Source organism: Macaca mulatta, chromosome 6 (assembly GCF_049350105.2).
Source record: "Macaca mulatta isolate MMU2019108-1 chromosome 6, T2T-MMU8v2.0, whole genome shotgun sequence".
NCBI lineage: Eukaryota > Metazoa > Chordata > Mammalia > Primates > Cercopithecidae > Macaca > Macaca mulatta.
Window position 1 is genome coordinate 41784975 of NC_133411.1, and position 118869 is coordinate 41903843.

A 118869-nucleotide genomic window follows, 5' to 3' on the forward strand; every position below is an offset into this window, starting at 1 on the left:
CAATGGGGAAAAGACTTCATATTCAATAAATGGTACTGGGATAACCAGCTAACCATATGCAGAAGACTGAAGCTGGACCCCGTCCTTACACCATATACAAAAATCAACTCAAGAAGTATTAAAGAGTTACACATAAAACCCAGAACTATAAAAACCCTGGAAGACAATCTAGGCAATACCGTCCTGGACCTAGGAATGGGCAAAGATTTCATGACAAAGACACCAAAAGCAATTGCGACAAAAGCAAAAATTGACAAATGGAATCTAATTAAACTTAAGAGCTTCTGCACAGCAAAAGAAACTACCAACAGACTAAATAGACAACCTACAGAATGGGAGAAACTATTTGCAAACTATGCATCTGAGGAAGGTCTAATATCCAGCATCTATAAGGAACTCAAACAAATTTACAAGAGAAAAACAACCCCATTAAACATGGGCAAAGGACATGAACAGGTACTTTTCAAATGAAGACATACATGCAACCAAAAAGCATATGAAAAAAAGCTCAGTATCACTGATCATTAGAGAAATGCAAATCAAAACCATGAGATACCATCTCACACTAGTCAGAATGGCTATTATAAGAAAGTCAAAAAAATAACAGATGCTAGCTGGTGAGGTGCGTAGAAAGGGGAACCCTACACACTGTTGGTGGGAGTGTAAATTAGTTCAACCATTGTGGAAAGCAGTATGGTGATTCATCAAAGAACTAAAAGCAGAACTACCATCCAATCCAGCAATCCCTTAACTGGGTCCCTTTACCCAGAGGAACATAAAGCATTCTACCATAAAGACACATGCATGCAAATGTTCATTGCAACACTGTTCACAAAGACTTGGAATCAACCTAAATGCACATCAATGACAGACTGGCTAAAGAAAATGTGGTACATATACAGCATGGGATATTAGGCATCCATGAAAGAGAATGAGATCATGTCTTTCATGGGAACAAGGATGGAGATGGAGGCTATCATCCTTAGCAAACTAACACAGGAACAGAAAACCAAATACTACATGTTCTCACTTAAAAATGGGAGCTAAATAATAATAACTTATTAACACAATGAAGGAAACAGCAGACAACGGGGTCTACTTGAGTAGGGAGGGTGGCAGGGGGGAGAAGAGCAGAAAAGATAACTATAAAAGATACTAAGCTTAATTCCTGGATGATGTAATAATATGTACAACAAACCCTCATGACACATGTTTATCTTAGTAACAAAGCTTCACATGTACCCCAAACCTAAAATAAAAGTTAAAAAGTAAAATAAGCTTAAAACAAAAAGTTAGGGGACCAGGTGAAAATATGAATAACAACAACAAAATTAACATGAAATGGATCATGGACCTAATCATAAAAGTTAAGCCTATAAAACTTCTAGCACAAAACAGAAAATCTTTGTGATTTGGGAGTAAGGACAGGTTTCTTAGCACACAAAAAGCACAACCATAAAGGAAAAAAAAAAAACTTATAAATTAGACATCATCAAAATTAAAAACTTCCACTCTTTAAAAGGTATCACTAAGAAAACAAACAAGCAAACTGCAGATGGGAAGATAATATACACAATACTTACAGCTCATGAAGGACTTCTATTCAGTAGAAAGGAAAACTCTTACAACTCAATAATAAGATAACTTAAATTTAAAATGGGCAAAATATTTGAACAGGTACTTTCCAAAAAAGATAGAGAAATGTCAGATAAGCCTATGAAAAGATGCTCAACATCATTAGGGAAATGCATATTAAAACCACAATGAAATACTACTACATATCCATGAAAGTGGCTAAAATTTAAAGGACTGACAACATCAATCATTGACAAGGATATGGAAAAACTGAAATTAATTTAATACATTGCTAGTAGAAATCCCATATGGTACAGATACTTTGGAAAACAGTATGGCAGTTTCCTTTAAAGTTATGTATAAACTGGTCATAAGACTTAGCAATTCCATCCCTAAGTATTTACATAGGAGAAATGAACACATATGTCCACACACAGAATTGTGATTTATATACATAGCAGCTTTATTCATAATAGATCAAAACTTGAAACAACCTAAATGTCCATCAATAAGTGAATAGCTAAACAAATTGTGGTATATCCATATACTAGAATACTATTCAGCAATAAAGACAAACTTATTACTGATATGCACAACAACATGGATGAATCTCAACATGGATGGGTTTCAAAAGCATTATGCTAGGCAAAAAAAAAAGTTAGACACAAAAAGAGTGCATATTATATGGCCTATTTATTTCAAACTCTAGAATTCTGAAGTTAAATCTAATGTATAGCCACAGAAAGCAGACAAGTAGTTGACTAGGGATGGCTGTTGGGATGGAGGGGAACCAACTGCAAAAGGGCTTTAGAGAACTTTTTGGGTGATGGACATATGCTATATCAGGATGGTAGTGGTGGTGAAGTGGGTGTTTACATTTGTCAAAATTCTCCCAACTATAACGTTAAAATACTTGCATTTTATTATTTCTAAGTTATACTCATTTACAAAAGTTAATAGAAGTGAACAGAGGATATCCTAATTCGTTTCACATTCTTCCCTTCCAGTCCAATCTAGAGTCAACAATGTGGTCTGTCACAATTCCAAGTCAGCAGACCTTTTAAATATCCTGAACAAATATTTACTTGTTGCCTTGTAATTAACACTACTCAATTTCAATAGAATTTCCATTATTTAAAAAAAAATCTAAAATTAGGAAAGAATTCCCACATTTGGTTTTTAATATATCTCATGCTCACTTTGAAATATAATCTGCACTAGTCTTTGTTAAGGTTTGAGGGAGTCATAAAATAATGTCCCTGTCCTCTCCTGACATCTGAACCACTTGAGAGACAGACAGATGGAGATTCAATATATTAAGTTTATTGTTGAAAAAGGCTAGGTTAGAGGATGTACTTTAAGTTTATGCCAACAATAGCCACCGGATATTGAACTCAGAATTAGACAGACCTGCTCACTAAGGCATGGGCAGTTCTGCACAAGCACAGATCTCCCTTTGCAGAGGCAAAGAACTTTCACTGCAAGGTTCACAAGGTGGCTGGTAAGAGACCACACCATAGGCTCTCTGCAGTTATGACAAATCCACAAAAGGGGAAAAAGAGGCTAGCATGCCCAGTTCTATATCGTAAACTGCCTCCTTTCCTGGTGAAGTGAGAGGAAGAGATTAGATAGAGTTCCTTGGTAAATGGATAGCCTAAGAAGCACTGTGAGAGGAAGCCATCCCCACCCACCGCTACCTTCTCACCAAAGTAGTTCATGTATTATGCATATTAGGGCATGATTCATGTTACACTAGCTTTAGAGCCACACTTCTTCCAAAGTAACCATATTTAATTGCAAGTAGCTAAGATAAATGACTTTAGGGATAACCTCCTTTATTTCATTTTATTACTTTTTATAATTTATATGTTTCAGTATCTTATTATTGGTTTGAAAAACTTACTTCCTCAGTCCCAAAATTCTTTATCAAATACATCAGTTTAATAATAATCTCTAAGGAAGAAGAAAACACATTTAAGATATCCATTGATTTGAAGATAATTATTATGGAACTATGATTCTTATGTCAACTCAAAACTCATTTAGATATTGATATATGTATCATGAAATCATAGCTCAGAATGGCTGGTCCAGAGTCACTTTAGAAGGGCTTCTGACTCAAGGAAATTAAAAGAAATGATTGTTAATTTTCTTAGTGCTGGGAAAGGCAGTGAAACAAGCTTTTGAATCATTATGTAATTTTCAAACAACTAAAAGGGCTATACTGTTCAGTTATAATCATCAAAATTCTAGCTGAGACAGAGCTTTTAAAAAATCTTTATAGTTTTACCATGCAGCATCAATTCAAAAGATTGTCATACTGAAACCACTGCCATAAAATTTTGTATGTAGGTAGATCTGGCTGCAGTAGATCTGGCTCCTGTGATCTATAACTTGCACAGCTTTTCAATGTTTATGTAGTATCTGTTAATAAATTTAAGATAAATACTCTATAACCAAACAGCCTGTTTTCTAGAGAATGACATATGATTCTTGTGTTATCAGGCATGGTCTGGATGTCTAGACACTCTGACTAACGATTGTCTATGCCATACAATTCTCAAACAAGAATAATGTAAATTACAGTCAATTTAACTTGAACACTAAACAGTGTTATTTCAGAAAGTATATTAAATATCTATATCAATATCATGAACATCAATTATTTCTCTTCAGATTCATAAAGATTTGTCATTAAAATTAACAAGCTTAGTCAATGTTTGTGTATCAGTATTCACATCCTTGTATAAAATAATGGGTACATTTTTCTCTTCATGCATGGAAGAGTATGAGCTAAAATAAGCATTCTTGGGGGCCTGCAGAAATCAGCTGCCTTCCTTCTCCATAACTTGCTGTTTCTTTTTCTCCTCTATCTTATGTCTAAACTAATTTATGTCTTACATCTGGGTAAGAAAGAGACTAACTTGGCTTACCACGCCAATACAGAGGAAAAACTAGGTTCTTATAACAGGGCCTAGCGGCCACATGCATTCCATCCTGAGTCTTGCCTCTTTGGGGCTTGAGGAATAGACCCTGTCAAGAAAAATCCCACTATCTCTCCTATAATACTAGAAGCAGAGACTTCTTACTTTCAGATAAGGAAAGGAATACAAAAAAAGTTCTCCTTTTTTCAAATCAGAGGAAATTGAGGTTAAATATCTCCAAACTAATTCAAGTTTTTCATAGAAATAGCTAGCGTTTACTGAAATAGCTAGCATTTCTTCATGTGTGAGGCACCATGCAAGGTACTTTAAATATATTATGTTCATATAAGAAAGATATTAAGTAGATGAATCTAATTTTTCAAAAGCTAACAATACAAAATAATAGGAGAATCTTCAAAATGCAGAAAAAAACTATTTATTCACAAATTACACAATAAACAAACATCCATTATGCAAAACAATATACCAAATGTTGAGTACTCACTTCTCTAGATACCTATTTACGTTTTGAGAATGTTCTTTATTAAACAAAATAAAATAACATATTTTTTGGAGCACTCTGAAACTAACCTCTCTAACCAGGGCTAATTTTCTGATGATATAACTTAAGGAAAGAATATTCTTTTCAAGGCAAATGCTAATTTCTCCAACTCTGAAAAGAGATATGCATTCCAATAAAACAAAAGTTTTAAAAACCATCTTCATAAAAAATGTAGATCATTACTTACATGCTCCAACATTAGTAAGATCTTTAACATAAAGTGGGCTACTTTCATCTCTAACAAAGATAAAATTAATACACCTATAGTATCTTCCTGAGTGTCAGAAGTAACGGAACCCAACAGGTCTATATTATTGTACTACAGTATATGGTATAAAAATAATAGTTCAGATTAGCAATGACCGTATTGGTTTGTGAATGTGATTGTGGCCTTTCAATAAAATATTTTTTTAATATAGCCTTCTCAAACTCATGAGATTGTACTATAAATCACATTCCATTTTCTATGTATTTTGTGCTTAAGTTATTTATTCACTGGCACTCTAATAATAGCCCTACTTTTTTATTTTTAGAAAGATATAATTAGCTATTTAAAATTGTAATTATTTTTCATTTCACTGAGTAGTTTCAAAAAAAGTTATCTAGAAAAGTAATTCCCAGTCATCAAATTGAAAGATACAAGCAAGAAGTAAGTTGTTTCCAGGGTTTTTAAAGCTTTGTAAAATAAAAAAGAGAAAGTATTGGTTTTGACTAGGATAATATAGCAGTACAATTGTCATTAACCTATCTGTAAAAGCCATTCATTTAAAAATGCATATTTTTAAAATGACTCATTTGTGGTAAGGAATACTTACTGTAACAATTAAAAAATAAAACCATCATTCTCATATTTATCAATACTTCACACTTTTACCAAATACTGAAGGAAACAACTATCATTGTTATAACTTCAAAGTCAAAACAGAAACACAAATCAGAATTAAAAGAAACTTCAGAAAATGTTCAGAATGTACACATTTGCGTGCATTTTCAGCCAAACTTTCAAAGATTCCACATATGACCAAATGACAACTTTGAATCAAAATGAATGTCAAAAATATTCAAGCTTTCTGACAGACTTACTCTAATGAAGCAAGAAAAAGACAGCAAATAGTAAGAGCAGTATATTTCTCAGAGGGAGGGAAATCACATACTTCCTTTATCATACAACAAAAGTTGAAACAGCATTTCAGTAACATTGATCAAGTTATTCACTATTCAAGAATACATTTTTCAAGTTTTGTCTTTAAAATGTATTCATTTACATATTCAGATTAAACTAAGTTTATTAATCAAAAACCATTTTACTCAGAATTTTAACCTTGAGAAATATAAATCATAGCTTATTAAAGCATATTCCAAACACTATACAATAATCCTGCCATTTTAGTTTTTATATGCCTCATCTGAAAAACGTTATTTTACAACCAGGAGTTCTCCTATCTATCTCCAGAGTAAATGTCTCTATGTCAAAACTTCAAGAGGCAATCAAAGATTCAAATAATCCTATGCATACTGCTTCATCGGGCTTTGATAAAAACAGAGCCATCTGGTGGTGTAGCACCATCCTCCTTTTCAGTTACAGTCTCTACAGCCCCAGAAGCGGACACAATAACCATTGTTTTATTTGCTGAAACTGTCTTCTCTTTCTCAGCAATAGCCGCACAAACAGCAACAATCTCATCACTTTCAAAGTCATAGTCTGGAATTGACTTTGGTGAAAAGTGTGTTACTTCAGCTGGTGCTTCCCTTTTTTTAATCCTCTGTGCTACCTTCTGCTGCTCCTGGAGCGTTCTTGCCCAAGAGAGGTCTTCTTTCCATATCTCAGGGTTCATTGGATAGATGTGAAGGGCTACTTGAAAACTTCGAATTGCCTAGAAAATAAGGTCAGAGTTTTTTGTTTTGTTTTTAAAAATTAGTATGTTTAATATAATCCTGTGTGTTTGTGTACGTATATACTGTACCCATACACATCCTAATGCATTATTTTAATGTACTAGAACACAAAAGATGGAAGCTACCGTGTTGCCCTAAGCACTGGGAAAAAAAATTATAGAAGACTGAAAGAAAGTGACTGACAATATGCTCATGGAATAAAAGCCATTAAAATGGGAGTACTCATAATAGGGCTAAAGATAAAGCAAATACATTGTCAGCTTCTGTAGACCAGTAAATATGCACATTTGGGGATTTCCCGAGCTAAGCCACAATCACAAAGGTACCGGGAGTGGATATCTTTGAAGTTAACAGTTTAGATCCTAACAATGCTAACATTTATTGAGTGTTTACTACATTCTAGGCACTAAAGATTTACATGTATTGGGCCAGGCACGGTGGCTCACACCTGCAATCCCAGCATTTTGGGAGGCCAAGGTGGGCGGATCACCTGAGGGCAGGAGTTCAAGACCAGCCTGGTTAAGACGGTGAAACCCCGTCTCTACTATAAATACAAAAATTAGTCAGGCCTAATGGTGGGTGCCTGTAATCCCAGCTACTCAGGAGGCTGAGGCAGGAGAATTGCTTGAACCCAGGAGGTGGAGGTTGCAGTGAGTTGAGATCATGCCACTGCACTCCAGCCTGGGCAAAAAGAGCAAAACTCCATCTCAAAAACAAACAAAAAGAAGATTTACATGTATTAACTCATCTAGCCTCACAATAATCATACAAAGTAGGTATGGTTATTGTTTTCAGTACTATTTTAGAGAAGCACAAAAAGAGTAGTAACCAAAAGTATCAGCTAGGAATTGGCAGAGCTGGGATGCAAATTCAGGCAATCTGGCTTCAGAGTCCATTCTCTTATTCATTATATTATACTGCTTAGTCACAAGAACTCCACTACAGTGTGGATAAAGGTCAACCTCAGTACTACCGACATATTTGGCTGAATAAGTCTTTATTTTGGAAGGGCTGTCCTCTATAATGTAGAATATTCAGCAACATCCCTGACCTACACTCACTAAATCCAACACAGTTTCCTTTCCTAGTTGTGATAAACAAAAATGTCTCTAGACATGGCAAATGTTCCCTGGGGACAAAACTGCCCTCCAGGTGAGAACCATTGGTCTAAATCTATTATATGTTGTTTTCTCTGAGTATAGTCTCTGGATAGAAGATTCTCATGCAAACAGCTTAGTTTTAAGATTGCACGTAATCGACCAGGCACGGTGGCTCATGCCTGTAATCCCAGCACTCTGGGAGACAGAGGCAGGCGGATCACCTGAGGTCAGAAGTTCAAGACCAGCCTGGCCATGGTGAAACCCCATCTCTACTAAAAATACAAAAAAATTAGCCGGGCGTGGTGGTGCAGTCCTGTAATCCCAGCTACTCAGGAGGCTGAGGCAGGAGAATTGCTCGAACCCAGGAGGGGGAGGTTGCAGTGAGCAGAGATCACAACATTATGCTCCAGCCTGAGCAACAAGAGCAAAACTCCGTCTCAAAAAAAAAAAAAACACACAAACAAACAAAAAAAAACTTGCACGTAATCTACAGATATACAATCTAATCAGCCCTTTAGAGAAGTCATAAAGACGACAGACACATGATGGCTCATGTCTGTAAATCTAACTCTTTGGGAGGCTGCGGCAAATGCATGAATCACTTGACACCAAGAGTTCAATGACAAAACCCGGTCTCTACTAAAGATTCAAAAAAATTAGCTGGGCATGGTGGTGGTGCCTGTAATCCCAGCTACTCAGGAGGCTGAGGCAGGAAAATTGCTTGAACTCCGGAGGCAGAGGTTACAGTGAGCCAAGATCGTGCCACTCACTCCAGCCTGGGTGACACAGCAAGACTCTGTCTCAAAAAAAAAAAACATAGAGCTAGGTATATATAGCAGTATTCGGCTGGGCATAGTGGCTCATGCCTGTAATCCCAGCACTTTAGGAGGCCGAGGTGGGCAGATCACGAGGTCAGGAGTTCAAGACCAGCCTGGCCAAAATGGTGAAACCTCATCTCTACTAAAAACACAAAAATTAGCTGGGCGTGGTGGTGGGCACCTGTAATACCAGCTACTCGGAGGGCTGAGGCAGGAGAATAGCCTGAACCAGGAGGCAGAGGTTGCAGTGAGCTGAGGTTGTACCACTGCACTTCAGCCTGGGTGACAGAGCAAGACTCGGTCTCAACAAAAAAGAAAAAAATTAGCTGGGTATGGTGGTGTAGGCCTGTAATCCCAGCTAATCTGCAGGCTGAGGCAGGAGAATCACTTGAACCCAGGAAGCACAGGTTGCAGTGAGCCGAGATGGTACCACTGCACTCCAGCCTGAGCAACAAAGCGAGACTGTCTCAAAAACAAATAATAAATAAAAATTAAAAATTAAGGAACCATGGGAACTTTATATGTTCTTAATATTCTAATAAAAATCCTCCTATACAGAAGTGTTAAAAAAATAAATACCTCTTCATGGCATAAAGCTAATGCCTTAGGAAACATTAAAAGGTATTTTATTCATATTTACTAAAATTTTAAAACAGCAATAAAGCTCACCCATTTAAAACATACAATTCAATATTCCGTTACAAAGCCATTACCCATAATCAATTCTAGAACATTTTTATCACCCCCAAAGAAAATTCCATACCTACTGGCATTACTCCTCATTTCTCCCCAAAACCCCAGCTCTAGGCAAGCATTAATTTACTTGCTATCTCTATGTATCTGTGTATTCTGCATATTTCATATAAATGAAATCATACAGCCTTTTATGTTTGGTTTCTTTCACTTAGCATATTGTTTTTAAAGTTCATCCATCTTGTAACAGGCATTATTTCTTTTTAATGCTGAATAATATTTCATTGTATGGATATACCACATTTTGCTTATCTATTCGTCAGTTGATGGCATTTGAGTTGTTTCCACTTCTTGGCCATTTTAAATGCTGCTGCTATGAACGTTTGTGTAAATGTTTTTGTGTGGACATGCGTCTTCATTTCTCTTCGGTATAAAGAGTGGAACTGTTTTGTCATATGGTAACTACATGTTTCGTTTTTTTCAGGAACTGCCAGACTGTTTTCCAAAATGGCTATAACATTTACATTCCCATCAGTAATGTACGAGGGCTCCAATTTCTCCACACCCTCAGCAATACTTCATATTGTCCATCTTTTTTATGATAGTGAATGTGAAGCAGTATCTCACTGTGGTTTTGATTTTTATTTCCTTGACAAGTAACAATGTTGAGCATCTTTCATGTGCTCAATAGCTGTGTGTGTATCTTCTTTGGAAAAATATCTTTTCAAATCCTTTGCCTATTTTTAAATTACATTATTTTTCTTTTCGTTATTGAGTTGTAAGAGTTTTTTATATAGTCTACATACTAGACCTTTATCAGATATATGATATTTTCTTCCATTCTGTGAATTGCCTTTTCACTTTCTTAACAGTAACTTTTGAAGCACGAAAGTGTTTAATTTGAAGTCCAATTTTTATCTACTTTTTTCTTTTGTTACTTGTGCTTCCAATGTCATATCTAAAAAATATTAATATATTGCTGAGTCCAAGGTTACAAAGATTTACACCTATGTTTTCTCCTAAGAGTTTTATAATACTTTTAGTTCTTATCTTTAGGTCTTTCTTTGGTTTTGAGTTAATTTTTATAGCCAATGTGAAGTAAGAGTCCAGTGTCAATCATTTGCATATGGATATCCAACTGTCTCAGCACCATTTGTTGAAGACTATTCCTTCCCACATTAAATTGTCTTGACACCCTTGTCCAATTAACTGTAAAAATGTAGGTTTATTTCTATACTTTCAGTTCTATCCCACTGATCTATATATCTACATTATGCCTATCTAAGTACTATACTGTCTTGATTACTAACGTTTTCATATTTACTAAATTGAAATATACATATATATTTAAAGTAAATCCAAAGAGCTGCAATTACATTTTTAAATTTAAGATAGTTTAAAATCTCCCACAAAACAAAATGGCAGAGCAGTAACATCAGCAAGATGGCAGAGTGGGAAGCCCTGGACCCTCCTTCATTCAACAAATAACACCAATTCAGCAACAATTCACAAACAAAATTCCTTTGTGAGAAATCCAGAAACTAACTGAAAGGCTCCTGAACCCTGGATGAATAAGAATCCAGACTCATCAAAGCCAGAAGGGAGATTCAGGACACCCTCTCGCCAGAATCCTACTCCCAGCAGAGCCCCATAGGATTGGGAAGAACCCTGCAGCTCCCAGCTACCCTCAAGGGAAAGAATGAGTTGGTGTAAGTGTTCAATGCCCCAACTTCTACAGTGGCTACCAAAAGGACTGGTTTCTGTCTTGCCTGTTTTTTGGACCACTGGTAAAACAAGTCCTACATAATCTAAACACCTACAGGAGACCAGAGATAATGGAGGCTTGGGAAGAGTAGTTGCCCTATCTGTTCCCCCAGCTCAGCATAGAGTGAAGAAAATTCCCAGCCCCCAGATTTTGCCTACGGAGGAAAAGAACTGGTCCACACTGTGTCCAATGCCCCAATTTTTATGGGGACTACCAAAAGGACTGGCTTCTGTCTTACCTGTAGTGGAGTACTGATAGGATTTGGCAAAAATCCAGCTGCCTGGGGGCTAACAAGAACAGAGAAGGATATTTGGGCTAGAAGTTGCTATTACCCCTTCCCTGAGCTGGGCACAAAGTTTAAGTGGACAAAATCAATTTTAGAAGTAAGAACAAAACTAGGGGCATCACACTTACGAATTTCAAAATATATTACAAAGTGACAGCAAACAAAACAATATGATTCTGGCATAAAGTCAGATACATAGACCAAAGGAACAGAATAGACAGTCTACAAATAAATTCACACATAACATGGTCAGCTGATCTTCAACAAGGGTACCAAGTATACATAATGAGGAAAGTCTAGTTTCTTCAACAAATGACGCTGGGAAAATTGGATATCCACGTGCAAAAGAATGAAAATGGATCCTCATCTTACACCATAAACAAAAGTCAACTCCAAGTGCATTAAAGACTTAAATGTAAGCCCTGAAGCTACAGACTCCTACAGAAAAAACAAAACAAACAAAAAACATTGGTCTTAAAAATTATTTCATGAATAAAACACCAAAAACATAGGTAACAAAATCAAAAATAGGCAACTGAGATTACATCAAACTAAAATGCTTCTGCATAGCAAAGGAAACAACCACCAGAGTGAAAGGAAACCTATGTAATGGGAGAAAATATTTGCAAATCATATCTAAGGGTTTAACTTTCAAATATATAAGAAATAACTCAATAGCCAAAAAACCTAGTAACCTGATCTTAAAATGGGCTAAACACTTGAATATACTTGAACAGACATTTCTGTAAATGGCTAACAGGTGTATGAAAAGATGCTCAATATCACTAATCAGGGAAATGCAAATCAAAATCACCATGAAATATAACCTCACATCTGTTAAAATGGGTATTATCACCAAAAAAAAAAAAAATAGGTGGCCAGGTGCAGTGGCTCACACCTGTAATCCCAGCACTGTGGGAGGCCACGGCAGGCAGATCACCTGAGGTCAGGAGTCCAAGACCAGCCTGGTCAACATGGTGAAATGCTCTCTCTACTAAAAATACAAAAATTAGCCAGGCGTGGTGGTGGGCGCCTGTTATCCCTGCTACTGGGGAGGCTGAGGCAGGAGAATAACTTGAACCAGGAGGCAGAGGTTACAGTGAGCTGAGATCACACCACTGCACTCCAGCCTGGGCAAGAGAGCAAGATTCCATCTCAAAAAAAACAAACAAAGGCAAGATGTGTCAGTGAGGTTAGGGAGAAACTGGAACCCTTTTGTACATTGTTGTTAAAAACGCAAAATGGTGTAGCCATTATGGAGTTTCTTCAAACACTTAAAATTAGAACTACCATGCAATCAAGCTATCTCATTTCTGGATATTTATTCAAAAGAATCAAGATCTCAAAGAGTTATTAGCACTCCCATGCTCATTGCAGCAGTATTCACAGTAGCCAATATGTAGAAACAACCTAAATGTCCATCAAAGGAAGAATGGATAAAGCAAATGGTATACACATAAAATGAAATATTATTCAGCTTCAAAAAAGAAGCAGGCCAGGCACAGTGGCTCACCCCTGTAATCCCAGCACTTTGGGAGGCCGAGGTAGGCAGATCACGAGGTCAGGAGATCGAGACCATCCTGGCTAACACGGTGAAACCCCGTCTCTACTAAAAATACAAAAAACTAGCCAGGCTAGGTGGTGGGCGCCTGTAGTCCCAGCTACTCGGGAGGCTGAGGCAGGAGAATGGCGTGAACCTGGGAGGCAGAGCTTGCAGTGAGCCGACATCACGCCACCGCACTCTAGCCTGGGCGACAGAGCTACACTCATTCCCAAAATAAAAAGAAGCAAATTCCACAATATCTAACATGAATAGGACTTTGAGGACATTATGCTAAGTGAAAGAAGTCAGTCACAGAAGGCAAATTCTGCATAATTCCACTTATATCTCTAAAATAGGCAAATTCATTGACTCAAAAAGTGAAATTGTGAGGCAAGGCACAGTGTGCTCACGTCTGTAATCCCGGAACTTTGGGAGGCTGAGGCAGGTGGGTCATGAGGCCAGGAGTTCGAGACCAGCCTGGCCAACATGGTGGAGCTGCCTCTACTAAAAATACAAAAATTAGCCAGATGCAGTGGCACATGCCTATAGTCCCAGCTACTTGGGAGGCTGAGGCAGAAGAATTGCTTGAACCCAGGAGGTGGAGGCTGGAGTAAGCCGAGATCACATCACTGCACTCCAGCATGGGGAACAGAGCGAGACTCAAAGTCTCAAAATAAAAACGAGAACAATAATAAAGCTCATAATCAAACTTTATTTTTCAAGGAAAAAACTCCTCAATTCTTAAGTGTCAACATACAACATTTGTAAAGGCTATAATTCAAGAATTTGTACTAATTATAGAAAAGATAATGCAGCTTGACTCAAACAATATCTACAGTAATTAACTAAACTAAAAATTTACAAGTGAATTTTTTTTTTTTTTTTTTTTGAGATGGAGTCTCTCATTCTGTCACCCAGGCTGGAGTGAAGTGATGCAATCTCAGCTCACTGCAACCTCCACCTCCCAGGTTCAAGATATTCTCCTGCCTCCTGAGTAGCTGGAACTACAGGTGCATGCCACCACGCCTGGCTAATTTTTGTATTTTTAGTAGAGATGAGGTTTCCCCATGTTGGCCAGGCTGGTCTCAAACTCCAGACCTCAGGTGATCAACCCACCTCAGCCTCCCAGCATGCTGGGATGATAGGCATGAGCCACCACGTCCAGCCAAATTTTTTTTTTTTAATATGGGGTCTCCTTATGTTACCCAGGTTGGGCCAAACTCCTGGCTTCAACCAATCCTTCTGCCTCAGCCTCCCAAAGTGCTGAGATTATACACATGAGCCAGGATGTCAGCCCCTCAAGTGAAATTTTAAAAACTCTCAATCATCTTCCTTTTGTCTAGAAATTATCACTTGTCCATCCCATTACTACCATTACCAAAGCGAAATAATAAAAAGAATCAAATGATGCAACTGAAATTTCTAATTAAAGATTTGCTCATGCAAAATATTAAAACCAATGGCTAAAATGAGAGTTGGAAAACAGAGAAAACATCAGTAAACAAAATTAATTTATTACATATTGGCATGAAGAAAAGCAAAAGCTGGCAATGAATTACACAGAGTCTGAATGAGGGAAGCCACAAAGCTAGTTCTAGCACTGAAGGCTAAGAACCCTGGAAAGCCAACAGAAGAATCCTTCCTGATACTGTTACCTCCTGGTATTCATTACCTTTCCCAATCTCCTTTCCTTTCTACCTTCTTCTTCAGGATAAATCCCTTATATATTCCTTTCTCAACATCCCTATTCCCTCATACAGAATTTTTAACTCCCAGAACCATTCTCTTCAGCTTTCTTATTCTCTCATCCTTCCACTTCTTAAAATCTCATTCTCATAAGGTCACATATATATATACACACACATACACACACGCACACATATATATATAAAATGTATACCATATACATAATGTATACCATATACATATATATCTCTCTCCTATAAACATTTTCCAACGTTCACATCCAACTCTTATAAAGTTTAAATAATTATTCATGGAGATATGCCCAACTACTGACTTTTAATTTACTGCCTGTGCTATTTACATATGCAATTTCCTATGGTTTTAGTCCATATGTGTATATATAGTAAGAATTGTTAGATGTTAGAGATTCTAGCTTGCTTTCAATAGATTTTTACATAGCGTCCCTTCATTATGACATTTTGAGTCGTCTTTTTACCATTCTAGTCTTTTAAGAGAACAGCTTAAATCTACATAAAAACAGAGAAGATTCCTAAAAATTACATTTAAATGGCAAAAAAAAAAAATACATTAAATTCTACTAAGAATTTCACAGTATTAATGGATAGAGCCATATCAACAGGAAAAAAAAAATTGAACTGGTACTGTTATTCAAAAAAATTTTAAGATTAAATTATTTTTATTGGATGATACAAAGTGTCTCTGTCTCACCTGCAGTGTATTTTCCTTCTTTATAAAGGAAAATCTTTACTAAATATTATGTCCTAGAGATTTGTTCCATTACCATAGACTCTATAAGCAAAAGAGATAATGATTTATATATTTTTAATGGAGGCAAGGAAAAAGTATTATATGATAGAGTTTTCTTCCCCTGTTAATCTGTTAGAAAACTAAATTCTTTGAAGTCTTTTTTCCAACTCTGGTATGATTTAAGTCTTCATGTAAAAAGAGAGAAGCTGACAACACTAAAGGGCAAGAAAAAAACAGTACTTGGTTAAAATGGTTTCTATCACTGTGAATCTCATTTAGCTTATCATTAACTTACTTTAGTCAAATCAATTATTTTCTCACAGAAATTCCTTACTATATCTGAGAATTTGACAAACACCTTTTTTGGGAAGTAGAAATAATGATATATTTATAAGAATGCCAGAAAAAAATCTAAGTCATCCACAACTTACTGAAACCATTGTTAGTAAATTTAAATTTTGAATTTATCAGTAATTTTAGTCTTGCAAGAAACTTTTAAATTTGTTTTATTTTGAACTGTTAAAAACTAATAAAACCATTTTTAAAATCTTAATTTACTTAATAACAAGGAAGAAATTTGGCACTGTATATTAGATTTGCAAACACTTGTTAGGAAGTTAAATTTCGTTAGCTATCAGGTGTATACAGCCCTGCCAAAAGAAGAACAACAGGAAAGCTGTCACAGCTAATTCTTACCTGGATAGCCTCTGCCACTAACAAGGTATAGTCCAGACAAGTTGAGAGATGCATTAGGTACCAGCTTATGGTAAACATTACACAATGAGTATTTCATTTGCACACATTTCTACTCTTCCTCTTTATCCCCTTAGTAAGCCTAGCAACTTTTCAGTCTAAATGTTCATGACCATTACTCTCCCATATTCTACTGTCTTCCTTCCCCTATATAATCTTATTATTATTATTTTTTTTTTTTGAGACAGAATCTCACTCTGTTGCCCAGGCTGGAGTGCAGTGGCTGGATCTCAGCTCACTGCAAGCTCCGCCTCCCGGGTTCACGCCACTCTCCTGCCTCAGCCTCCCGAGTAGCTGGGACTACAGGCGCCCGCCACCTCGCCCCGCTAGTTTTTTGTATTTTTTAGTAGAGACGGGGTTTCACCGGGTTAGCCAGGATGGTCTCGATCTCCTGACCTTGTGATCCGCCCGTCTCGGCCTCCCAAAGTGCTGGGATTACAGACTTGAGCCACCGCGCCCGGCCGCTTCCCCTATATAATCTGTTAGCAGTTTTGTCTCCACAGTGATACTAATACCACTTTACAATGTGGTAAATTTAATGATCCAAAGAACTAAGCCAAAAAGTTGCCCATTGTCTATTTAAATAAGGTTTACCAAATGCCAATGTTTTATGTTAAATGTTTTTTAATTTCCATGATGTCACGTAACTGAAAAAATTCTGATCATAATATAATTAGTGTCTATAATAAAAAAGATGTTCAGTAATACCTCTGAATTGTGTTCATGGATTAATATCTTTAAGAAGTAATTTGCTAATTATTTTTTGTATAGATTTGATAAATGGCTATTCACTTTTGGGTTCAGTTAATCAAAAATATGTCAAAATAGGCTGGGCACGTTGGCTCACGCCTGTAATCCCAGCACTTTGGGAGGCTGAGACTGGAAGATCATTTGAGGTCAGGAGTTCAAGACCAGTCTGACCAACATGGTGACACCTGTCCCTACAAAAAATACAAAAACATTAGCCAGGCATGGTGGTGCATGCCTATAGTACCAGTTACTCGGGAAGCTGAGGCAGGAGAATAGCTTGAACCCAGGAGGCAGAGGTTGCCATGAGATGAGACTGCACCACTGCACTCTACCCTGGGTGACATCAAGACTCCATCTCAAAAAAAAAAAAAAGTCAAAATATACTTAAAATTGCTGCATTATAATAATCTGACTTCCTCACCAGGATTATCTCTCCTAAACCAAGTTGAGCACGTCCCAAAGTTTGCCAAGACTCCCATGAATGTGGATTTCGCTGGACAGCCATTTCTGCTGCATGTACTGCTGGGAACATTTCATGAAGAGACATTAGCACCTATAGGCAAAAAAAGACCAAAAAATCTGTCAGTAATATTCATAAACTAGCAACTACATTAAAAACCCTTTTCATTTTTTAGGATACATTTTTAGTCCAGTAAAAATAGCATTTTGGTGATTCTTACCCCTTACTCTGCCATTCAGGGTAAGAAATTATAGTTCTCTTTTCACCCCTGATATAACTATGAAAATATAAACCATTCTCTTTCCAGTTATTGAATCTTATGTCCATCTGGTCAAAACCAAGTGTTCATATCCTAACCATGGTGGCTCAGAGGTATTTTGAACTTCCAGTTCCACTTCTATTTATTCTATTTACAATGTGGTTTTCAGGCAAACACAGGTACTGCCATTAAACTAGGGGAATAAATTTGTTCAACCAGCCATCCTATCCCTAATGAACATCTTTCTGTTACAAAAATTATTTTAAACATTGCCTAGGCCTTCTCACTACTGGGCTTTTCAAATCATATATACCAGAAAGTTAGGGTTAGGGTTAGGGAGAGTTAGGGTGACCAGAGAGTTCTAGCTCCACTGTGGTCTGTGGGAAAGGGCTGGATTTTATCTATAATCTTTAGGACCATTAACACTTTAAAAGATTTGTGACAGGAACATTATTATCAGATTCCAAATTAAACAAGTCTTCATAAAGTTTGCCACAAACCTGTCATTCATATATACATATTTAAGATTGAAAATTAAAGGCATCCAAATGAAGGTCCTCATATCACTTGATTCAGATGACATAATTTATTTGAGTTTTTCCTGGATAAACTAAAGTCAAAGGTGACAAATGGTGTGTCCTATATTTGAGATCATCATTTGAAAAATATTTGTTAGGTGTGCAGATTAAGGCTGAATTGCAACAATTCCCTGCCAAAAATATGTTTAATGCTCTGTGTGAGACTTTTAAAACCACTTGGATAACCTATTCAAGTGCTCAGAGGTTTTCTTTACAGACTTTCCTACAAAATATTAGAAACATATTTTTAAAGTAAAATGTTATTTTTAAACTATTAATAAAATTGCATCTATACTGACCTTTTGCTAAGAACTAAGCCATTTTTAGAAATATCTCATCTAGAACCCAATCCATCTTCATTTTTAAGAAAACTGAACTATTTTGCTAAGTCTACTACATTTAATTCACAAGGAAAGCATATGTTTTTCATCTAAGAGATCGCCAGTTACTTTTTGTTTTTTATTTATTTATCTTTTTTTGAGATGGAGTCTCACTGTGTCACCCAAGATGGAGTGCAGTGGCACCATCTCAGCTCACTGCAACCTCCGCCTCCCACATTCAAGTGATCCTCCTGCCTCAGCCTCTGAAGTAGCTGGGACTACAGGCGTGTGTCACCACTCCCAGCTAATATTTGTATTTTTAGTAGAGGCAAGGTTTCACCATGTTGGCCAGGGTGGTCTCGAACTTGTGACCTCAAGTGATCCACCCACCTCAGCCTCTCAAGTTGCTGGGATTACAGACATGAGCCATGGCACCTGCCCACCAGTGACTTTAGAAGATAGCCATCTATTCCTATCTTACAATAGTTAGGCTAAAATAACAGTTAACTTCATTGTGAAGGCAAATGAACTTCCAATTTTATGCATGACAGAGCCATAAATAATGGTGAAATATTTTTTCCCAAAGAAATTGTATTTGAAAAACAAAATGGGAGAAAATGCTATTTTGCTTCATCATTGCTCACTCACCAAACAAACATAGCACAATTTCATAAGGAAAGTGAAATTCGTCATAATTATTACCTGTGATTTCATCTCGTATAGGGTAGCATCATTTGGAGTTAACTGTAGTGCTTCATCCCACTTCTGAATTGCTTCCCGATATCTGTGGTTGTTAAAGTTATACGAATGCCATATTTTCAATATGTCTTTTTTAGACTTTCAAAATAATTTTTTATTGTGGTAAAATATAAAATTTACCATCTTAACCATTTAAGTGTACAGTTTAGAGGCATTAAGTAGCATTAAGTACATATAGTTCATTCACCTTTTTGTGCAACCACCACCACCATTCATCTCCAGAACTTTTTCATCTTCCCAAACTGAAACTCCATACCTATTAAACAATAACTGCTCATTGCCCCCTCCCCACCCCCAGGCAAACACCATTCTACTCTTAGACTACTTTCAGGAGGAGTAGTCATGTACTTTCAACAGTTTTTTGGACTACTTTCTAGTCCATGAAATACATGTAAAAATTCAAAGTAAAGGATTAGCAAATTAAGTCCAGCAACTTATTCAAGTACAAAATCCACATGATCATATAGTGTATGCTCAGAAAAACTTAGAAATGGGCTCATATGTAACAGATAAGGGAGGAAAAAAGTACATGCCACTAAACAATACTTAGTATAATTTAACAACCATTTCTGATTATTTATAATAATAAAAGTATATATAACATTAAAGAAATTCAGTACCGTGGTGCCATTATCTACTAAGCTTTAATGATACAACTTCTAAAAGTAGTAACTATATCACCTAAAAAGAAAGTGCTTGTGCTTTTTTAGGCATATTGTGGGTGATTTCAAGCCTCTCTAAACAATATTTCCAAATGTTATTATAAATGCAACAGGAAAAACTTTGGAAATTAATTTATCAATGTATTCCTTCATAACAATCCTTCCACTCACAATTTTCTAATAAAGATAGCAGTAATAAATTCTGCAAGACTTAATAGTAGCAAATGTCTTTCCTCCAGCATTAAGAGGAAAAGGTTGGACTGTTTGTCCAATCTTTTTTCTACCACTCCCTACGCATAGCTGTGTTCCACTCGGCAGAGTTTTTATAGTCCCTACCCACATATCATGCCTTTGTTAGTATGGATCCCCTGCTACACATACACACACACATCTGTATTAGTCCATTCTCACGCTGCAATAAAGAACTGCCCAAGACTAGGAAACTTATAAAGGAAAGAGGTTTAATTGACGCGTACCGCAGGGCTGGGGAGGCCTCAGGAAACTTACAGTCATGGCAGAAGGGGAAGCAAACACATCCTTCTTCACATGGAGGCAGGAGAGAGAAATGAGTGCTGAGCAAACAGGGAAGCCCCTTATAAAACTGTAGATCTCGTGAGAACTCAGTGTCATGAGAACAGCATGGCAGAAACTGCTCCCATAATTCAATTATCTCCACCTGGTCCCATCCTTGACACATGGGGTTATTACAATTCAAGGTGAGATTTGGGTGGGGACACAGAGCCAAACCATATCACGTATCTAAGATTGCCTTCCTACTCCTCTTCATCTATGCAAGGGCTCCTCCTCTAAGACCAAGTTAAAATGTTCCATTCTTCATGAAGACCTCCTCCAGTAGATCTAGCCCACTAACGATGAGTACCACTTCAGACCACATAGCAATACTTGTATTTCCAAAGCATTTTATGTTTTACAAAGCACTTTCAATACAATTATTTAACATACAATTATTTTCCCAAAAAGTTAATTCACTCTAAGTAAGTGAATATAAATTTGGTATTATTTGCTTTTTAAAAAATTATTTTGAGAGATATAGTCTTGCTCCGTTGCACTGGCATGATCACAGCTCATTGCAGCCTTGAACTCTTGGGCTCAAGGGCCTCCCACCTCAGCCTCGCGAGTAGCTAGGATTACAGGCACATGCCACTATCCCCAGCTAATTTTTTTATTTTTTTTATTTTTGTAGAGACAGGGTCTCACTATGTTGCCCAGGCTGGTCTCAAACTCCTGGCCTCAAGCAATTCTCCTGTCTTGGCCTCCACAAGTGCTGAGATTATAGGGGTGAACCACCATGCCTGGCCTCAAGTTTGGCATTACTTGTTCTCACTTTATTGATGAGGAACCAATGGTTGAGAGCAGCTAAAGGACTATCCAAGTCCTACAAAAGATAGGATTTAAAGCTAGCTCTTAAAAATACAAGACCAATACTTTCTGTAACTATATCAGGTATGCCTCCCATTTAGTTCTGCTCTAATTCCTCCTTGTATTTTTGTCTTCCCTTCTCTAATGAGTTCAGGAACCAAAGGGTAGATTTGCTTATATGCTCTACAGTACCCAGAACATTTCTGGGGATGTAGAAGGTAATAATATAACAGATGTGTTTTTTTTTTTTTTTTTTTTTTTGAGACAGTCTCACTCTGTCACCCAGGCTGGAGTACATGGAGTACAGTGGCATGATCTCGGCTCACTGCAACCTCCGCCTCCCGGGTTCAAGTGATTCTCCTGCCTCAGTCCCCCGAGTGGCTGGGACTACAGGCACACGCCACCACACCCGGCTAATTTTTGTATTTTCATAGAGATGGGGTTTCGCCATGTTGACCAGGCTGGTCTCAAACTCTTTACCTCAACTGATCTGCCCGTCTCGGCCTCCCAAAGTGCTGGGATTACAAGCATGAGCCACTGTGCCCAGCCTAATATAACAGATTCTATCTGTCTCATTTGTCCTACCTTCTCCAACTCCTGAAGGCAGCAGAGAGAAGCATATAAAGCATGAAAAGAGGGGACAGATGTAGCATGCTCTTAACAGGAAAAAAAAAATGGTAATAAAAACAAATTCTATCCTAAGACAAAAGTGGTAAAAATGTTAATTCTTAACTTTGTTCCATTCATTATTTCAAGTATAGAAATTATAAGAAATCCCAAGACTAGGGGAATGTGAATGTGGGTAGAAAAAAACAAAAACATTAGAATTCTAGGTTTAGCAGAGGGACCTCATGACCTTGGATGTTTGAGGTTTCAGGAGTCTTTGACAGCTTGTGAGGAAGAAGCTGAAGGTCTTTGGTCTCTAGAGTAAGGGGTGACATAGTAAAGGTCCATATAGTAAATATTTTAGGCTTTGTGAACCATACAGTCTATCACAACTATTCAACTCTATTACTGTATCCCAAAATCAGCCATAAACAATGCATTCAAAAAATGGGCATTGCTGTGTCCCAATAAAACTTTATTTATAAAAACAGGCTGTTTTCATAAATAAAGTTTGCCAACCCTAGATCTACTTGTCCCAACCACTGTTAAAAGCTTATCATATTTGTCAAATTTACTTTTTACTTCCAGTCCTATTTTCTGCCCAACTCAACCAGAGGAAGTTATCGCCCCACAGAAGGCATTTGTGGTCATCACTGTGACTTGGAGGCACTAGTGGCAGAGGGTCAGGGATGTTAACAGTCTTCAAGGCAAAGAGCAAGCCTGCACAATAAAGATCTATCTTGCCCAAAATACCACTAGCACTACTGCCGAGAACAGGATGGCTTATCCCATCCCCAACCCCACAAAGCTGCTTATGTTCCCAAGCTTAAGTTGTCCGAAGTACAAAATAAACTAAGAGGTTCAAGGTGACAATGACCATCACTAGTTTTTTCTTTTTATTAAGCAGGTATGCATGTGTGCATATACATATACATATAAACACACATACACACACACGTGTAAACACAGGCTCACAGATTTGAGAAAAAAGAAAAATGTCCTGTCTTCTCGACTGCACTGCCTTTTATTTTGAAAACATAACCATTGCTGCCAGCAGAGGCATCACTCAATGAAATGTGCTTTGTTGCCAAGGAGGCCTATAAAGGTTTAAAGGAACAAGTGAGCTGTTTTCCACGCTAAACAAAGCAAGAAATGGTGGACATTTACTTCACTATCATCAACTTACTCAATTATTCCCCCTTCTCATCTCTCTTTGGTTTACTTCTCTTGGCCTGCAAACAAAGGGTGGCGCCACTTAGTTCCTCCATTTTTAGATCACAGGAAACTTGGCACTGAACAAATCAATAGTCTCTGGTAACTTCTGCAGCATATCTCTTAATTCAACTTCAGTTTGGAACAGACTGAACAGACACAGCCCTACTGCAGCTGTTGGATAGGAAGCATTAAATGATAAAAACTTGGTTTAAAGTCACTGTGGTTAATAAATGACCAAAGTCTGATTCTGCCAGTTTAAGGACAATCTTAACAGTATGCAACTGAACTAGCACAAGGAAGGAAGCAAAGGGAATAGTTCCATGGACTACAATAGGGCAGGATGAGATAATGCCCTACACTGAGGTAAAGAACAGCTGGTGATCAAGCTAAATATGTTAGATAGCACACTCATTTACCAGATAGAAATGTCAACGTGTTTAGCTACTTTACTCCCAATTAGGTTTCTAATTTACTGTGGCTTTAAATTTAATGAGCTATATAGTTAACAGCTTATTCACTTTATAAATATTTACTGGGCACCTACTCTGGCACAGGTAGAATTCTAGTAATAAGTACTAAGTATGCAGCACCCAACAAGATATAATAGGTCCCTACTATTCTTCTAGATTTTACTTTCTAAAGTGTATGCATGTTAGAAGGGGAAAGAGAAAGAAAGACAACAAACTAAGTTAAAATATAAGTGCCATGATAAAAGACAAATGGAGGAATGTGATAGGGAGTGACCTAGTGGCTACTCGGAATGGGTGGTCAAGAAAGGTCTTCCTAGGAACGCATTGAAGCTGAGACCTGAGTGACAAAACGGGGTCAGACAACTGAAAATCTGGAGAAAGTCCATTCCAGGCAAAGGGAAGAACCTGGGGAAGGACCAAACCATGTTTTTGTGGAAAGGAAATAAAACCAGAGGAAGGGAAGTCAGAGTTCAGGGAGGTGGGCCGAAGCCATGATCACAGAGAATACAATAAGCCATAGTTATGCATGTGGATTTAACTGTATGTGTGATGAAGAATCCACAGAGTTTTTATACAACAGTGAGACATGAATTATTGATTTACATTTTTAAGAGATCAGTCAGACCCAGGGGAGAAGAACAGACAGTAAGGGTACAAAAATGTGCACAGGGAGGCTAGATATGAGACAACCAAAGTAATTTAGGTATGAGATAACCATAGATAAGGATAGCAGCAGTGAAAACAGAAAGGGGAAAAAGATTTACAATACACTGAAAATGTAAAGTTGGCTCAACTTGGACTTGGTATGAGTGAAAAAAAGAAAGAAATCCAGGATAATCTGGGTTACCTGGAAAACAGAGCCTGATGCCAAAGCTTACTGGCTAAATCTTTATTGAGTGGGTAGGATCCTAGGCAATCAAGAGCGAGGGAAAAACAGAAGTAAGGCATGAAGAAAGAAGAATAAATACAAGGTCTATGTTAAGCTGGCAATAGCTCCACAAACACAGATGATTGTTGATCTGGAGAGCAAAAGGAAAGGAGCCAGCAAAGATTAAAAAGGAGAAGACATGGAGACAAGGACAAGCATGACAGCATGGTGGTGTGGAAGAGGAGACAGCAGTGCATTTAGGAAGAGCGTGGTCACCTATGCTGAATGATAAGAAGCACAATAAATGAGAACAGAGGCTAGATTTGACAACACGGAGGTCATTGATAACCCTTACAAAAGCAGTTTCAGTGGATTCACGGGGACAGAAATATGACTGGATGGTTCATCAAGAAATGGAGTTTGTAGTCCAGGGGGAGCAGAGAAACGGCACAGCATTTGGAGAGAAGCTTTTTAAATGGATGTTATCAGGGTATGTTTGCATGCCAGTGAGAAGGAGCCGAGAGAAAAGGAGAAACAGATGATATAAAAATGAGAGGACTATTTTAGAACAACGTTCCTGAGAAGGCACAAAGGGATGGGGTCTAGAGTACAAGTGGAGTGGTGGGCCTTTGATAAGGGCAGGGCACTTCATTACAATGGAATGATGACAGATCATATAGGCACAAATACAATAAGGTTGGAAGATGTGCTGGTGAGAAAATAAAGTCATTCTACAAGAATTGTATCTATTTTTTTCCACAGAACATGAGGCAAAACCACTGTCATTAAATATACTGATGTGGGTAATCTGTAGAATGTAGGTCACACAGCAAGATCACCCTCAAATTTACATTAGTAGGTATACTTTTCTACACAAGAACAAAATGCATGGTAAATTCTAATTTATATTCCTGCTTCATACACATACAACTGATTCTAACAGAAAAATTAGACCAGTTAGCTAGACAGTCAAATATCACCATCTAGTGGCTGAAACTTTAAAAGCCAACATGTCAAAGTTGGGACTAACACCGTGACCCTTGAGCAGGTATAACCTAGTTTGTAATAATTCTAGAAAAAGACATTTGAACAAAATAATTTACAAAAATATATATATTAACACTGCAGGAAATATACCAAGAACATATAAAATCCTAAATTGTTGTATCTAAAGTACATTTCACTTGGTGCTTATCAGGTGCTAGGTAGCATGCTTTTACATGGACTTTGCTCTTTAATCTTCCAAAATTCTAAAAGATATGTATCACCATTTGACCAATGAGGTAGAAATTGACAAAGAATAACTGCCCAAAGTTTATGTAGCTAGAAATGATAAAGTTGGGATTTGAATGGAGGTAACCTGACTTCAAAATCTACATTCTTAACCACTATACTCACTATACTATCTCTATTAAGCACCAAAATTTCTTGGGGGTTGGGTAGAAGAGTAAATCAGATTTTTGTAAAAAGAATCATGAATACTCTAAGGTAAGACTTCTGAATTTAAAAACCACTCAAGGTTGATCATGGTGGCTCACGCCTGTAATTCCAGCACTTTGGGAGGCTGAGGCGGTAGGATCACCTGAGTCCAGGAGTTCAAGATCAGCCTGGGCAACATGGCAAAACCCCATCTCTACTAAACATACAAAAAATTAGCTGGGCATAGTGGTGCACACCTGTAGTCCCAGCTCCTCAGGAGGCTGATGGACAAGAATCGCTTGAACCTGGAAGGTGGAGATTGCAATGAGACAAGATCGTGCTACTGCGCTCCAGCCACCTGGGCAACAGAGCGAAGCTCCATCTCAAAAACAAAAAACAAAAACAAAAAAAAGACTGGGGACTTCTGCTACTATCCTACAAGTGATGCACAAGAGTTACTAAAGAAGGCTGACAGAGTGATAAAATAACCAAGACCCCAAAATACGTAACATTCAGATTTGAAATTTTACTGAAATCTAAATTATCTCTTCTATCAATTAACTTGCAATATAACAGCAAATTCAGAACACAAATACATCATGAACACATATAAAGATATATGAAACAAATATAGAATTATTTTACATTTGACAAGCACTCAAAACTTTGTTTTTTTAATCAAATTTACTAGTGTGTAATTTATATATCAAAAAATGTGCCCACTTTAAGCATACTTTTTGATGAGTTTTAAGAAATGTATACACTCATGTAAATACAACCACAACCATCACAACAAAGAACATTTTTGTCAATCCAAAAAGTTCTCTGTGCCCCTTTCTCGGGAAACCTACCCCAACTGCTGACCCCAGGCAACTATTGATTTTTTCTGTCACTGTGGATTAATTTGTCTTTAGACAGATTTATAAAATGAGAATCAGATGGTATGTACTCTTTCTGACTTCTTTCCCTTGGCACAATGTATTTGAGATGTCAATCATTTCTTTTTACTGCTCAATAGAATACTACTGTATGGAAATACCACAATTTATTCATTCATTCACCTGCTGATGGACATTTAGGTTGTCCCAGTTCATGGATACTATTAATAAAGCTTCTAGAAATATTGTTAGAACAGTCTTTGCGTGGATACATGCTTTCATTTCTTCTGAGTTAGTATCTAGGAATAAAACTGTGAGATTGTACAGTAAAGTATATATTTAACTTTATGTGAAACAGGCCAGGCATAGTGGCTCACGTCTGTAATCCCAGCACTTTGGGAGGCCAAGGCAGGCAGATCACCTGAGGTCAGGAGTTCAAGATCAGGCTGGCCAACACAGTGAAACCCCGTCTCTACTAAAAATTCAAAAATTAGCCAGGTGTAGTGGTGCGCACCTGTAATCCCAGCTAGTCGGGGGTGCTGAGGCAGGAGAATTGCTTGAACCCGGCAGGTGGAGGTTGCAGTGAGCCGAGATCATGCCACTGCAGTCCAGCCTGGGCAACAAAGCAAGATTCCATCTCAAAAACAAAATAAAATGAAATAAGTGAAACAACCAGACAGTTTGCCAAAGAGGTAAAGCTATTTTACATTTTCAAGAGCAATGTATAAAAGTTTAACTTGCTCCATATCTTTGCCAACACTTGATACTGTCAATCATTTCAATGTTAGCATTCTAGTAACTAGGTAATAGTATCTCATTGTGGTTTTAATTTGAAAGTTCTTGATGACTAATAATGTTGAGCAACTTTTCGTATGCTTCTTGGCCATTCATATATTTTCTTTTGTGATGCATCTGCTCCAACTTTTTACTCATTCTTTACATGAATACCTTGTCTTCTTCCTACTGAGTTGTAAGAGTTCTTCTATAGGCCGGGTGCAGTGGATCACGCCTGTAATCCCAGCACTTTGGGAGGCTGAGGTGGGCAGATCACGAGGTCAGGAGATCGAGACCATCCTAGCTAAGACGGTGAAACTCCGTCTCTACTAAAAACACAAAAAATTAGCCTGGCGTGGTGGCAGGCTCCTGTAGTCCCAGCTACTCGGGAGGCTGAGGCAGGAGAATGGCGTGAACCCAGGAGACGGAGCTTGCAGTGAGCCGAGATCGTCCCACTGTACTCCAGCCTGGGCGACAGAGTGAGACTCCGTCTCAAAAAAAAAGAGTTCTTCTATCTTCTGGAAACAAGTCCTATGTCAGATATATGTACTGGAAATATTTTCTCCCAGTCTGTGGCCTGACTTTTCATGTTCTCAATTAAGCCTTTTAAAAACCACGAGTTTTCATTTGTATCAACTGACCACATACATGTGAGTCATTTCTGTATCACAGATTATTTTCATTGATCCACATATGTCTATCTTTAGTACTATGAAGGTATAACATTTAAAAACACAGTAAGGGTTGAAATTAAGTAATGTAAGTTCCCTAAGTATGTTTTACTTCACAAAATTCTTCTGGCTAGTCTAGATTCTTTGCATTTCCACATAAATTTTAGAATAAGCTTGTCAATTATCTCAAACGCAAGTTTGCTGGGATTTTGATTGGAACTGCACTGAGTTTACAGATCAATTTTGGGAGAACTGATGTATTAACAAAATACAGTCTTCCAATCTATAAGCATTGATATGGTTTGGATCTGTATCCCCACCCAAATCTCATGTCAAATTGTAATCCCCAGTATTAAAGGAGGGGCCTGGTAGGAGGTAATTGGATTATGGGGGCAGATTTCCCTCTTGGTACTGTTCTCATGATAGTGAGTTCTTGCAAGATCTGGTTGCTTAAAAGTGTGTAGCACTCCCACTCCCCTCACTCTCCCTTCCTCCTGCTCCAGCCGTGTGAAGTGCTAGCTCCTACCTTTGCCTTCTTCTATGATTACAGCTTTCATGAGGCCTCTCCAGAAGTTGAGCAGATGCCAACATTATGCTTCCTATGCAGCCCTCAGAACCGTGAGCCAATTAAACCTGTTTTCTTCATAAATTATCTAGTCTCAGGTATTTGTTTATAGCAGTGTGGGGACAAACTAATACAAGTATAGTGTATATTTATTGATTTATTTAGGTCTTTTAACATTTCAGCAACATTTTGTAGTTTTCATATAGTTCTTACACATGTTTTGCTGAGTTTTTTTCCTAACAATTTTAGATTTGGGAATAATACTACAAATGGTGCTTTTTCAAAAAGCAAAAAAAGTATTCAGCTTCTAATTGTTTTATTTAACCCCATTATTGGCTTATAAGTCTTTTATTATTTTTTAATGGTTTCTCTAGGGTCTAGGTTTGAATACAACATAACAGCCTAAGAGCAATATAATTCCATTTATCCCTTCATGCTTTCTATTACAGCTGTTATATATTTACTTCTATATAATTTTGCAAAATGTTGCTGTTGTTATTTAATACCAATCATCTTTTTAAAGAATTTAATTGTTTTTTAAATCAGTCTTCATACTTACCCATGTTTACCACTTCCAGAACTCTTTCATTCCTTACTTAGATACAAATTTCTATCTGGTATGATTTTCCTTCTACCTAAATAATTTTTTATTTTTTTATTTTTTTTTTTTTTTTTGAGACAGAGTCTCTGCTCTGTCGCCCAGGCTGGAGGGCAGTGGCTGGATCTCAGCTCACTGCAAGCTCCGCTCCCCGGGTTTACGCCATTCTCCTGCCTCAGGCTCCTGAGTAGCTGGGACTACAGGTGCCCGCCACCACGCTCGGCTAGTTTTTTGTATTTTTTTTAGTAGAGATGGGGTTTCATCATGTTAGCCAGGATGGTCTCGATCTCCTGACCTCGTGATCCGCCCGTCTCGGCCTCCCAAAGTGCTGGGATTACAAGCTTGAGCCACTGTGCCCGGCCTCTTTTAATATTTCTTGAAGTCCAGGCCTACTGGTAATGGGTTATCTCAGCTTTTGTTTGTCCGATAAAGTTATTTTGCCTTCATTTCTGAAAGACATTTTTGTGGTACAAAGAATTCTAAGTTGGCAGTTTTACTTTCCTTCAAAACTTTAATGATGTCATTCCATTATCTTGCATAGACCTCCAGCTGACCTCAGCTGCTACACTCTGAAATCCATAGCCACATTTGCAGCAAGGATAAATATCTCACGGCTTTTCTCCACATTAACTGCAAGTATCAGAAATAAGACCAGTTCACTTCTGAGGGGCATGGGACTCCAATGAGGGACAACTCTGACTTTAGGACTATCCAAGGTATTGTCCAACTTTCTTTAGATTATATGACAGCCTAAGACATTTCCATCCAATCTTCCCTCCCTCTCCCCTTCATTGGGGGTCAGACAAGCATAGCTCTCCCAGATTTACTCAGTTCCCACCCCATGTCCTCTCATACAGTGATTCCCCTAAGGAAATCTTTGCATGTTTAAGCCAGTCTTGGCATGTGGTTCTAGAAGGACCCAGACTAGCATAACTGTTCAGTGTATTTTTTATTTTAGATATCGTATTTTTCATTTCTAGATGTTCCTTTTTTAATATATCTTCCATTTCACTCCTCATTATGTTTGTTTCCCTTTAATTATCTGAATATAGTTATATCACCATTTTAACCTCTTTGTACACTACTTCCATCATCTATGTTATTTCTGAATCTGTTTCTATTGACTGATTTGTCTCCTATTTATGGGTCACAGTTTCCGACTCTGGCATGTCTAGTAATTTTTTATTAGATGCTGAATATTTTAAACATTACACTGTCGACTAAAAATACAGGGCTCTATTCTGGCAGGCAGTAAAGTTTGAAAGTATCATTTGAACCCTTCAAAGCCTATTTTTAAAGCTTTTCTAGGGAAGGTCTGGAGTAGCCTTCCCTCCAAGGATAGTGTAGTCATTCTACTAAGAAATAACCCCCTGTGACTCCAGTAAATATTTCTGGTGACCATCAAAGACACTCCATTCTGAATGGCTGAAGCTTGAATAGCTCTCTGCTCTGCATGAATGCTGGGAACGGTTCAGCTTACAACTTCTCAGTCATTTTCTCTGGATTTACAGAAATTCCCCCATAGTTGCATGGCCTAATGTTCAAAAAAGACTCAAAGGGACCTCATAGACTTCTGGAGCTTTTTCTCTGAGTAGCTTCCTCTTCTCTGGTACTCTATTCTGCAACTTCTAGCTGTGTCAGCCTCTCCAAAGTCCAATCTCCATCTCCTCACTCAGTAAGACCACTGTGGTCTATCTGCTTTCCTCTTCCATGTGCCCATTCCCTGCAGGCGACCTTCAGGCAGAAATTAAGGGAGCTCAGCCACGCGCTGTGGCTCACGCCTATAATCCCAGCACTCTGCGAGGCCAAGGACAGCGGATTACCTGAGGTCAGGAGTTCAAGACCAGCCTGACCAATACGGTAAAACCCCATCTCTACTAAAAATACAAAAATGAGCCAGGCGTGGTGGCACACACTTGTAATCCCAGCTACTCGGGAGACTGAGGCAGGAGAACCACTTGAGCCTGGGAGACAGAGGTTGCAGTGAGCCGAGATTATGCTACTGCACTCCAGCCTGGCCAACAGAGCGAGACTCTGTTTCAAAAAAAAAGAAAAAAAAGAAATTAAGGAAGCTCATAGGGATCATCTTGTTTTTGCCCCTTCTCTCAAAGATAAGAGTCCTATGCTGACTATTGTCCAATGGTTGAAAACAGTTTTTTTATATCTTTTGTCCAATTTTCTAGTTGTTTGGGGCCATCCAGGTCTAGTTCTAGAAACTCTCTCATGGCTGTCAGTAGAAATCCATGCCTAATTTTTAAAGTATTTTTGTATCCGTTATTGGATTTCAGCCTTATAAGAACCCCATGAGGCAACTGCAAGTGAAGAAATATATAGCCAATCAAGGACACAGAATAATTAGGACCATTATAATAGTAATAATAATAATAACTAATATTTGCTGAGTATTTACTATGTGGCAGGCAATATATTAAGTACATTACATATGTGAATTCATGTCACATCACAACAGCATTATGAGGTAGATATTTTTTGCAGAAAAGGAAACTTAAACACAGAGAGGCTGAATAACTTGCCTAATATTGCAAAGCTAGTCAACAGCAGACCTACTATAAGAAACAAGGCCATCTGGCACTAATGCCCAGACCATAATTACTACATTGTAAAATCTGTTATTTTCCTATTGTACAAACAAAGCCTTCTGTACACAAAACAACAGGGGAATGGGAAGAGTAAGAGTTATGAGAAAAAGAATTCTGCCATCCTTGTGAAATTAAAAAAAAAGAGAAAAAGAATAAGACTCAGAATAGAGCAATTACTATCAAGTGCCATATTCTCATTCAGGAGGAGGGTGAGAAAATTTTACTCCCAAAGGCCCTTTGTGGTTTGGGTATGAAATAAAATATATTCTCAGAATACTATATTCTAATTTGGAGTTCTTAAATGTATATTCTATAGATATCATGCAGTAAATGGTAGCTAGCTTACAAAAACCTTTTTAGCCATAATATAGCCAAAAAAATCACAGCTTTATAAATATTTACTGAGGGCCTAGTAAGTACCACAAATTATTCTAAGAGCTGAAGACACTATACAAGTTAGATAAATTCCTTACTATCCTGGAGCTTACATTCCTACAGAAGAAAAACAACATATAAACAAAATACACTAAACACACTAAATAAGTGTATACAGTAACTTCAAAAAGGGAGAAATGCTAAAAAACAAAATGGGCTGATGTAATAGAAAAAGGGTGAGTAAGGGATGTTACTTCAGACTTGGTAATCAAAGAGGGAACTGCTGAGAAAATGACAAATGAGCAGAAATCCAAAGGACGGGAAGACAGGCATCAGAAAACCAGAGAAAAAAGGTTTTCAGACAGAGTCATAACACAAAGTTGCACAATAACTATGTTCAAAAAAGTGAAGAAAGCCCATCTGGCTAAAATGTAGTGAAAATAAGCACAGTTTAAGATGAAGTTGATTTGGTAGGCAGGGACTCAGTCTTTCTTAAATCTAATTTAATTATTCTTCCTTATATTACTTTCAATCAAGTTTAATAGCCTGTTAAATATTTTTTGGCTGGGCACGGTGGCTCACACCTGTAATGTCAGCACTTTGGGAGGCCGAGGCAGGAAGATCACTTGAGGTCAGGAGTTCGAGACCAGCCTGGCCAACATGGCAAAATCCCATCTGTATTAAGAACACAAAAATTAGCTGGGTGTGGTGGCACACACTTGTAATCCCAGCTACTCGGGAGGCTGAGGCAGGAAGAATTGCTTAAACCTAGGAGGAGGAGGTTGCAGTGAGCCAAGATCACGCCACTGCACTCCAGCCTGGGCGACAGAGCAAGACTCCACCTCAAAAAAATATATATCTTTTTAGTTATTTTCTAAAGCAGTATATACATTACTCAAAAATAAATGCTAAAGAGCAAAAAACTTAATCATGTTATAGTGTTCTCCACCCAAAACAAAGCATCCAATCCCACTGGTTTTAGTGAAATGACTCAATCTTTCGACATACAGGCAGAAAACAAAAGTTATTGTGCTTGTCTACGATGCTAATATCTCTTCTCTGTCACAGGAAATTCAGAGGGAATTCAATGGCAATAACAGAATAGCTTTTCCTTCCACACATTAGTGTGGTCCAGGAAAACAGCAAAGTTAATGAACTTTTAACAGGCATTTACAGGAGTTTCTAAAGATGTTTTATGGATGTACTCAAAGTATTCATAATTAAGGATTTACATTTGGTTTTCTTCTAAGACACACTAGTTAATCTTACACAGTTCTGTAAGATAAAAATCTTTATGCCTAAAATACCACAAATGAGAATTCACAACCTAACATTAGGTAGTTAAGTTAATAGATCTTGATTGTTATTTATTTTCCACCCTTTATTCCCAATTTGAGATGCTAGTATTTCATACCTTAAGCACCATTTTAAGTTTTATATTAAAATATAATAAAAGATTACACCAGAATCAAAAATAAAACAGACCTAAAAGCTAACATGTTGGTTCCTCAACTTTGATTCATTTTTACAAAAATTATTAACAAGAAATCTTATCACCACTCTTACCAGTTTTGTTTTGTTTTTAAGGAACAAAGAAAGAAGTGCTTCTTGCTTAGTATTACTTCATTTTCTTTTAAATTCTCAAACTCTTCAACACCACATGGAAGATACCAGTCAAAGGCACACAGGCCTGATTTTACATTTCTGGATGATCTGAAGTGTATTCTGTCCCAACCAAAGGCCTGTTAGGCTACTATTCCTGCTGGTCATATATACATCTTCTAAAAATCATATATTTATTCAAATCAACAATTCTCATACTGTCAAGTGTAATTTTTCTAATATATTTTCTTCGCAGAGGACAATGCTTTAAGATTTTTATGCCAGGCGCGGTGGCTCAAGCCTGTAATCCCAGCACTTTGGGAGGCCGAGATGGGCGGATCACGAGGTCAGGAGATCGAGACCATCCTGGCGAACACGGTGAAACCCCGTCTCTACTAAAAAAAATACAAAAAACTAGCCGAGCGAGGTGGCGGGCGCCTGTAGTCCCAGCTACACAGGAGGCTGAGGCAGGAGAATGGCGTGAACCCGGGAGGCGGAGCTTGCAGTGAGCTGAGATCCGGCCACTGCGCTCCAGCCCCGGCGACAGAGCGAGACTCTGTCTCAAAAAAAAAAAAAAAAAAAAAAAGATTTTTATAAAAATATGGCTCTCAACAGATACCAAACAGAGCAAAGAGACAGACATAGGCACAATGTCTTTCTAATGGCTGCACTAATAGAGAGGGCAATATAATGTTATTTATCTCCCAATATGATGCAGTATAAAGCACAAATGTTACCTATGACATATACTTGCCAAAAATATTTAGACTCTAAATTTAATCTCTACACCTAACTTTCATTTACAAGAAACACATGAGATAGAGGAACAAATTAAACGACACACACAAGGAAACAATCAAACAGAAAATTGGTCTGGACTCTTCCATCAGTCAATGTCATGGGGGATAAAAGTAGAAAACCCAAGGACATCAAAAGACACTAAAGAGACATAATAACCAAATATAATGTGTGAACTCCTTAGATCCTGGTTTTAAAAACATATAGTGTAAAAGACATTTGGGGGAAAACTGGAAAAACCTAAACAGGAACTAATATTAGATATAAAATTGTTAATTTTCTTAGGTTAGGTAAAGATATGTTAGATAACACCCTTATTCTTAGAAGAAACGTGAGGAATTAGGAGTAGGTGTCATAATGTCTGAAACTTACTTTCAAATAGAGCAGCAAAAAAACCCTGTAAATATGCAATTATGTATGCCTGTGTATGTGTGTGTGTATGCATGTGTAGTCCCAGTTGCTCGGGAGGCTGAGGCAGGAGAATGGCGTAAACCCGGGAGGCGGAGCTTGCAGTGAGCTAAGATCCGGCCACTGCAGTCCAGCCTGGGCAACAGAGCAAGACTCCGTCTCAAAAAAAAAAAAAAAAAAAAAAAAAAAAAGAATTGTTGAGTCTAGATAGAGGAAATATGTGATTGTCCTATTCTTTTGTTTTGTTTTGGAGACAGTGTCTCACTCTGTCACCCAAGCTGGAGCACAACAGCAGAGTCACAACTCACCGTAGGCTCAACCCCTGGGCTCAAGCAATTTTCCTGCCTCGGCCTCTCAAAGCACAAAAATTACAGACACAAGCCACCACACACAGCCAGAATTTTTTAAAACTGGAACTGGAATCATACTAGATATACTATTTATTTATTTATTTGACAGGGTCTCACTCTGTTGCCCAAGGTGGAGTGCAGTGGCAAGATCATAGCTCACCACATCCTCGGACTCCTGGGCTCAAGCAAATCTCCCACCTTGGCCTCACAAAGTGCTGGGATTACTAGTATAAGCCACCACACCCAGCCAATTGTACTATTCTTTAATATAGATTTGAAATTTTTTCAAAATAAAAAAGGCCTTTTCCACCATAGATTATAGAGATACCATTCTATATTTTCTTCTATTAACTACATAGTTTTACCTTTCACAAATTTTTAATCCCTCCAGGGTCCATCTTTGTACATGGTATTAGATACAGATCCAGTTTTATTTTCCTCTATGTAGTAATCCAGTTTTCTCAACAGAATCTACGAAAAATTTGTCTTTTCCTCACTGACTAATGAAAAATGATTTTTGGTCCCTCTTAAAAATCTAAGCAGAAAAAGGAGAAAAGGAATAAAAAAGTAAGAAAAAGAGGAAAGGAAAAAAGAAATGGGTACATATAGGAACAACTTAGGTAAGGAAGGGCTAAAAATAAATGAAGCTATTATCAAATTCCTATACAGTAAGTCATATTTATTCAAGTATATAATAAGTAAATGGCAAAGAATAACTAAATACCTGTTTTTTTAATGTACATGCCCTCAAAGCTATTCAGGAAATGCCTAATTTACCTGATACATAATGTCATAAGCAGAAAGTTTCCAGTGATAAGACCACCTTTTACTGACCAATCACTTGAATTACATTTTACTTAGCATTTACTCTTCTTTAGGCACAACAAAAATGACGGCAAAGCAGGGACATAATTAGCATCCTGAAAACTATTTTACAAACTTTCATTGCATCCTGAAAACTATTTTACAAACTCTCATTTTTCAGATGACTTTGAAACACTTTATTTCTTTGACTAATTTAGCACCTAAAATAGATTTTAAAAACATGAATTTATCAAATTCATAACTCTTCATCCCATTACTGACACTGAGCTAGAAAATGTAAGCTGTTCTCCATTAAAAAAAAAAACAACAACTTTAAATACATACCTTTTATTTTCAGCCAAACTGGCTCCTTCGTCCTTCAGCTGTTTACTTTTCTCAGCACAGCCTTCAAGAAGAATTTCTTTCCTACGTTTAATGGCATGAAGCCAGTTCCCTTCATCGTTGTCAACTACATCCTTCTCATCAGCAGCTTCAGCTTCAAACTGCTGGGAAGTGACCTTTGAGACCTTCTCACCAATTTTCCTCTTCCACCCAAAGGAAGCCATTCTGGAAAATTAAAAAGAAACAGCTTTAAAATTCAAACTTGGTTCTTTTTTTTTTTTTTTTTTCAGATGGAGTCTCACTCTTGTGGCCCAGGCTGGAGTGCAGTAGCACGATCTTGGCTCACCACAACCTCCGCCTCCCGGGTTCAAGCGATTCTTCTGCCTCAGCCTCCCGAGCAGCTGGGATTACACACATACACCACCCACGCCAGCTAATTTTTGTATTTTTACTAGAGACGTGGTTTCTCCATGTTGACCAGGCTGGTCTCGAACTCCCGACCTCAGGTAATCTACCCACCTCGGCCTCCCAAAGTGCTGGGATTACAAGTGTGAGCCACCGCGCCTGGCCCAAAACTTGGTCTTTTATGGAAGTATTCCAACCAATAGGTAAAGAGAAAATAACAGGATTAGACTATCACCATTTTTCAACCCTAATTAGTGGCTGTAGGCAATAATCATCAATGGCCACTAACATCACTAAGAAAGACAACTGGACATCACACACCTCCTGATGGAGGTAGCATGCCACTCATGAAGTAAGTACTCCTACAAAAATTAACACTGAGTCAGATCAGGCCTCTACCATTTTATAAGAAATACGGGATAAAGTGAAGCATGTTCAATAACACATCAGAGATGCAGATAGCAAAAAACAGAAACTAAAGGAAAATAAAGCTGGTTTCTTCAAGAAATAAACTGCCAGGAAAGAAAGAAGAGAAAGAAGGGAGGTGCCACCATGCCCGGGTAATTTTTTGTATTTTTAGTAGAAACAGGATTTCACCATGTTAGCCAAGCTGGTCTCAAACTCCTGACCTTAGGAGATCCACCCGCGTCAGCCTTCCAAAGTGCTGGGATTACAGGCGTGAGCCACCACACCCAGCCAGAAGGAAACATTTAGGAAAAAGGAGGAATGGGAACACTGATTTGATATTTGATGATATTAAGGAATTACTGCTACTTTTTTTTTTTTTTTTTTTTGAGATGGAGTTTCACTCGTTCCCCCAGCTGGAGTGCAGTGGTGCAACCTCAGCTCATTGCAACCTCTGCCTTCCAGGTTCAAGCGATTCTCCTGCCTTAGCCTCCAGAGCAGCTGAGATTACAGGCATGTGCCACCACACCTGGCTAATTTTGTATTTTTAGTAGAGATGGGGTTTCGCTATGTTGGTGAGGCTGGTCTTGAACTCCTGACCTCAGGTGATCCACCCACCTCAGCCTCCCAAATTGCTGGGATTATAGGTGTGAGCCACCGCACCTGGTAAATTACGGCTATTATTTCTTTGGTGTGATAATAGTATTGTAATTACGCTTATAAAAAGAACCCTTAGCTTTTAGAAATACAAACTGAAATATTTCATATGAAATTATAAGACATCTAGGAATTGTTTCAAAGTAATCAGTGGAGGTTGGGAGTACAATGGAAGAGAAAATATAGATGAAGTTAGATTGCTTTTAATTGATAACTAATGAAATTGAGTGATGAGTACATAGTGGTCATTGTACTTTTTCCTTTCATATGTGTTAAAACTTTCCAAAATAAAAAGGTTTTAAAAGATTCAAACTTGGTAAATGACTTAACTCACAAAATTATTGGGTAAATTTTAAAATAACAGATGCTGACTGGGCATGGTGGCTCACGTCTGTAATCCCAGCACTTTGGGAGGCCAAGGCCAATGATCATTTGAGGTCAGGAGTTTGAGACCAGCCTGGCCAACATGATGAAACCCCATCTCTACTAAAAATACAAAAATTAGCCAGGCGTGGTGGTACACGCCTATAATCCCAGCTACTTGGGAGGCTGAGGCAGGAGAATTGCTTGAACCGGGGAGGCAGAGGTTGCAGTGAGCCTGGGCAACAGAGCAAAACTGCATCTCAAAAAAATAAATAAATAAATAACAGATGCTGAACTTCTTGGTAAATCTGCAATGATATACAAATGTAAGAAATAAAGAAAGACAAGATAAACGATAAAACAAAGTTAACGGAAATCCTGAAATAATTCAACAAATATTTATTTAGAGAAGAGATTAACTGAGGGATCCAAAAATTTACTAGTTGTATAGATGGTCTTCAAGATACTGAGAAACACCGGGAACTGTATATTAATTGTATAAAATTCTTTATATCTGTGTACATTTTGGAGAATAGTGTTTAAGGTTTCATTCCATTCTTAAAAGAGTCTATAACCACAAGGAGATTTGGATCAAATGATCAACTAGAGAAATAGAGAAAAAAAGCAATGAACCAAAAACATAAAGAAAAGCAACAAATCAGAGGGCTTTATGAAACTACCAAAGAATGGGCATTGTGGGAGTATGGGAGGGAGAGAATTGAAATAGTGTGTTAAGTTCGAGCAGGTTTCAAGGTCCTCATCACTGATGCACATGGCTGAAGTGATATATAAGCACAGGCCTATCTCAGAGTTGTTGCACGGTCCGTTCCAGACCACTGCAATAAAGTGAATAATACCAAAAAGTGGGTCACAGAAATGCTTTGGTCTCCCTATGCATATAAAAGTTACATTTACACTACACTATAGTCCATTAAGTGTTATAGCATCATCTTTAAAAATGTACATGCCTTGCTAGGCACAGTGGCTCATGCCTGCAATCCTAGCACTTTGGGAGGCTGAGGCGGGCAGATCACAAGGTCAGGAGTTCGAGACCAGCCTGACCAACATGGTGAAATCCCGTCTCTACTAAAAATACAAAAATTATCCGGGCGTGGTGGCATGTGCCTGTAATCCCAGATACTCAGGAGGCTGAGGCAGGAGAACCACTTGAACTCAGGAGGCAGAGGTTGCAGTGAGCCGAGCTCGCACCACTGCATTCCAGCCTGAGCGACAGAGTAAAACTCCGTCTCAAAAAAAAAAAAAAAAAAAAAAAAAGTACATGTCTTCATTTAAAAACATTTTATTGCTGAGAAATGCCAATGATCATCTGAACCTTCAGCAAGTCCTAATCTTTTTACTGGTGGAGAGTTTTTCCTCAATGTTGACGGCTGCTGACTGATCAAGGTGGTGGCTACTGAAGGCTGGGGTGGCTGTGACAATTTCTTAAAATAAGACAACAGTGGTCAGGCATGTTGGCTCACGCCTGTAATCCTAGCACTTTGGGAGGCTAAGGCAGGTAGAGGTGTTGAGCCCAGGAGCTTGAGACCAGCAAAACCTCATCTCTACAAAAAATTTGTAAAAACTAGTCAGGCGTAGTGGTACACATCTGTAGTCCCACCTACTCAGGAGATTGAGGCAGGAGGATCACCTGAGCCCAGGAGGTTAAGGCTGCAGTGAGCCATGATCATGCCACTGGACTCCACCCTGGCACACTGGGTGATAGGGTAAGACTTTGTCTCAAAAAAAAAAAAAAAAAAAAGACAACAATGAAGTTTGCTGCATCGACTGACTCTCTCTTTCATAAAAAATTTTTCTGTAGCATGCAATCCTATTTGGTAGCATTTTACCCACAGTAGAACTTCTTTCAAAATTGGACTTAATACTGTCAAACCCTGCCACTGCTTTATCAACTAAGTTTATATAATGTACTCTAAATCCTTTGTTGTCATTTCAACAATGTTAACAGCATCTTCACCAGGAGTAGTTTCCATCTCAAGAAACCACTTTTTTTGCTCATCCCCAAGAAGCAACTCCTCATCCTTTCAAATTTCATCATGAGATTGCAGGAATTCAGTCACATCTTCAGGCTCCACTTCTAATTTGAGTTCTCTTACTATTTCCACCACATCTGCAGTTATTTCCTGCACTGAAGTCTTGAACCCCTAAAAGTTATCCATGAAGGTTGTAATCAACTTCTTCCAAATTCCTGTTGATGTTGATATTTTGACCACCTCCCATGAATCACAAATATTATTAATGGTTATCTAGAATTAGAATCCTTTCCAGAAAGTTTTCAATTGACTTTGCCCAAATGAAGCAGAAGAATCACTATCTATGGCAGCTACAGCCTTACAAAATGTATTTCTTAAATAGTAACACTTGAAAGTGAAAATTACTCCTTGATCCATGGGCTGCAGAAAAGATGCTGTGTTAACAGGCATGAAAACAACATTCATCTTGTACATCTCCATTAGAACTCTTAGATGACAGGGTGCACTGTCAATGAGTAATATTTTGAAAGGAATCTTTTCTTCACGAGCAGGTCTCAACAGTGGGCTTAAAATATTCAGTAAACCATGCTGTAAACAGATGTGCCATCACCCAGGCTTTGTTGTTCCATTTATAGAACATAGGCAAAGTACATTTAGCATAATTCTCAAGGACCATAGGATTTTGAGAATGGTAAATAGACATTGACTTCAATTTAAGGAGTCAGCCTGTCTTCTGATGCTTTAAAGCCAAACATTGACTTCTCTGCAGCTATGAAAGCCCTGGAGAGTATCTTCTTCCAATAGAAAGCTGTGTCATCTACACTGGAAATCTTGTGGCCGGGCGCAGTGGCTCACACCTGTAATCTCAGCACTTTGGGGACCAAGGTGGGAGGCTCACAAGGTCAAGAGATCAAGATCATCCTGGCCAACATGGTGTAGCCCTGTCTCTACTAAAAATACAAAAATTAGCTGGGCGTGGGTGGCGCATGCCTGTAGCCCCAGCTACCGGGGAGGCTAAGGCAGGAGAATTGCCTGAACCCAGGAGGTGGAGGTTGCAGTGAGTCAAGATCATGGCCATTGCACTCCAGCCTGGGCAACAGAGCAAGACTCTGTCTCAAAAGAAAAAAGAAAAAAAAGAAAATCTCATTTAATGTAGCCAACTTCATCAATTATCTTAGCTAGATCTTTTCTGGATAACATCAGCATGTGCTGCTTTACTCTGCACTTTCATGTTATGAAAATGGCTTCTTAAACCTCATAAACGAACCTCTAGTAGTTTCAAACTTTACTCTGGCAGCTTCTTCACCTCCCTCAGCATTCACAGAATTGAAAAGAGTTAGAAACTTCCTCTAAATTAGGCTCCTGCTTAAGGGAATACTGTGGCTGGTCTGATCTATCTAGACCACTCAGAGCTTCTCCATATTAGCAATAAAGCTGTTTTTGCTTTCTTATCATTTGTGTGTTTACTGAAGTAGCACTTTCAATTTCATTGAATAACTTGTCCTTTGCATTCACCACTTGGCTGTTTGGTGCAACAGGCCTAGCTTTCATCCTGCATTGGCTTTCAACATGTCTTCCTAAAAGCATTTCTAGCTTTTGATTTAAAATGAGAGATGTGTAACTGTTCCTTTCACTTGAACACTTAGAGGGCATTGTAGGATTAACTGGCCTAATTTCAATATTGTTGTGTCTCAGGAAACAGGGAGACGCAAGGAGAAGAAGAGAGATGGGAATAGCCAGTTGGTGGTACAGCATTTAAAACACACATTTATTAAGTTCACCATCTCATATGGGCATGGTTCATGGCAGCCCAAAATGATTACGACTGTTAACACCAAAGATCATCGATTACAGATCACCATAACAGATACAGTAATAATTAAAAAGTCTGAAATATTTCAAGAATTACCAAAACGTAACACAGAGACACTAAGTGCACACATGCTATTGGACAAATAGCACGAAAAGACTTGCTCGACACAGGGTTACTGTACAGTTGCAATGTGCAAAAACTCAGTCTCTATGAAGTGCGATAAAGTGAAGCACAATAAAATGATCCCTGTAATCACTAGAAGGAAGGTGAGAAAAAAAGTGAGGGTGGCTGTGAGGTCATTCACATGGAAAGACCTACGATAATGGCAGAATTTGGAGGGGTAGGAAAATTGTGAGTCATATGTCTGAGTTCTTAATGAATATGAGAGAGCCAATAAATCACAGCAATCAAGAAATATACAGGCTTGGCTGGGCACGGTGGCTCACGCCTGTAATTCCAGCACTTTGGGAGGCAGAGGCGGGTGGATCACCTGAGGTCAGGAGTTCAAGACAAGCCTGGCTAACATGGTAAAACCCCGTCTCTACTAAAATACAAAAAGTAGCTGGGCATGGTGGTGCATGCCTGTAATCCCAGCTACTTGGGAGGCTGAGGCAGGAGAATCACTTGAACTTGGGAGGTAGAAGTTGCAGTGAGCCAAGATTGTGCCATTGCACGCCAGCCTGGGCAACACGAGCAAAACTCCATTTCAAAAAAAAAAAAGAAATAAAGAAATATACAGGCTGATATAGGTGAACCACAAGCTTTCCACAGGAACTGAGATTTTTTTTTTAAACCTGGAGGACTAATGGATTATAAATTATGCTGGGGAATAAGGACAATGCGAACTCTCTCCCCAGACTGATCATAATATAGGAGAATGAGTTTCCCATGTTTGAAGATGATTATAAGTATCACAGGGGAAGATGGCTGAAAACGGGAAGTGTGGATATTATGGAACAGAAGTTGAAAGGCACACAGTGAGGACAACCTGAGAAAATACAGATCATTAGGAAAGACTCACAAGATATCAGTGTAAGACAAGATTAAAAAAAAAGGTCTTGTATTTATGATTATCCCTAATGGTAACAAGAATGATGACCACGTTTTCCGGTTTCAAGTTTCCAAATGAAACTTTCTTTATTCATAATGTGAGGCACCAGGCACTGTGGGAACCCTACTAATACTAAAGGAAACCTAGTGTGTTTACTGGAGGCAAATTACAATAAAAATCATTGATCAAAGGAAAAAAAAATCATTGATCAGATCTGTAGATTATATGAGGGGCTGTGATAGGGTCGGAAGGAAAGAAAAAAGTGAGATACAGACCTACAGATTTTTTTAAATTCATAGGTCATTCAGACTCCGATTACCCTCCCCATCTTCCAACCCAAACCACTGTTACAAATGCTGGGGACAAGCACAGGTTAAGGCCCAAGGTGGTGGTTCTCAACCATATGTGAAAAAGCCATGCACACTGTTGCCTCAGGTGTTTGAGTCATTCTCCTCCACAGATCCCTTGAGACCTTCTAGAGATCAGAGGCTGCAGAGGCCAGGACAGAATGAGGTAATGAGGGTGTGGGAGGCCTGATGCCACTAGCAATCGACAAGTTTAACCTGAAAGAGGGAGACAAAAATACATTCCTCTCAGACAAAAAGAAGAGTTAATATTGAGTGAAACATACAGGCAAGTTCAGGGATGGAGGGAAAGGAAAATGAGGAATTTCATGCCCTAAGCTTCACATTTCTCCAGCAAACAGCGGCTAGTCATCTGCTCAAAGTAAAAGGAAAATAACATATCTGAGTTCTTGAGAAAAACGGAAAAGATCTAAAATAATTACTGCGGAGATAAGGAAAAGCAACAAAGGATAAATAGAGATACCAAACAGTAGTATCAAGGGCCCACTACGGTGTAAAAGCATGAATCTGTTATCAAGGCCATTCGCGAAGTTTTATATTTTCTTCAAAAGTGTCTGGAAACCACAGAGTACAGTCAATTTCAATACACGGTAAGCGCTACAAGAGAGTAAACAAAGGATGCCATGACATCAGAGAAGGGACACTTGAGGCTTTCTGGAGGACTTAAGCTTTGAAGTAAACTTAGCCAGGCTTAAAAAGGTGTGTGAATCCTAGAACATGCAAAGCACTTTCTGCATTGGAAAATTTAACACTCCCAGTTGTTTCAGATATCTTAAGCCGTACGAGTTTATTGTTCCTCTGTGACTATCTGAACACGAAATGAAAACTTCTTATGAAGGAGGGTTTCCTAAGTCTAGTTAGAAGCCCAAGGTGCCAACATCCTAGACTTAACATTTTTTTACCAGAATAAGAAACCATGTGGGTAAACCACAATCACACCGGTTTCATGTTCATGTTAAACTCATGAAACCAGACAAATTCAACCTTTTATACAGCATTATATTTCAGGAATGGCATAACAACTCTAAACAACGACGCTGTATTCTAAATTCCTGTACTGTTACAATGATCCCTATAGTAGGCGCTCAATAACTGTTGACGGCTTGACATTTACCCAGCTGCCAGAGAGGGCTTGTCTTGACTGTCTGAGGATGCAGCACCCAAAGGGAAAAACCACCACATGAACAAGATCAGGAAAACACAACAGCATCCTTCTGGGTAGAAGGAGGTATTCAGAGGTGAGGAATCCAAGAAACGATTTACCAAAAAACGCCACCGCAAGAGAAAAACCAGTATTAGCGACTTTCCCTTCATTGGTCAACAATAATAAAAATGCTCAGAAAGGCTGCCCCGGACGTCACCTGCGCGTGCACGGACCGCCCCGGGCCGCAGACACCTCTCCAGCGGGGAGCGGCCGGCTCGACCCGCCCCTCCCACCGCGCAGCGAACGTTGCGGCCGCGCAGCCTGGCGAAGGTGCCACTGCGGGCCCGACCCCTAGACTCGCTTGTCCCTGGAGACCAACCCAAGCGAACAGGCTCTACCGGATTCCGTCGGGTTTCTACTCCTACTCCGAAGGTCCTTTCTGCCCCAATCACAGCACCCACTCGCCTCGTTTTCCTCCTCTTCTTCAGCTTCCACCGCCGACCGGGCAACCCCAGTTACCTGATAACACCTCCCAAGGCCCCGTGTTTACATTCTGGCCCACTGGAAGCAGAAATTATCACGCCCAAATTCCTACCTGCCTGCCCTGGATCCCTGGTTTCCTAAGAAACGGGTTTGGCCCACCCCGGGGCGTTCGAACAGTCCACAGAAGCAGGCAAAGGAAAGACGACTCTGTCTTTCTCCTCCGCCAATCCCTTCTCCGAGACCACAAATCCCAGAAGTCACCGCGGCCGCCCCCACCGCATGACCTTCTGGGATTTGTAGTAATCAGGGCCACGCGGCTGGGCGCGCCCTCTAACAGCAGCACCGAATGACCGCAGCGCAGGAGCGCGGGAAAATGAGGCTGCGCGGGGTGAGGAGCGCACCAGGAGGAGCCGCCCCAGCGGTACCGCGCAGCGTCGCGTCCAGTCAGTGGGGAATAAGGTGAGGGGAAAACGATTTTACGGGATTCAAAGGATTAGGATATGCTCCTGCCTAATAGCCTAGCTGATGAGGTCGGCCAGACGCAGAGAACAGCGAGGCAAAACTCGGTTATAAAGGGCTCGAGGCGGCGGGGCGGGGAAGCTGGTCAGGGAGGCTCCAGGCTGAACTGCAGCCTTCACGTGAAAGTTACAATGAGTTGGACTCGGAAGGCAGTATTACGGCCTGAACGTAGCTGTGCGTCATGTCTTGAAAATAAACGAGCACATGTAACAAAGGTAATCAAGATTGTTAATTTATCCAACTCTCCTGCCCAATACACTCGTTTTTGGAAGTCATGCTTTCTCAGCCTCAGCGCCATTAACATTTCAAACTGGATAATGCTTTGTTGGGGGACGGGGTGTCCTGTGCATTGTAGGGTACTTAGCAGCATCTCTGTTCTCTCCACGGGATGCCACCACTGGTCAGTTGTGACAGCCAATGGTTTCCCCAGACAGTGAAATTTCCCCTGGAAGAAAAACCACCCCTCCCACCCTGCCCCATTGAGAACCATTGATGTCGACCAACATTGTCCTGAGGGTCACCGACACTCTTTCAAAGCCAAAATTATTTTCATACTAATATGAAGACGTGATTTGCCCTTTGCACAATGCTGACGTTTGCACTGATGGTGGAAAAGCAACGGCAGGTCAAGGTGCTGGCGCCTCCGCAGGAATTACAGTAATGACACCATACCGTACCGGGAGCTCTTCTTCACCACCACACGCTCACAGTAGGAAAAATGGGCCGGGCGCGGTGGTTCACGCCTGTAATCTTAGCACTTTGGGAGGTCAGGAGTTCGAGACTAGCCTGGCCAACATGGCGAAACCCCGTCTCTACCAAAAATACAAAAATTAGCCAGGCCTGGCGGCGCGCACCGGAATCCCAACTACTCAGAGGCTGGCTTGGGAGGATCCCTTGAGCCTTGGAGGTCGAGGCTGCAGTGAGCCGAGGTCACGCCACTGCACTCCCGCCTGGACGACAGAGCGAGGCCCGGTCTCAAAAAAAAAAAAAAAAAAAAAATGCTGTCTCCAGCATAATAGTTACTTTATTACTTTATAATAAGTTAACTTTATTATAACCACCCTGACACTTAATATTCTTTGTAAAAACTTGGAAGTCCTCATAAAGTACTTCTGCTGCCTATTGAAGTATGATGTATCAAAGAAGAGCTATTGTGAGATGGCATTAACTACTTTTTGTCCTGGAACACAAATTTTACTAAGATGAGTACTTGGGTATTTGACAAACCTTTCTTGAAAAATGAACGAAGGGAATCCGTAACTTCAAGAAAAACAAGGAAAGGGAAAGGGGAAGAGGAAAGGAAAAAAGAGAGAGAAGGAGGGAGGGAGGAAAGAGAAAAAAAAAATTGAGTTTGTTGCCAATGACAAAATTCAAGACTTTAGGCAAAAAACTATGATTTTGGAAAAATGGTATTCGCCATAATGATCTTGGCAGCTTCCCAGTATCTCCAGAATTTTGTGATATCAGTCATTATTAGTTGTGACTTTTATTTACATTGTTTGCTTAAATACGTCAATATTTGTGCAGGCTGCATAAGTGAACCAGTAATATTTGAAAACGATCAATGCATGACTGCAGTAGCCAGGCTCCGAGATGGCATTCACTCCTGGCATTCACATCCTTATGCACTGCCTTCCTACGTTGTACCACGGTTGGTCTGTGTTACTTACAGAAGGCAGAAGTGACCGTTTGCTTCTGATATTAATTATGAAAAACACGAAGGTGGTGGCAGTGTTTCTTAATTTGCCTAGAGGTTTACATGGTCATGTTTCCTGTATACCTGAAACACTGAAAATTCATTAAGCCAAATACTTATTTGTACACTTTTCTGTATATATGTCTATGAAAGTCTTAAATAAGAAAACAGGTACCTCTAACAAGACATCCAGAGGAGGATTTATCTTATGGTCACATTCATAGTGTCATTAGTTCATAGTAGCCATTAGAAGGAATAGAGTTTGCAGAGCGAGTAAGTGGTGCTTGAAGCTGTGCCCCCTACCTAGGGGTCTTTGCTAAATTTCTCAAGTAACCTAACCCTGATCTCCACTACTATGTTTAAGGGTAGCTCCCACTAAGTTTTTATACTTCACTCACCACTTCTCTACTAACTCTGACTGGTCTATGATCTTGATTCACCTAACATATTTAATATATGTCTTATGCTGTCTTTTTAAGACATGATCACTTGCCAAAATCCTTTAAATTTAGTCATAATTTATTGGCATTTACAGTAAACTGAAGTTTATTTACAATAAGACTTCAAAAATTCTGATTTTTCAAACAAGAATTTCTTGGACAATTCTTGTACAGCCAAGGTAAATACCTATAGCAATTTATACATTCCCTAAAAAAAACCTTACATACATTCATAACACTCTTTAGCAGTTTTCTTTTGTTGTTTTAAAGATAACAGAGTGTCAACAATCTAGCACAAGCCCCTGCCTAACAATGCCATGTGGATACAATATTTAATACTAATTGAATTCTAAGAGTAGTAGGACTATAACCAAATCAAGTGTTAGCAACTGATAAATGGTAGTTACTTTGGCTTTTATTGTATCTATCATAATGTTTTGTTCAAGTGGTTGGTTTTTAGATGAAATCAAGACTCATGTAGTCAAGACAAAAATCACAATGTTTGAGAACTTAAATGTGGTCAGGTACTATATTTTATATTTCTAGGTACATTTTGTTGTTGTTTTGGTGGGGTTTTTTTGAGACAGAGTCTCGCTCTGTCACCCAGACTGGTAGTGCAGTGGCACGATCTCAGCCCATTGCAACCTCCACCTCCCAGGTTCAAGTGATTCTCGTGCTTTAGCCTCCCAAGTAGGTGGGACTACAGGCGCCCGCCACCACACTGGCTAATTTTTGTGTTTTTAGTAGAGATGGAGTTTCACCATGTTGACCAGGCTGGTCTTGAACTCCTGACCTCAGGTGATCCACCCACCTCGGCCTCCCAGAGGGCTAGGATTACAAGTGTGAGCCACCGCAAGGTGCACAGATACTTAGCCTTTTTTTTTTTCCCACTGAGTTTTCCCAGAGGTTAAAAAACATAAGTACATTGTAACAGATTATAAATGAAGTTTTTCTTTATTATATCATATTTCTAAATCAAGGAAGTTGAAATTGTATACTTAAATATACTCTGGTCAAAATATACATGAACCACAAATATTAACTTCTACCTACCAACAATTTACCGTTACGTTGTATGTGGAATTTCATTCTTGTCAGAACTCACAGTGGAAATAAAATTTCTATTATGGGTGGGAAGAGGAGGGAAGGAATTAAGGGAAAAAAGATTTGGACAGCACACACTTTTCTTTCATTCCAAAGGTGCCAGTCAGAACACAGATGCATGGAGTTCCCACATATAGCCACAGGCTACCAAGCAGTAATTCAATGTGAATGGTGTCACTACAACATCAAAAAGAGCAGTGCTGGGCAGAGGATTTTGTATAAAATCATCTAAAACTCTGAAAAACTACAAAAGCATCTCAAGAAAAAGTTAAGTAAAAGCAATGGAGTTTATTTCACTGAAATTATTTTAAATTAGATATGATATATTAAGCTCCCATATGCCCCAACCTGGTAGAAAAGTTCCTCTCAGTGAGAAATCAATTATTTTAATGGCAAAATTTTTACACATCAGTAAAATCTGTTATATTTAAAACTATGTATACAGTTCATTTCTGGCAAAAAAAACCTTATACATCTTTCAGTTGTCAAGACAAAGTAAAAATATGGTTGCATAAAGTCACAAAAAATATAAATTGCTGAAAAGATAATAAAAAAAGATTAAAAATCATTTGCATTGCCTCCCTTACCTCCCTCTTTAATATTAGTAACAATTTGCAAACAACAAAAAAATTGTGAAAATTCTGTGCAACCTTGACACACTTAACCAAAGGTTGTCATTTCAAATATCCTAGCTTAAAAAAGAATTTACTGCAATTGTCTGTGCATTTATCATACTATTTATAGAAGTGCAATATTTAAATATTTTCAAAATAAAATGCAGTAACTAAACTGAATCACAATAACTTATAAGAGAAGCAAAGTTTACAAAATTAACAATTTTTAGAAGGTCCTATTTAATTGGTTCCTCCTTTTCTTCCCTCCTCCCCACAACAGCTTATATAGCGCCATTACTTAATTCTATATACAAATTTGTAACTTTAAAAATACAGTCTTCTGTTAACATCAGGAACATTATGCTGCATTTAGAGACCCTAAGTAAAATTAGAATCCCCTACAGAGAGGGCTACATAACAAGTTATAAATACAGTTTTGAACTCATATTTAAATGGAACTTCTATTACTTTGTACAGCTTTCAAATTAGAAGTTGAATAGAACAAGCCCCGGATAAAAAGCAGCAAGATTTTTCTTTTGAATTCAGTGCATGATTCTAGAAGTGCTTAAGTCAAATCTACTAGAGTCACCATTTATGCAAGCTATCATGACATTTGAGTTCATTATCATCTGGTTACATAAGTGCTCACTGTATTTGCCAAAAATAATCCTAAAATATGATTCTTAAAATAGAAAAAATATAGCTCTGTTGCAATGGGAAAATGATTAATACAAAAAAATCAATTTCTTAAAGTTAACATAAGGCAAATATAAATGATACAATATTATCATACACATGATACCAATTTTATCTGAGGTGACTAAATCTTCATTTACATCTATTGTGTGATGCAATTATTAAGAATGAGAAAAAGAAAATATCAATGTAAATCAGAAATCTTAGGAAAATCCAGTATCTTTAAAAAGTACTTCAAGCCCAAAACAAATGTGACCACTTATTAATAGAATTGCTTTGTTCCACATTTTATCAAAATAATAATAATGTTATATCCAACTAAAGAGTTATCACCAAGTGTCATATGTAAAGTTTAATTGGATCCTGGTTTGAAATAATCAGCTATAAAGAAATTTGGAGGTAACTTCAGAAATTTAAATATGGCTTGATTAGATGATATTGGGGAATTATTAATTTTACAATGATATTATGGATTTTTAGGAGAATGTCATTATCTGTAGGAGATACTTGAAGTATTTTCACGGTGATATGTCTGTAACATCCAAATGGTTCAGGAAAAAAAAGCACATATACATATACACACACACACATATATGCATGTATATGCATAACTAGCTGTATCTATACATAGGTATAGAGAAAACAAATGACAAAGCATTAACAACTGCTGAATCTAAGTGGTAGATATACATGTGCTTACTGAACAGGTTTTCGATGTTTCTGTTTTTAAAAATGTTCATAATAAAATTTGGGGGGGAAGTCATATCAGAGCACTTAAAGTTTGTAAGAGATAGTCTTTCTATGCACTGAATCAACTTAAAAGATACATAATCAAATAACTAGCAATGTTTGCATATACTCAATAATGACTGACATGATGAGCCAGAGGAATCTGTGAAATTGGCAAAAATAATATGATTTATTTACAGTATATGCAACTCAGCTCTTGTAACAAAAAAAGAACATTTTGTGTACAGAATATAGTGGGAATATTTTAAGATTAAAATTAGTCCTAGAGTATCTGAATATATAAATTCTGTGTTTTTGGACTTGTAAAGCTAAAATAAAATTTAAATTAGATCTGATATCTGATATGACTTACCATACACTACAGAATTTTTAAAGGGGGATATGGAGGCCGGGCACTGTGGCTCACACCTGTAATCCCACCTCTTTGGGAGGCCAAGGTGGTGGATCACGCGGTCAGGAGTTCGAGACTAGCCTGGCCAACACAGTGAAACCCCGTCTCTACTAAAAATACAAAAAATTAGCCGGGTGTGGTGGCACGCGCCTGTAGTTCCAGCTACTCAGGAAGCTGAGGCGGGAGAATCACTTGAACCCGGGAGGCGGAGACTCCAGCCTGGGTGACAGAGTGAGACTCTGTCTCAAAAAAACAAAGAGGGAGGGATATGGAAGAAGTTATCTAGACTGTTAGTACTGCTGGAAGATACTAGCTATTTAAGAAGTTAAGGAGCCCAGAAAACAAAATCACCTATAAAGGTCTTGAGAATTCTAGGCAAATATTTATTGAATAAATTTATGAAGCAAATATATAACATGTAATAATATATGAAGGCCTTTATGTAAATTAATATTTTCAAAGCCCTGTGTACACTAAATATAAAATAGCCAAAAATCAGGTGAGCCTGAGAGACCTATAATTCACTGTGTATATTATGCTATATACGTACTGCACAATGAACAAAATGATCTTAATTCATTTCTGCATATTAGCTTTTAACTATAAATCATGTTCCAATCCCTGTGCAAATTGCATTTCAAAACGCCAGCCCTCAGTTATAATTATGTATAACTTGATTACAAATGGAAGCATTTGGCTATGACTTATTATGCATGCTTATTGCTACAAAAGAAATAAGCAAAGTTTTCTGTTTATTGTGCAAGAATTTTAATTAGATTTGCACACATCTCAAAAAATTCTATTGTGTGACTTCCAGGTCTTGGAGTTAGGTCAACAGGAGAAGAGTCAAGTGAGGTCACAGATGAGGTAAGAGAAACTTCTGAGGATTTTCCTTGAGCCTCAGCATCTGAATCACTCCTTTGGCAAGATCGATAGTTGCTAACTGATCCCGATCTCTGTGGAGTAGCAGTCCCTGATTTGGCTTCTGTAATTTCATCTGGGTAAAAAGAATTTCAATTTATTATAGTCTATGACCTTCTCCCAAAAAGTTTTGTAACAGTATTGTATTTGCTTCTTTAAGTGGGGCTGCTGGCCAGCTATCAAGAGCACGTTTATTCTAAATACCTTCTAAAATAGAGTCAATGAGCCTGTATTAAACTATTCACCTTTTTTACATTCAGTATGTATTCTCAAGATGGCTAATCAAAGTTGGGTACAGTATAGCTACTCATCAGCTGCAATCCAAGGTTAAGAGCCCAGTAAACCAACAATCTAGGGATTAATAAATATTATTCTATAGCAATAAAATGTAATCCCTCTATAGTAAAATCATAGAATCAATGCACTTCAAATTTGGAAGGTATACTCAAAACCATCTCATCCAACCCCTCACTTTATTGATAAGACAACCAGAGAAGTGACTTGCCCAAGGTAACAAATGAACAAAAAGGTAAGTCTAGAACCCAACTCTCCCAATGCTCGGCTTAGTGCTTTTTACTTTCCACTTTCCCTTCATATTTCATTTAGTATTTCATAAAACAGCAACAATTCCAATGAATAAAAATCAAAGAACAACTAAGGTTGGGAACACAATACAAAAACAAAAATGGGCATTCAACTGGTATACCCCAGTACTAGTAAAACTAAGGTTGCAAATTTGATCCAAATACAAGAAAAATAAAACACATTCTGTGTTTCAGATTTCAGACTGCATTACTATATGTTAGCAGATACATACTATATAGACCTCAAGATAACCAGACAAACTGGTTTGGCCAACATATCATGCCTCAAACCTGTGTCTTTCTGCTACTATGTGTATACTATCTTTTAGTTTATAAAGAAGAAAAAATTTCATAGGTGAACCTCATCTAATAATTCTATGCAACCTTCCATAAGCAAAGGTGATACTATATATATTGTTTTTTTAATATTTTGTAAAGACACAGTGTCACTATGTTGCTAAGGCTGGTCTCAAATTCCTGGGCTCAAGCAATCCTCCCACTTCAGCCTCCCAAAGTGCTGGGCTGTTTATAGGCATGAGCCACCACACCTATGCTCAACACTGTAGCTTAATGCAACTGAATTGGCCGATGAAGAATTACCGTAACTTCATTCTTAACTGAAAATTTATTTAATAATAAATAAAAGCTTACAGAAGAGTCAATATTTATTTCTAAATAAAACATTTATCTTACCAAAATGAACTACACCAAAAAAACAAATGCAGCAGAAAACTATCACCTTAGGATCAGACTTCACCTGGCTTTAAGGATTTTACAAGATGATAATCTTAAAAGGACAATATGCTATAAGACTACAATAATAAGATTCATAAATGTTAATATTGCAAAGGCACAAGAAGTCACATTTTCTATTCCTTTGCAGTTGAATTACTAGGAACAAGTCAAGAAGCCTCAAAAGAATCAAAGAGTAAAATATCAAGTTAGTAACAATGTCTAATCTATGTTGTTTTGTGTGACGTACATACCATCAATACTACGGAAATCCAGTAGATAAGTTCTACTATCCACCTGGTATAACTGTAGACTCATTTTGGAGTAAGTGCTTGTCACAGGATTCTTCCTTCGTACACGCAAATAATATGGGTTTACAACCTAGCACATGGTATAACAAAAACCAAGTCAAAAGTAATTCTTCTATAAAACATTTTATAGACGGTGGGTTTGCCAAATATGCTAATAATCAAAATGTTATCTCTTTCTTACCTTCCATTCATAATCCAATTGTTTAATTGCTCTACATACTTCTGCCATAATATCATTTGGACGACTTTGACTTCTAATTCCTAAATGCCATTTTGCTTTCCTTACACCTTGGTGTTTGGATTTCTGCGGATTTAATTCATCAAGGGTATGGCGTGCCCTTGGTGTTTCAGCAACCAAGAATGGTACTCTTTCAGGATGGGGCCGAGACAGGTGATGATCATCAAGAAAAGAATCAGGTGGGCTTGTCGCCAAATAGAAATCTTTGGCTTCATTCATTATTCTCCTGTTATCTATTATGAGATGGTATGCAACTGCCAAAGGATCCTGGTGATTTCTGTTATAAAGACAGCTGAGAACTTCCTCTTCTGAGCACTCAAACTTTTCACATACTTCTTTTAAGGCTTCATCGTCAATCATGGTTGAACTATATGATGGATCCTCAGGAAAGAGATACTTTGGAAGGTCCTGTTTAAACCATTCATGTTCCCTGAGAGAAAAAGGCAGGATCAGGAGAATGATTTTGAATACAGCTGAGACTGAAAGTAAGTTTGGGGAATTTAGAATATGACCTAATTTATATTTATACTCATACTGTATTACTGTCACTTTTTGCACTGAAATTTTCCTCTTCTAGCTCGCACTTCATTGTGTATGTTGAGGAAAATGCTCCAATCTCCCTCCGGTTTTAAGAGAGAGAATGCACTGATGTAGCAATGGGGGGAAAAAGTTATGGGACAAATGACAATGACAATGACAAAGAACAGCTTATTTCCAGCTTAGAAAGAGAACATATTAGGTAGCTTCATTATAATACTCTTTTGATATGTTAAGTGAAAATAATGTAACAACAAAAATAGTAGACAACTATTGAGTACTTACTATATGCTAAGTTTTATGCTAAACACTTCATATACATTATCTCCCCTCATCATCGAAACAATTACATGAAGATAATATCTCTTTGTTTTAAATGAAGGAACTGAGGTTAAAAAAAAAAAATCTATGAACATGCTCAAGGTCACAAAGACAGTAAGTGACAGAACCAGGATTACAACCCAGTTCTATGTGACTGGAAAGGCCATACCCTGAATGATTTCCTATTCTAATTCCCTAACTTCATATATTTAAGAATATGTTTGACGTGAACTATGTCAAACACTTTGCTAAAACTAAATAAAATCCAGAGGAGAAAAAAAAAAAAAAAAAAGAACAATGGTTATCTTCTGGGTCATGGGATTAAAGATAATTTTTATTCTCTTCTCTATTTTTGTTGGTGTTTTTCTAAGTCTTTAATTGTCATGTATTACATTTTAATTGGAAAAAAATAGGTAAAACACAAGCAAAAACATTTCTTACCTAGATATCTTAAAATATCAATTTTAGAGAATGATTTGTCCTTTCCCTTTGGTGATAAAATCATGCCCTGCCATTGATGGTCTCTTTTTTAGCTAGTCTAAAACATGTGTAGTAAGTGGAAAGTAATCAAGCTTCAAGTTCCACATATAATCTTTCCTTCTTCTTCATTACACTAATGCTTTCGTATTTACTATTCCTAGATCCGTATCTGATTTCTTTCTTCCCTCTCAGATAAATGTGCAGTCTAGCCATTAGAAGACCAAAAGAGACCAAAATTTCCATAGGGGGTTAAAAAAAAAAAAGGAGAAACAAAGCTTGCAGTAAAATTGTTTAAGTCTTCATCAGAAATGGCTCACCCAAATTTGAGAAGAAAATTTGTCATCATCATTTTTGTCTAATTTAAACTATTAGGTTGAACCAGATGAAACTGGTAATACTGACTTTTACCTACAAAATAGGAATTTTCCATGTAATTCAATGTATACTACCAGGAAAAATATGTCAATTAAATTAAAATTTTCTCATTCCTTGGGATTAAAAAAAAAATACAATAATTCATGAGATAAGAAATCAAATAGCAACCCACAAATTTACTACTGAAAAGTATTAATCCTAACGCCAGGCATACTGGCTCACACCTGTAATCCCAACACTGTGAGGGAAAGGCACAAGGATCACTTGAGGCCAGAAGTTCAAGACCAGCCTGGGCAAAAATAGCGAGACCCTGTCACTCCAAACAAAAACAAAAAACAAAAGAAAACAACAACAAAAAGCAGCCAGGCGTGATGGTGGATGCCTATATTCTCAGCTACTAGGGAGGCTAAAGTGGGAGGATCACTTGACCCAGGAGTTACAGGCTACAGTGAGCTATGATCACAACACTGCACTCCAGCCTGGGTGACAGAGCAAGACCTTGTCTCAAAAATAAATAAATAAAAATAAAAGATATACATATATATGGAGTCTCTCTATGTTACCCACGCTGGTCTCAAACTCTTGAGCTCACATGATCTTCCCTCAGCCTCCCAAAGTGCTGGAAGTACAAGTGTGAGCCACCGCACCAGCCTTTCATTAGCTTTTTTATTAATTTAAAAAGTAATATAATGTTCACTGTAAACATTTCAAAACAAAGATGTGTAAGTAAAAAGTGAAAGCCCTCCCTCTTACTATTCTTACTTCCCTAAGGTAATCAGTTTACTATGTATTTTTAATAACAAAATAAAATGAATGTGTCTCTACACTCTATTTTTTCACATAAAAACAGGATTATACTGTATATTCTGTTCTGCAACTTTTTTTTCACATAACTTTTATCATGGATACTATTAGATCTGATAACTTCCAAATTGCTTTATTACCTGATATCTTTGATTGTGGCCCTCTTCATGGGATCCACCTGCAGCATATGTTTCAAAAGGCTAATCACAGAAGGATTTAAATATTGAGGGGTATAGAAGATCCCATCACATATCTTCTTAAAAAGAGTTGGCACATGGTCATCATCAAATGGAAGGGTTCCACATAATAAAGCATAGAGAATAACCCCACTGCTCCATATATCTACCTCTGGGCCTGCATACAATCTGTAACAGGAAATAACAATTGGATTAAGGAATCATTTTAACCTAAGGATCAGTTAATCAAAAATTTCAAATATGGATATTTCATAAAGAATTCATAAGCAGAATATGGTTTTTATAGCCACTACTACATGTTACACATAAAGTTAATTCCATTAGTATTATCTTTGAAAACAAAAGTCAAGAAGTTTTGTAAATTACACACCATGGCTAAAATTCTGTTCTACTATTTACTATGGCCCTGATTGGATCTAACAATAGGGCCAAACCTTGAACAAACATATCACTATTCAATTTAAAACCATTAGTTTTTGTTACAGAGGAGAGATTAAGTGATATTTCATCAACTGAGAACGTTCTTTAGTAATGGACTCTGAACCCACAATCCCAATAACGCAAGACCCCTTACACCAAGGTGAAAGGATCCTGAGGCTATGAAAGAAAGCCAGGCAAATTGGTTCACAGATTTTTTAAATCTCATTTGCAGTGCACTGTAGTTAACCGCAGACTAGTTAGATCACCCATTCAAAGTTTGGATTCAGGAAAAGGATTTCTTTAAAGTTATGTATTGCTGAACTGATCGATAAATATTATTTTGAAAGTAAAAGTTCTCATACACCAAGAGCTTGAAGAAAGACCTTATCCAAACTAGAAAAACTACATTTCAGTAACAGCCCATTGCATATATGCACAGTTATAACACTTTTTTTTAATTTAAATAACACTTTCCACAGTCTCCATGTCCTGAATTGTTTTATTCCTAAAAGAATTAAGACAGACAACACAATTTTTTAAAAATATTTAAAAGAATTTTTGACATTAATATTTAAAAAAAGATGAAACTTGACAAATCTAAAATTAGGTACTCCTGCCTTACTCATAGCCATGTTTTTACACAGCTCTCATTTCTTTGAGCAGTCTAGGCCAACAAGCTTATGAAAACAGAAAGAAAACAGTATTTCTGCATTCTGAGTTAATCAAGATGGGAAACATTCACACAAATAAGCATGGTTTGGATGAAAAGTTATTAAAAGTTCATTACAAAACTAGCAAACTTCAGCTTCTGTTTTCAATTTCAGTAGTATAGTGAAGGACAAAGGGTTACTCTTAAAAATATTAAATTCTCCTGTTTTCCAAACTATTCAAAAAGCGACACTATACAAATATCTTCATGTTCTCAATGCTGGTAATTAGTAAATTGAGAGGTTAAAATTCTTATAATATTGCAGTCTCTAAAAGGTTTAAAGAACAAAGATTCAACATAAATGAAGTTTAAAGATTACTTCAGCCCAATTCCCCAAGACATTTTATCATGAAACATAAAGGTACTACAAAATGCCATCTATGTAAAAAATGAAAGCTACACATTACATGTTTAATTTTTCCTCTAAGTAAATAGTAATCCTTTTCTAACTACTAGATATGTTTGCATTATTCAAGTTTCCAGTGTCTTACCTACTTTTTAAACACCCTAGGTTTTAAACTTTCCATTTCTTCCACCTGGGAAAAAAATTAATGTACTCTCTTCTAACAACTTTAATATAATGTTGACTTGTAGTCCTTAACCCTCATTCACATATAAATGTGGTTAAGAATAAGCCTTATTTTTCTTTCTTTTCATTAGAATTAACTATGACACTATAGACTGACAGAATCTAGGATAAAAAGACAATTTCAAATGTATTGAGGGTGGTGGGGTATCAAATACTACCTTCCTGAAATTACTTCTGGTGCAGCATAGTTGGGTGAGCCACAACTTGTTCTTAAAAATTCACCATCTGACATCATGTTTGAAAGACCTGAAAGTGCACAAAATCAGCTACTCAAAAGATTTCCCAAAGACAAAAATTAAAACCCCATTAAACAGTAAAATTGAGTTTGCATTAAAAATGACAAATCATCATTTTGTTATTTGCTTCAACAAAATCCTATGGTCTATTGTAGCCAAATATTCTGCCATTATGCCCTAAAATGTGTAATCTATTTCAACATTTAAAGTTAGTGCACTGTTAGAGTTTAATGCAAATATTAAGCTGTTGGTTATTTTGCTTATTAGAAAAAACTTGGCATGTTTAAGTTTTATTAATACAGAAATTACTAGGGAAAATAATCTATAACAGATGAATAGAAGGATTAAAATTCAAAGTTCCTATTAATCCTGTTCTGATTCTTTAAAAAAATTTTTTAAAAAAAGCCAGTAATTTTGAATTTCAAAGTTCCCTCATAGTTTTACTCCAAAAAGAAACCGTTGCTCCCCCAAAAATGCACCCTATAAAAATAATCAACTGAGGAATAAGAAATTCAAATAATTAAGCCAATTACTATTAAAAAAAGAAAAGAAAAAAGAAAGAAACACCAAAACAACCAGCTCAGGTTTGGTTGGCATTTTTCAGTTAATATCTAAACATTTAAGTAGATATAGGTGTAAATATAGATATACAGATGTAGTCAAAACTAAGGAAAATATTTATAAGAATGTTCTCTGGGCCAGACATGGTGGCTCACACCTGTAATCCCAGCACTTTGGGAGACCAAGACAGGCAGATCACTTGGGCTCAGGAGTTCGAGTCCACCTGGCCAACATAATGAAGCCCCATCTCTACCAAAAATACAAAAAAAAAAAAAATGTAGCTGGGTGTGGTGGCACGCATCTGTGGTCCCAGCTACTTGGGAGGCTAAGGTGGGAGAATCACTTGAGCCTGGAAGGCGGAGGCTGAAGTGAGCAGAGATCACACCACTGCACTCCAGCCTGGGTGACAGAGTGAGACTCTGTCTCAAAACAAAAAACAAACAAAAAAAAATTTATCTGATTTGAACTAAAACCAACCTAAAGAAAAGAAGTGCAGTAACGGCCGGGCGCGGTGGCTCAAGCCTGTAATCCCAGCACTTTGGGAGGCCGAGACGGGCGAATCACGAGGTCAGGAGATCGAGACCATCCTGGTTAATACGGTGAAACCCCGTCTCTACTGAAAAGTACAAAAAACTAGCCGGGCGAGGTGGCGGGCGCCTGTAGTCCCAGCTACTTGGGAGGCTGAGGCAGGAGAATGGCGTGAACCCGGGAGGCGGAGCTTGCAGTGAGCTGAGATCTGGCCACTGCACTCCGGCCTGCGCGACAGAGCGAGACTCGTCTCAAAAAAATAAAAACAAAAAAACAAAAAGAAAAGAAGTGCAGAGATTCCTTTTTCACTTAGGTTTAGTAAGGTCAATGGCAATTTATATAGGAAATACAGAAAAAACAAACTTTTTTTTTTTTTTTTTGAGACCATGTCACACTCTGTCGCCCAGGCTGGAGTACAGTGGCACACTCTCGACTCACTGCAACCTCCACCTCCTGGGTTCCAGCAGTTCTTCTGCCTCAGCCTCCCAGGTAGCTGGGACTATAGGCGCGCACCACCATGCCTGGGTAATTTTGTATTTTTAGTAGAAACGGGGTTTCACCGTGTTGGCCAGGCTGGTCTCAAACTCCTGACCTCAGGTGATCCGCCCGCCTTGGCCTCCCAAAATGCTGGGATTACAAGCGTGAGCCATCATGCCCAGTCAAAAAAATTCATTTTTAACAATCAAAATGTTCTTTAAACAAATTATAATTTACTATCATTTAAAACATTTTAAAATAATTTTTAAATAAATTTTTTTAATTCAAAAATTGTTTTAAATAACTTTAAATAATTATAATTCACATAGTTCACGTCTGGCTTTCAAAGTTTTAAATAATTTCATCCCACTCACTTTCCTTCTTCTCCATACTTGATTCTTTTGAACATACTGGAAATAAAGCTGCTACCTTCTCTTCACAAATAATACTCTCTTTTTGAATAGTCTCTCTAATGCTACCAACTTAAGTTGTTTAAAATTTAATTTTAAAGATATTTAAAGAGCCAGGTGCAGTGGTGCATGCCTGTAATCCCCATACTTTGGGAAGCTGTGGCAGGAGGATCACTTGAGGCCAGGAGTTCAAGAGAAGCCTGGACAACATAGTGAGAACCCGTCTCTACAAAAATACAAAAGTTAGCCTTGCATGGTAGTGCAGACCTGCAGTCCCAGCTACTCAGGAGGCTGAGGCAGGAGGGTCGCCTGGCCCAGCAGTTTGGGGCTGCATTGAGCTATGATCACGTCACTGCCCTCCAGTCTGGGCAACAAAGCGAAACTCTGTCTCTATAAAATAATAGTAATAGTAATAAAGGCATTTAAACCTAAGAAAAGATGATTTCTTAGCTTTTCTTATTTTTGCATGTTCATAGACAAAATAGAATACTTTGACATACTCAGTCTATTACTTTATGTCATCTTTTACAGTTTTCTGAAGAATTCTATATAGGTTCATTGAAACTATAAGAACATTAGAAATGAACGTAAGAAACTATAAAATTATCCTTACCAAAATCGGCTATCTTTGCATTCATGTGTGCATCAAGCAGGACATTTTCAGGTTTCAAATCTCTATGGACTACCATATGCCTGTGACAATAATCCACACCAGAAAGGATCTGTTGGAATAGACGTCGACTTTCTTTTTCATCCAGCTAAGAAAAGTAGAGAGGCATTTTAAAGGTGTGTCTTTCAAAGTAAATTGCCCTATATATAATTCTCCAACATATAAAATTGTCAAAATACATGAAAATCTTCCAAATGAACTTATGAGATACTTTTGACAGGAGGAGGAGATACCTGTAGCACAAAACAGAAATGCTAAGATGGTCTTGGAACCCAAATCAGTAACTCAAGTTTCTAATATTATCATTTGCATATGACTACATTGTAACAGCTTGCCTTCCTCTATATCTCATGAGTTATTTCAAATAATTTCAATATCTACTTGAAATGTGGCATATTTTCTTTTATAAGCCGGAAATGTTTAATTTTTCATTCTTATAACAAATATTTACTAAATACCTTCAATGTGCTATACATTGTTTTAGACATTCATTACACAGCAATGAATAAAACAAAGGCCCTAATCTAGTTGATGAAAATAGACTAATAAATATAGTCTGAAGGAGTGATACTGTTTTGAAGAAAAACAAAGCAAAATATGGGTACAGTGAGTGACAGTGGGGTGGGGGATACTATTTTAGACCATGAGGAAGTAATATTTAAGCACTATTCATAAACCAGCACGCAACTATGTTGCTATATGTCCCAAAATATAAGATATTGTAACAAGAAATACCTTAATTAATTTAATAAAATATCATAGCATTTTATGTTTAATATGCTTGCTGGAAAAAAAAATCTTATGTAGCAACTACCTTTTTGTTTTTGTTTTTGTTTGTTTTGGGTTTTTAAATTTATATTTTGAGACCCAGTCTCATTCTGTTATCAAGGCTGGAGTTCAGTAGTGCCATCACGGCTCACTGCAACCTCCACTTCCCTGGGCTCCAGCAATCCTCCCACCCGAGCCTCCTAAGTAGTTGGGACCACAGATGCATGCCACCAAGCCCGCTAATTTTTGTATTTCTGATAGAGACAAGACTTTGCCATGTTGCCCAAGCTGGTCTCGAACTCCTGAGGCCATCTACCGCCTCAACATCCCCAAGTGCTAAGGATTACAGGCATGTGCCACTGCATGCAGCCTGAAGTATTTTTTTTAAACTTCTCTATGTATCTATATATTCTTATCACTTTTTTCAACATAAGTGACAATCATTACTTGGATGTGCCTGCTCCCAAGAAGTCATATTTAATAAATAAGCTATAAATCCTTTAAGCGAAGGACTCCAATATGCAATTCTCTAACACAGGTCACAAATTAGCATTCTAAAACCAGACTTACACCTTAAAGGGCATGGATAATCTGGGAGAAAAGACAAATCAGTAATTTATTTTGAAAAAAGAAAGTATTATAAGATACCGTTCCTCTAGAAAAATATTAATCCTTTGGCAATCTAGTACTTTTATTTCTAGAAGATTTGTAAGTTCATGGAGGAAAAAAAGAGTATCTGTTCAAATATGAAAAAGTAGGAGAAAACTTGATTAAACAAAATATAAAAAGTAAAATAACTAGGCAGGCTACGAAAATGAAAATTATACTGTATTCATAACAAGTACAATTACAAAGGATGGAGAAAGGGATGTCTATCAAGAAAGATTAGAAAAGTCAAAATACATTTCCAATTAAACATAGCAGATTAAATCTTTTGTCTCCAACTCTTGAAACATCACTAAAATGACATCAGCAATAAAAGAGGTATATAAAGACAAAAAGAACAAAAGAGACAGCAGTAATCAAGAGGAGTCACCAAGGAGGACAATAGATGAACAGTAATAAAGACTAAGCCTACAAGAGAAAGCTGAAACCTAAGCCTACAGGGGTAGAAACCAGGAAAAAATAAACGTCTGCACACAAAGCCCTGGGAAGCCTCAGAAATTGGAAACATAGGGAACTGCTCAAGGTAGAAGTGAGAGATGAGCTGAAAACAGGACAAGTGCTTGAAGAAAGCAGCTTTTAAACTCACCCATATTGGGAAATAAGACCTATAATTTACTCTAGTAAGGCTGAACCAGCTCTGCTCTCAAGGACACCAAGGCAGGGATAAGGCATCCTAAGGAAAACATGGGGGCTAAGAGAAAGTCAACATACTAACTAGTGAGACTTGCATCTCTTTTCCCCACTCAGCTCCTGCAGCACTGGCAGTTAAGCTAAGGCCTTTAAGGAAATGGGAAGGTTTCTTCTAGAGCAAATATCTGATCCAAGAAAACATATTTGTTATTATTAACATTTGGTGTACAGTAATAAAATAGACAAGTCCCTACGTATTCAAGCTATGGGAAAAGCCAGCAATCAATAAGTTCCACCCACATAAGCCTGGCATTTAGTACCTCATTCTTAAATATTTAGTGGACAGCCAAGAATCACCAAATGTCTGAAAAAGGGCCATGCATCAAAGACAAAAATGAATAAAATGAACAGAAAAAAATGGGGAGCAGAGAGCACAGAAGGTACAGAACAAGATGGAACGGAGGAAAACTTGTTTTAAAATGCCATCCTCAGACTAGGTTATTACATCTGTGAGGCAAATAACAGCAGACCAAAGAAATGAAAATTTCAGAAAATAAGAAACTTTTGAAATAGAAAATATGGGTGCTGAAATTTTAATATTCAACTGGTAAAAATGAAGAAACACCCACAAGGTAAAACCAAGAAATAAACAACAGAAAAGATAAGAAAAAAATATATCAATTGTGCCTGTTTCCCATTTCTCCAGGCAGAACTTTTGTTTGTTTGTTTGTTTTGGTAAGGAGAAGCAGGAGTAAAGAAGGGGAGTACCTGAAATAGAAATGAATCATATTAAGAAATAGTAAAATCAAAATTAACTTGGTTAATAAGTTTGATTTTGTTGAAAGTAAACAGACGTGCTATATAGAACAAATTAATGAGTAATGTAAATAACTTAAGATTGGGAGTGAGACAAGCTTTCTTTTCAGGGCTAGATACAGCTCTCCCACAAAGGGGCTTTTGCATACCACATAACCTGGGTATGAGAAAAAGTATGGGCAGAGGGCAGTGTTGAGTTTTTGTATCTGTAACTTAAGGTAGTGTTCAAAATGTCCTGTAAAATTCCTGCCACCTTTAAATTCTTTGTATCTAATTCCTACCTCCTTCATGGAGCCTGTTTTTACTACTCTAGGTACATCAGATTTCTGAAACCAAAACATGAATGCAATTTAAATGTGGCTAGAATTGACTAGCAAGGCCTAGATCTTTAAGTAATAATATATTTTGTAAGGATTAAGATACATATACAAAGTGTTTGTATACTCTGGAAGCATAAGTCTGAGGATTATGAGTTCTGGGGCTCAAGCCAATTCTGTTATTAATAAATCACATTACTGTAAGCAAACATGTAAGCCATGAGGCTCAGTATCCACATCTGTATAAACAGGCTAAGGAGATAATCTTGAAGATCCTTTCTAGTTCTAAACAGTTTATGATTCTAAACAAATATATGACTAAGGGAACTGGTTATTAAACAGACCTCTTAAAATTGCTTGCTGACATTTTGATGCTAGTAAAGGATAAAGGGGAGTTACAAAATACATAAAGAATTAAATCAGAACAGCTTACCCTTCCATTCTTACAGATATAATCAAATAGCTCTCCTCCTGAGACATATTCCATCACCATGAAAATATCAGATGGTGTACTGATGACCTGGTACCTGGTGAGAGAAAACATTGTCTACGAATATTAAAACACGTATATTCATTCATTCAATAAATATTTACTAAGCACCTATAGTATACCAGGTACTATGCTAGGAGCTGGAAAAACTGCAGGAAACAAAAATTCTCTGCTCTCATGGAGTTCATGTTCCAGGAACCAGGAAACAGACACTAAATAAATAAGCAATATCTCAGGTGGTGGAACATGCTATGAAGAAAAATAAAAAAAATTGAGGGGAATCTTTGTATACAGAGTACTCAAGGAAGGCCTCTAATAAAGTAACATTTGAGCTGAGCCTAAAAGAAGAATGGGAACAAATTATGTAATTAGGAGGAAAGTGAACCCAGGAGAGGGAATAACAACTGCAAAAGTCCCCAAGTAGAAGCCTGCTTGGCATGTTCAAGGAATATTAAGAGAGAAATCGGATGTAGAGTCAAAGGTGTTAACTGCAGGCCAGAGGACACGGAATTTTACAAGCCATGATAAGGCTTTGGCTTTTACTCCAAGGAAGATGAAAAGCTATCATACGTTTTAAGCAGTCATGTGATCTGGCATATTAAAAGGAAAACTATGGCAGCAGTGTGAAGAATTAACTGTCAACAGTAAAGGTAGACACAGGAGGTTACTTCAGGATTTCATGAGACAGATGAAGGTGGCTGAGACCAGGTTGACGGTGGTAAAGGAACTGGGAAGCAGTCACATCCTAGCTTGATTGTGAAGGAAGAAATGAAATGGATGGTAAGAAAGTGAAAGAAACAGGGAAGTTAAAAATGGTTCCTAAGTTTTAGCCCTGGGTAACTGGCTATTAGCCAAGATGGTGCAAACTGTGGGAAGAGCAGGTTTGGGAGAGTAATAAAGAGTTCATTTTGGGCCGGGTTGAGTTTTAAATGCCTTGCGAATATACAAATAGAAATGTAAAGTCAGCAGTGAACATATGAGTCTGGTGTAAGAAGAGATCTTAAAGCAAGAGATGTCCATTTAGGGGTGGTCAGCATATGGATGGTATTTAAAACCATAGCACTCAACAAATGAGAAGAGGTGAGAGTGAAACAAATTTGAGTTAGCCAGTTCAGCAGAAAAACCTAAGCAGCTTTAAGTTATTGCCTGCATAACAAAGCAGAAGCTGAGCAGGAAATATGTTATTTGTAGACTCTACAACTGGCAACTGTAAAACAACACTAAGATTACTGCCCTTTTGAAATACTGGATTCCTGAAATTTTGTTATCTGTATGGTCAGGTATAAGCAGGATGGGGAAAAACCCTTTCTACTACCGCATTCTCGCTAGTGAGGCTAACTGACATCATGTGGGCATTTGGAGGTCAAGAGTTTTTACTAGCAGATCATTGTTGGTTTTACAGCAAGCAGTGGGGCACCAAACATTATCAGAAGGGCATCTTTCCAGAAGACCGGAAAGAATGAGAAGATAACAGCTGATAAGCACAAGGGCAAAACATGAACATAGGCTTAAATGACCATCAGTGGGGTTAGAAAAATACATGAACGGGAAGAAACTTTTTTTGTTTGTTTGTTCGAGACAGAGTTTCGCTTTTGTTGCCCAAGCTGGAGTGCAATGGCATGATCTCAGCTCAATGCAACCTCCACCTCCCAGGTTCAAGCCATTCTCCAGCCTCAGCCTCCCGAGTAGCTGGGATGACAGGCACCCACCACCATGAGCAGCTAATTTTTGTATTTTTAGTGGAGACAGGGTTTCACCATGTTGGCCAGGCTGGTCTCGTACTCCTGACCTCAGGTGATCCGCCTGCCTCAGCCTCCACTTTGTAATTCCAAAGTGCTGGAATTACAGGTGTGAGCCACTGCACACGACCTAGGGAGAAACTTTTCAAAACCCTCAGGAAACAAAAAGAAGTGTCACTCATTTTTCTCGCTTGTCACATTAAGTAGGTTAACAAAAAAGATGAAAAGATAACTGGACTATATTTAATATAAACAGAGCTTACAGTTTAATTATATGAGGATGCCTGAAAAGCTTGAGGTTCTGAATTTCTCTGCGGATTTTTCCTACCACATCAAGGCTCCGAATCTTCTGTCGATTGAGTATCTTCACAGCAACTTTATGCCCAGTCAATTCATGTTTGCCAACTGTAAAAGAAGTAGTTTTAATAAATTAGTACTATGATTAATAATATATTTACATATATTCTGGCCGGGTGCAGTGGTTCACACCTGTAATCCCAGCACTTTGGGAGGCCAAGGCAGGTAGATGACTTGAAGTCAGGAGTTCGAAACCAGTCTGGCCAACATGGCAAAACCCCATCTCTACTAAAAAATACAAAAATTAATGGCTGGGCATGGTGGCTTATGCCTGTAATCCCAGCACTTTGGGAGGCCAAGGCGGGCAGATCACCTGAGATAAGGAGTTCGAGACCAGCCTGGCTAACATGGTGAAACCCCGTTTCTACTAAAAACACAAAAATTTGGTGGCACGTGCTGGCGCGCAGCTGTAATCCCAGCTACTCAGGAGGCTGAGGCAGGAGAATCGCTTGAACCTGGGAGGCGGAAGTTGCAGTGAGCCGAGATCATGCCATTGCACTCCAGCTTGGGCAACAAGAGCAAAACTCTGTCTCAAACAAACAAATAACAAAAATTAGCTGGGTGTGGTGGCACATGCCTGTAATCCCAGCTACTTGGGAGGTGAAGCAGGAGAATCACTTGAACCCGGGAGGCAGAGGTTGCAGTGAGCCCAGATCGCACCACTGCACTCCAGCCTGGGGTGATGATTGAGATGCTGTCTCAACAAAACAAAAGTCATAATATATTTAGACGTATTATAAGAGTAGTTATCTAGCATTCTCAGAAAATAGCTAAGCAAATGTAAGTTCTTTTCTCTTTTGCCAGATTCATCCCAAATGTTCAGATGTTTAAGAGTGATTACGTAGGAGAATACATAAGAAATTGGTAACAGTGGTTTCTTCCAGAAAATAAAGCTGGAAGACTAAAGGAAGAGAGGAAGAAAGGAGATTTCTTTTTCGCTGTATACCTTTTTGTATTTTTTTTTTTTTTTTTTGAGACGGAGTCTGGCTCTGTCGCCCAGGGTGGAGTGCAGTGGCCGGATCTCGGCTCACTGCAAGCTCCGCCTCCCGGGTTTACGCCATTCTCCTGCCTCAGCCTCCCGAGTAGCTGGGATTCCAGGCACCCGCCACCTCGCCCGGCTAGTTTTTTGTATTTTTTAGTAGAGACTGGGTTTCACCGTGTTAGCCAGGATGGTCTCAATCTCCTGACCTCGTGATCCGCCCGTCTCGGCCTCCCAAAGTGCTGGGATTACAGGCTTGAGCCACCGCGCCCGGCCCACCTTTTTGTATTTTTAAATTCTTTTAATTTTTCACCTTTTAACCTATCATACATATAGACTGAAATTTTTCTTATAGTATCATTTATATGGATATTAAAACATATAGAAATTGGTGTAACCAGCATTATATAGTCAGATACAGAACAGTTCCATCATCCCAAAAGACTCTCATGCCATAGATACATTTCCCCATCCATAACCTCTTATACCTTTGAAATTCTGGTTCATGTGCATGTGGTTTCTAGTTTTTTTGGTTTCTCTATTTTTATTTTTTTTTCTGTTTTTTAATTTATTTTTTATTTATTTATTTTTTTTTGAGACAGAGTGTCACTCTTATCACCCAGGGTGGAGTGCAGTATCACAATCACAGCTCAATACAGCCTTAACCTCCCCAGGCTCAGGTGATCCTCCCATCTCAGCCTCCCAAGTAGCTGGGACTACAGGCAGACCCCACCACACCCAGCTAATTTTTTTGTATTTTTCTGTAGAAATCAGGTTTCACCCTATTGACTAGGATGGTCTCAAACTCCTGGGTTCAAGCAATCCACCAGCCTCAACTTCCCAAACTGCTAGGATTACACGTGTGAGCCACCATGCCCAGTCTTTATTTTTTAAAATGCAGTTAAAAATAAAGGGAAAAAAAATCAAGTCATTTTGTCTTTCCATTTTAAATGCTATCACTAGACAGTCAGTGGTGACAGAATTTGGGTTTAGGACATAATCCCAAAAGACACAATCCCAAATGCCATAATCCCAAATGTTGAAATCCCAAAAGATCAAAATCCCTGAAATCTAAAATTCTAAAAATCACAATCCCAAAAGAACAAAATCCTAAAAACAGAATTCCGGAAAAATAATTTGTAGAAAGTTATCTAAAAGACACTTATTTCCATTTTTAATCCCTAAAATCTAAAATTCCAAAAATCACAATCCCAAAAGAACAAAATCCTAAAAACAGAATTGTGGAAAAATAATGTGTAGAAAATTATCTAAGAGACACTTATTTCGATTTTTAAAAGATTTATTTGAGAAACATAAAAACACAATGGGATAGTTCATAGGCCCCTTTACACAATAAAATAAGCACTAATAACCTATTTTTGCAATCATAAATACTCAGGTATACTAACAACCATTACATGGGTATAATAGGAACAGATAAACTGTATTCATGAAGAAATAGATTAAAAGCAAAATGGATAAACACATATCACTATGGTTGGTAATCAGGTGCACCCAGATTCATAACTGCGGTCATGTGACATACCAGACAACCTGAATCTTCTGACAAGATCAATCAAAAACTGCAATGGGTCACTACCACTTGCACAAAAACCGCAATAGAGTCACCCAAAGAGCCAAGATCTTGAGAAATTTTATCTTTCACAAATACAGATGAACAAAATGGACATCTCTTCATTTACTGAGCAAGTTTCAACATTTTTATGTACATGCACAATGCTTACACATTAAATCACATCATGATAATGCACTTTCATGGAGTCAAATATGCAAAAAAAAAGTGCATAAAATGAGTTAGAATTCTCTAAAAGCCTTTACAAAATTTATACCTTCAGTATTAGACATGAGGCAAAGATAAAATACATAGCATAGCAAATTGGCACTATGTGTGAAAGGGCAGAAGTCATACCTGATTGAATAATTTGGCAGGGGAGCTTTCTTATATTTTTCACTTGCATATTCACTTCTGTGATCTTCAAAACATTCACTTGTGTTTAGACTAGAGCAGTTGTGGCCTAAATATTTTGTAAGTATATGCTGACCATTTGGAAATTATTGCTTGGTCATTATAATTAAGTGATTTTCTGTTTTCACAACACCAATAATAATTAGCTTTTAAACTTTTCTCTTTCACCATTAAGTAGCCTAGTATACTTAATTTATCACAGACTTTTTGCAAGGGAACAATTTCACGGGTCTCTTCCATTGTGCTATAAGGAATACAGTAAGAAGGAATATTTGGCTTTCTCAATACCAAATCTGTATTAGTCAGCATTCTCCAGAGAGACATAACCAATAAGATGTATATATACGTAGATATATGAGAGATGATTTATTAGGGGAATTGGCTCATGTGATTATAGTGGCTGATAAGTTCCACAACAGGCCATTTTCAAGCTGGAGAGACCCTGGCATGCTGGTAGCTTGGCTCAATCTAAAGACCTCAGAACCAAGCCAAACCAGGTCTCAGTCTGAGGCTGAAAGACCAGGACCCAAGGGGCTGCTGCTGTTATGTCCTAGAGTCCAAAGACCAACAAGCCTGGAGTTCTGACGTCCAATTCAGCAGAAGAAAAGTCTGTTCCAGCTCTCAGAAAGGCAACAATTTGTTCTCTCTGGGCCCCCAGCAGATTTAATGGTGGCTACCAACATTGAGGGTAGATCTTCCCCACCTAGTCCACTCAGACTCACATGCTAATCTCCTCACAAACCCAAAATAATGCTTTAACAGGTTTCTAAGTATTCCTTAATCCAGTCAAGCTGATACTTAAAATTAAATTCATGAATCCACCCCTCAATTTGACACCTATAAACCAATTCCTTAAACCATACTTAATTTCCAAATAAATACAATAAAAAGGCAATCCGTTCCACCTAACATGATGCAAGTAAAGTGATGCAACTATCTTTCATACAACCGAATATGCACTAATTTCTACCCCAGGTGTTGGCTTGCGGCATTTCAACATTTGGGATTTTAATATTTCACGATTATGATTTTCAGGATTTCAGATGTGTGAGATTTTTAGAATTTAGGGATTCTGATGTTTGGAGATTTTGATCTTTCAGTATTTCAACATTTGGGATTATGGCATTAGGGATTGTGTCTTTTGGTGTTATGATCAGCATCAGTAGAATTTAGACAGTCATGAGGCTAAGTCTCCAAAAATTTAACCTTTGTGCACTCTTTCTCAGGAACCTACTGGAGAATATATATTCCATCAAAATGAGGAAGAAACCCAAGAAAGATGGCATGGAATCCAGTAAAGAAGGGATCCAATATAGTAGAAAAACTAAGAGAATCTCAAAATGGTGAAGCAAAGTCACAGTAACATATATGCAGAAGGCCTAGAAGGCAACAAATCCAGATAGGAATGTGACAAAGAATCCAAAATAGTTATTTCTGGGGGTAGGAGGAGAGATAATCTAACAAGTTTAGACATATGGAATATCATATTGAGAAATTTTACAAAGGCACTGGAAGATGTGAGAAATTAAGCCTTAGGTTAAAAAAAATTAAACAAATGAAAAAAATGAGATAATTCATGAATGCCAGTAAAAATTAAAGTTCTCTAAGAAATAAAACATAGTCATAGATACTGACTTAGCAAATAGTGTTTACACAGCCACAATTATGAAAAACTAAATATAGGTTTTTTAAAAGTATGATATAACTATATTAGAAGGATGGGGGTCTAGTATGAAATGTACAAGATAAAGAAGGAGGGCAACCCTATAATCACAGCTGAAATCAACTGTGAAAATGAAGCACATTTTGCTTTCTAGTAAGACGTTCTCCAATCTCCAGTACTAATTAGATGTGATTAAGAGCAGCCAATTTGACTGTTAAAGCTTGCTTCAGGAAGTACCTTCTTTCTTAGAACAAGTAGGCTGAAACCGAAGCATGGTGCTAAACACATCCTCCAATAATCTCCAAGCTCTGGCTTGGCACAGACTTTCTCTTGATAGCTGCTCAGCTGAAACAAGACTGGGAAATACCCACAGTACTGGATAATACTGGTGGACTCAGACTTGGAACGAATACTAAGACAGAATCCATTTGGGCCTGAACTCCCAAACCATCACAAACCAACCAAACTCCTATGATACCCTGCTCAACTGAATTTCAACCTCAATTAACTTTAAGAAACAATTGGAGGCCGGGCGTGGTGGCTCAAGCCTGTAATCCCAGCACTTTGGGAGGCCGAGACGGGCGGATCACAAGGTCAGGAGATCGAGACCATCCTGGCTAACACGGCGAAACCCCGTCTCTACTAAAAACACAAAAAAAATTAGCCGGGCGAGGTGGCGGCGCCTGTGGTCCCAGCTACTCGGGAGGCTGAGGCAGGAGAATGGCGGGAACCCGGGAGGCGGAGCTTGCAGTGAGCTGAGATCTGGCCACTGCACTCCAGCCTGGGCAACAGAGCGAGACTCCGTCTCAAAAAAAAAAAAAAAAGAAACAATTGGAGCTTATCCAAAACTCTGGACATATATTCTGTCATTTAATAAGGAACTGGAATCAGAATTCAAAGCATTCTCTTAAATTCATTATTTTGGCATTATGTACTGAGCATCTCCTACATGCCAGTTAATGCTGCTGGGGAAAACAGTATTGACCAAAAGCAACCTGGGCTATGGGACCTTCCCGGCCTGTAATGATGAAAAAAATAACAGTAAAGTACGAAAAAGCAAAAAGTCTTATAATACAAAAGAATAAAACAAAAAAAGAATAGACATTAAACTCATCTATGAAATGCATTGATTGTACTAGCAAAATGTGTAACTATTTTCAGAGTGATAAGAAAATATAGGAGGTATGAAATCAGAGCAGAGCAAGAAGAATTTTACAACAATACAATTAAAATCATGTAGAAAACAGTAGGTTGTAGCAGTAATAATGTGATGGGAAATTTTATAGAACACATAACAAAAAATGAGGAGGAAATTAGCAAAAATAGGAGGGAATGTGGTAACTATGGAATAGGGAATTGAGTATAATTTAACTCACGAGTAATAAGGAGCAGAATATTAACCCACCTGTAAATAACAGAAGCCCCCCAACCACCCAAAAGGCATAATAAACAGAACAAAATCCATAACCAATCAAGATATACCATAAAACTTTTTTCTAATATTTGAGCATTTCATCAAATTATAAATTAATTGTTTTAAAGTATGGTGGTATAACTTCTTCCCTTTTGAAGTAATAGAAGAAATAACAAAAGTATGATTGTATCACAGTGGCAGGAAAAGGGGCAGTGCCCTGACAGCAATGTCAAGAGACCATTCAAATTCATAAACACACACACAAATTACATGATCAGGATCTTTTTTTTTCATCTGTAGTTTTCCAAGAATTTGATTTAAAAGTCGATGAAAAAATGTGCATAAATATGTTCATGACAGCGTATTATGTAAGAACAAAAGGCTGACCAATTTCAGAGAACAGTTTAATACACTGTTATTCCAACCTAACAGACTCTCATAGGAAAACTATAGAAAATGTTCTTATAAACATGAAAAACAAGTTATATATGCACTTTACATTTTTTAGCTACACAAAAAAATTTATATAAAAATGGTAATACGCTAAAATGAAAATAGTTATTCCACAGTGATCCTTTTTTAATTTTACTTGCTATTTTGTATTCTTACCAGTTAGAAAAAAAATTTCCAAGGCCGGGCGTGGTAGCTCAAGCCTGTAATCCGAGCACTTTGGGAGGACGAGGTGGGCGGATCACAAGGTCAGGAGTTTGAGACCAGTTTGGTCAACATGGTGAAACCCCATCTCTACTAAAAATACAAAAAAAATTAGCCAGGTGTATTGGCATGTACCTGTAATCCCAGCTACTTAGGAGGCTGAGGCAGGAGAAACACTTGAACCTGAGAGGCAGAGGTTGCAGTGAGTGGAGATCATGCCACCGCACTCCAGCCTGGGCAAAAGAGCAAGACTCCATCTCAAAAAATAAATAAATAAAAATATTTTCCAAAGAGGGGAAAAAAACAATTACAAGTAGTATTAGCAGATTCACCTTTTTTGGGAGTAGAGCTGAATAGGGTTGAACCCCTCATTCTAGTTGCACAATATGAAAGCAATATGTATACAAAGCATAGATTTTATAGTCACACAGACCTCGGTTTTATTCCTGTTTGAAGGTACTTACTAGACGTTTGACTTGGGCAAGTTAAAAAAACTTCAACCTTCTATTTACTCATCTGTAAAATAAGAATACCACATACTCCATAAGGGTGACTATAATAAATACATGAAATAGTGTTTGTAAAGCACTTTACACAATGCCTGGCACATAGGAAGTGATTGATAAATGGTAGCTATTATTATTTAGGGTTATTTATTTTCCACTGCTCCCAGACCTGTTCCCCCATCTTTATCTAATCAGCCCTGAATTATTTGTTTTAATCTCTGAATAGCCAGTTTTATCTCAGCTCTGACTGGTGCTCCCTATCCATTAGATGCAATAGCATTCCTTTATCCAGGTACATAAGTGCTAAATAAATAATAGCTGTCATTTTAATGTATCTAGCTCCCATTCCCATATACTTCAATCCCTCCAACCTGCTCCACCACCCCTACCCCACCACCACTACCATCAATCCTCAGATTTCTACCTTCCAAAGTTCAACTCATTTCCTGACTTTGGTTAATGTTCAACAGATTACTATCAGACATATATACACATAACACCAATCCTTGACAGTGATTTCACCTACTACAGGAACACTTGTTTGGTCACAGAAGAACACAGAGGAAAACAGCAACTTAATTTGATGTGAGTTTTAATAAACAAGGGTTTTTTTTTTTTTTCAAAAACAATTTTTTACAACAAAAATCTAGTTCCATTACAATACATAATTAAGGTATACAACTTACTAGTTAATATTTGTACCATACTCACTTTGTACCCAAACATACTGACACACTCTTACCAAACTGGAAGATCTGGCAGTAGCAACATTTTACAGGAAACTGAGGTGCAGAAAGATGAAATAACTTGCCCAAAGTTACACAGCTAATGAATGGAAAAGCCAAAACTTCAACCCAGGTCAAACTCGAAAAGTTAGCTTTTTCCAAACATGGTAAGTGAAATTTGATAATTTTTTAAAAAGATAATCCTCAGAAAGACATGTAAACATACACATCCTTTCAATAAAACATAAATGGAAGTTAAACATATCAGAGAAATTCTTAATGTATACACAGTTTTGAAAAGAACAGACTGAATTCCCCGTACTAATAAGAATTACCCAAAAATGCATTCAATCATACAAATTCACTCATTCAAGAAATATGTGAGTACCAGTTGGTACTCCTACTATGTTCCAGGCACTGCTACTATGACCTCCTTCCTGTATCAGAACATGAATCTAGTGTACTGAAAACCTGCCTCATATCAATTTCAATGTCTTAGGATTCCACAGACATTTTATTTTATTTTATTTTATTTATTTTTTAAGATGGAGTTTAGCTCTTGTTGCCCAGGCTGGAGTGCAATGGCGTGATCTCGGCTCACTGCAACCTCCGCCTCTTGGGTTCAAGCGATTCTCCTATCTCAGCCTCCCAAGTAGCTGGGATTACAGGCACCTACCACCTCGCCCAGCTAATTTTTGTATGTTTAGTAGAGATGGGGTTTCACCATGTTGGTCAGGCTGGTCTTGAACTCCTGACCTCAGGTGATCTGCCCCCCACTCAGCCTCCCAAAGTGCTGGGATTACAGGCATGAGCCACCGTGCCCAGCCCACAGACATTTTATTAATACATTCTATCAAACCAATTTAAAAGTTACTCAAAAACTAAGAAAGAAAGCATAAAACTAAAAGCATACAAAATATAAAAACAAGTGTAGTGAAGTGAATAACGTCCCCACAAAATCCATGTCAACCCAGAATCTCTGATTGTTATATTATTTGGAAATAGGATCTTTACAGATGTGGTTAGTGAAGGATTTGAAGATGAAATCTTACTGGATTTAGAGTGAGCCCTATATCTAAATGCCTGGTATCCTTACAAGAAGAGGAGAGAACACACACACAGAGAGAGCGAGCGAGCGAACTAGCTAGCAAGCAAGAGAGCGCAGCCATGTGAAGACAGAGGCAGAGACTGGAGTTATGCTATTACAAACCAAAGAACATCAGGAGCCACAAGAAGCTGGAAGAGGGCCGGGCATGGTGGTTCACGCCTGTAATCCCAGCACTTTGGTAGGCCGAGGCGGGTGGATCACTTGAGGTCAGGAGTTCGAGACCAGCCTGGCCAACATGGCGAAACCCCATCTCTACTAAAAATACAAAAATTACCCAGGTGTGGCAGAACGCGCCTGTAGTCCCAGCTACTTGGGAGACTGAGGCAGGAGAATCACTTGTTGAATCCAGGAGGAGGAGATTGCAGTGAAATGAGATCACGCCACTGCACTCTATTCTGGGTGACAGAATGAGACTCCGTCTCAAGGAAAAAAAAAAAAAAAAAAGCAGCAGCAGCTGGAAGAGGCAAGGAACAGATTCTCTACTAGAGCCTTCAGAAGAAACATGGCCCTGATGGCCATTTGATTTCAAATTTCTGACCTCCAACACTGGCAAAGAATAATTTTCTGTTGCTGTAAGTCATTGAATCTGTGGCACTGTTACTGCAACCCTAGAAACAGATATAGTTAGTTTATCAGTTGAAAAGTGGATTTTCTAAAGAAGTACATAATCACAGAGCTGAAGAATAGTGTAACTGAACTGAAAAATTCAATCAAGGGGTTCAACTGCAGGCTACATCAAGCAGAAGAAACGATTAGTAATTAGAAGACAGGCCACTGGAAATCATACGACTTGAGGAAGAAAAGGATAAAGAATGAAAAACAGTGGTCAGGCATGGTGGCTCCCGCCTGTAATCCCAGCACCTTGGGAGGCCAAGGCAGGCGGAGCACTTGAGGTTAAGAGTTCAAAACAGGCCTGGCCAACATAGTGAAACCCTGTCTCTACTAAAAACACACACACAAAAAAAATTAGTTGTGAGTCATGGTGTACGCCTGTAATCCTAGCTACTTGGGAGGCTGAGGTGGGAGGATCGCTTGAAAAGAGCAGGCAGAGGTTGCAGTGAGCCGAGATCTCGCCACTACACTCTGGCCTGGGCAACAAAGTGAGACTTCATCTCAAACAAACAAACAAAAAGAAACAGAAAAAGAAATGGTAAAGGAAGTTCTTTAAGCTGAAGAAAGAGGACACTAATGAGTAACAAGAAAATACATGAAAAGTATAAAACTCAATGGAAAAAGTAAGTATACTGTCAAACCCAAAACACAATAATACTGTAATAGTGGTGAGTAAATCAATTATATATCTAATATAAAGGTTAAAAGAGAAAACTACTAAGAATAGTTAAAGCTGGCCAGGCACGGTGGCTCACACCTATAATCGCAGCACTTTGAGAGGCCGAAGCAGGTGGATCACCTGAGGCTGGGAGTTTGAGACCAGCCTGACCAACATGGAGAAACCCTGTCTCTACTAAAAATACAAAATTAGCCGGAGGTGGTGGCGCGTGCCTGTAATCCCAGCTACTCACAAGGCTGAGGCAGGAGAATAACTTGAACCCCTGGGAGGCGGAGGCTGGGGTGAGCCAAGATCGCGCCGTTGCACTCTGGCCTGGGCAGCAAGAGTGAAACTCCGTCTCAAAAAAATAATAAAGCTACAATAATCTGTTAAAGATACAAATTATTTTTAAAATGTATATTGTGACATCATGAACATAAAACATGGAGGAGGGAGAGTAAAAACAGAATTTGTGTATGTGATCAAAGTTAACTTGTTACCAGCTTATATACCAGTTATAAGATGTTTTATGTAAGCCACAGGGTAACTACAAAGCAAAAGCCTTTGCTTTTGCAAAAGATAAAAAGAAAAACTCCAAAGCGAACCACTACAGAAAGCTATCGAGCCACAAAGGGGGAAAGTAATCGTGAAAGGAACAAAGGTTCTACAGAAAAACTAGAAAACAATTAACAAAATGGCACTACTAAGTCCTTACCTATCAATAATTACTTTGATTTTAAATAAAATTCTCCAAACAATAGGCATAGAGTGGCTAAATGGATAAAAAACAAGACCCAACTCTACGCTGCCTATAATAGAGACTCACTTCACTATAAAGGACACTCACAGACCTCATAGACTGAAAATGAAGGGACTGAAAAAGATATTCCATACAAATGCAAACAGAAAGAGAACAGAGGTAGCGATACTTATTTCAGACAAAATAGACTTGAGGTCCAAAGAGAACAAAGCTGGAGGCATCACACTACCATGTCTGAAAATATATTACAAACCTATAGTAATTAAAACAGCATGGCACTGACATAAAAACAGACATGTCAACCAATGGAATAGGATGAACAGCCCAGAATAAACGCATATATCTACAGTCAATGGATTTTTGACAAAGGTGCCAAGACTACACAATGGGGAAAGGACAGTCTCTTCAATAATGTTATTTGAAAAACTGGGTAGCCGCATACAGAAGAATGGAAATGGACCCTTATCTCACCCCTTAACAAGTATCAACTTAAAATGGATTAAATTTAAGACCTGAAATTATAAACCTACTAGAAGAAAACTTAGACGAGAAGCTCCATGACACAGGGGTGGACAATTATTTCTTGGATATGACCCCCTAATGCACAGGCAACAAAAGCAATAATAAACAAATGGTATGACATCAAACTAAAAAGCTTCTGTACAGCAAAAAACAAACAAACAGGCTGGGCGCGGTGGTTTACGCCTGTAATCCCAACACTTTGGCAGGCTGTGGCAGGCGGATCAGAAGGTCAGGAGTTCGAGACCAGCCTGACCAACATGGTGAAGCACCGTCTCTACTAAAAATACAAAATTAGCTGAGCGTAGCGGTGCACACCTATAGTCCCAACTACTCATGAGGCTGAGGCAGGAGAATCACTTGAACCAGGGAGGCAGAGGTTGCTGTGAGCCGATTGCACTCCAGCCTGGGCGACAGAGCAAGACTCCATCTCAAAAAAAAAAAAAAAAAAAAAAAAAATCACAAATAAACAAGAACAAATAGAGTGAAGAGACAAACTAAAGACTGAGAAAACATATTTACAAATAAAGCATCAGATATATAGCTAATATCCAGCCAGGCACAGTGGCTCATGCCTATAATCTCAGCACTTTGGGAGGCTGAGGCGGGTGGACTGCTTGAGCCCAGGAGTACAAGACCAGTCTAAGCAACATGGTGAGACCCTGTCTCTATAAAACATACATAAATTAGCCAGGTGTGGTGGTGTATGCCTGTAGTCCCAGCAGAGGTGGGAGGATCGCTTGAGCCCAGGAGATCAAGGTTGCAGTGAGCCATGATCATGCCACTGCACTCCAGCCTGGGCAACAGAGTGAGACACTGTCTAAAAAATAAAAATAAAAAATAAAAAAGACAAATAAATGGCCAACAGATAGATGAAAAAAATGCTGAACATCTCTAATCGTAAGAGAAATGCAAATTAAAGCCACAATAAGGTATCGCCTCACACCTGTTAGACTGGCTATTATCAAAAAGATGAAAGATAAGTATTCACAAGGACACAGAGAAATGGAACACTTATACACTGTTGGTGGAACTATAAATACAGCCATTTTGTAAAACAATATAGAGGTTCCTCACAAAACTAAAAATAGAATTACTATATGATCCAGCAATCCCATTACTGAGTATAAATCCAAAGGAATTGAAATCAGTATGTCAGAGGTGTCTAAGACTCACTTATATTTGGAATCTAAAAAGGCAAACTCACAGAAGTAGAGAGTAGAATGGTGATTACCAGTAGCTGGGGTAAGTGGGGCTGGAGGGGAAAAGGAAGATATTGGTCAATGGCTACATAAAATTAAGGGAACAGGATCCTGGTGTTGTATTGCATAGCATCATGATTACAGTTAATATATTAATTTTTCAAAAGAGTTAAAAAAGGGAACTTTAAATGTTCTCACCACAAAGTAATGATAAATATTTGAGGAGATGGATATACTACTTGGCCTGATTTGATCAGTGTAGAATGTATGTATACATGTATCAAAACATCACATTGTGCCCCATAAATATATACAGTTGTTATTTATTCATTAAAGATAGATTTTCTTTTTTATTTCTTTATGGTAGGAATGGCCTTTATTGGTTGCAATGGGAAGCAAAAGAGGAGACCTGAAATCAAATGAGAAAGCGTAAGCATCCTCAGGAGCAGCCCACTGGATCTCAGTTCTGCCCTGCTCAGAGAAGTTCAGTATCCAGGCAACTGAGGACAGAACCGGCTGGCACCAAAGTCATGATGTTGAGGGGGCCAGAGCCCCTTTCCCTCTGCCTCCATACATAACAGGGAGCAGGACCACACAGTCAGTCCCTGACAAGAAAAGGAGGGTGGATTTTCTGAAATATGATATTCACCATTAAAATTAACAAGTTAACAAAAGTAATATTTTTTGAAAATATTAATGGAACACACTGTACATGAAGACTGGGAACCAAGCAAATGTTAACTTATGAGTATCAACTGCTCCTTATACCCTCACACAGTGACAACAGTGGGAGTTATTTAGTGGCATAGGGTTTTTTGCTCCCAGCCTAGAATGTTCCAGCTCCTGTGGTTTTCTGCTTTTTGAATTTGTATCCCAGCCTTTATAGCCTATCAGGAATCAACTCTTTTTCTTTTTCCTTTTTTTTTTTTTTGTTGAGATAGAGTCTCACTCTATCACTAGGCTGGAGTGCAGTGGTGCAATCTCAGCTCACTGCAACCTGTGCCTCCCGGATTCAAGTGATTCTCCTGCCTCAGCCTCCTGAGTAGCTGGGACTACGGGAATGTGCCACACCCAGCTAATTTTGTATTTTTACTAGAGATGGGGTCTCACCATGTGGGCCAGGGAGGTCTCGATCTCCTGACCTCGTGATCCACTCACCTCCCACTGTGCCCAGCCCAGGATTCTACTCTTAAATCCCCTCTCCAATGTTCTCCGTGGGGATTCTAATTTTCTATGGGCTAGAAAAATAATAAAACGAAAACTATTAGAATAAATTTTCTAAAGTACGCTCTACAACACACTAGAACTGAAGACTCTCCAGGGAAAAAGATTGCATAATCAAGTATGTCTGGGAAAGGATGTATATTTCCTATATTTCCATTTGGTAGGAAATAACCTTTTTTTTTTTTAAGATGGAGTCTCACTCTATCGCCCAGGCTGGAGTGCAGTGGTGCGATCTCGGCTCACTGCAACCTCCGCCTCCCGAGTTCAAGCGATTCTCCTACCTCAGGCTCCAGAGTAGCTACGGCTAAAGGGGCCCGCCACCATGCCTGAGTAATTTTTGTATTTTTAATAGAGACAGGGTTTCACCATATTGCCCAGGCTAGTCTCAAACTCCTGACCTTGTTATCCGCCCGCCTCGGCCTCCCAAAGTGCTGGGATTATAGGCATGACCCACCACGCCCAGTCACATTTATTATGTAATGTGTTAATAATAAGCACAGTGAGTCCCTTTCGTACACTCACTATGCTTATTAACACGTTAAAGCTCTGAGAAGTCCTAAAGAAACCTCGTAAATTTTGCATAACATGATTATTCCCGATTTTAATTTGATACAAATTTTTTCCTCTAAGAGTCTGAAATAATATCCCAACACTGATGACTCTAAAATGTTCTCATTTAGGGTGGGCAATATCCCCTCCACGTTACCCATTCTTCCCCTCCCTCTTTCATCTCAGCAAAATCTTGGTAATTGAAGGCCATCATATTATAATCTGTTACATTTCCCTTACTCGAAGCAACAGAAATATTTGCCTGAATCCAGTTACCAACATACTTCACTATTAAAATTTAAGTAGCATAATACTTTTTCTTTTTTTTTTGAGATGGAATCTCGCTCTATTGCCAGGCTGGAGTGCAATGACACAATCTCGGCTCATTGCAACCTCCACCTCCCGGGTTCAAGCGATTCTCCTGCCTCATCCTGCCAAGTAGCTGGGACAACAGGCGCATGCCACCACGCCCAGCTATTTTTGTAGTTTTAGTAGAGATTGGGTTTCACCATGTTGGCCAGGATGGTATCAATATCTTGACCTCGTGATCCGCCCACCTCGGCCTCCCAAAGTGCTGGGATTACAGGCATAAGCCACCGCGCCCAGCCTTCAGTAGCATACTACTTTTTAAAACATGGCATCTAATAGCTTAGGAGACACTCACATTATCACATTTGAGCATAAACCTACGATGGAGGTATTGCCCTTTACAGATAAAGAAACTGAGGTCCTAAGACATTCTATAAGTTGTGGAAGTAAAGCTATTGTGATCAAGTTGGGACAGGTCTTCTGACTCCAAGTCTTTTGACCTATCCATTCTCCCCAACATCACTGTGCAGTGAGAGGGACAAAGGGCTTGGCATGGTATCAGAAACTAAACTGTTTTCTCAAAACCAGGCTAAATATTCTCCCCAGTGAGTAAACTCAGCTGTAGCCAAACTAAATGCTGTTCCATAGTCAATCAATGAATGTAGTAAATGGACTTTGTCAGGCATATGCATTACTAAGGGATTCCCCCCTTTTTCAAAATTCAAACTTTACTCTTCAGACTGTTAGTTTTTAGAATAGTGCTAAGGTTTTGCTTTTAAATGAAATGGAAGATAAACATTTTGGCCATGGAAGACTTGCACGTTACTCAGAGCAAAGGTTACCAGCATTCACAATGCACTCCTCACAAGAATAGCAGATTAGTCAACTAAATATTAGCTAACAACCATGCTAGTGCTATCTAAGGGAACTTTGTCTAACTGCATAACATTGTAACAAATGCTCTTCTAATTGGATATATAATCCTGCAGGGAAACAAGATCATACTTTGAAACAGAGGATTTTAATGGGGTAGAGAAGCAGCAAAGATAGAAATATCTACTAAAGATATTCCAGACGCCTAACCATTTCATTCCCACTTTAAAATCGAAAGAATAAAAACATGTTAAGGAAATAGCTTAATCCTGGGGAAGGGCGGGCTTTAAAAGCTATGGGTGGTAATTTAAGAAAGCAAACAAAACATTTCAAGCACATCAAGGGCATTCCACATACCCATGAGCCACCATCAGCTTAAGCAATAAAACATTACAGATACAACTCAAGCCCTGCATGACTCCTCCCAGATTCCCTTATCCTTCATCTGTCCTCAGAAGTAACCACTATCCTGAATTTGATGTTTGTGTTTCCCATGTTTATATATTTTCACATGGTTATGAATCCATAAAAAATATAGTAACATTATTTTTCATGTTTTTTATAAATGTAATTGTATATATTTTGATAACACAATACCTGCACTATACACACAATTCAAAAGTACAAAAGCATCTACAGTGCAACAGTGTCCTCCTGTACCTAGTCCCCTATATTGAGCAACTAACATAACGAAGCTTGTGTGTATCTTTAAAGAGACACACTCTATATATAAAAGCAGTCACACTTAAGATACAGATTTGCCCCTGCCTTTTATACATAAGTGGTAGGCATATTAAACACACTGTTCTACTTTTTCCTCTTAAAAATACACCCTGGAAATTGTTCTCTAAAATATACAAAGTTCCTCCCTTTTTCTTTCTTAATGTTTGAAAAGTATTTCACTACATGGATAAACCATTACTATTACATTATTAGAAAGGTTACTTCCAAAGTTTTGTATTAATATTTACAACAGGCCGGGCGCGGTGGCTCACGCCTGTAATCCCAGCACTTTGGGAGGCTGAGGCGGGCGGATCACAAGGTCAGGAGATCGAGACCACGGTGAAACCCCGTCTCTACTAAAAATACAAAAAAAATTAGCCGGGCGTGGTGGCGGCGCCTGTAGTCCCAGCTGCTCAGGAGGCTGAGGCAGGAGAATGCCGGGAACCCGGGAGGCGGAGCTTGCAGTGAGCCGAGATCGCGCTACTCACTCCAGCCTGGGAGACAGAGCGAGACTCCGTCTCAAAAAAAAAAAAAAAAAAAAATTTACAACAATATGGCAGTGAATAACCCATTATTTCATACACATGAGTACATCTATAGACTAATTCCTAGAAGTTGAATTGTTAGGTTAATTTTAATAAATGCTGTCACACTCATGTAGAGGTAGGATACCAATTTATACTCCACCAGCATAGTATGAGTGGTTTTTAAAATGTATATAAATAACAGCAGACTATACATATTCTTATATAACTTGCTTTTGAGGTCTAACCTTACACTTTAAGACTCATTCACAATGATATAACTAGCTCTAGTTCATGTTTATATATATATATATATATATATATATTTTTTTTTTTTTTTTTTTTTTTGAGACGGAGTCTCGCTCTGTCGCCCAGGCTGGAGTGCAGTGACGGGATCTCAGCTCACTGCAAGCTCCGCCTCCCGGGTTTACGTGATTCTCCTGCCTCAGCCTCCAGAGTAGCTGGGACTACAGGCGCCCGCCACCTCGCCCAGCTAGTTTTTGTATTTTTTTAGTAGAGATGGGGTTTCACTGTGTTAGCCAGGATGGTCTTTATATTTTTTACTTAAAGGAATTTTTAAATAACTTCGATGATTCATTCACAAAGAGTACAGTTACCTATGTAGTTGAAATTGCAGTTTTACACAGAAATACGAACTTAAGCCAAGCTTGGTGGCTCACGCCTGTAATCCCACTTTGCGAGGCCAAGATGGGTGGATCACCTGAGGTCAGGAGTTCGAGACTAGCCTGGTCAATGTGGTGAAACCCCGTCTCTACTAAAAATACAAAAAAATATTAATCAGGCATAGTGGTGGGTGCCTATAATCCCAACTACTTGGGAGGCTGAGGCTGAAGAATCGCTTGAACCCAGGAGGTGGAGGTTGCAGTGAGCTGAGATTGCACCATTGCACTCCAGCCTGGGAGACAAGAGTGAAACTCCATCTCAAAAAAAAAAGAGAAATACTTACCAACTTAATAGTTTATATGTATAAATAACTCATTGGCCGAAGACATACCCAGCCTACCAAAGAGATCATCTTCTCTAGAAAAACTAACAAAGACTGCCATTTTAATGATATGACTCTGCTCATCCATGCTTTTTTTGGGCAGAGGGAAGGCCCACAAGGGCATGGAACCTAACACCTTGATAACTAGAAGTTAAAAAAAAAGATGCGTTGGAAACAATAAAGACAATTCAAGCATAATCACAAAATAACCCTAGTTTTCTGTAAACTTTCCTCTCTAAATGCTACCACTAAGTAACCAAACAAATTTTTTGGCCTATAAGAGGAAACAATCACTCCGAACTTCCAGCCTACTCTCCCCGCAAGATTAAATTTCCTATAAGCATGGAATATCATGCTGGGACTTTTTCTGCATATCAATATCATATATTTTATTAGATCCCTCTTCATGTTAAATTTACCAATATATATAACTAATTTTTAAAGCTTTCTTTATTCCAAATTGTCTAAATATATGGCTAACCCTATTATTTGCAAGAATTCTTGCATAATTAAGGCTACTGGTGTTAATTACCAAGATCACCAGGATAGTGGCCATTTCTGCCTGTTCACTGAGTATCCATGTCCCCCTTTCTCTCTCCTAACAACACCCATTTATGTGTAGGTATATACCCTGTCCCTCTACACTATCCAAGTACTTAGAAGATATCTCCTGGCCCAGCACGGTGGTTCAGGCCTGTAATCCCATCACTTTGGGAGGCCGAGGTGGGTGAGATCACCTGAGGTCAGGAGTTCCAGACCAGCCTGGCCAACATGGTGAAACCCCATCTCTACTAAAAATACAAAAATTAGCAGGACGTGGTGGCTCACATCTATAATCCCAGCTACTAGGGAGGCTGGGGCAGAAGAATCAGTTGAACCCAGGAGGCAGAGGTTGCAATGAGCTGAGATCACGCCAGTGCACTCCAGCCTGGCTGACAAGAGTGAAACTCTGTCCAAAAAAAAAAAAAAAAAAAAAAGTGTTCCCTGTTCACCACATCCACACTAACATTTACTGCTTTTTGATTTTTTTATTATGGCCATTCTTGCAGGAGTGAGGTGGTATCACACTGTGGTTTTGATTTGCATTTCCCTGATCATTAGTGATGTTGAGCATTTTTTCATGTTTCTTGGCCATTTGTATATCTTCTTTTGAGAATTATCTATTCACATCTTTAGCCCACTTTTTGATGGGACTGTTTGTTTTTTTCTTATTTGTTTGAGTTCATCATAGATTCTGGATATTAGTCCTTTTTCAGATGTATTGATTAGGAAGATTTTCTCCCACTGTGTGGGTTGTCTGTTTACTCTGCTGACTGTTCCTTTTCCTGTGCAAAAGCTCTTCAGTTTAATTAGATCCCAGCTATTTATCTTTGTTTTTATTGCATTTGCTTTTGGGTTCTTGGTCATTAAATCCTTGCCTAAGCCAATGTCTAGAAGGGTTTTTCCAATGTTATCTTCTAGAATTTTTATAGTTTCAGGTCTTAGGTTTAAGTCCTTAATCCATCTTGAGTTGATATTTTATGAGGTTGAGAGGTGAGAATCCAGTTGCATTCTCCTACATGTGGCTGGCCAATTATCCCAGCACCATTTGTTGAAAAGGGTAAACAGGGAACATTTCTACACTGCTAGTGGGAATGTAAACTAGTACAGCTGCTATGGAAAAGTGTGGATATTCCTTAAAGAACTAAAAGTAGAACTACCATTTGATCCAGCAATCCCTTCTGAAAAGAAGTCATTATTCTAAAAAGATACTTGCACATGCATGTTTACAGCAGCACAATTCACAATTGCAAAATCATGGAACAAATCCAAATGCCCATTAATCAATGTATGGATACAGAAACTGTGGTATATATATACACGACGGAATACTACGCAGCCATAAAAAGGAATGAATTAACAGCATTTGCAGTGACCTGGATAAGAGTGGAGACTATTATTCTAAGTGAAGTAACTCAGGAATGGAAAACCAACATAGTATGTTCTCATTACTGATACGTGGGAGCTAAGCTATGAGGACGCAAGGCATAAGAATGATACAATGGACTTTGGGGACTTGGGGGGAAGAGTGGGAAGGGGGTGAGGGACAAAAGACTACAAATATGGTGCAGTATATACTACTCCGGAGATAGGTGCAGCAAAATCTCACAAATCACCACTAAAGAACTTACTCATGTAACCAAATACCATCTGTACCCCAAAAACTTAAAGAAAAATTTAAAAAATAAAACAAATTTTTAAACAAAAGAATATGTCTCCCACCCACCCACCTCCTTTGCACACACACATCAAAGGGTCACATTCCTCCAAGGGCAATGCCATCCCCCTTGCTAACGCCTGCTTAGGAATACAAGCATAAGCCAATTGGTCCATGGCATTCCTAGCCACAGGGACTGGATGAGCCAATGAGACTCATAAGAGGTATGCTGGCCTTCCCTGCTCTGGAGAACCACAGACAAGTTCTTCACTAGGTGAAGCTGGATTTTTCTATTACTTGTGGCAAAAAGCATCCTAACTGTTAACTTAAAAAATGAACAGGTTAAAGATTCTGATCGGCCAGGCGCCGTGGCTCACGCCTGTAATCCCAGCACTTTGGAAGGCTGAGGTGGGTAGATCACCTGAGGTCAGGAGTTCATGGCCAACACAGTGAAACCCCATCTCTACTAAAAATACGAAATTAGCTGGGTGTGGTGGTGGGCGCCTGTAATCCCAGCTACTCGGGAGGCTGGGGCAGGAGAACTGCTTGAACCCAGGAGGCGGAGGTTGCAGTGAGCCAAGATCGCACCACGGCACTCCAGTCTGGGCAACAGAGCAAGACTCCATCTCGGCAAAAATAAAAAAAGAAAAAAGAAAAAAAAATAGACCTGACTTTATTCAAGCATTCAAGTCTATATTAGGGGAATGATGAACACCCTAATCCAAGCAGAACTCTGGGAAGGGGTGGGGGCAAAAATGAACTTTTTTTTTTTTTTTTTACAAACACCTGTAAACTAAAGAGCAGTTTGTAATTGCTAACAAGAAATATCATAGCCAAAGATAAAGTTAAAACTTCCAGGGCACAGAAACATCTTATTGGCCTTATATGGACCTGTCCCAATGGCTGTTATTACCCAATTCTTGCATTTGCTTCTTAATTTGCTTCTTACTTCCTCCTGACATTGTCAGCCTTGCCGATTTTCATAAGAAGGTTCAGGCAGTTGCTTCCCTGTGGGATATACAACAATTTTCCAATTCTATGACTCAGAAAATGGCAAGAGAAGGAAGGGTTCTTCTCTTCTAACCCTAGACAAAATCAGAAAATGTTTATTTAGCTCTGGGAGAGTAAGGCTCAGTTGAGTTACGGTACAGACTTTCACAAACTTTTTTTCTTTCAACTCAAATATTTACCAAGAACTTAGTATATGCAAGTCAGTCTATTATTTATCCAAAGCCAATGCATGAATTATTTTCATCAGTTCCAAACTTCCTTTCTCTGTATCCCTTATAGCAAAGTCAAATATTTTAAAGAAAAAAAAAAAAAAATCACACCTCACAAAACTTGCAATTAAACGTTTTTTTGCCAGGATTGGTGGACTGAAGAGCAAGCTTATTTCCAGAATATTGTTTTGAAAGAGTACACATTTTTCTTTCTTTTAATTTCAATAGCTTTAGGGGCACAAGTGGCTTTAGGTTACACAGATGAACTGCATAGTGGTGAAGTCTGGGCTTTTAGTGTACCCGTCACTCGAATGGTGTACAATGCACCTAATATGCCTTTCTTAAAACAAAAGTTCAAATGTTTATTAGAATAATCGTTTATTAGAATACAAATAGCCTTTGAAAATAAGTGGAAACGAACTGTATTAATAAAGTAATAAATACTATCTGGAGGCAACATCTGAACTAACAACCAAGTTTCGCACGGAGAAACTCCTGTTAATTCGGAAACACTAAAGGAACAGTCTCATTCAGAACGTAAAGCATGCATCGCAAATATTGAACCAGTTTATATTCATTAACTGCTCCGAAGGAAACCAGTGATCCTTTCCGACGAGATGGCCTTTTTTAAAAAATGATGTCGGCTACCCACAAAGAAACCTTACTTCTGCGGAAACACATGTCGCTCTCGGGAAACAGCAGGGGCCGGTAAATCGACGGCCTCCTACAGAGGACGGAAATATGGACAACGCCGAGGACCGCCAAGGAAGCGATGGGCTGGCCCTGAGCCAAGGGAGCACAACCCGGGCGCACAAGAGGCTGTCTCCCCAGGGATCGCGCCCGGCGCCCCCTCTCAGCACCCAGAGCGCGCCACGCCGCCCGCCTGCCCCACCTGGGAAAGTTTGCACCTCCTCATCCCCGCCCCTCGCACCTACCAGCCCCTCCGGCCGCGGCGCCGTCGCCATGGCGACTGGTCCCCACCCCACCCCCACCCGGCTGTGCTGGCCGCGCCGCAGCCCCGCGGCGGCTGGGGAGAGCTCCCGCAGGATCCGGGACAGGGGCTGCCCAGCCCTGGAAAGGAGGGACGCAGCGGACGGGGGAGGATGAAGAGGTGCCGAAAGCGGAAGTCGTGCGGCTCCCCAGCTGGGGTCGAGCCTAGCCCTGGGGGTTCTCACCCTTCACTTTGCCGAAGGTGCCGACCCCCAGCGTGTCACCCAGGATGTAGTGGCCGATCTTCACCCGCCCGTCGTGTTTCTGCTTCTCGGCTGTCGCCATCTTTCTCCAGGAACTGAGTCTGCGCATGGCGCTGCGGGAGGGGGCGGAGGGGGCGGGCAGGGCCGCGCCGGGGGCGGGCGGGGAGGGGGTGGGGACGCGGGAGGGCAGCCGCCGAGCTGAGCCACCGCCCTGCGCCGCCAGCCCAGGCCCCGCAGCCGCCGTCGGGCGCAGACGCTCCCCCTGGCGGGGCGGGCGGGGGCTGCCGGGAGAAGCACCGGTACCCGCCTCCTCGCCCCGCATCCTCGGGCCTGGGCGCCCGCCCACCGGCACGCGGAGGGGCTTACTGGAACGATTAAGGGAACCGTCGCCCCCCCGGCTCCTTCTCCTCTGGCAGAGTTTCTGCCGGCAGTGAGCTTCCCTAATTACCACTCTGGGGTCGGAGAAGACCCTTCTGCGGGTGATTCCAGAGGGGAGATGAGGACTGGGAAGCCCGCTTGAGTGATGCAGATCCGTGGCTTGTTACAAGGGGCGCGTGAATTAAAGCAAGGCAGGGGGCACCGCCCTGCCACTCCTTTCTAATCTTGATTCTGATCTTTCCTTCTTGGATGGAATCTAGAAGCCGCAGGAGTTTTCACTTGCGTCTGTGATGGAGTTTCCCGCTCCCCCCTCCCCGCCCCCGCCACCACCACCGCCGCCGACCCGCGCTCTTTTTTCGCTTGGAGCCCGTAAATTGCTACTGGACACCACGATGGCTCTAGGAGCGCTGTCGGTGTTTTCTTCTGGAGGTGATCCTGAAATTTCTTCCCCAAAGCAAACTCTGTTGCGAGGAGCAGGCTGGGGATATGTACAAGTGAATGTGTATTCCAAGAGGGGGATGATACGCAAATCTTTTGGTGTATAGGAATTAATACTTTCAGATTATCGGTAAAATGTATACGTTCACTGGACTGAGAACAAGGCTTACAGTTACATCAACCGGATCAACAAATATTTATTGTACTTACAATGAGTAATACTTAATGTATTATATAAACATAAATGGAACCATACCATAGCATAAAGTCTGCTTATTTTTAATAAAATGTTTGAGTTTGTTACTCAATTCCACTCCTCTAATTAGTAGTCAAAATCAAGTGTTCTGTTTTAAAACGTTTATATTCTCTCAGTTTTGGAATGTCATAGCACTGGGCCAGTGTCAATGCCCCTCCCCCCCAAAAAAATTGCATCTTCATGAAAAGAAAAGTAAAAAACTAATAGTCATTTTTAATCCCAACAAAAATCAATTACCCAACTCTTCTGATTTTCTCCTCTCTGTTTCTGAAATCAAAGTAACATGCATTAGGCACCGTTTTCTTCCAAGGAAGATATTGCAGGGGAAGCAAAAGTTTCTGCCTTTGAGCTTAGAATTACACCAGATAAGCAGAGAACAGTTCCAGCTAGCCTTCACCAAGTTCCTACTGTATTGAGGACTGCACATTGTTTGAAGAGCAAAAAGTTAAGAAATCTTTGATTACTGATGTATTTGGGGGGCAGGTGGTGTGGTGGTTACTGTTGTAACTTTTGGTGTCTTGCTTTTTCACTTTTATCTGTTCGCCTTGTGAATTTCTACACAAGGCATCTCTGCAAAGCAGAATTTTTGGATTTTGGATCTCTGTAAAGCAGAAATAGCTCTCTGGATTTCCGTGTGCGGCAGGGAACCTTAAACTCCCTCCCCTCCCCAAATAGCATCTTAAATTACTTTAAGTTTTTATTATGTCTAGAATTTAACCCAGGAAAGTTCTGCCATTTCTTCTAACCTGAAAGAAAAAGATCTGACATCTCTCCTCAGGCCCAAGGGTGGGAGAGAGAGTACCCTAGGGAAAAAAAAAAAGGAAAAGATAGCAAAGGACCTCAACTGTGTACCACTCACTGAGCATGTTGCAAGGGAACAAACTGAAGCTGAGTTTTGCAAATCCATTTGCCAATCTCTTCTTTAAACTATGAAAATTCAAGAAAGTAACATAACCTTTTTTTTTAGTAGAAACATCGGTTTGTTTCTGCTTTGTGCCATTGTAGATTATAATTCTATTTAATAAATAGTCATTAACTGGCATTTACACTTAAAAGCGTTTTTGGGGAGATAAAACCTAGAATTATAGATCAAAAAATTGGATAGAAGCTTAGACATCATCTTATCCAGTTTCCCATAGTCTCTGTTTAAAGCAGCTTTAATTGCTCAGTGTTTTTAATTTTGGTTTTGTTTCTTTTCCATTCATGTTGAGTTAAAAACTGAATCCAATTCACTGTTTGTAAGACTACTGTATTAAGAAGCCTCCTGTATTCCTTTGCTTTTTCTCTTAATTACCTTTTTAAATTTTTGTCACATTTTCTTCCACCCTGTCTTCCTTTCATTCTCCCATTGATCTATTCCCAAATGTTCACTTCCTTCATTCTTCAAACTTTTGTTAACTGCCAGACACTATAGAAAATTTCATTTTTCTAAAAAATGAAAAGTCACGGTCCCTACCTCGAAAGAGCTCCTGGTCTACAGTAGCAGTCCTCTATATTCCACCATCCCCGCACCCATCCAGGAGAGATAATATTTACATACTCAACATTCTACCAGGGGGAAGCAAAGATAAGGTAGACTGTGACTTACACCCAGTTTCCTGACCTATCTGTTGTAACTGTACACCATCTCAGTAAAATGTATTGGAATATAAGTGGGCAGACTCCTCGGAGTCATCTTCTCAAGGTTATTACAGCATTACTGGACTCTATACTGCCAGGTGGATATTACACTTCTCCAAGGACTATCTCTAAATATGGTGGCTGGAACTAAAACTTCTGAGTACTACACTGCTATTAATGCAGGCTAATATTTCCTTAGCTTACTTGTAGCTACATTGTAACTAATATTTTATTTGTATTAAACAAACACTATGTACTGGGCAGTTCGCTAGATCCTAGGGACTTAAACAAAGGAACATGGTTCTGCCTTCTAATAGGAGACAAAGCAATGTTATAGGTGCTATAATAAAAACACAAGTCTAGACAATGTAGTGAGATTCTGTCTTTACAAAAAAAATAAAAATAAATTCAAAATTAGCTGGGTCTGGTGGTTCTCACCTATAGTCCTAGATCCTTTGGAGGCTGAGGTGTGAGGATCAGTTGAGCTCAGGAGGTACAGGCTGCAGTGAGCTATGATTATGCCACTGTACTCCAGCCTGGGTGACAGAGCAAAACGCTATCTCTTAAAAAATAAACAAAATAAAACGCATATATGGTGCTAAAGGCCATCATGAGAGATCAGTATAACCTTTATCTGTGGAGGTCTGCCAAAGCTTTAACTTGAATATGTTTATGGTGAAGTATTAAGAGATGATGATTTCTACACACAAAAGGGAGGCCACCCAGGCACAGTGTCTCACACCTGTAATCCCAACACTTTGGGAGGCCGAGGCAGGAGGCTCACTTGAGCTCAGGAGTTTGAGACCAGCCTGGGCAACATTATGAGACCTCATCTCTACAAAAAATCAGCCAGGCGTCGGGGTGCATGCCTGTAGTCCCAGCTACTCAGGAGGCTGAGGTGAGAAAATCATCTGAGCCCAGGAGGTCAAGGCTGCAGTGTGTCGTGTTCATGCCACTGCACTCCAGCCTGAGTGACAAAGTGAGACCCTATCTCAAAAATATAAAAATAAAAAAGTAAAGAAGGCCAGGCGCAGTGGCTCACACCTGTAATCCTAACACTTTGGGTGGCCGAGGCAGGTGGATTGCCTGAGCTCAGGAGTTGGAGCAGCCTGAGCAACATGGTAAAACCCTGTCTTTACTAAAATACAAAAAATTAGCCAGGCATGGCGGTGTGCACCTGTAATCCTGCTACTCGGGAGGCTGAGACAGGAGAATCACTTGAACCTGGGAGGCAAAGGTTGCAGCGAGCTGAGATCGCGCCACTGCACTTCAGCCTAGGGGACAGAGTGAGACTCCATCTTAAAAAAAAAAAATTTTTTTTTCACAAAGGGAAGTAGGCTGTTTAGGGAAGAGCTAATTGTTACAGGGGCTGGAATCTGATGTATAGAGGGACTTGTTAGAAGAAAATGAGAGGTAAACCCACTAAAGTTAAACAGACCAAATCCTGAAATGCCTCATGTGCTTCTCAGTTTGGACATTATCTTGTAGAGTGATAAGCTTTGGAAAGATGTGAAGTAGATGCCGTGTAGAAATAAATTATTTTCTCCAAAATTGGTAGCTGTGGGTACATTTGGGAAGAGAAATGAGGTGACTAAAAGTCAGGGGCAAGGGGCAGACTTTTCTCTGTATACCCTTTGTAAATTTTGATTTAGAGCCTTATGCACATATAACAGAATCAAAACTTTTAGAAAAATTTCTAAAAACTCTGACTTTATTTTGGAGGATATACATTAGAGAAGGGCAACACCAAAGTGGTAAATCAGGAAACTTGCAATCATCTAATGAAGAAATGAGGCAGTCACCACATACAAAAAGGAAAAACTCAAGACCTTTTCATAAAGTGGAATTAGAAAGGAAGGAATTGAGTGATGTGCAGAGAGAGGGAAAGGAAGGAATCTGTTTTTTTTGTTTTGTTTTGTTTTGTTTTGACGAAGTCTCACTCTGTTGCCCAGGATGGAGTGCAGTGGCACGATCTCCGCTCACTGCAAACTCCGCCTGCCAGATACACGAGATTCTCCTGCCTCAGCCTCCCGAGTAGCTGGGATTACAGGCGCCCGCCACCACGCCCGGCTAATTTTTTGTATTTTTAGTAGAGATGGGGTTTCACTGTCTTCGCCAGGATGGTCTCGAACTACTGAACTCGTGGTCCACCTGCCTCGGCCTCCCAAAGTGCTAGGATTACAGGTGTAAGCCACCGTGCCCATCCAGGAAGGAATCTTAATTACCTCCCAGGATTCTGGTAGGATTTTAGAGGAATGGGTGTTCAACTGAAATTATGAATATTTGTAACATTAAGACATCAAAGAGGCCGGGTTTGGTGGCTCACACCTGTAATCTCAGCACTTTGGGAGGCCGAGGCAGGCAGATCATGAGGTCAGGAGATCAAGACCATCCTGGCTAACATGGTGAAACCCCGTCTCTAAAAAAAATACAAAAAATTATCCAGGCATCGTGGCACACACCTGTGGTCCCAGCTACTTGGGAGGCTGAGGTAGGAGAATCGCTTGAACCCAGAAAGTGGAGGTTGCAGTGAGCCGAGATCGTGCCACTGCACTCCAGCCTGGGTGACAGAGCAACACTCCATCTCAAAAAAAAAAAAAAAAAAAATCAAAGAGACATTCAGGTAAAGAGGTAAAAATATCCATGATGATACCGGTCATGCAGGTCTATAGGTCCAAAGATAAGGCAGTCTAATGGTTAACAATGTGTTATATATTTCAAAATAGCTTAAAGAGATCATCTGAAATGTTTACAACACATAGAAATAATAAATACTCAAAATGCTAGCTATCCTAAATACCCTGAGTTGATCGTTACATATTCTATGCATGCAACAAAATATCATATGTATCCCACAAATATGTAGAAATATTATATATCAATAAAATACTTATTAATTTCTTTTAAAAGTCAGTCCAGTGTTACAGATCGTTTGTCATCACCGAACAGATGGCAGATGAAGTAGAGCAGTGAATATGGATGCGATCTCTCCAGTTTATAAAGGGATCCAAGGACAAAGCACTTACTTAGAAAACATGGATAATTAAAGGATCCAGAAGCAATACAAACCTGTGGAAGAGACAGAACAGCAGTCCATTTATATTAGAAGCTCCCCAAGAAGTTACAGTGATTAAAATTAGCTTGTAGAAAATTGTCTCCCCTTAGCTATGATAGATGATTTCTAGACCCTGGTTTAGAAAGAGACAGGCTTTTGCTTTGTCGCCCAGGCTGCAGTGCAGTGGTGTGATCATGGCTCACTGCGGCCTCAGCCTCGGGACTCAAGGGATCCTCTCATGTCAGCCTTCTGAGTAGCTGGGACCACAGGCATGTGCCACCACGCCCAGCTTATTTCTTAAATTTTTTGTAGAGACGGGGTCTTGGTGTGTTCCCCAGGCTGGTCTTCAACTCCTGGGCTAAAGGAATTCTGCCTCAGCCTCTTAAAGTGCTGGGTACAGGTGTGAGCCACCACACTGCGTCTTGAAATTATTTTAGGCTAAGATATTTGCAATCCCTTCATAGTGATGAATTTTAAGCTCAATTGCCCTTGTAGAACAGGCCCAGACCTGTTTTTTGTTTTTTGTGTGCTTTTTTTGAGACGGAGTTTTGCTCGGTCGCCCAGGCTGGAGAGCAGTGACATGATCTTGGCTAGCTACGACCTCCATCTCCCGATTTCAAGCGATTCTCCTGCCTCAGCCTCCCCAAGTAGCTGAGACTACAGGCGCGCACTACCATGCCTGGCTAATTTTTGTATTTTTAGTAGAGACGGGGTTTCACTATGTTCGTCAGGCTGGTCTTGAACTCCTGACCTCGTGATCCACCCGTCTCGGCCTCCCAAAGTGCTGGGATTACAGGCATGAGCCACACAGTTTTCCCAGAACTGTCTTCTAGGGAAAATTTTTGCACTGTTCACAAGGACTCTGTTGGCCCATCTCCATGTGGATGTGGTTGGTTAGTCCTGGTTGGATTCCTTAGTGTTAACAAGAAGATATCAACCCTGTCCACCCCTCAGTTGACTTGCTGATTATCAGATGTATGGATCTATACATAATCAGCAGTACAAAGTATATATATTTACCAAAAGACGTAACTCTTAAATTCTTTGGTGCCCTATTCTTATCAGCTAAGAGAAGCTATATCCTCGGATGGGCACCTGAAGAATATGTTGATAGTCTAAACTGTACCCTTGGATCATTTGAGACCATCAGCAAGGGAGAGTAATTTGTCCTGTTTTTTGGTCACTGTTAAAATTGCTTTTACTGAATTATACTTTGGTACTACAAAGAGCCGATAAACATGTAGATGCCTTTAGTAAGCTAATTATTCGACTCTCCATTCAAACCAGGAATTTGGTCTCCTTCAAAACAAAATTATTTAAAATCTATCCAACATTAACCAGGCATGGTGGCTCACACCTGTAATCCCAGCACTTTGGGAGGCCAAGGCAGGCGGATCACGAGGTCAGGAGATCAAGACCATCCTGGCTAACATGGTGAAACCCCGTCTCTACTAAAAATACAAAAAATTAGCTGGGCGTGGTGGTGGGCGCCTGTAGTCCCAGCTACTTGGGAGGCTGAGGCAGGAGAATTGCTTGAACCCAGGAGGCAGAGATTGCAGTGAGCTGAGATCATGCCATTGCACTCCAGCCTGGGCTACACAGTGAGACTCCATCTCAAAAAAATAAAAAATAAAATAAATAAAAAATAAAAAAAACTATCCAACATTTATTTAAGTGGAAAGACAGAGAAAGAGGACTGCTGAATCAGTGCCCCAGTGAACAAAGACCTTGTGGTAACCAGACCCTGACTTCTTAGACAGCAGTTAACAGGCCATCTAAGTGTGTTTGTGGGTCGGGGAGTTTTATCCGCCCCGACCAAGTGGATTGTCAAAGTTGTTCTGTTTAGCCACATCCCTCTTAGAAGAGCTCAGGCAATTACGAAGCTCAGGTAAATAGAAATTCTAGTGATGCTTTCAACCCTCGGGGTTGGGGGGCGCAGTGGGGCAGTGTATAATATCACTTATAGATTACCTCCTGTGCAGCTGGCCCAGCTTAGCTCCCTCCAACCTTGAGCTGCTGCCCTCTAGCCTCAGGCCCTGGGGGATGCTCTAAGAAACAAATCTGCAAAGCTTTTTCAATTCAGCTGACTCACAATGACAGCTAACTCTAACAAAGATGTAGTCTCTTAAAGGCATACATTTTAGTCTTCTAACCTCATGCCTTGATTTATCTTACTTTCCTTCCCCTAAGATCCTTATTTCCTTGTTTATTTATTACTTACTTTGCTGGATATTATTCTCTAAGCTTCCCAAATGCTTTTTGGTTTGTTTTGTTTTGTTTTTTGGGGATGGAGTTTCACTCTGTCACCCAGGCTGGAGTGCAATGGCACGATTCCAGCTCACTCCAACCTCTGCCTCCCAGGCTCGAGTGATCCTTCCACCTCAGCCTCCCAAGTGGCTGGGACCACAGATGCATGCCACCATGACTGGCTATGATCTTTGGCAGAGATGGGGTTTCACCCCGTTGACCAGACTGCTCTTGAACTCCTGACCTCAGGTGATCCGCCTGCCTCGGCTACCCAAAGTACTGGAATTACAGGCGAGAGCCACCGCGCCCGGTCTTCCCAAATGCTTTTTGAAAATAGACTTTATTTTTCAGAACAGCTTTAGATTTACAGAAAAGTTGTTAAACTAATACAGAGTTATCATATGCCCTACACGCAGTTTTCCCTATTGTCAACACCTTACATCGCGTGGTACATTTGTTATGATTTATGAACCAATCAATATTAATATATTATGAGTAACTAAAGTCTTCACTTTATTCCAACTTCCTTAGTTTTTACCTAAGGTCCCTTTTTTGTTCTAGGATCCCATCCAGGATACTTTATGTATTTATTTATTTATTTTTTAGAATGGAGTCTCGCTCTGTCACCCAGGTTGGAGTGCAGTGCTGGGATCTCGGCTCACTGCCACTTCCGCCTCCTGGGTTCAAGTGATTCTTGTGACTCAGCCTCCCAAGTAGCTGAGACTACAGGTGTGTGCCACCTGTAGCAGTGCTAATTTTTATATTTTTAATAAAGACGGGGTTTCGCCATGTTGGCCAGGCTAGTCTCGAACTCCTGACCTTGTGGATCCACGTGCCTTGGCCTCCCAAAGTGCTGGAATTACAGACATGAGCCACTGCTCTGAGCCTTGTCTTATATTTAGATGTTATGGATTGAATGTTTGTGTCCCTCCCAAAATTCACATATTGAAATTCTAATTTCCATGTGATTATATTATTAGGAGGCGTGCCTTTGGGAGGTAATTAGGTCATGAAGGTAGAGCCGTCATAAATGAAAGCGACTCCAGAGAACTGTCTGGCTCTTTCCTTCCACCACCTGAGAGTATGACAAGAAGTCAGCAGTCTGCAAACTCAAAGGAGGCCTGCATCAGAACCCAACCGTACTGGCACCCTGATCTCAAGCTTCCAGCCTCCATTACTGTGAGAAATTCCTGTTGTTTATAAAGCCACCCAGTCTATGGTATTCTGTTACAGCAACTGAATGAGATAGGGGAAAAAAACAAAAAACAGACCAAAAAAACACTTTTTTATAGTTTCAAACACCACTCAATACAACACTTTTGACACCAGATCTCCAGCAGACACCAACTGCATGTCCTGTAATTCCATTCTGACTTATTTCTATCTCTGTCTACTTAGAGGTACTGCCAGATCCCATAGGTTAAGGGTTCAGTCTTGAAAGACTCTCCACCCCCACAACTCCAGGTTGTGACTTGTGTATGTTTCTGTCCAACTAGGTATAAATCAGAGGTTCCCACAACCGCCTCCTCGGGTTCTTTTAATTTGTAAAGCACTCACAGAACCCAGAGAAACAGTTTACTTCTGTTTACTGGTTTATTATAAAGGGTATTATTACAAAGGATACAGATGAACAGCTGGATGGAAGAGATTCATAGGGCAAAGCATCTGGGAAGGGGCATGGAATTTCCATGCCCTCTCAAGGCACGCCGCCCCCAGGAACCTCCACATATCCAGCAATCCAGAAGTTCTCCAAACGCTGTCCTTATGGATTTTTATGGAAGATCCATTAAATAGGCATGAGTGATTACATCATTGGCCATTGGTAATAAACTCAACCTTTAGCCCCTCTCCCCTCTCCAGAGATTGGGAGGTAGGACAGAAAAGTTTCAATCCTCTAATTACATAGTTGGCTCCCTTGGTACCCACCCTCCATCCTGAAGGCTGTCCATGAGCCCATCGAAAGCTGCCTTATCAGAACAAAAAATGTTCCTATCACCTAGGAAATTCCAAGAGATTTAGGAGCTCCGTGTCAGGAAATGAAGACAAAGACCAAATATTAGAAGAAAAGATTTTCCTGGTGCCCCTGTTTATGAGTGCTTTAGGAACCAGTGGCAGAGACCAAATATATATATACACACATACATACATATATATACATACATATATACACATGTATACACATATATGTATATATACATACATATATACATATGTGTGTGTGTATATATACCAGTAAACATAAGTAAACTGTTTCTCTGGGTTCTGTGAGTGCTTTACAAATTAATTATTTGGAATTCTTCGTGGAAGATTTGTCTCTTCTTTTCAATTTATGTATTCAGTGAGTCATTTATTTATAGCAGTGTGGACTCATGGGCTTATTTTATGCACTGGATTATAAACTAACGTCAATTTATCTTATTGCTCAGGTTATTCCAGCTGTAGTCCTTGGGTGCTCTTTCAGTTGGCTCCTGTATCCGTTTGATATACCTCCATCAACATAGTTTGTATTGTTTCTTTGTTTAGCACTTTCTTACTTTCTGCCACTACAAGATGCTCCAGACCCATTTTGTATATCCCCTGCTCTAGTTTTAGAATCAGCCATTTCTCCAAGGGGTCCTGATTACTTTTATTGGAGAATGGTAGTAGAAACCAAGATTCAGCGCTAGCTTTGCTCATTGTTTCTGGGGTGCTGTGGCATCTAGATCCTATCTGCTGACAGAGCAAAGAAATAGATGTGTGTGTATTAACCAATAAAAATACCCATATTTCTAAATATTTCCACATGTGGAACCATCCTGTCTTAATATGATTGAGCTGCTACAACAAAACACTATAAACTGGGTAGCTTATAGACAACAGAAATTTATTTCTCACATTTCTGAAGGCTGGAAGTCCCAGATAAAGGTGCTGACAGATTTGGTGTCTAGTGGGGGCCTGTTTCCTGGTTCACAGATTGTGCATTCTTGCTTTGTCCTCACGTGGTAGAAGGGGTAAGGCAGCTCTCTGGCTATAAGGGCACTGATCCCACTCATGAAGACTTTAACCTTATAACCTAATCACCTCTCAGGGCCCCACTTCCTAATACTATCACATTGGTAATTAACATATAAGGTTTGGGGGGACACAAACATTCAGACCATAGCACATCCTTATATATGTTAAGCTAAACGTGACTTCACACTGATCCATACAAGCAATTCTAATCCACTACCCTATGGATTGTTCTAGCCTCCTACCTTTGCTTATCTATAAACTCCCACTCCAAGAGTAAGGAAGCTAACTTCCATAATCTACTATCCATTTACCTAATTGTTCAAGTGTACATTTATACAAATATGCAAATTGTTAACCTTTATCCTTGTCAATATCAATTTTTTTTATCATCTTGTTAATTCCAGTGCTTTTGTGCAATTCCTTTTGCGTTTAATCTTACAGACTCCACTGATTTCCAAGGGTAATTTTAGACTCTACCGTTTCCCTAGATAAGCAAGTATTTCCTCCACTCTTTTCTTTCCTTCCTTCCTTCCTTCCTTCCTTCCTTCCTTTCTTTCTTTCTTTCTTTCTTTCTTTCTTTCTTTCTTTCTTTCTTTCTTTCTTTCTTTCTTTCTTTTCCTCTTTCTTTCTTTCATTCTTTCGTTCTTTTCTTTTTCTTTCTTTCTTTTTGTTTTTTGTTTTTTGGGTTTTTTTTTTTTTTTTTTTTTGGAAAGACTAGGTCTCACTATGTCCCCCCAGCTGGAGTGCAGTGGCACAATGTTGACTCACTGCAACCTCCACCTCCTGGGTTCAAGCCACCTTCCCATCTCAGCCTCCAGAGTAGCTGGGGCTACAGGCACACGCCACCACACCTGACTATTTTTTTGTATTTTTTGTAGAGATGAGGTTTCACTGTGTTGCCAAGGCTGGTCTCGAACTCCTAGGTTCAAGTGATCCACCCACCTCAGCCTCCCAAAGTGCTGGGATTTCAGGCGTGAGCCACCATGCCTGGCCATCCTCCACTTTTTTTTTTGAGACAGAGTTTTGCTCTTGTTACCCAGGCAGGAGTGCAATGGCACAATCTCGGCTCACCCTGCAAACTCCACCTCCAGGGTTCAAGCAATTCTCCTGCCTCAGCCTCCCGAGTAGCTGGGATTACAGGCATGCACCATCACCCCCAGCTAATTTTGTATTTTTAGTAGAGACGGGGTTTCTCCATGTTGGTCAGGCTGGTCTCAAACTCCCGACCTCAGGTGATCCGCCCGCCTCGGCCTCCCAAAGTGCTGAGATTACAGGTGTGAGCCACCGTGCCTGGCCCATCCTCCACTCTTTTCAGTGAGGTTGTTTCATACCTGTATCATACCAGATAGGTCATGTTGTCACAATCTGCATTCCATCTGAGATTTCCCCCAATCTCTGTTTTAATCACTTGCTATTCTCCCTGTTGGTGAGGGAGGGATTTGTACCCTAGGATAATGGGGATGACCGAACACATAACACCCAACACAGAACAGATGATGTGAACAGCAGTCTATTAGTTACATATACTCACAGCCTGGAAAAGAATACTGCATACCACTCAGGGCCACACTCTGCATTCAGGAGCAGAATTAACAATCAAGCTCTGGGAGGCAGGCTCTGTGGTATCAAGAGGATGTGGTGCTCCTGGTTCCTGTGGAGGATGTAATTGGTTGTTTGAGTAATTCCAAGAGCTGGCAGGAAACTGAAACCCGCTCCTCAGGGATTAGCAGGAACTTTGCCTGGTCCATTTGACAAAGAGGGTTGTTTGGCTGGGGGAGCTTACACATGGGAGCAGAGTGGGGAGGAGAACTTAACACTAGGCAATTCAAGGCCCTCCCAGTTTTACCAGATGTCAAGACAACACGTAATATTGAGCCTTAATTTTAGGCCTTACATCACAACCACAACCTCCAAAATGTTTTATGGGGTGTTTTGTTTTGTTTTTTAGACAGGGTCTCACTGTGTAGCCCTGACTAGAGTGTAGTGACATGATCACGGCTCACTACAGTCTCAATCTCTCGGTCTCATCTGATCCTCCCAGTTCAGCCTCCTGAGTAGCTGGGACTACAGGAACACACCACCATGCCCGGCTCATTTGTTGTATGTTTTGTAGAGACACGGTTTCACCATTTTGCCCAGGCTGGTCTTGAACTCCTGGGCTCAAGCGATTTGCCCACTTCAGTCTCCCAAAGTGCTGAGATTACAGGCAGGAGCCACCACGCCCAGCCCAAAATGATTTTTTTTAAGGATGTGCATACTTTAAGGTTCACTTTGTGCTATAAAGTTCTGTAGGTTTTGACAACCGTATAATGTCATATATCCACTATTACAGTATCATATAGAATAGCTTCATCACCTTAAAATAATAATCCCCTGTGCTTCACCTATTTAACCCTTCACCTCTTTTTACTATCTCTATAGTTTGCCTTTTTCAGAATGTCATATAATTGGACTCATACAGTATATAGTCTTTTCAGACTGGCTTATTTCCCTTAGCAATGTGCATTTAAGGATCATCCATATCTTTTCTGACAGCCTCAGATGCTTTTGCAATAATCAAAATATAAGATATAAAAACATTTAAGCAAGATTGGTCTCCACTTGAATATATTTTTTCAAACACTTGAAAATAGTTTATACTTTTTAAAGGAATCTCACAATAGTGTAGTTTTGTCAAATATTACATTAAATGTATATTTCTCTTTTTTGAGACAGAGTCTCGCTCTGTCATCAGGCTGGAGTGCAGTGGCATGATTTCGGCTCATTGCAACTTCTACTTCCCAGGTTCAAGTGATTCTCATGCCTCAGCCTCCCGAGTAGCTGGGACTACAGGCAAGAGCCACCACACCTGCCTAATTTTTTTGTATTTTTAGCAGAGATAGGGTTTCACCATCTTGGCCAGGATGGTCTTGATCTCTTGACGTCGTGATCTGCCTGCCTCGGCCTTCCAAAGTACTGGGATTATAGGTGTGAGCCACAGCACCCAGCCCATTAACTGTATATTTCAAGATAAAATACTCCAAAGAACTAAGCAATTATATAGCTTTGGTGGTTTCAGTAATTAATAATGAAAGAAAGAAAAGATAAAGACCTAATTATTTTTCTTTTTCTGTAAACGGCCGGGCGCGGTGGCTCAAGCCTGTAATCCCAGCACTTTGGGAGGCCGAGACGGGCGGATCACGAGGTCAGGAGATCGAGACCATCGTGGCTAACACGGTGAAACCCCGTCTCTACTAAAAAACACAAAAAACTAGCCGGGCGAGGTGGCGGGCGCCTGTAGTCCCAGCTACTCGGGAGGCTGAGGCAGGAGAATGTCGTAAACCCGGGAGGCGGAGCTTGCAGTGAGCCGAGATCCGGCCACTGCTCTTCAGCCTGGGCGACAGAGCGAGACTCCGTCTCAAAAAAAAAAAAAAAAAAAAAAAAAAAAAGAACATTATTCCTTATGTAATGCTATGGTGTGAATGTTTGCATCCTGCCAAAATTCACATGTTGAAACCCAACCCTCAATGATATTAACAGGTGGGACCTTTGGGAGGTGATTAGATCATGAGAACTTTGCTCTTGTGAATGGGATTTAATGGCCTTATTAAAATGGCCCCAGAGAGCTGCTTTTCCCTTCTGTTACATGAGGATAGCAAGAAGAAGGCACCATCTTTGAAGTAGAGAGCCCTTACCAGACACCAAGCCTGTCTGTGCCTTGATATTGATTCACAGCCTCTAGAACTGTGAGCTATACATTTCTATTGTTTATACATTATCCAGCCTAAGACCTTTTGTTATAGCAGCCCAAACAAATTAAGACGCATACATAATCAGTACATGGAATTACTAATTTAATTCTCTCAGTCTTTGTATCTGTTGTTTCTCTTACACAGAGTAAAACAATTAAATTCAAATATATCATGAAATGTGTTGAGATTTTAATTTCAGAAATTAAGTTGGTTTTGCAAGGGAATTTCGCTTTCTTTCTGTTAGGAATTTGTTCAGATATACTTTATTTTTTCTGAAATGGGTCTTGATTGCTTAACTAAGAAATTTTAACACAGAGGATCTTCTAGGTGCTTCATTGGATTACATACACTATAATTGGCCTTTACTAAAAACTTTTTTTTTTGGTCTGGAATTAAGACTTTATCATGTTTTTTACTTGCTTAGACTTCTATGTACTTATTATTAATTCAACACAAACTCTCTACCAATTGTCTGAAATATTTCAAGACATTGAAATGCATACAGTGTATTATCAGTTTCATCTTGAACACAGCTATCCTGGAGCTTTCTTACCTGCTTCAGTTGTTTGCCTCCTACTCCCATCTCACAGTTATCATCCAACATTCTTCCTTCAACACCATCCTGGATACGCCCTTTCTCCTTCTCTTGTGTTGGATTTATTGTTTTCTGTATGCCAAAGTTTTCCTTTTGTGTGTTTTTCTTTTTCTTTTTTTTTCCTCCCTAGTTTTAGGAGAAATGTGTCCCACAAGTAGTTTCATGAGAAAGGCTCAGGGAAGCACATTTTTCTGAGACTATATTTGTTGGAAATCTTTATTCTATTCTTACACTTTATAGTTTGGCTGGATATGTACAGGGTTTTAAGTTGGAAAACATTTCCTTCAGAATTTTGAAGGTATTGCTCCATCATCTTCTAATTTCTCTTATTCTTTCTTTTCAAAGACAAGTTTACTAAAGTATAATTTACATACAGTAAAATTCACCCAGCCGGGCGTGGTGGCTCATGCCTGTAATCCCAGCACTTTGGGAGGCCAAGTTGGGCAGATCACGAGGTCAGGAGTTCAAGACCAGCCTGGCCAACACAGTGAAATCCCCTCTCTACTAAAAATAGAAAAACTTAGCCGGGCGTGGTGGCAGCCTCCCAGCTACTTGGGAGGCTGAGGCAGCAGAACTGCTTGAACCCAGGAGGCAGAGGTTGCAGTGAGCTGATATTACGCATTGCACAGCCTGGGCGAGACTCTATCTCCAAAAAAAATGCGAGACTCCATCTCCAAAAAAAAAAAAAAAAAAAAATTAGTGAAATTCACCTTTTCTAGGTGTAGAGTTTTATATATAGATATATGTATGTATACATATGTGTGCATATATATGTGTGTGTATATATGTGTATATGTGTGTGTGTGTGTGTGTGTGTGTATATATATATTTTTTTCTTTAAGTAAAGACAGAGTCTCACCATGTTGCTCAGGCTTGTCTCGAACTCCTGAGCACAAGTAATCCTCCTGCCTTGGCCTCCCTGCTAGGATTACAGATGCAAGCCACCCTGCCTGGCCTAAGTATACAGTTCTACGAGTTTTGAAAAATGTATATAGTTGTGGCCAGGTGCAGTGGCTCATGCCTGTAATCCCAGCACTTTTGAGGCCAAGGCGGGCAGATCACCTGAGGTCAGGAGTTCGAGACCAGCCTGACCAACATGGAGAAACCCCCCTCTTCTACTAAAAATACAAAATTAGCCAGATGTGGTGGCACATGCCTGCAATCCCAGCTACTAGGGAGGCTGAGGCAGGAGAATCACTTGAACTCGGGAGGTGGAGGTTACAGTGAGCCAAGATTGCGCCATTGCACTCCAGCCTGGGCAACAAGAGCGAAACTCCACCTCCAAAAAAAAAAAAAAAAGAAAAGAAAAGAAACTGTATATAGTTGTGTAAATACCACGATAAAGATATAAAATACCTCCATCATCCAAAAATATTCCCTTATGCCTTTTGACTTCTGTCCCTATAGTTTTGCCTTCTTCAGAATGTCATATAAAGAGAATTGTGGCCAGGTACAGTGGCTCATGCCTGTAATCCCAGCATTTTGGGAGGCCAAGGCAGGTGGTCCATTAGATGTCAAGAATGCAAGACCAAGCTAGGTGTGGTGGCTCACTCCTGTAATCCCAGCACTTTGGGAGGCCAAGGCGGGCAGATCAACGAAGGTCAGGAGTTGGAGACCAGCCTGGCCAACATGGCGAAATCCTGTTTCTACTAAAAATACAAAAATTAGCCGGACCTGGTCATGGGTGCCTGTAATCCTAGCTACTAGGGAGGCTGAGGCAGGAGAATTGCTTGAACCCAGGAGGCAGAAGTTGCAATGAGCGAGATCATACCATTGCACTCCAGCCTGGGCAACAGAGCGAGACTCCATCTCAAAAAAAAAAAAAAAAAACAAAGAGTTCAAGACCAGCCTGGCCAATATGGTGAAACCCTGTCTCTACTAAAAATACAAAAATTAGGCGGGCGTGGAGCTGAGCACCTGTAATCCCAGATGCTCCAGAGGCTGAGACAGGAGAATTGCTTGAACCCAGAAGGCAGCGGCTTCAGTGAGTCGAGACCTCGCTACTGCACTCTAGCCTGGGAGACAGAGCAAGACTCTGTCTGAAAAAGAAAAAAAGGACCTGTATAGTGTGTAGCCCTTTGTATCCAACTCCTTTCACTTAGTATAATCCTTTTGTTTTGAGACTCATCCATATTGTGTTGCGTGTATCAGTAGTTCATTTATTTTTATTGATGAATAGTATTCCATTGTATGCATATACCAAAACTTATTTGTCCATTCTCTACTTATAATGTTTAAGTTGTTTCCAGTTCTTGGAGCAGGAATAGTCTGCTATAAACATTCACACACAAGGCCGGGCGTGGTGGCTCAAGCCTGTAATCCCAGCACTTTGGGAGGCCGAGACAGATGAATCACAAGGTCAGGAGATCGAGACCATCCTGGCTAACATGGTGAAACCCCGTCTCTACTAAAAAATACAAAAAACTAGCCAGGCGAGGTGGCGGGCACCTGTAGTCCCAGCTACTCCGGAGGCTGAGGCAGGAGAATGGCATAAACCCGGGAGGCGGAGCTTGCAGTGAGCTGAGATCTGGCCACTGCACTCCAGCCTGGGCGAAAGAGCCAGACTCCGTCTCAAAAAAACAAAACAAAACAAAAAAAAAAACATTCACACACAAAACTCTGTGTTTTCATTTTTCTTGAGTAAATATAGTTAAGACTGGGATTGCTGAGGTTGTATAGTAAATGTATTGTTCACTTTATAAGAAACAGCCACATTTAAATAATTTCTATTTCAATAGTTTTTGGGGTCTAGGTGGTTTCTGGTTACATGGATACGTTCTTTAGTGGTGATTTCTGAAACTTTAGCGCACCCATCACCCAATCAGTGGACAGCGTACCCAGTGTGTAGTCTTTTATACCTAATTTTCCTCCTGAACTTCCCTAATAAGTCCCCAAAGTCCATCACATCATTCTTATGCGTTTGCATCCTCATAGATTAGCTCCCACTTATAAGTGAGAACATATATTTGGTTTTTCCTTCCTGAGTTACTTCACTTAGAATAATGGCCACTAGCTCCATCCAAATTGCTGCAAAAGACATTATTTCATTCCTTTTTATGACTGAGTAGTATTCCACTGTGCATATATAACACATTTTCTTTATCCATTCGTTCGTTGATGGGCACTTAGGTTGGTTATCTTTGCAACTGAGAATTGTGAGAAACAGCCAAATTTTTTTCAAAATGGCCATATCATTTTTCATTTCTACCAGCAAAGAATTTCTCATTGGCACTTGATATTGTCATTGTTTATTTTTTATTTTAGCCGTTCTAGTAGATGTGCAGTACTATTCCATTGTATTTCAATTTGCATTTCCCTAAGGATTAATGATGTTGAGCATCTTTGCATCTGTTTATTTGCCATGCATATTTATTATTTGATGAACTATCTTTTCAAATCTTTTGCCCATTTAAAAAAATTGGTTTTGGCCGGGCGCGATGGCTCAAGCCTGTAATCCCAGCACTTTGGGAGGCCGAGACAGGCAGATCACGAGGTCAGGAGATCGAGACCATCCTGGCTAACACGATGAAACACCATCTCTACTAAAAATACAAAAAAAAAAAAAAAAAATTAGCCAGGCGTGGTGATGGGCACCTATAGTCCCAACTACTCAGGAGGCTGAGGCAGGAGAATGGCATGAACCTGGGAGGCAGAGCTTGCAGTGAGCCAAGATCAAGATCATGCCACTGCACTCCAACCTGGGCCACAGAGCGAGACTCTGTCTCAAAAAAAAAAAAAAAAAAAAAAAAAGTTTTTTGTTTGTTTTTTGTTTCCTTCCTTCTTTCTCTCTCTCTCTTTCTTTCTTTTGATAGAGTCTCGCTCTGTGCAGGGGCATGATCTCCGCTCACTGCAACCTCTGCCTCCCAGGTTCAAGCGATTCTTCAGCCTCAGTCTCCTGAGTAGCTGGGACTACAGGTGCACGCCACCATGCCCGGCTAATTTTTGTGTTTTTAGTAGAGGCGGGGCTTCACCATATTGGCCAGGCTGGTCTCGAACTTCTGACCTCATTATCCGCCTGCCTTGGCCTCCCAAAGTGTTGGGATTACAGGCGTGAGCCACCACGCCCGACCAAAAAATTTGTGTTTTTTGTTTTTTTTTTTTTGTTTTGAGACGGAGTCTAGCTCTATCGCCCAGGCTGGAGTGCAGTGGCCCGATCTCAGCTCACTGCAAGCTCCACCTCCTGGGTTCACGCCATTCTCCTGCCTCAGCCTCCCTAGTAGCTGGGACTACAGGCGCCCGCCAACACGCCCGGCTAGTTTTTTGTATTTTTTTAATAGAGACGGGGTTTCACCGGGTTAGCCAGGATGGTCTCGATCTCCTGACCTCGTGATCTGCCCATCTCAGCCTCCCAAAGTGCTGGGATTACAGGCTTGAGCCACCGCGCCCGGCCTAAAAATTGTTTTGTTTTAAAAAAAAATCTAGTTCTTCGGAATACAAGTCGCTTGTCATATATTTATATAAATACACATCATATATGTTCAATACATATATGTATATAAATATATGTATTTATATATTTTCTCCAAACCTGTCTTTTATTTTCTTGTGTCTTTTGAAAAACAGAGGGTTTAGTTTTGATAAAGCCCAATGTATCACTTAAAAAAATAGATAGTGCTTTTTATGTCATATCTAAGAAATATTTGGCTAACCCAAAGTCACAAAGATTTTCTCCTGTTTTTCTCATAAGTTTTTAGAATTTTAGATTTTACATTTATATCATTGATCCATCCTGACTTAGTGGTACAAGTCAAGGTTTGAGAGTCTTTTAATTTTATTAAAAGCGTTCTTCCTGTTCACCTGCAGTTCCATTCAGAGATTCTACTTATTTATTTATTTAACTCTGCTAAGTCTCAGAACAGAGACTCTATTTTTATTTTATCTTTGCATATGGATGTCTAGTTCTTCCAGCACCATTTGTTGAAAAATTATTCTTTCTTGATTGAATTACCTTGGCATCTTTGTCAAAAATCAATGACCATATATGTGTGAGCCTATATTTGGACTCTATTGTGTTTCACTGATCTATTTATCTATTATTATACCAATACTCACTATCTTGACTACTGAAGCTTTATAGTAAAGCCTTGGTTGTTTTTATTTGTTTGTTTGTTTGTTTGAAGAGCTGTTTTACTAGTTCATTAATATGTGCCATAATTTATTTAACTCAACCTCAACCTCTAGTTAGGGGATTTAGTTGTTTCTGCTTTTCTTTTTGTTTTTTTCTTTTTTCTTTTTTTTTTGAGATGGAGTTTTGCTCTTGTTGCCCAGGCTGGAGTGCAATGGTATGATCTTGGCTCACTGCAACCTCCACCTCCTGGGTTCAAGCGATTCTCCTGTCTCAGCCTCCTGAGTAGCTGAGATTACAGGTGCCCACCACTACGGCCAGCTAATTTTGGGTGTTTTTAGTAGAGAGGGAGTTTCACCACATTGGCCAGTCTGGACTCCTGACCTCAGGTTATCCACCCACCTCAGCCTCCCAAAGTGCTAGGATTACAAGTGTGAGCCACCGTGCCTGGCCTTCAGTTTTCACTTTTGTTGCCCAGGCTGGAGTGCAATGGAGGTGCGATCTCAGCTCACTGCAGCTCTGCCTCCTGGGTTCAAGCAATTGTCCTGCTTCAGCCTCCCAAGTAGCTGGGATTACAGGTGCCTGCTAACATGCCCAGCTAATTTGTTGTATTTTTAGTAGAGATGTGGGTTTTCACCATGTTGGGTAGGCTGGTCTTCTAGTGATCTACCCACCTCAGCCTCCCAAAGTTCTGGGATTACAGGCATGAGCTACACCCTGCCAGTTGTTTCTACTTTTCTACTTTCTTTTTCTTTCTTTTTTTTTTTTTTTTTTTTTTTTTTTTTTGTGAGACAGAATCTCACTCTGTCACCCAGGTTGGAGTGCAGTGGCACGCTCATGGCTGCAGCCTCAACCTCCTGGGCTCAAGCAATCCTCTCACCTCAGCCTCCCTGGTAGCTGGGGCTGCAGGTATGTGCTATGATGCCTGGCTAAATTTTGTATTTTTTGTGGAGATGGGGTTTCATCATGTTCAGGCTGGTCTTGAACTTCTGGGTTCAAGCAATCTGTCCACCTTGGCCTCCCATAGTGCTGGGATTATAGGCATGAGCCACCACATCCTGTAATCCCAGCACAGTTGCTCTACTTTCTTGTATTATAAATAATACAGCAACACATTTCCATGGGTAAAACATTGTGTCTTTGTGATAGTGCACATGTTTAGAGTTGGGAATGCTGGTCCAATGTTTCCCCAAATTTCCTCCTAGTTATTAGGTCTAGTTTCAGGTCCAGGCCCACTTGCATCACCTGTATCATGTAATCAACCAAGTTGTGGGTGGCTGTGTTCTAAGGCACTATGTCTGATCTTAAATAGTATGCCTTAGCTGCTAGCTCTATGTTAAAGATTCCCTACTTTCTTGCCTCTTTGGTCAGTTCATGCAAGCTATAGAAAGGTACTTCCTTAACGAAACAAATATAAGATGCCCTTTTGGAGTTGAGAAAGTGTGTGTCACGTCATCACGGATAGTCTGCCTGTTTGACAATTATTTTTGATCATTAGCAAACCAATGTTCAAACAAGTTTTGATTGGGAGTGAATTAATCACTTTGCTGATTAACCACTGAGGCAAGTTGTAAAACTATTCTCAGTCTGTTTGGGCTGCTGTAACAAAATACCATAAACTGGGTAGACTGTTCTGTTAGGCTATGCTTGCATTTCTATAAATAAATACCTGAGATTGGGTAATTTATAAAGAAAAGAGGCTTCATTAGCTCATAGTTCTGCAGGCTGTACAGGAAACATGGCAACGACATCTGCTTGGCTTCTGGGGAGGCCTCAAGGAGCTTTTACTCATGGTGGAAACCAAAGCGGGAGCAGGCATCTTACATGGTAGGACAGGAGCACGCGAGAGTGATGGAGGTGCCACATGCTTTCAAACGACCAGATTTCATGAGAATTCACTATCTAGAGGATGGTACCAAGCCATGAGGGATCCACCCCTCATGACCCAAATACCTCCCACCCAGGCCCACTTCCACCATTGGGGATTACTGTTGAACATGAAATTTGGTGGAGACATATATTCAAATGATACTATATATTCATATATATATTCAAGCTATTTCAATTATATACAAAAGAAATGTATTTCTCACAGTTCTGGAGGCTGGGAAGTCCAAACTCAAGGCATAGGCAGATTCAGTGTCTAGTGAGGGCCATTTCTGCTTCCAGGATGGTGCCTTGAATGCTGCATCATTACAAATGCTGTGTCTTCACATGGTGGAAGCGATAGAAAGACAAAAGCGGACAAATGCTATTTCCTTATGTGATGGAAGGCTTAGGGCAAACAGGGCCACACTGGGTGTGAAGCCTGTTTTATAAAGTCCTTGTTTACATTCATGGGGATAGCCCTCATGACCTCACTACCTCCTAAAGGCTGCACCCCTCAATGCTAGAATAATGGGACATTAAGTTTCCACTTGAATTTTGGAGTGAGCTATTGTTAGAATATTTATCCCCATCAAAATGTAAGTTGAAATTTAATTGTCATTATAATGGTGTTAAGTGGGACCTTTAAGAGGTGATCCTGGCTGGGCAAGGTGGCTCACACTTGGAATCCCAGCACTTTGGGAGACTAAGGTGGGTGGATAACTTGAGGTCAGGAGTTCGAGACTAGCCTGACCAACATGGTGAAACCCCATCTCTGCAAAAAAAAAAAAAAAATTTGCTGGGTGTGGTGGCATGTGCTGTAGTACCAGCTACTTGGGAGGCTGAGCCAGGAGAATTGTTTGAACTAGGGAGGTGGAGATTGCAGTGAGCCAAGATGACACCACTACACTCCAGCCTCGGTGACAGAGCGAGACTCCATCTCAAAAACAAACCAAAAAAGAAGAGGTGATCTTGCCCTCATGAGTGGAATTAATAAGGGTGAATTCAGCCTCCTTTTGTCTCTCTTGCCCTTCTTTCTTCTGCCATATGAAGATGCAGTAAGAAGGTCCACACCAGCTGCCTGCACCTTGATCTTAGACTTCCAGTCTCTAAAACTGTAACAGTATAAATTCCTGTTCTTTGTAAAGTACCCAGTCTCAGGTATTCTGTTATAGCAGCAAAAAACAGACTAAGACAAAGGAACACAAACATACAAACCATAGCAAGCTCTAAGCTGTATTAAAATGATATTTGGGACCAGGCGCAATGACTCACACCTGTAATCCCAGCACTTTGGGAGGCCGAGGCGGGCGGATCACCTGAAGTCGGGAGTTCGAGACCAGCCTGACCAACATGGAGAAACCCCATCTCTACTAAAAATACAAAATTAGCCGGGCGTGATGGTGTATGCTTGTAATTCTCGCTACTCGGGAGGCTGAGGCAGGAGAATCGCTTGAACCTGGGAGGCAGAGGTTGCAGGGTGAGCCGAGATCATGCCATTGCACTCTTGCCTGGGCAACAAGAGCAAAACTCCATCTCAAAAAAAAAAAAAAAAAAAAAAGATAATTGGTAAACGTCAGAAAGGGGCCTGTCATTCCTCTCATTCCTCCAGGGCTAGGCTTCTACAATGTGGGTGGCTTCTCTGGCGTTAGGCTCCTGCCATGTGCACTGACCAGAGGCACCTCGTGACTACAAGCTTCCCAAAGAACCTTTTTGAGCAGCTTCACAGCAGAATGCTGTTGACAAGGCAGCTCCTTGGTGCCACTGGTGCTCCTTCTGGTGGTTTTCCAGAATGTCCCAGGGGCAAGACACATCATCTAGTGAGCTATGTTGCACTTTTCCTGACATCTAGATCTCAGCTCTGGGGATGAGGAAGACTCTTCTTTGGGTGCTCTATCTCAGCTCCAGGGGCAGTGGCTACTCCATTTCTGCTTTCTCTTTATTCTATAGAGTTTTCTTTAACTTTTAATACCCAGTCCCTCATTACCTGAATCCCTTAAACTTTTCATGTTCAAGTTACTGTGTTGTTTTTTTCTTGTCACTGAACTCTGATACGCTGTTTTTATTAGATGTTTAAATGTTTATTTTACATTCTGCTGCTGACCAGAGAAATGTTTAAATTTTTATACACTACATGTTATTTATATGTATGTAGTAAATTACCGTGTTTTAGTCCAATAACTAAGGTGTTTTTTGTTGTTGGTTTTTTGTTTGTTTGTTTTTTGAGACAGAGTTTTGCTCTGTCACCCAGGCTGGAGTGCAGTGGCGCGATCTCATTTCACTGCAACCTCCGCCTCCTGGGTTCAAGCAATTCTCATGCCTCAGTCTCCCGAGTAGCTGGGATTACAGCTGCTTGCCTCCACACCCAGCTAATATTTTGTATTTTTAGTAGAGATGGGGTTTCAGCATGTTGTCCTGGCTGGTCTCAAACTCCTGAGCTCAGGCAATCTGCCTGCCTTGGCCTCTCAAAGTGCTGGGACTATAGGCGTGAGCTACCATGGCTGGCCCAAGGTTTACCTATTGCAAAGAAATAAGAAAATCTTGGTTATTGGACTAACGCATGGTAGTTCACTACATACATCCAGTGCCTGTCTATGCTTGCATCGACAGATTTTCAACACTGGTCTGCACTCAAGACATTGAAAAATGCCAGAAGGCAGAATGTGATACTATCCTTAAATCTCCAGGTAGTTCATCTATTCGGACCCCAAGAGTTGTCTCTCTGACAAATATGAAATCTATTCAAATTTTAACTGTTCAAAAATGTTAAAACTTGAGGATTTTACTCCACAATATGTGCTCTTCTAGAACCTTTCCTGTGGTAGTGGGGGGATCAGAAGAGGGCAGATTTGATCTAATCACAGTTATTAGAAAATGGCTTGCTATTACCTTTTAGATGAGCTAACCCAATGCTAAAATTATTATTGTTGAGACAGAATCTCACTCTGTCGCACAGGCTGGAGTGCAGTGGCAAGATCTCGGCTCACTGCAACCTCCGCCTCCCAGGTTCAAGCAGTTCTCCTGCCTCAGCCTCCTGAATAGATGGGACTATGGGGCGCGCCACCAAGCCCAGCTAATTTTTGTATTTTTTAGTAGAGACAGGGTTTCAACATATTGACCAGGGTGGTCTCGAACTCCTGACCTCATGATCTGCCTGCCTCAGCCTCCCAAAGTGCTGGGATTACAGGCGTGAGCCACCACGCCTGGCCCAATGCTAAAATTATTATATGTATTAATGGTGTCTTAGATCTCTGTACTTTATGGCTTATAATTAGCATTGTGATTCCACATCTAGGCCATATCCTAAGTATGGATTCTATTTAAGACAAATTTGCTGCAAAATAATATTTCATTGTACAATGTCTTTATTAAAGGAATGCATTCCAGCAACACTGTCACCATCTTTATTACCAAAGAAATATATCCTTTTAACAAATAATCTGTATCTTAGTTTTTTCCTTTCCAAAATAAATGGTGTATATCAACTCTCGTACGATTCTAAAAGCATTGTGCTGTGCTGCCTCACAGGGGTATGTTCCCAGAGGTTTCTCTCTAGAGCAATCCTAATAGGACAATTGTTCTCTCTGAGGCTTCTTGCTTCCCATCGCTCCTCCCTTGGGGAACTGCTGCTTCTCTGTAGTTTGCTTCCCTGTGACACAGGGACCATAGTTTCTGCTCTAATTACACCTTTTCCACTCTGAGGTAGCTGAACCATATACTACATTGCCTTAGTCCTGTTCACCCATGGTGATTCTTTTCCATTTGCCACCCGGCCTCTTCCTCCTTAGTCACTTCGTTTTTTTGGTGTTTTTTTTTTTTTTTTTTTTTTTTTTTTTTTTTTTTTGAGAGACAGAGTCTTGCTCTGTCGCCCAGGCTGGAGTGCAGTGACAGAATCTCGGCTCACTGCAACCTCTGCCTCCTGGGCTCAAGCAATTCTCCTGCCTCAGCCTCCCAAGTAGCTGGGATTACAGATGTGTGCCACTGCACCTGGCTAATTTTTATATTTTTAGTAGAGACGGGGTTTCGCATGTTGTTCAGGCTGGTCTCAAACTCCTGACCTCAGGTGATCTACCCACCTCAGACTCCCACAGTGTGTGGGATTACAGGTGTGAGCCACTGCGCTCAAAACATTCCTCAGTCACTTCTAACAATTGTCCTCACTTGAGGAAGCTGGCCTTTCTCCTGTACCCTGTTTTACCAGTTGTCTTTTTAAAAAGTAACTTTCCTCCAAATAACTTACTAATTGTATTCATATAGCACTCCTCAGGAGCTCAAATAATTTTAATCATTTTTTAAGGCAAAGAAAATACTTTTTACATTTGCTAGATGTTTATTTGCAGAGCTACATAAATGTAACACCATTAGAATGGGATTCTTCCTACTTTGGGAAACTACCAAAATAGTCACACACACTCTCACACACATATACCCCAAAGAAAATATATCCAAGAACGTGGTCACAGTTTTCAGTTTTTATCATTTAAAAAATTTTTTTTATATCCCAGCCCTCACATGTAAGACTGGTCAGTTTTTAGAATCCTCAGCCATATCAAGGATATAGAAGGGGTCCAGGATAGAGACCAATGAAGAAATTTCTTTGAAGAGAATTATAAGTGCTCAAATCAGCCTTCTTGGACAAAGGAGTTACTACCTTCTACTTTGAAACCCAGTGAACTTCAAGGAAACCCTTCAGAGAACTTTGAAATGTGTTTTCTACAACCATTTAGTTGGGGAGCCCAGACAGGGCTGCTGCCATGCGATCTCCCTGAACTTGTTTATTTTTTCAGGCCAGGGATGTGGGAATGTTTCCTGAGGACCAGATGTGTGACACTCAGGACAGAGTCAGCATTAAATAGCCTCAAGAAGTAAAGAAAACCTCAGGACAGAGGCTGGATACTAGGGGCTAGGAAATAATTACAGACTTTTTTTTTTTTTTTTTTTTTTGAGACAGGGACTCTCTTTGTCACCCAGGCTGGAGTGCAGTGGCACAATCAAGGCTCACTGTAGCCTTGACCTCCCAGACTCAAGTGATCCTTCCACCTCAGCCCCCTGAGTAGCTGGGACTACAGGCACACACCAGCATGCCCGGCTAACTTTTCTGTATTTTTAATAGAGAAGAGGTTTCACCAGGTTGCCCAGGCTGGTCTCAAACTCTTGGGCTCAAGCGAATGGCACCTCTGAGCCTCCCCAAGTGCTGGGATGACAGGTAGGAGCCTCCGAACCTGGCAGAAGACTATTTTAAATTGAGATGGGTCCATCAGATACCAGGGAACTACAGGAGAGGTAACCCAGCAGAGAACCTCCAAAGAGGTCATACAAATGCCTGAGAGAGAAAAAGTCGGTTTAATTATCTGCAGGGTCCAGGGATTATGAAGCCAGCCAGCCAAGGAAGAACCACCCCATCTCCTCATTCCTCACCTTTCGTACCTCCAGTCTACACTTTAATCCCACCGAGGAGTTAACTTGCAGTTCACAGTTCCAGAAAAGTGTAAGGAGAAAGCTGAAATCAGAGGCATCATGCCCTCTCCACTGCCAGCTTGCGGTTTAAAGCAGGCCCGAGCTGGAAGAAGTGAGTTAAGATTATGTTCTGATGATTACATAGGACTGCACATATTACTTATTGAAATAAAACTGTTTTCACAACCAATCATGATGAAGATATTTTCTGTTATCTGTGAGTAATCTAAAAATGTATGGGTCAGGTCAAGTCTTCATCCTAGGGCACCAGAGTATACTCCCACCATATAAAGACACAAAAGTAAAAGCAATCTTTTAATCTCAATCCAATCCACACATGATGCTTATTCTACATACTCATGTACATGAGAACCATTTTTTCATTGCAACTTTTCTTGTCAAAACATCCTTCTTCTTACAAGGAAGATTTTGCTTAAGTCCTTCCTTTTTTTTTTTTTTTTTTTGAGATGGAGTCTCGCTCTCTTGCCCAGGCTGGAGTGCAATGGCATTATCTCAGCTCACTGCAATCTCTGTCCCTCTAGGCTCAAGTGATTCTCTTGCCTCAGCCTCCTGAGTAGCTGGGATTATAGGCATGCACCACCACGCCTGGCCAGTCTTTCCATTCTTAGTTCCTGAGGTTATTCATAGTCTTCACCCTGTGCTTCTCTTGTATTATGATCCAACTTCTTCGTTAAAAAAACAAACAAACAAACAAACAAAACACCTAAATATAATCCAAATGTGAAATAGCCTCTTTCTCTGAAACAAATTCTTCAGTAAAATAATTCTGTAATATATTAGTTTCCTTTTGTTACATGAAGTTATGCCATTATAAAGGAAAGTTTCAATTACAGGCAAGGTTAAACTCTGCAAGCAACCCAAAACTCAAAAAGGGCTGAATAAGTCAATCAG

The 118869-nt window shown here is 39.5% G+C and overlaps 2 protein-coding genes, 1 long non-coding RNA gene and 1 other non-coding gene across 7 annotated transcripts; 1 reads left to right on the plus strand and 3 right to left on the minus strand.

Moving 5' to 3' along the window:
- Nucleotides 1-3660: 3660 nt before the first annotated feature.
- Nucleotides 3661-45781, minus strand: TTC33 (tetratricopeptide repeat domain 33). The gene is given in 5 exon segments (NM_001261196.1): nt 3661-6935; nt 17541-17672; nt 19439-19520; nt 36884-37105; nt 45670-45781. Coding segments are annotated over 4 exon segments (789 nt in total). The 5' UTR covers nt 37105; nt 45670-45781; the 3' UTR covers nt 3661-6581.
- An 82-nt stretch (nt 45782-45863) lies between these two features.
- LOC114678771 (uncharacterized) lies at nt 45864-52759 on the plus strand. The gene is made up of 2 exons (XR_003730295.2): nt 45864-46016; nt 52585-52759. It is a non-coding gene; the product is annotated as an uncharacterized LOC114678771 (long non-coding RNA).
- Nucleotides 49585-90549, minus strand: PRKAA1 (protein kinase AMP-activated catalytic subunit alpha 1). 4 transcript variants are annotated; one of them, XM_015139949.3, is made up of 10 exons: nt 90238-90352; nt 74812-74863; nt 67557-67698; nt 65498-65591; nt 61811-61955; nt 59144-59231; nt 57211-57435; nt 54497-54983; nt 54259-54385; nt 49585-52764 (listed from the first exon to the last, which is right to left on the minus strand). In XM_015139949.3, exons 4-10 carry the CDS (start codon nt 65555-65557, stop codon nt 52520-52522), a joined length of 1377 nt encoding a protein of 458 aa, XP_014995435.1. In that variant the 5' UTR covers nt 65558-65591; nt 67557-67698; nt 74812-74863; nt 90238-90352; the 3' UTR covers nt 49585-52519. The 4 variants fall into 4 exon arrangements, with proteins under 4 accessions (XP_014995435.1, XP_001086410.2, XP_077860814.1 ...); XM_001086410.5 differs by lacking the exon at nt 74812-74863 and having other exon boundaries at nt 90238-90549; XM_078004688.1 differs by lacking the exon at nt 59144-59231.
- LOC114679151 (small nucleolar RNA SNORA57) lies at nt 80924-81059 on the minus strand. Its single transcript, XR_003730829.1, has one exon. It is a non-coding gene; the product is annotated as a small nucleolar RNA SNORA57 (small nucleolar RNA).
- Nucleotides 90550-118869: the final 28320 nt, after the last annotated feature.

Bases quoted from the DNA above. Each gene is read 5' to 3' on its own strand.
- PRKAA1 (XM_001086410.5), bottom strand. From the start codon at position 90,364: ATGCGCAGACTCAGTTCCTGGAGAAAGATGGCGACAGCCGAGAAGCAG. The intron at 65,592-67,556 runs GTAAGCTCTGTT...TTCTCTCACCAG, and splicing joins CATCCTCATATAATTAAACT to GTACCAGGTCATCAGTACAC. The intron at 59,232-61,810 runs GTAAGGATAATT...GTGCACTTTCAG, and splicing joins TGCAAAGATAGCCGATTTTG to GTCTTTCAAACATGATGTCA.